The sequence below is a fragment of the Homalodisca vitripennis genome, chromosome 1 (assembly GCF_021130785.1).
Source record: "Homalodisca vitripennis isolate AUS2020 chromosome 1, UT_GWSS_2.1, whole genome shotgun sequence".
Taxonomy (NCBI): domain Eukaryota; kingdom Metazoa; phylum Arthropoda; class Insecta; order Hemiptera; family Cicadellidae; genus Homalodisca; species Homalodisca vitripennis.
The window spans coordinates 189310699-189454877 of record NC_060207.1 but is presented as its reverse complement, the minus strand read 5'-3'; the positions used below and the strand labels follow the sequence as shown (position 1 = coordinate 189454877).

Genomic DNA, 144179 nt, shown 5'->3' with positions numbered 1-144179 from the left:
GGATAAAATCGGAGTAAATTGAAATGTATTTGATAACTAACAAATATCATGATAATTTAATCGCATTTCTAAAAAAACTGATCAAACTAACGTTATGCAAACACTATTTATATTTTCTTAATGATTTGTTTATTTTAATCAAATTCATTTACATTTAAATGGAACTTTTAAACCTATGGCTACCACTATCAATAATAACTAAGCGCATAAATGTAATTAAATGGTTTCTATAAGCATTCTGTTCTTACCAGCGTTGAAGTCTCTAAAACATTGCAGCTTCCATTTCATACATTATGAAATATTGTTTAAATAAAACTGATTCAACATTCATTTGAACGGCTCCTCTGTCAAAATGAAATAAAAACTAAAATAGCATACAATTCTGTATCTAAATCACATAACTAAAACAAACCCACTCAGCTTTAAACTGTATGCTCCTATTCACACGTCCAGACATACAGTTATGATGTCGGAGAACCATGACTCCAATCATCAGACTCTCAACACTTGTTTTCTACTAAACAAGAATTCACATTGCTAGCAGGCTTGTTGACTATAGGAGTTTCCTCGTGTTGTGTCCTTGAACTAAATTTCAAGTGTGAAAAACAAACATGGTGGTCCTGAGAGCAGTATATTTCTCATTAGATTGTAACTGTTGATAAGTTCCCGTAATCCGGCCACTTTGAGGTAGAAATTTCAGGAAGTTTAAAATGAGCTTTCAAGCAGTACTCCGATATTTATTAAGCCTACGTCAAAATACACAGTTGGAAATGTTTACATTTTGCAGCCTACCGGTTTAGTTAATATCGGAATCCCCGTGGATGTAGAAATTATTTACTTATTATTGACCGCTGAGATAAAAATTAGATTCTTATACATTGCTTAGTTTATTAAAGGCTGGCATCTAGTTTAATTTTTCTGTAGTCATAACACCTTAACAAAGTCGTTGAGGTCCTCATAACGTATACAATGTGAATCTCATTCTTGTATATCAACTAGAACTATTCCTTGTAATTGAAACATACATAACTGCAGAAAAATTGTCATGTTCTTCTAAAGTCTGTAGAAGGTCTGTTCTCATTTAAAACATTTGAATTTAAAAAAACTTAACCTAAAGATTTAAAAAGAACATAAAACAAACTGAGGTAAACGTTTTTTATGCAAACAAACGTGTGTAAGATTTTCCTAAAGATAAATTCTAACTAAACGCCAGTTTATGGTTATTTACAAATTGTTTGCAAAAATCTAATCTTACAAAGAAACCACATGTAACTGTATCCTTGAGTTCGACGGTTTATAATAGTGTTGACAATAATTGCAACCCGACTTGTGACGATGGCTTCACTTTCTGGTTTGAATAACCATCTTCAAGAAGGATACCACCAGGCATCTCTGCTAGGGCATCAAGAAATTACAGTTCATGCTTTCTTCCTCCATAAAGTCCCATACAGAATTATTTTCTTAACCCAAGCTTATCCACGTATCCCAAAATCCAGTTATGATTATTGCCCATCTCCTGAAAGTCATCGAAACCCACGCCTTCTCACCGCAAAAACTTCGGAAGTGCAAATAATTGTCATCAGGATATTTATGTTACAGCAATTTATCCCCAGATATCCTTCAGATAACTCTCATTACAAGAGGCCCCAAAAACTACAACTTGCTTACTTTAGGCACCTGAACTTTGATGCTGAGGTAACCTACGACGTTCCAAAAGTCATCTATAGTTCTTTGTTGAGATCTCATTAAAAGTGATGAATAATTCCAAGTGGCAACAGATTGTTTCGAGAAATAGTATCCATCCTCCGATTTTAGGTGGGGGTATGTTTCCTACAACTTTTATATTGTCAAGGATGACTTAAATGTTTACCGCCAATTAATCTGTTTTATTTTGAAACTTACATCTTGGGTTTTGAAATGTAGTGAGGATGATAGATTCAGTTACAAAGGCGTATTTTTTCGGGGTTTGAAAAAATTTAACATTAGCATCAGCCCGAAATCCTAGTTAGAGCGACAAACTTCCGTTTCTTTGGGGTAATTTATGGACAAAGGCATGATTTCCGTCTCTTAATAATACTTTCTACATGATGCTCTTTAGATTCATGGGGTGCTTTAATACGTATGGTGGAATTCAGATATCTCTTTGAAATATATTATTACGTGGAGGAGACGATTGCATTCTGTACCACATCGGCATGACACGGCAGTTTTTAGTTTACTTGTTTTATTTCCCGAGCGTTAGCGAATTCTATCACTCCAGGGACTGGTAAATTGTATTTATGTCTGTCTGATTGCCTATCTGCCTGTCTTTACGCATGATGTCTCTTAAACAAACTGAGCTTTAGACTTGAAACTTTGCATGAAGCTTTATTTCTATACAGGCAATACTGAACTCGATGATGGTGTACACCACTCCATGGGATGTGGCTAAGTCCTAGCAAATATATTCTGCGTTCGTTTTTGTGTTTACGCAACGAGAATATGGCATAATAAAAAAATTTGTAAGCAACGTGAGTACAATCATATTTGAATTTAACGCGTGACAAGTTAAAACAGAGTAAAATAAAATATAATAATAATACTCTTTATTGCATTAACAATAGATACAGTTGCATTGCATGCGTCATAAAATGAAATTTATGTTGAAACTTTAAAATAAACCGATCATAGATTATTAGGCATATTTTTCATAAACACAGTATGTCATAAAGCACACAACATGTCATAAAGATGTCATTCGGTCTTTATTTATCTATATCAGAACCGGGTTATGTGTTAATACTCTTGAATATAATAGAGTATAATGTCCATATTAAATGTTGGTGACAAAAATTCACGCTCTTGTGTTGTAGTATCTTCCCTAGCTTACTGGAACCTTTATTATATTTGAAACACTGCTATGAAACCCGACTTAATAAACAAAGATATACATCTTTGAATTAATGAATGTGGTTTAGAAAATTGTGTTTGTGGTAAGATATCACGAGAATATTTCGTCTGTACATTTTAAATTTTGCATGAAACAACATTTCTACATTTACAAAAATTTATTTTCTGCATGATTTTCTGCCCGTCTCTATTTTCACAGAACTTCTTGATTGTGAAATGAGCATTATACGTAAAATTTGTTCTGCAATGTTAGCGAAGCTTATTACGCGCCACGTGCTGTGCGTACTCGTACTTTATACATATTCTGAATCAACACTTCTATCAAGACAGCTAAAATATCACAATTTTGTAGCACGAAACAAAAGTAAAATGTGTTTAGCGTGACAAAAAGTGTTAAGATAAGACTTCAGCATAACACTATTTAGAATTGTAAGCTTCAAAAGACACAGCGACATTTGATGTTTTGTTAGATGTTATAAACTGTTAATCAATATTTTTTCGTATTTTTGGTTTTAAAACTTTTTGTAAGAATAAGCATTTTATCATGATTTACGTTTTCTTATTGCTTAAACACACCCTATGAATTTGATTGTGTCAAATTAAATTTTTATCAAATGATTTACTAACCGAGAAAAAGATCTCCAGCTCATACTTAAATGCTTGGTTATTCTTAACTACCCAATATACGAGAACTTACCATTTATAAATCTTAAGTTTAAGATTTCCCCGGGTGGCGTGAAGTAAAATACTGAGGACGTCAAAAAAGTAGTCAATTTATTTCGAATTTCCTCCTTGTTTTCTGTGTTCTATTTGTTTTAGTTCAATAATTTTGTAAGATGGGTGACGGGCATTTGGAGCACCGTGTGTATATGTCAATTTTCAAGAAAATCCTAGGATATTGTGTGACAAATGCCATACCGAGGCTAGTGACCGAGGCCGCTGTTGTAGTGAGTGTTTGCTCTTAGTAGTAGCAAAGGTCGAAGACCAGATCAGGATCCAACCTACTGGACAAATAGAGGGAGCCCACTCGATGAGCTGGATATCGCAGAATTATCTTTTCAACAAATAATTAAGTTTGACTAACAACTCACAGCCAAATATCAAGTTAAATGTTTGTTGTAGGATAATAACAAATGGCACATTGAAACTTTAATCATCAATGAACTATTTTACAGATCAAACTTCAAAATGTGTATTGAATATCTTAAAATTGACCTGTCGTGCATTTTAACTCGCTTAAAAGGAATGAAGAGTTCACAATTGTTTACAATAATAATTTTATTTTGTTTCAGAGAAACAAAATAATTTGAATGCGCTGTTTAACATGTACATTTGTTTGATCCAATATGATGCAATTGTTAAAAATAGAATCCCTTTCATCTCCTAATTTAAACATAACTTTAAATTTAGATACAACGTTTCATATCAAATACATGTATTACCTTTTTTTAACCAAGTTCATGCATTACTAATGAAGTATTCTTAGTATGTGTCCCATGTATTTGGTTTTGCAATTCTTTGCCCGCATTGATATAAAAATGACAAAGTAAATCATTACAATAAGTATTTTCATACTTATTCCATTCTTTTATTTTTAGTTATCAATAACTATTTGAGTTGAAGGCGTAAAATTTTGCAGGAATAAACAATGAGATTGAGCATTATTTTGATGTGTATGTTATTGTTTTATATCCAACAGTATCTTTTTTCTTCAGTAACAGTACTTCTCTGTTTTTTCCAAATCATAACATTACTATTAACTCGCAAATAGTTCAGTTAGGTTGTTCACTATGAGATGCAACTCAGAAATATTCATAATTTTTTGAGACAACCATTTATTCAATGTAGTGGCTATAAAATATGCGTATTTTGGGTTCTTAATGATTTACACGAATTCAAGATTAAAGATTCTTTAAAACGCCAAACCCGCGTCCAACAAAACATTTAAACTTTCCTAAAGACAGATAAAGTAGAACAAAAATGTGTACCACAGCGCGAGAAACTAATAGTATACGTAAGTTCAATAGTGGAAGATTGGGATTTGTTTTAATGAGCGCAAGTAAAAAGGTCGGAGATTAGAATACCTATTTAAGAGTATGTATATCAATTATTACTTCCGCAAATGGCATATATTTAATTTACTTTAGATACATAGAAATTACATTAGAAAAATATATAATTTAAGAAACTTTTATGAAATAATATAACAATAGCATAACATAAATTACACAATTCTGAACAATAATACTTACTTTTTGATTATAAACACATGTAATTCCGTTCAGTAATCCTTATATTATGATATCGGTTTTCTGTTAGCTAAATTTTTAGTCAAAACTCCTTAAGATACTGTTCTTGAATAAATAAAACTAAACAAAGCTGTTCAACTTTTCAAAAATAATTCAGACCATTATAAACTTACAATTTATGAACGTCTTAAAATCTGGGCAATATATGAACATTTAAATTAAGTATATGATCTTTTATATTATCTATGTAAAGGGTTACTGAAGGGGACGACATGTTTTATTATGTACGAAAAACTACAGTAAAAATGTAAGTATTAGTTTATTAAATTGTTAATTGTGCAATTTATGTTATACTAATGTCTTAAATTATGTTTATTTCAATAATTGAATTTATTGGTATCACAAATGTATTAAATACATTTTCTTAAGTCATAATTCACGCACATACTACTAAATAATTATTATAATCTTCGTCGGTTAAAAACAGCCAAAAACTCCTCCTATAAACTTAGAATTCCTCGTGCTACGATCAAGCATATTTTTTTATTTATTATGTCTTTAGTTGCCCTTACAGTGCTTTGAAAACTATGAAAAAATAATAAGTAATAGTAACTTTGAATAAATAATCCAACCGAAAACCGACTCCACTATTTTGTGATATATCACTATAACACGGCAACTATACATCACCAGTCTACAAACAGCTCTGTAAAGCCACCACAGATTTTAATTTTAGCGAATGAATATTTTCCATTGGCCCACGAGATCATTAGTTTTCAAATGGAATCCATACCCTTCATCATTTTTCTGTATCTATATACATAAAACTTTACACTTTGTACTATAAAATAAATGTTTAAATTCTGACGTCAGCTGCAACAGATAATTTTTTAATCCATATTTTATCAATTTAATAAGATCCGTTCATTTTATTCCTATAGTATACTATAGTACGATGTGATGTGTTAGAATACTTATTTTTATCCGTAGACTACGTAAGAATCCGAACCAATTCTATTCCAATTCGGCACCAAGTTCCCGCTGTTTGTCATATCTATGCAGTATTTATAATCGCCACCTAAGCCTACGTACCTTCCAGGAATAGTGCTACAGAAATACTATCCAGCTTTCCCCGAGTTAACGAATACCAGTCCCTAGCTTTCACCTTGAACCCCTCCTATTGTACGGTACAGGTAATTACACCTAACGACTACTCACGTCGTGTTACGTCAACGTCATCATATAAGTTCCGGTGTTAAGAGTCATAAACGATATTACAGTTTATAATTTGATACATTTGTGGTAACTCAAAATAACATAAAACATTTGGTGCGCATGTAATTTGTTATAAAGTTTTGGCGCCAAATATGCATTTGTTCTGAACCAATACACATAATTGTGTTAAAAAAACGAAATATGTGCCCCAAATATTGAGACCACTGGTGGTCATCTTGATGTTTCACCACAAGAACAGTAAAAGACTTGGATCACTATGATACAAACTTCTATGGATACACATGAGAGAGAAAGAAGTCATTTTCTTTCTTTTATTTTCTGACCGTTACTGAAGCCTATCACTCGAGTGGCTAAAACATTTCATTTAGATCTGTCTTTCCACATGATATCTCCAAAACTAATTGACCTATAGACTTCAAATTTTGAACCAAGCTCTATTCCTATACAAGCAACATCAAGTTCGATACCGGTGCATGTCACTCTTTGGGACTTTGCTAATCGATTTGCTAATTGTAGATTTACAATTTTGCTAATCGTTAGTGAATATTTTAAGGTATAAATATTATTAAATGTTAATTAAACAAAACTTTCAAATATGGTTAATGTTTTGGACGAGGCCTTTTGAAACCAAAGGTTTTATCATCAGGCGACTTCACAAATGGTTTGTGATACACCGACATTGTAAGGTTTAATGATATGACATTTTCAGTAATTATCAACATTTACGATTAAGTTACTTACACAAAACATAAAATTAAAAGGGCTGTTTACTAGGTTTGTAGGTTGGTACCACTGATATGAATTGAAATGGACAGGGCATGGATCTCATTTATGGTAGTTTGAAAATGTGTATAAACTCACTTGTCTGTCTGTTAATGCAAATATTTTAGTGATTTGAAACTTTGAACTTTGCAAAGAACTAGAATCTTAAAATTTGGAATAACTCCTAACCGGATAATCGAAAACAACATAGCTTAAAAAATAACACTTATATGCGTAGGACAGACGAGTTCCTGCCAACTACAGATAGCCTTTGTGTTGAAATAGTGGAATCAGCTGTTCCAGTCCCACACGTTCTCGCTCCATACTCTTCTGGATTTAATTCAGTACCTGACAAAACTATTAAAATATACCAGCTTATAATCTGAGTCAATCACCTTCCAGTAGTTTTGTACAGCATATATAAATTACATTTTCAAGCTAGATGCTGCAGAATGCAGCAAAATTAGCTTGATTTTATTAAACCTTGATTTCTACAAAGTATTTCATGACAGGCAATTAATCAAGTCCATATATAAATAAACCAATACGACGAAGTATTGAAAGACCCAACAAGATTTAAAGAAGTCTAATTTAACAAAGTAACCTCGCTACATACAGAGGTGTAGCCAGAAAGAAAATCTGGGGAAATCCCCAGCGTGTTTCATGGAAGTTTCTTTATAAACTGGCAAGTAGTTAAAGAACTGATTTTTTGGTAATACATGACGGACGAACAGTACCTTTAAGAGATAGGGAATAAATCTGTCTCCTTTAAAACAATGGATGTTTGTCAATGGATAATGCAGTCTTTAATTAAAGAAAGAAAGAAACTTTATTTCTCATAAATAAAAATTACAGATACGATACGATTTTTATAAAATTGTAACTAATCAAACTAACCAAAAAAAAACATTACATTTACTTACACATAAACAATACATGCATATGCAACTACAACTACGATTACACTATACATCACTATGAGAAATAAAGAGAAAAAACTCCAAGGCAAAGCCTGTTTGGAGTAATAAATATCATAAAATTAACAGAAAACTAGCAGCTTTACAAACAGTACAGTAATATTTTTACATTACAGTAAAACTTATTTATTTTTACTCTGCATCAAGTTCGTGAAAAACACCACTAAATTAATACAAAAATCTTAACTATACATAAAAAAATCAACTAAGCCTAAAAATTAATTATTAATTATTTGCATAGTTTTGCAGACGCAATAGTGTAGGTGTCGAGAGTCAATTCGCACTTTATAAACACGCGACCTGGGGTTTCTCAAATAAATGAAGGATTTTTTGGTGAGAAATAAATCGATTGTCATCTACGCGAGTTTTGGTGGAGGTCGAAATGGAATGGTATCAAAAGGATAAAAATATGAAAATATAATTTTTTTCTAACTTTACACTTTTAAAATCGACCGTTTGACAGATAGAAAATAGTTGTACCACCGTCGGAGAGGTAGATAAAGATACAGAAAGTTGTCACTTTCAGTGTCTGTATACTCGAATGGTTAGCTAACACTTCAACATTCATTTAATTGTGTGACGGTTGGTTTTATTTGTGTTTAGCTAAGAACATATAATTCTAGTAAAAATTTTTTTTTTTATTTAAAATTGGATGCACCTATTCCCATTTGAGCCTTATTCTATGCATCCTCATGAGTCACTCGCCTGTGTGAGGATAGTATCAACAGAATAAGTTGATGAGTCGATACAGTACGAGGTCGATGGTAGTGATCAACAGTGCTACAGTCACAGTCAGGATTTGAACCTGCGCTATCTCTAACTCAGATCCACGCCTCTTAAACCGCTCAGCCATCAGCATTTCACGTTATTATATAGCTTCAATACTCAATATCATAATAATTTAATCATTTTAAAAACTCTCCCATTTCCGACGTCCACCAGAACTAGCGTGGCTTACAAATCGATTTCTATCATTGAACAACTTTTGTGTACGTGTCTACTTGTATAGAGAGGATTTACAGAAAAAGTTACAGTACATTTTTTAGGTTGCCAAATCTAAGGTTTTGCATTTAAACAAATTTATCCTATTAGGCACAACGATGTTTAATTTACTGAGCGTTTAACGAAGTCTCTCCCACAAGTTGATGACGAAATCAGATTTCTGTCTTTGTGTGTTTCTTTATACACGATAACTTCCGTTAACTTAGAGGGTTTAAGTGTAATATGAAACTCCATCTTTATGACCTTTATACAACACCGAATATTGTAAACATCGGTCCATTATGAGTCTCTCTTGGCTAAGATGTTGTACACTGTGCAGGAGCACGACGAAACTTCCCACGCTGATCAGAAATTTGGCTTGCGTTTTACCTACTTTAGGCCATCACCAGTTTAAAATAATGTAAGATATGAATATTTACCTCTTACCTAATATTTTCAAAGTGATATATTACATCTTCACACAAAAAATGTTACAATATGTATACAAAACAAAGTGGTTGTTATTATGATTCAAATTAACTTTAAAAAATGTAATTACGATCATAGAAATACTTTGCACATCATGTGAAGATTGTTTATCTACAAAAACATTCTCCAGAACTCACCTTGCTCCAAACACTTGCCCAAAGCATTTATAGCATACTTTTCATGAAGTGTTTAGTTCATATTTGATTTTTCAGATTGGCAATCGGAGTAATCTTTTTTAAGAGACAGGTTTTGAATCTAACATCCTTTTGTGAGGTGGTGTTTTCATGGACTTTCGATCTGTTGAGCAACCCTGTATTTTTTTCTCATCCTTTTTCATATATATGAACGTATCTCCCTGCTTTCTAAATGTTCTCATCCAAAACATCAGAACATCCTTGTCTCGGGTACAAAACAAGCAACATCAATATATCGATATTTCATCAATATTTTCAGAGTTCCCTACACAAATATCTATAAGCCACTCTGAGGAATGAAATAATTTCTTTCATATGACGCACAAATATTCTGTGAAAATCTGAATTACACGAGCATTTCATAAAATAATTCCATACAGGAATATGTGGGACATTTTTTTCAATAGTAAGCGGTTTTCAAAACTAATTTCCGCGGTATTTTGAAATAACGTTACTAATGGTTACGACTATTGAATTACCACAACTCTTCATGTAACGCCATAACCCATGAAAATCTAAACTTCACGAGCAATTTACAAAATAGTTCCTTACAGGAATATGTGGGACATTTTTTCAATAGTAAGCGGTTTTCAAAACTAATTTTCTGCGGTATTTTTAAAGAACGTCACTAATGGTTACAACCATTGAATACCACAACTCTTCATGTAACGCCATCTAAACTTAACGAGCAATCCACAAAATAGTTCCTTACAGGAATATGTGGGACATTTTCCCAATAGTAACCGGTTTTCAAAACTAATTTCCTGTGGTATTTTGAAATAACGTCACTAATGGTTACGACTATTGAATACCACAACTCTTCATGTAACGCAATAACCCGTGAAAATCTAAACTTCACAAAATAGTTCCTTACAGGAATATGTGGGACATTTTTGCAATAGTAACCGGTTTTCAAAACTAATTTCCTGCGGTATTTTGAAATAACGTCACTAATGGTTACGACTATTGAATACCACAACTCTTCATGTAACGCAATAACCCGTGAAAATCTAAACTTCACAAAATAGTTCCTTACAGGAATATGTGGGACATTTTTTCAATAGTAAGCGCTTTTCAAAACGGATTTTCTGTGGTATTTTTAAAGAACGTCACTAATGGTTACGACCATTGAATACCACAACTCTTCATGTAACGCAATAACCCGTGAAAATCTAAACTTCACAAAATAGTTCCTTACAGGAATATGTGGGACATTTTTGCAATAGTAACCGGTTTTCAAAACTAATTTCCTGCGGTATTTTGAAATAACGTCACTAATGGTTACGACTATTGAATACCACAACTCTTCATGTAACGCAATAACCCGTGAAAATCTAAACTTCACAAAATAGTTCCTTACAGGAATATGTGGGACATTTTTTCAATAGTAAGCGCTTTTCAAAACGAATTTTCTGTGGTATTTTTAAAGAACGTCACTAATGGTTACGACCATTGAATACCACAACTCTTCATGTAACGCCATAACCCGTGAAAATCTAAACTTAACGAGCAATTCGCAAAATAGTTCCTTTACTATAGCTTAGATTCTTACTATCGTACACTGAAAGTGGACAAAAGGATTACAGTTAAAAAGATCAGGAGTGTTGATTCATAGCTATTATGCTTAAACTCTTGATCCTCTGTCTTAATGAGCCCTTTCCGGAAATTCCGTAGATGTTTGGTGTGTATTGTGTTGGTGCAGCAGGTCGTAAAAGTAAAGGAAGTGTACTAAACTAAATGGGTTGCAACAAATACTAATGGGCTCATTTCCTCCCGATATCGTTATAGTTTTTAAATGTCCACCGCTTAAGAAGCGCTTTAGCTTTGTATAACTAATGTGAACTACATCCGTTGATAATGCGACATTTAGCAGAAGCGAGCCGGTCGGCCTCTGCGATCGTTATCGGACCATAGATAACGCTGTAATGGCTGCGATGCGATGTTCCAATTTTTCTCGGAACCCTGATTTACATTTAGGGTTCGAGGACGAAAGTGAGGGTCAGAAGAAGGACATTGTAGCTAAAGTGTCATCGTCCACTTCTTCAGGTCAGTAAACTGGCACTGGAATAATGTACGTTGGCGATCTGCGTTTTAATATTGTATAACTATGAATAAAAATCTGTTTTTATTTCGTCGAAATATTCTATATGGTGAACATACTAAAAGGTTTTATACATCCCAATAAAATGTTCATAATTCAATTTACAACTTCAGATACAAGACAACACTGTAGCCCTATGTGTATTCCCTACAATCGGCTATACAAAAAAATTTGAGTGTTGATCAATTTTGTACAAATTCCTTAAACAGAGCGTTATCAATTTCTCAACACACATCTGTTAAGACATGCTTTCAAAAATTACTCTGAAGTTTGTTTCAATTATCCTTTTTAACTTTTTTAAGGCAGAGGACATGAGTTTAACCACAATAGCTAGGAGTCAATAGTTTTTATCCGTTATCCTTTTGAAGTTTTCAGTGCACGACGAAAGATGCTTCAAAATATTTGAGACCCACCGTTTAAAAACCACATTCTTTGCAATATTTGCTTGTAATGTGTAATATTTTTGCTATAAAAAATTATGAATACCTTATTAAATATATTGTTGTACAAGACACAACCTAGGGCAGTCTTACGAAAGAATAGCATCACAGGAACACTTTTATGTATTTGCCATCGTGCTTATGTCATCTGAAGCTATCTCTAATGGCCTGCATTACAGGCACTGCATTTTTTTATGAATGTATTTCAAAATTGTCATTGTCGTAAAATGGTTGTATGACAGGATATATTTATGTAAAGTTAGAGCTATGCTTACGCGCATTTAAAATTATATTTAGCTTAATTAAACATTTTATAAGAATCTAAAATTAAGCTATTAAAATTGTATTTAATTTTTCAAAAATTTGTTTATTTCAATGCTTAGATGTATGTTTTGTTTTGGGGACCAAAGTCATTTTTAAATAAATAAAACTGTGTCACCAGCAATGTTTCAGGAAACGCATATTTTCCGACGAATACTAAGAAATTATATAATGTCTTATAATACGTCTAGGGTATTCTACGTTAGGGCATAACTTTGCATACTTACTAAATTTAATAACAGTATGTTGACAATTTTAATGAAATTATTAATTTATGATGTGTACGGGAGGTATTGAGAGTCAAGACGTACTTTATTGATTTATGTAACTAATAAATTACAATAAGTAGTCGAATTCATAAAAATCATTGAATAAAACATTTAATGAACCAATCACAACGAGTAGTTGTAGCTTACGGCTGTCTTTCCGACACACTATGAAGGCTCAAATTAAACAATAACAATATAGAGTTTTAGGGAGTAGAAGGACAGGCAGGTAGATGAAAGAGCCCGGTCGATATATCTTACGGCCAGGGTAAAAAAAAATAGTCGCGGGACACATCCAACAGCGAACTGCCCACGATCAAGGAAATAAATATGCAACACAACTAAGTTGTTTTTTTTAGAAATTGCTAAGCTTCTTGGACTCCAGGAGTCAAGTTTGTGACTGGGTCAGACGCTCCATTAAGCAGAATGTGTAATGGAGCTAATCTCAATATTCTCAAGGATCAACTCTTATCTTTAATTTTATCAGCTCTCTTTCCCAGACTCCTCTAGTCATTTAAATTTTGCTTTGCAAACGTGTAAAGTTCAAGGTTCACTACATCAAATCATTTAAAAATTCTGTGATATTAATCCTTTGGTGCAGAGATTGCGCTGCCGTGATAGTGATATATTAATTACTGACTTTGATACAAAGCGATCGTTAATATTATGAACTGTTAGCCGCATCTTCGCACGCAAATTTTCAAAATCGAACACTATAGCCTACTTAGTAAATGCACTTACGGTGTAATATATTGGGGCCGTATGATGTTTCAAATGTGAGAGGTTATGGGATATCGCGATTGGCTCTTACATCAGGGCTTGAAAGTGTATGAGGATTTCTGGTTCAAATGAATTATATTTCCGATGCCATAAGCAAGCATGTATTTTGTTTCTTGTCCCGATGAAGAATATATACACATATACATTAAAATGAGAAGCCTATTTCGATTGTGTCTAATTTTGCTTTAAGAATTTTTCCAGAACCATAGTAGAGTTTGCATAGTTGTCCCAATAAAAAAATGTGTAAACACGTAGGCGGTTATGGTATATTTATGGTGTCAAATTTGAGTTTGCTCTATTGCCCTGATCACAAAAATATATGAAGTATGTCTCGGAAACCTACTTCAGTCAAAAAGCGGCTGCGTCTACTTTTGTACTCGCTTTACCACATTTCCAATACCATATCTGAGATTCTCTTGTTGTCCCAATGAAGAAAATATACATAAATATGTACGACTGAGGAGCTTAGTTCGGTTTTAGCGTGTTTACCTCTGGTTGTTTGAATTCACTTCCGGTCTGATTTATTTAAGGTGCCATAGTTGAAAATGCCTTATTGCTCCGATACAAAAAATATTTAAGTATCTGAAACCTACTTTAATGAAATAGTGCTATTTTTTGCTCTTGTAATCTATTATCGGTCTAAGATATTTCAGGAACTATAGATGAGTTTGTCTTGTTGGCCCGATTAAGAAATTACGTGGTTTTTACGTAGGACTGTGAAGTCTACTACGGTCGAAAAGCTATTTCCGGTATAATGGAAAATTCTTACCAAGTTCATGTATCATTTCAAAATAATAGTATATGATAGGTTTTTGCGTTATAGATGTCTCGAGAAAGAATGGTTCTGAAGCTTGTTAGTGCTCATTCCTTTTTTCCTTGAAGGCGCAGTGTCAAAGAGACCGACCAGTTTTAGGTATTTTATGTGCAAACATCCACAGCTTTGATTATTAAAGTGTTTAATAGTATTTACAATGTATTAGATGCTTGAATTCATCACTGGCGCAACCAGGAGAAAAAGTTAGTAACCTTGTCTTTGCTATCTACTTTACACTACTGATCAAACTGCTTACTTACATTTCCAAAAACTTTAAAGTAAACAAATGTTTACGTTAATCTCTTTGAAGAATTTCAACTAAATTTGTGAACACCAGCTAAGTGTCTGTTAAGTTGTCATTGAGAAATAAAAATATTATCACTATTTTCTAATTTGATTCTGAAGTATTCCAGAAAACTTTTTTATCTTTATCTTCATATAAATCTTCTTCAAACATTTACGAGTATTTCATAAAGATTTAACCAAACTGGCCCAGCTGTTCTCGAGATTAACGCTTAGCAACACACGTAGCGGTTGATTTTTATTCATAAGATCCGGGAGCAAAAAGAGGTTGTGAGAGCCGAGTTTTGCCTAAAATGTCTACAATTAATGAATCAAAGTTACGGCCACTTTGTATAAGTGGGGTGATGGTAAGGTATATCAAAACGAAGGGCAACTGTGTGTAAGATTTTACTTTTAGTGTTTTAAGTTAACAAACAAGTAATTAAATTTTTCCATAGACAATGAAGGAAATCAAACTATTTATCCGAATCTAACAATAAAACCATTGAATTTTTATGAAACTGTATCAAACTATAGATAAAGTTAAAAATCAATGTATTATTATTAAACTGTTGCACTATGGATATCAAAGTACTTGTACATAGCATTTTCGAAACTCCATATTATAACTAAGAATAAAATTATTTGGAATATAAAGTTAAATTTCTTTTTAACATTTAGTTTGAAACAATTCTTAATTAGCAAGGAATTGGCTTTCACCGTCCTCAAATTCCTAAAAATTACATTACTAGCAATATGTCTTATTTGATCCGTATGTATAAATTATTTTAAATTAGATCATCAGTAAGATGAAAATGTATAGATTTTATGTCAAAAAAGTATTTTACATTTTTAATAACAAACATTCACACTACGTTGGGTCGGTAAGGAGCTAACACAGGAGGTGGTCGAAGCTATTATGTAAATGAGGGGACTAATTCCTAGGAAATTCTGCACAGCCATAACAGTTATCTTGTAGTTCTTATAGCAGAACCTCACTCTGGGGTTGTTGTCTGAAACATTGGATAGGCAACTCTTCAAGTCTAAGAAACAAATTAATTTGCCTTTGTGTATTTCCAAACCGTTATAATTTCAAGATCAGTTGTTAAGACGAAGCGTTTGCGGAGGTGCAGGTCCACCACTTGATCGCAAACCAGTTTTTCATCATAACTTACTTGACTTTTTAGACTATTATTTTCTGAAATATATATTCTTCTGTAAATACCTTAATATGGTATAAGTGCTAAATAAGATCTCTTCCGCATCTCCAAAGATTCCTTCGCTTTTAACTATAGGCCCATTATAGATTTCCTTTGATTTCAAGTTGTCATAAATATCATTTTGAACAGCTGGAAGAAACAAGTGCATATTGTTAATATGAAGCACAGATGTGATTGTCCAACAGTTCAAGAGATGAGATGGATAATATAGTATATTAATATTTACATTAATATATTTATATAGTTAAGTAGTAATAACTAACTTATAATATTTACTCTCATTACATTTGATTAAAATTTTCTTTACCTACAGCCTTTATCAACTAAACCATTGTTTTTGCTATACCATGGGCTAGGTGTTTCAGTCCTAATGGTCCAAGAACTGGGAATACATGATTGTATCTTTTAAATACATACGTCTCTTATGTGTGCTTATAAATTGTAACGCAAATAAAATTATGCAAGCATTACAAACTATGGGTATTCAGTGTATTTAAACAACCATTATCTGTAAACACCATTTAAAATATGAAATAAGGTTAGTGTATGCTAGTTATCGAGAAATTCGTAACATTTTTTTCAAACCATTAAGAACAAAACTGATAAGTGTCCATTTCCTTTAATTTTGGTAGCCTGGTATACACAAATTTGTATTATCAATAAGTTGATAGAGTAGCTCATGTCTTACAGCACTACCTTAAATAATATATATATACAGGGTGTCCCATGAAGAAACGGAGAAACTGTCAGGACTTGTTCTTACGGTGAAAATAACGAAAAAAGTTCATATACACATAGGTCCAGAAACGCTTAGTTAGCGAGCTATACAGGGTGAAAGATTTCGCCCAGATTTCAGTGCCACCGTTAAAAAGGAGCCCTATTAAATTATTTTGGGCGTTACCCAGGACGTAAAATTTTATGTATATTATGCAAATTGAACTGAAAAATTGAATAAAATTTGTACCAGACCTCTAGCTGCAGTAATTTTTAAGATATCTGAAGAAATACTCAAAATTCGGTGTCCAAAAACAAGTTTCATTTAGGTTTCAAGTAGATTAACTTTGTTAAATGTGTAACAAACACGTAAAATTCTTTAACAAAACTTGTAAAGAATTAATTTCTTAAGATAATGATGTAAAATAAGCCAATAAAAATTATACGTAAACTTTAAGAAAATAAATTTTTAATTAAATAAATAACGTACGAAGAATAGACAAAATCGGTTACACTTTTTTTTCTTACTGAATGTACATCCTAATATTTGGAGAAAACATGTTAATTATTGAAAATAATTATGTATAGATTTTATTTATAGAAACATTCTTCTATTTTTTCTAATGAACTACATACTAGTAAAAAAACTTTAGTGTCATAAAATCTGAAACTTAACAATAATTGCGAATTAATTTACGTTATTCTACAACTTTTGTGACAAAAATATTATTTTCATAGGTTGGCAGTACTAACAGCTGTTCAACAATCACAATTACGAACTTTTTTTGAATATTTTATATTGAAGTGTCATACAGATAAGTTAAGTGTAAGTATTGATACAGTATAAAAGTTAATATGCCGTTTCAATTTTCTAATGAAGAATATGCCGACATAATGTTCTGTTACGGATATGCTAATGGAAATTCGGAAACTGCTCGACGTGAATATCAGGAAAGATTTCCTGCAAGGCGGATTCCGAATGCGAAAACCTTTTCTTCAGTGTTTCAGTTTTTAAGAACGAATGGATCGTTTCCAACAATTTCGTTTTCGGTTGAACATCATCGCGTTAACGATGAATTTCAACTGATTCAACATATTCATCGTAGCCCGGGTACTAGTACGAGGCGAATTGCGTATCGCACTGGTTTATCGAGAAACAAAGTGTGGCGCATCTTGCGTAAAAGAGACTTCATCCTTTTCACCTGCAAAAGGTACAACATTTGCTGCCGACAGATTACCCTTTACGGTTAAACTTTTCTCATTGGCTTCTAGACAATGCTGATAGGGTGAATTCAATTTTATTTACTGATGAAGCAACTTTCACGAGAAACGGGTCCTTCAATTGTAGAAATATTCATTTATGGAGCGAATAAAATCCACATGGTACCGTAGAAACCTTTTTCCAACACAGATTTCACATTAATGTTTAGTGTGGGGTTTTCAACTAAATCAACTTTAAAAAAATCTTTAGAAATATTGTTTTCTATGACTGTTGAATATAATATACCCAAAAACAGAGTATCGTAGTGTATATTGTTATCAAAAATTTAAATTCTCTTTCCAAGTGAATACTTTGATAATATAAGAATTAAATTTACTAAATTCGTTTCTATATGAAACTTCAGTTTTACGGAATTCAAATGAAATTCAGTATAATAAAACTGAATCAAACTGAAACCAAACATTTTAAGTAATAATTTAATTATCGTTGAATTTATGCACATAACTAAGACATGTAAGAGCCATTAATAAATTACCAGTTATTGAAGACACACACACACACACACACACACACACACACACACACACACACACACACACACACACACACACACACACACACACACACACACAATTCTAAATTCAAAGAAATATTACACAATCTAACTACACAAGGTAAGATCTTTATTTTTGGCTCCTATTCCCGATTTATTAATTGAGATCTCGATCTAGAACTAACGTAGGGATAAGTCTGCAACTCTCTAACAAAGAGATCGTGGGTTCGATTTCCGGACAGGTCAATACAAATTTTCATTTGGAACGTTGTACCTTCAAAACGATTAGTAGGGTTATTTTAAACGCCGCCGATGAAAAAGAACCCCTTTAAAACTATAAAAGAGCCCGAGAAAACAAATCCAGCACACAATTAATTGATTTGAAACAATCTCAATTTTGAGTACTTCCCAACATTTTAAGTTGCTTTTAAAAGATGTCTTTCACTTTTTGAGCAATTTAAACGATAAGATAACATATACTGCAACCAAATCTAACCCAGTTGCCTGCCGAGACTGTAGGATGTCTAAATCAATTGTTGAAGGAACAGGTGGCCAAGAGACATCAGCTCACCGGACACTAGCACCCTTAAATCAATTGTGGCCACAGTAGTGCATCCACACTGAATATATTAGGGTCGTATACAAAAAAGAACCCCTATAAAACCGTGAAACTGTGGGCTTGACTGTCTGTCTATTTAGCTTGGGGGTGGCACAACGCTTTGTTACTATGTTACCCATAGCAAGTTTGCGCTTGCCAATTCAATAATTTCCTTTTAATAAAACCGTGAAACTGTGGGCTTGACTGTCTGTCTATTTAGCTTGGGGGTGGCACAACGCTTTTTTACTATGTTACCCATAGCAAGTTTGCGCTTGCCAATTCAATCATTTCCTTTTAATAAAACCGTGAAACTGTGGGCTTGACTGTCTGTCTATTTAGCTTGGGGGTGTGGCACAACGCTTTGTTACTATGTTACCCATAGCAAGTTTGCGCTTGCCAATTCAATAATTTCCTTTTAATAAAACCGTGAAACTTTGGGCTTGACTGTCTGTCTATTTAGCTTGGGGGTGGCACAACGCTTTGTTACTATGTTACCCATACATAGCAAGTTTGCGCTTGCCAATTCAATAATTTCCTTTTAATAAAACCGTGAAACTGTGGGCTTGACTGTCTGTCTATTTAGCTTGGGGGTGGCACAACGCTTTGTTACTATGTTACCCATACATAGCAAATTTGCGCTTGCCAATTCAATAATTTCCTTTTAATAAAACCGTGGTAATTAATTTACCACACACACACATATATATATATATATATATATATATATATATATATATATATATATATATATATATATATATATCTGCGATTCAATATTTATTGAAATTAAATTAGGCTATTGCCACGTATACAAATTAAATTAATGTAAACAGAAGTCATTTGACAAGTATTTGGTCTTCCGATCATATGTTAGTTTGGTTATTTAAATACATATGTGAAAGAAACGGCAAACAAAAATATTTGAATATTGTAAAAAGCTAGGGCTCTGTATGTAATGGTAGCACATTCACCCGGCAAGTGAGAGATCCGAGTTCGAGTCCCGGCGGAGCAAGTACTTTTGCGATTCAATATTTATATATCCATAATTATTAGGATTAGAGCGTTCAGAAAATGTGTTATTGTACAAAAGAAGTAAACTCCCGTTTTCCCCAAGTACTAATTTTGCACGTATTCTTAATTCCCGGTATAAATAGATTGAAACCACATATATTAATAATCAAAATACTCATAAGTTAGTATCATAAGAATTGTAAGAATAAAAATACTATTAGTCACAACCCTTTAACGTACCTTTCCCGAAGTTAGGAAAAATAACATAAAACTGTCTCACTACATGAAGGGTTGTAATTATTACAAGCAGAATTACAGACACATTGCAGCCCGGTGATAAAAATAAATAATTACTTATGTAAGGCTACATGTAACTAACAAAGACAGCGCGCTCATCTTCTTCATTCATTCTATGAGTTATAGAACTATTGTGGCCTCACCTCACTCAAAATGTATTTTTGGGAAGAATGATAGGATTTTTGATATCGTTATAAGTTGCACAGACAGAACGCTACATTTCGATGTTTGATATCAACCCTCTTCCTCAGGTGTTAAAAGCCCTAATATAACCCTTATAAAACTCCCCAAAAGAGTATTTTTTGGGGGGTAGGGTGGTTTTTGGAAAATTTTCAAATGTAAAGGTATGTTTAGTTATACCTCATTTTAAACGTATTTCTTCACTAATTATTTTGATGCAAAAAGTTTGAACCTATCTTGCCGCTTATGTACAGAGTACACCAGAACGTTAAAAAATCAGGGGTTTGTGGGTAAATTTATTGCAACTACCTGCACAAATGTAGAGAGACGATATTTTTATTCAAAACTAATGATGAAACGGCTTATCGAAAAATATCATTAAATGCCACCCTACCCCAAAATTTACACATTTTAAAAATACATAGAATTTTGAAATACTTAACAGCCCCAATCTAAAAAAATCAAATAGTAACCTAGGTTGTGTTGTAAATAATTAGAAACGTCTTTAAAAAATAAACATTTTCTACATTTAAAGTTTGTCTCTATCTTCCTTCAATTGTTTCAAAACTGTAGTACAAAAATAGATTTTTTTAATAATGTTACTAAGTTAGTTTGTATTAATATCAAAATCCAATGAAATAAAAGGTAAACAAGTTGGACTTTTAAGTTTAATTTGTTTTTAATTAATTTAGTTAAAAACACATCAGGATTTCTATCAGTGTAACATGTTTCAAAAGTAATCTAACCGTGGTGTTCATGTTTTAACAATCCCAAATACACGAGTTGCCTGTGGAAGAACTTTGGAACCAATTCCTTAATCTCTTATCTAATCTCTGTTATTATCGTTTCCCTATTCAGTTGTCCTTGTGACCACGTGGTATGAGGTAGATATTAATTTAAATTTTTTTAAAGTACGTAGTGTAAGTTTTGTTTGTTCTAAAATGCCGTTCTCAAATGAGGAGGCATTCCAGATGCTTATGGTGTTAGGGGAATGTTTCCAATATTACTCAGCTGCCGCTCTTCTTTATGCCCAACGTTACCCAGACCGCGAACATCACTCCAGGAACGTTTTTCAAAGACTTGCTAGTCGAGTTCGTGAAACAGGTCATGTTCAACCTGACCACAACAAAGGAAAGGAACTCGCTAGACCCGTGAGAAGTGATAGGGCACCCGAAGATTTGGCAGCCTTTGAACTGAATCCTCATGATTCTATACGAAGAGTAGCTCTTGATTCTGGTATGAGTCAAAGATATGTTTTAAGAATCGTTCACGATCATAAAATGCACCCATATAGGATGTCATTATATCAAGAACTCCATGGAGATGACTTCCTCATAGAATGAACTTTTGTTTGTGGGCTCGAGAAAAACTACAACAAAATCAAAACTTTCACCGTAACATTCTGTGGTGTGACGAGGCTACGTTTAGGAGTAATGGAGAAGTGAACCGTCATAATATGAGATACTGGGCGTTTGAAAACCCACATTGGATGCGAGAAGTGTATTATCGTATCATATAAATACACATATAATACATATTACACTGGATACGAATAATTTACCTCGTTTGGTTTGGCCGCTATACGTAGTGAACGGGTGGTCTGCCTCACCCTGTATTTAGCATCATTTAGAGAGGCTCTAGCAGATATCCTTCTGTAGCTCATTGGTACCAGATACACCTTTGGAGCTAGAGGATCCGGGTTCGAATCCCAAAGAGGGCAACAAATTTTGTCTTCTCCACTTGGTCTATAATAATGTATAATAATATAATAGACTAAGTATTGTAAAATGTATGTAAAAAATCCAGTGACATTTTTAATATATAATAAAAATTCATATATAATAAAACATATAATTATTAAAAATTGAAGACTTCTTATCTCGTTTTAAAATTTAAAGAAATTACACACAAGAATATAAAAATTCATCCAAATCTGATAATAAAACGTGTTCATACTGAATGTATTGGTTGTGCTTTACTTTGGACTTCGAGAATCCTCGGCTTGGACGGATAATTGGACTCATCGGTCTGAAAACTACTATTTGCGCGTTCAAGCGAACCCTTAAAGGACTGCCAAGTACAGTGACAGGTCCATAAATGTCTTCTATTTTTACAATGTTCCCGTCGTCGCGCCTCACCACGTTCCTGGTAGCCTCCTCGTGACCTCGATCCTCTGCTTTCTCCGGACGGCCCGCCATATCGGCTCCGAGGCACAAAGACCCTCTTCCCCTATCAGTGGTGCGACAGACCGTGTGACATCCCCGTTTCGCGTACAGTTGCCAATTACCCAGGACTGGAGGATTGTTAAATTTTACAACGGAAGAGTGGCCTTGAATACGACAGAACGCTCAGACTGGTTTCCGTGTACACTCGCCTCAATTAGGTTTTCGTAGAAGGACGAAAACCATGTTTCCCTATACAAGAGGAGACGCTGCCTTACCACCCCCGGAATAAGCATTCCCCCTGGGCTCTGACGTTACGCCTGTGAGGGGGGCACTTAATCAGCTCATGGACACGGTTAAGGCACTGAATTAGTACCGCTCAGTTTCAATATACCCTATACATTTAAGACTAATGCATTACTGTTTCAATATAGCAACCAAAAGGTTTGAAATCAATGTTACAAAAGAGAAACGGGTTTCGAATATTGTCCATTGTTATCGTTACAATAATAAAACACTGCGTTTGAAGGATCGGAGTATTATTCTGTAATAGATTTAAACAGAGAAATAATGTTTTGTCCACGTACTACGACCAATGAACTATAATAAAATTCGTTGACTAAGACAAAGAGGCTAACACTTGTATTTCTTTTTCAGTTATTATATCTCCTTCATTTGGATTTTGATTTTAGTTCTTTAACTATGATAAATTTATTGTTTATAGGCGTATTTAAAATATTAATTCTTATCTGTAAATATAGTACAGTAACTAGTACGAGTTGGCACGATAATGCCTAACTGCAATATGTTCAATATCGGAAAGTAAAAAAATGTTTAATTAGGTAGATATGACAGAAATCCTCTGATAACTTGCAAACAACTTTGAAACTGTAAAATTATTTTTATGTTAAAATGAACAGTTAGTATATAGAAACTGGTTTGGACAAGTAAGGTTCAGACTGTAAAGTGTTCTATTGTAAAGTGTAAAATGTAATCAGGACATAATTTGAATAATTTACTGAGTATATTGTAGGGGAATAACATAAATTAATATGCTTGGTTTAAGCATTGTTGCTAGCTGCAAAATGCTGTAACACATGGTTGCATTGATGTAAAAACAATACAACTTAAGTCAATGCAGCTTACTTCACTAAGATAATAAATAATTGATTAGCAAATTTATCTACACAAATAAAAATAAAATGTTGATCTTTTTGTAAGAACGGATGGACCGATGTGGCTATTTTTAATTTAAAATGTCCGTAATAGTCCAAATTACTCTTTTTACGGAGAAAATTTTAAAATATGTGTATATCCCAGAGTTCCAATTAATTATAGGGGAAATTTCAAGCATTTAGGGACAGTGGTGTACTGTTTAGTATTGTATGACTTTTAGTATATATGACACTAATTAGTGTACTATGGATATTATTTAAACATTGCTATTAAGAATAATTTAATGAACAAAATTGTGAATATATGCACGTAAGGTATCCTTAATTGGGGTCCCGGGACATAGTGGCGAGGATTAATAAAAAACAAAGTAAATTAGTCTTATTTTACCAGGCGAAGTTAGGGCTAAGAAGCCCTCTCTAACACTTAACCTGGGGACCAACAACCTGGGGGCTTAAATTAAAAGGTGACTTCCGAAACATCACCAAAGGCTGGGCAGGCGGGCTGCTTGCAAGGACAGGATCGCTCAGCGGTCACCCATCCAAGCAGCAGTCACGCTCGACGTTGCTTGATTCGATTATTTTGCGATAACCGTTGTACCCGCTACACTAATCACGTTGTGGCGAGGATTAATCACAGTATTTAGCTACTGTAATAAAAAAGAGTAATGTAAGTGCCCGACTAGCATCATCCAGCGAACTTTATAAATACAATGTTGGAGAAACAAACAAACGTAGTGAACCCGTGACCATTGAAAATAGAATATAGGGGGTGGTAAATCAGGACACGGACACGGCCACTCCACTGATTTAACACCCCCTTTCGTGACGTCAATTTGACGTCACAAATGGACCTATGTCTAGAGGGTTCTAAATCAGGCGTCCTTTACGAGAAACACCAACACCATAGCATATTTTACTGTCCAGTTCCGAAGAAGTACTTTCAGACTGGTTCCAGATAAATTCAAATACTTTTAAACTCAAGTTTGGTACAGTGCTACAACGGAATAGAGTAAAACGCCGATAAATCTTGTTAAAGTAAATTATAACAAAGTAGACATTTCCAAAGAAATGTTCATAAGTTGTCTAAGACATTGGTAAAGCCCAATCCCTCAAGGGTGCAGTTTTAACAGAGTGGGAAGTATGTTCATTCAATATTTAGACACAATAATCTTTAGTGGTATATTACCCAATTGTTCTTATGCAATTGCTGATCAAACCATTCATAAACCCTAGCGACCTTTATTCGGATATGATATACATTCGACAAACTTAGTGTGGAAATTACACTTGTTCTATTTCAATAAACATTTTTAGATTGCGACCCTTGTATTTGTGCGAAAATGTTGATCTTGGGTAAAACACAATATAGTCGTAAAGTACCATGTTTCAGAAACCACAACTAAATACATTTTATATTGACGCATTCTGCGATATCTTTTCAAATGACCAGCTGGCAGACATGCAAATGTTTCAAGTGAAATAGTTACACCACAACATAGGGTAAAATTTACGTGTTTCAGAAATCTCAACAAGTTATGCTGACATAAGTTTTTAATGTCTTAGACGTTTCAAGGTAGAACCGTAAATTAAGGATTTTAGTGAGCTGAATCAGTACCATAATTATTTCTGATTGATTCTAACCAGTCTCGGATTATTGTATTTAATGAACTATTCCCTGTTTACATAATTTGTAATTTATTTTTCTTGGTTATTTTACTGGTGGAGTATTCAATTTAGTCGTCTAAAATAGTGTTCTTCTATGTTCATTTACTCGTTTCAATTTAGATTCTGCCCTCATATAAAACAAAAGAAACAACATTAAACACACTTTTTAGAAGCCGTGTGTACGCTGTAATGACTATCTAATGACGCTGTATTATATAGTGTTATAAGTATTATAAGTGTTACATCTTGTAACACTTTAATCTAATAAGGATGACAAAGATATACAAATGAATTCAAAACACCACCCATTAAATAATTATCATGACAACTTTGCACGAATTATCTTTCAGGTCTATTATCAATCGCCGATTTGATATTTCCAGGTGACTTTTACATAGAAGTGTACCTTTATTTCGAACGCGCTAGAATAAATATCTGTATCTAATTCCTTCTGACTGTAAGATTATGCCGTTGCATAAATCACTATGCCTTAATCACTACTTACTACTCTCTCTGATCATGTTGACGTCCTCCTTTCATGAACAAAGAGTGTATGCGATATTAAGCCTAAAGAAGAACCCCGCAGCTTTATATCAGTAACAGTTATCAGTTCATTTCAGACTCTCGATCCTAAAATCCATGTACACTGGTATCATAAAGATCCAGCAGAGCAAGTTTTACATATTATGTAAGGCCAATAATGTTTCATCGGTGTAGTCTTAACGTCGTTAGCAAAAATACCGAACTTAAGTGAAAAAATGCTGTAGAAATTACTTTTAACTAATTTCATTGTTTTAACCATAAACGTTGACGCTTCTACTGCCTAACTATGGAATTGGCGGGAAACCAGTTCCGGCGGGATGGATGTGTTCCGCCATTATTGTGTGTGTGGAGGGGAGAGGCCACGTGACTACGCTCTAGTTTGCCAGTTTACAAAACACAATTTCCCTCTATTTTTAGACCTCTACGGCCGAAGTGACTTATAGATCAACGCAAGATTATACTTCATATATTAAAAATAACCGCATCTGTAAAATAAATGACGTAAATCATTGGTTCTTTGTATATTAATAAAACTGTTAAAATACTCGTACTATAAAACTCACGAAGAGGGACATGACAGATACCCTCCTGCGGATCTCTCTGTACACCTTACCCTACAGACAATGCACTGATAACATGCGTGGTTTTAATTACTATTCCACCAAAACATGGATTAAAAATAAATTCCAAAACCAGAATATCAAAGAGAAGGCAGTTTTGTAACTAACCAAAATAGACATTATTGTAACTTTACGAGGAAACTCTGACATATGGCTTGAACAAAACAGCGATATCGATTTGTTGAACCCACTGTGGTTGTACTGAAAGACTATACCTGGAATCCGATACGATCACAGACCATAACAGGAGAGGTTCCAACGATGCTTTGTGAGAGCCTTGGCAGTCAATAAATAGCCTTGTGGAAAATTGAGATTCAATGAAACGCGTTGACTGAAAATGAAATCATAACGTATTATCATAGGCCACATTGCAACTCATTAGAGAGATGACATTATATAAAGTCTTAGCAACTACAATAATCTTGTTTTTTTACAAATTGAATTATCCTTCCGTTTATTATGACACAAAAGATATTGTATAATTAATACTTTATTCTGTTTTACTGCATTTTTATCAACAATAAGTTATAATTTACTCAAAATATGTTTTTTGATGTTCGGTTTTTACATTCTATTTTTAATTTTATATAAACAGTAATATAGACACTCAACAATTTAGTTGATATGATCTACACTCAAACAATAATTAAGAAAACTTCGTAAAACAGCAAACATACCAACCCTACAATGAATTACGGTTAACTAATTGAGAATTTGGTATATCCATATATGAACATATTTCAGTTAGAACTTCATAAAATGTGATAACTGGACATGGTGAGTCAGTTGTAGCCAAAAAACAGTTGAGGTTAGATCCACTCGTTTAGAATAAATAACATAATGCATGGTTTACAATTGAATTGCTTATACAAGTTGCACATAAAAATTTAGAATTTCTTCTCGCATGAACAATATGCCTTTTGTTATCTTTGACCATTACAATTTGTGAGGTTCGAAAATAAAATAAGCAATTGTACTGTCATGATTGTATTCTACTATTTTTTTTAAACCAATTAAAATATTACTCAAAATAAAATAAGTCGATTTACTTTTGGCCTACAATACCGAATAGTTAGTTTCAATAATGGATACATTTTATTTAAAGATGAAATTTATAGAAAGTTTCTTGCAGCACTAAAAAGGCGAATAACGTATACATAAAGTTGATAGACTTTATGCAAAAACGAATGTTTTAAACCCAATGAAAAACAGGACAACTTGTTTAGTGTTAGAAATGTAAAAGCCTTTTTTGTATCTTTTAATCTTTACTTGTACTTTTTGTATCGCAAACTGTACTTCAGTTTTTAAAATATATAAAATGTTGTTAATTATATACAATGCACTTTGACTCTAACATTATAAATAGTTTCATAAGTCCAATTTGTTTTTAAAAAAGCACAACTATCTATGTTTTTGAAGAAACTTTACTTTTATGCGTTTGTTATACAAGATGGTAATAAAGTCCCTCTGTGCTAATGTTTAAGCGCAGATAGAAAATGACACAGCGATAAAAACTATTCTTGGACCGGACGTTGGAACTAAAACTGTTAAAATCGTGTAATTTCAGCTGGTAAAGTGTGCCAATGAAACGCTGTCTGTTGCACGTTAGATAGTATTCAACTGTTATTACAAGGTTTTTAACTTCTCCTTATACATAAGTTTTAAAATCTGTTTTATTCGTCCGCAAGAACGAATAACACTTTTCAGATACAAAGAACTCCATGCAGAAACGAAGGCAGCTAGCAACAATTTCAGGGATCCCTTAAACAGTTGTTTCTGCAGAAGTGTCATTACAGTTTGTGGGAGTTTATTACATAGTAATTACCTAGATAATCAATTATTGCAAAGGGCCACCTAGAAATAAAACCCGGTTTTAGTTACGTTTATAAGATCCATTAGTTGTGTGACTGGATTAATTATTTTGTTCTGGTTATATGAAAACTTGTAACTTAGACATATTGTACTTCTATTTATTGTAACTATAGCAATGTATGTTTCCAATATTTATATTACTTGCAAAATGGTGTATGAATGCAAAATATGTTGTTCTAATAAAGATTTTCTTATTTCTAAATTTTACCCCATCCCCTCCATGAAATATAAGTTGATGGGTTTGGGTTCCCAAACTCAAACCCTGGATACGACTCTGATTATATTGATAATATATACAGTATTATTAATCATACCCTTTAAATTTTTAAATAATGAAAGAGCTCTTTTAACGTGTACAATTTGATAATTAATGAGTATATAGCCAATTGCCCAATCGCTGTTAGTGAGCAATTAATAGATCTTGTAATTTGATGTACACAACATACTAACTTTTTATAAAATCAACTATTTGTAATATTCCTTTACATTAAGACACGAAACAACAGAATGAAATCCGTTAACACTCCGCAACGCTCAAAGGATGTTTCGCGAATTCCAGCTGGACTTATTTAGAAACATGCCCCATTCTTTACATATTGTAATAGTAGACAATGGCAGTGTCCCTTAGACTTGACTTCAGGAAGGTTCTTGGAAGTTGGGCTAAGTAAATGTTGCACACAAAGTGCGAAGTGACAGCCGTAGCTAGCAGTAAATAATTGTCGTCTCGGCCTAGTCCGACTATGACATGTTGACAGTTTTCTCAGAGCGCAGTCACAAGTCAGAGAGAGAGGTTTTAGAGCAGCTGTAAATCGCACGTTTCTACTTTTATTATTAGGGCTGGAAAACATTACAAAGGTGTCAAACGTCAAAATATGTTCTCACCATCTTTGATAACACAGTCGTTACTCAAGTTCTTTGAAAGGTCTTCTTATATCCAGTAAAGTTGGTGTATCTTTTTGAAAAGTTTGGCTGTTAATATCAATACTTTACACATAATTAAAATACTTTTACTCTAGCACATTTTGGTGTCTTCAGGTGGATTTGGAAGAAGGATAATTAAATATTAGGATACTTTCTGAAGACCTAAATAATGAACTGTGATGTTCCGAAATAATTTCCAGTTTTGAGGTGATGAAGAATGGTCACATTACCACGCCTGGTAGATGTTCGGTGTGCAGTTCTCGCTCAGTTAAGACAAAGCAAGCCTGGTGTATCTGGGTAATAGGGTTCTTATTTAATATGGTGAGAATTAAGGCCACAGTTAGCAATAAAAATTATAATTAGTCGTAAAAATTACTAATTTCCTATATTAAACTATATTCTTTATAGGCTAATAAATAGCTAATTTGTCAGACTATTTATTACTCAAAATCCTTTATGATGATCATGGACCTGTCAATACTACATAGAACGTTAAAATTGTTTTACATGCTTCGATGCAGACTATTTCTATTTAATGCCACAACCAACGTTGAAGCAATATTCAAATAAATATCTAACAATATTGTTAACAAACCATATATTAAAACATATGAAAACACGCAATTCACCTATTAATGCGATATTTTCGCAGTAAACCATTCATATTGTTTAATTCTGAGAATTATATATTGATATTAAACAATTACATTTGCTCGAGTCTCTCGCATTTTCTACTAGGAACTATTGGTAGACTGCAATGGTTCCTAGACCTCAATTGTAAACCTCAATGATGATCAATGTAAATGTCCAATTACAAGGAAATCCTGTAATAAAATCCGCTCTGATGCTCAACTACTCAACATTTTAATAATAAACTAGATTATTTGTTCTTTAATTCTTGGAAATGCTATTACAGTGCTTATTATTCTATTGCAGTCAACTCGGCAATTCATTGCGAAACACTAGTTGGGCTTTAATATTTGTGATTAACGGCGATTTGTATTGCGAACTACCAGTTAGCCGCGGCGTTGTACGCAATGTCCTATTGAACTACAAGGATGTCCCGTCGGTATATCTTTTGAAATGGCATGATAAATAATCCTGAGGTAAGTGATGGTCACGGAAGGGCATTCTAATTTCCTAATCCATTTCAGAATGAGTAAAATTTATGTTTAAAGAGCAATATTTGGTGCCCTAAAGTCGGAGAGAAAACAGTTTTTATGGTACAGGTAAGGTAAAACACATAAATGTCTCTAAAACTTATAATAACATTATAATATTTAGTTGCGTAGCTAGAACTATGAAGTAAAAAAGCAAAAACTTTACCTTTTTTGGCCAGAGTCTAAGCCAATACTAATCTTACTAAAAGCAAAACAATTTACTTATTAATATGAACTATGGGAGTAGAAAAAATTGCCCCAGTTGACTAAATGACAGGACTATCGGCTCAGCTCAATCTCGCCTCGGTCACTGGAGTGCAGTGAGTCTCGTTTTGTTATCTTTGATTTTGCCGTTGTATTAGACAGACAGTGTGGACGTTTGAGAGGAAGGTAGGCGAAACGAAATGAAATTTAAAGGAGTATGTGACTTTTGAAGAAGACAGGCTAAAATTAATTTTATAGACATTAAAATATATAAAAACCCAACAGTGTACTTAGAAGTATGTTTTCAATGCTAACATAATAATATTATGTACATAACATTGTGACAGGTTAAGCCTAATAATAACAAATATTATTATAGGCCTACGCCCACAGTACTAAGAGTAAGGTTAGGTTAATTTTTATACGCTGACAACTATTTGGCTAGGTGAGACATTAAATTATGTCTAGCATATAATAGATTAGTACATACATGCTTATTTGTCTGATCTTATCCACTCAGGAGTGTTCGAGATTATTATTTATATCTATGTATGAAAATTGTATACATAAGTTAGTCTGCCTGTTTATGTATGAAAATTGCAAATCTTATAGTTGCAGTATAGTAAGTGATCACAATCAAATCAGGAAATCAAATTATCGATTAGAAATACCTAAAATAGGCCTATCGTATACAAAAACAATTTCTAGTTATTTACAATTATTGCCTTCTATTTTAATGTGTAAATAACAATGTTATTCAAAATATAAAAAAAAAAACATTCTAAAATCAGTTGTATGGTGTTTGGTATTATCTGGAGGCCAATATTTTTGAAAGAATATTTCCTACTGGGAACCTAAAAAAAAACATTATTAGTAAGAACAGACTGATTTTACTTACTGTGAAAAGTACATGTCATTATGACTACTGTATAGGTTCTTGTTTTCTCCATCCCAAAGGGAAGTGATATCGGCGAAAAGGAGGCCACTATGTCCCTATCTACTATCTGTATTAGGCTATATAAGTAGCTAAATACATATGCATATATTATAAATATAAAAAGTTAATGACCGCTCAAGTGATCTGAGCTTGAATTTAGATACTACCTTGATAGATGTTTCTGTTTTTAACTGGAAGTATGAGATGGTACAATGTAATCTGACGTTAGAAAAGATGGACGATCTGGGACATGATCTGAAGTCGGGAAAGTGCTAATGCTAATGCTCCTGGCCATCATTGTGGGCTTCGGTAGGTGCCACTCCACACTTCTGGTGAAAAAGAAAAAAATCACTTAAGATAGTACCCAAATTTAAGCTCAGATTATTTAAGCGCTTTTTATCTTTAACTGTGGTACCACTAGTAATATATTTGTGATAAACTAAACCTACTTATATTGCGTAGTAAATAGGGGCAACGTAGCCTCCTTCTCTCGGAAATCGATTCCTTTTAGATAGTCTTGTGAACATTCAGGCATCGGACATTTTTAGTCCATTAGATCCAATTTGCACTGTGTAAGCACACATTAAGTTTTTGTTTAGTCAATATAGGCATTCTTCCTAATAAATAAATGTATCATCAGCCATGTTAATTTTATTTGGAGGTCAAAATGAAAGGGCATCGAAAAGGTTAAAAATATGAAACTATAATATTGTTTTCAGATTATATTTTTCCTAGCTTGATACAGTTAAATCACAGACAAATAATTAATAGTTATATCATTGTCAGCCAACTAGATCAAGAGGCTGAAAGTAACCACTTCAAGGGCCTTTATATACTTAACTGATACTGATTTAACTGTTATTTATGCGTCTGTCGTTTGTTTTTAAGCATGTAAAACTAAGAAACATTCTGATCTAAAATAATGTTATTTCATATTTCAAATCTTTTTTGATACCCTACTATTTTGACCTGCACCATAACTAATGTGGCTGATAGTCAATTTCTTTCTTAAGCCGCGTTTACACCGGAGTTGGCAACCAATGATTGCAGACTTTTATTGGCAATTTTTAGTCAAACTCCTTAAAACAACTGCAACTCGCATTGCCAACTGTAGTTGCAGACCGATTTTACGAGTTGGCAACCAAAATTTTGTTTTTCGACTGAAGTTGGTAAAGATCAAAGGCGGTTGCCAACCTCGGTCGGCAATACGAGTTGCAGTGCCAAATTGAGCGGCGACTTGAGTCTGCAACTAACCCCGCTACCCCTCCCACCTATCGGCTCCACGCGGTCAATAGGTATTTAACATTTACTCACCTGTATGTTGTCCTTCAGGAAACATATCAAAGCCTCACAAACATCTGGCACAAAGAGAAATATCGCACTTTTTGAAACTTTAAACAAATAACTGATGCTTGTATAAGAGTCGCCAGTTGCCAAAAATCACAAAGTTATAGCTAACTTTCACGCACTAGAATTGCTTTCCTGTAGTTAGTATCCTTTTTGCTAATTATGTGTTCAATACCAACAATTAAACTTTCAAAATTGTTGCTCGACATTCTTAAAATTAAAGTTTTTTATTCTGCCATCGCATCTCAATTCTCCTGTCAAAGGATCTGTATCATCTCTATTTAAGTCATTCAATAGATCGCTGCCACTATACCTTGCTCTTGCCTGCAATGAAGGTCGAACCCAGAATCTTCTCCGTCTTCTCAATTTACCTAGAACAACACACGCTGCCGCAGCAAGTACAACCTCTTCCGCACTCGACATTCTATATACTGTCTAATTTTTTTGTTGCAAGTTGCAGTAAAAATTAAGCAAACTGTGTTCATGGTTGCAGATACAAATTGCAAACTTTCATCGGCAATCGGAGTTGGCAATTTTTGGTTGCCAATTTCTGTGTAAACACGGCTTTAGATGAAATATCTGTATCGATTTCAAGAAAAATCAGGTTTTGTGTTTATACAATTCAAATTGGTTATTGGCTCCTGGATTATAACTTTGTCGTACCAGATGCGTCAACCCAATGTAAAATCTTCACTATAGTAATCACTGATTATCTTAAGTAGAAATTAAACTGTGACCATGAGTAAGTGTTCAGTTGTGTATTAAACCTGATGACTGGTTTGTCACTGAACTGTTCTATTGTGGTGCTTTACTACTTTGTGTTCAACAATTTAAGAGATTTGTTAGTCTGTTTATAATCTTATGTTTTAAATCGTTACAGAGAAAGACGAGTGTAAATATCAGTTCTTGTAACTTAGTGTTCAGTTTTTCTCATATCATTTCTATGGCAGATGTACTAAACCCTGACTGTACTCTTTGAAATTATCCATAATAAACAAATTTGAAGAAAGAGGAAGAATTGCTGTAACAAAAATTTAATTTTTTGCAGGTGAACTGAAATTTACAATGGCTCAGAAAAGATACAAAAAGGACGGCAAAGTTTATGATATTGTTCCTGATGAATCACAATATTTGATAAATCTAACTTTGAAGAGGTTTGTCAATAACCCTGATATAAAAGGTAAAGTTACTTTATTGCACAAATAATGTCGCACTTATGGTATTACATTTTACATTAATTACATTACTTATTTATTATTACATGCCTAGTTCAATGTTTTCTAGCCTTTAGTTTTGGGTGGTGTTCTTTGACTAGATTATTTTAAGATAGCCGATAGGGGAATAACATTTGTGGAGAGTATGTGTGTGTTTTATTTTATATATAAAAACTGTTATTTCCATTTAAAATCTGTGAAATAAATATGGCTCTCCAGATTGAGGCAAACATATCTCAAGAAATTCATGAATTGTGTAAGCAATGTTTCAATATATATATATATATATATATATATATATATATATATATATATATATAGACCAAACAGACCAGAATTTGATGGTAAGTACCCTAAGAACAAATTTTAAAATCTTTATGTAGAATGCAAAATGAAATCCCATTGCAGTCATCTCCATTGGTAGCACAAGGAAAATTTCTATATAACTTCACCCAACATGACCCCCAGAGGCCAAAATCGCCCTGTTCTATAAGTTATGTATCTACGAGGGGGTACCCAAAAGTAACCGGAATTGTATTGCTGGCAGCCGGCAGCGTGTAGTACACATTCGCTAGGCGTGTGTCGCGCAACCCATTGCGAGCTCAGTGACCCCAGTTCCGTTGTCCTAGTGCATTCTGTTCGTTCGTAGTGACTGTTTTCGCTAACCCTGTTTTGTTCTTGTTTCGTTTTTTGTCATGGCAAGTTTAAGTGAACAACGTGCAGCTGTGAAATTTTGTTTTTTACTTGGTAAAAATGCTGCAGAAACTATTTTAATGTTGAATACAGCTTACAAAGATGATGCTATTGGGAAAACTCAGGTCTACGAGTGGTTCGCTCGATTTAAAAATGGCGACATGTCGATTGAAGACAAACCTCGTTCTGGACGTCCATCAACCTCTCGAACGGACGAAAATGTTGAGAAAATTCGTGAACTTGTGCTCACCGACCGTCGACAGACAATTGAGGAACTATCAGAGAGTAGTGGGTTAACTTGGAGCTCGGTTCAGCGAATTTTAACAGGAGATTTAGGACTGAAAAGGGTTGCTGCCAAATTTGTTCCTCGACTTCTGACTGACCATCAAAAGGCACATCGAGTTGAAACTTGCCGCCTTCTGAAAGAACAACTCGAAAATGATCCCGATTTTCTGGAAAAGGTAATTACTGGTGATGAGTCATGGTGCTATGGTTATGACCCAGAAACGAAGCAACAGTCAAGCCAATGGAAGTCGCCATCTTCACCTCGTCCAAAAAAATGTCGGCAAGTGAAATCAAACATCAAAACCATGTTGATTTGCTTTTTTGATGCTAAAGGCATTGTTCATTCTGAGTTTGTTCCTCCAGGTCAGACTGTCAACCAAACATTTTATTTGGAGATTTTAAGAAGATTGCGCAACAGTGTTCGCCAGAAAAGACCCGATTTGTGGCAGACTGGAGACTGGTTCTTCCACCACGACAACGCACCGACACACACAGCCATCTCAGTTAGGCAGTTTTTAGCCAAAAACGGCATGGTTCCGCTGCCCCACGCACCTTACTTGCCTGACCTCGCTCCATGCGACTTTTTTTTATTTCCACACATGAAAAGAGGCTTGAAAGGTCAACGATTTGACAGCGTTGAAGAGGTTAAGAAAAAAACGAAGCTCGAGCTTGCAGCCATTTCTAAAGATGACTACAAAAAATGTTTTGATCAATGGAAATACCGTTGGGACAAGTGTATTAGTTGTAATGGAGATTATTTTGAAGGAGATAAGGTCATATTGTAAAAAATTTGATAATATATAATTTTTATAAAATAATTCCGGTTTTTTTTGGGTACCCCCTCGTATCTTATATAACTCAGCTTGTGGAAATGATAATTTCCCCCAAAAAGCCCAAACTTGGTATAAAATTAGTATTATAAACATTTCGGCTAAGTTCATTGGCCAGCTCAGTACGCAACTCTGTTACAATATATAGCAGTTATTTAAACGTCAAAAATTTCAGAATTTCATTATTTATGTACCTTCAGAAATAATAAAAAGTGTTCTGAAATGTGTATAACATTTTCTAAACATTTAGTAATAAACAATATTTTGTATCTCAAATGGTTTTTGAGATATCAATAGAATGTAAATCCCATAAGATTATTTTTATCACCAAGATCTGATGAATGAAATGCTAAAACAAGAGCAAACTGGTAAAAAAATTGATCCCATACATATCTTGTCCAAATTTATTGGTCAGCTTGTTAAATCATTTCATTGTAATATGGCACACATTTAAACTTTAAAAAATCTAAACTGATACTTAAGGACTGAGTAGAAAAGTTCTGGAATACTAATGGCATTTCCTAACTAATTTTGGGAACGGTTTACAAGATATTGAGCAGATGTAAATCCCATACATTTTACAACTCCTGCACAGTGTTAAAAAAATAATTTTAGAAATTTCAACACCCATTTTTACTCCATTGTTCTTTTTATCCTAAATTAACCGGTTAAATATTCAGTGTTATAATTAGACATATTTTAGCTACTTTATTTCCTACAAAAAGAGTTGATTTAAGCATGCTACACATTTTAATTCCCCTACTTAGTTAAATGTACCTTCACTATGACATATCACTATTTATTGAAACAATAAACCAAAATGTACAATAAGTTTTTAATGCTGCTAATAACAGACCCCAAGGCTTTAGGTAATGAACATAATAGGTACATTAATAAATTAGTTGTGCAAGTTACATTTTTAATTTGAGAAGTTTGTACATTGTTTTAAGAATTTTTGTTGTTTATTTCCTTAGTGCATTATTGTCAAAAATGGAATTCTGTTAAAATATTCAACTATGATATGAAAAGAATTGTAATTTGACAATAAAAATTAAATATATTTTCCTTAATTTTTGTGTTGTTATATGACATTCCACAGTTTTATTATTATTAGTTTTCATTTTGGAATCACTGGAATGGATGTTGGTAAAATTTTAAATGAACCTCATCTCATCTCTTAGCCACATGGGTTTCAAAAATTTAACATTCCAACAACAAAAATCTGCAAAATATCAAAACCATATTCATCAGTCAAAAAAATCTTCCCAAATATTGAGGGGTGAGTTTCTTAACATTGTAAATTGGTGCCTTTGCACCATGAGCAGTCACTGAGAAATGATTTGGAGATTTCAACAATCCAATTATGGACATCACGTTAAAACTCAAAATACTTCAATTGTGAAATCTTATAAATTATTTGTGGTGGAGGTTCATTGCTTAATTTAATCAATCATATCTTTATTTACAAACAGTACACAATATATAGACGAATACTATTGCAAGTTAAATTATTTACAAGCTAACATCACAATAAAATGTATTTAACGCCACTAAGCAATGCATTCTCTGTCAAAGGCTGTCCACAGCTGTCTTCGCCATTAAAAGAACATTAGCTGTCAGCACAGAGGAGGCAGCTTTAACAGCCTACCATGCCCTTTTTGAGAGCCTCATATACTATGGAGTTTCGGTATGGGATGGAACCTCTGCACATAACTTACAACGAGTTCTAATTTTACAGAAGAGAGCCATCCGAACCATAAAAGGAATGAAAATGCAAGATAGTTTTTTTTTTCTCTTAGGACAAGAAGTTATAAATTGCACTTAGTCCTGTAAAGACCGTTGCGCTGCTTCCGGAGTGATAGGATATTCAGGATGGGTAAGGTTAGGGAGTAGGGGCTGCCTTCTATCGAGATCCATGAGGAAGAATTAGGGCACTACATCTCAAAGTCATCCCGGAAGAAGGGAGGCCAGCTGTGAACCAGCCTCCCCAGTCAAAGTAGACAGGGGGTGGCACACCCTTGTTGAGGTTAACAAGAGCCTCTGAGGTAAGGGAACAAACCCCACCAACTCCAACAGCCATCCTCCACAGTAGATTAGACCTATCGAATTGCCCATGAACCCCAGAATCTCAACATTTGCGGTTAGTGGTGTGCCGCTACTGGACATCCATAAGGTTGCCCAGATTGAAGTGGCGCATCGGTTTTTGCTGTGCCCAGTGGTGGGTTCAACTGGTAGCTATAAACCAGCCAGAAGTGATCCCTGCTGGGTGATGCAAGATAGTTGCCGGCCAGTCTTTAAACATCTGAAGTTATTAACCGTTGTAAATATATATATCTTCCAGTCTACAACACTAGCTTGTCTCCTAGGAATAAATAAGCGACATCAGGATGTTCACACACACTGCACCAGACATGGAACTGACTTCAACCTGCCGGCCCATCGCTTGAAGCTCTTTGAATCAAAACCTTCTTACGCAGGTGCAAAATTTTACAATGCCTTACCCGCATCCTTGAAGGTCTTGGAGCTGGAAGTTCTTAGGAAGAAATTAAAATCTTGGCTAGCAGATAGACCCTTCTACAGTGTCAATGAATTTTTAACTTGGAGAGAGTGACCATGGCAATTGGCAAGCAAATGGACTCTTTTCTATAAATAATGTTGCCTACATGATGCCTGTTTCTATCTTGATGATAGCAAATAAAGATTTCTGTATTCATAATTATATCATTAAATTTCATTAACAAGTAAAAGGTTTTTCAGTAGATATGATATATTATACTTAATTCATGAATACGAGAGGTTGGCTGTGGTGTCCCTGTTTATTGTCCTGTTGTTCCCTGTTAAAGAAAATTATGAAGATATGAGGATAAAGTGCTTAGGTACATATGTTAAATATCCAATGCTGTTTGATAAAGAAAATTGTATTGGGCCACTATCTAAAACATGAAGTTTAAAATTTGTAATTTAGTTGTCTCTTTAAAAATTAAAATTCCCATACAAGCCCTTAATTGTTCAAGTAGTAAATTATCATCGAACCAAACATGATTTGGAAATGTTTGTTAAGTACAATGTTTCTCCTTAGTGTGTCTTAACTTTTATTATATGCAAATGTTCAGTTCAGCTCCATTCACCTTCTGCTTAATTTAGCGTCTGAAAACTGGCATTGTCCTGGAAATCACTCTTGGAATCTGGAGCCCACATTTGTCTGAAGGGATCCAGCCAGACCGAAACAGTAGAGTCCCTTAGCAATGGTCTGTGACAGCATCAGATTGCAGACATTACACTAAGCGAATGGAGAAATGGAACTGAACTGAATATTCATTCTGAATCAACCCTTCCCTCCATAGCTAGGCCATTATTATAGATATGTATTTTTGTGTTTGTATAGGAGATAAAAATTTTCACAAAATTTATTTTTGATTTATAAACTTTATTATGTATTTTTGTTGCAGAGTTTGAATATATATCAGCATTTGAGTCCTGCGAACGGGCCTATGTTCATGAGAAAGCTAAGGAACTTGGCTTGAAGTCGAAAAGTCGAGGGTAAGCCTTCTTCAATGTAACCTAGAATAGGATAAAGTTCAATGGTTTAGTCCCAGTTAACTGGATCGTTTGTATCATATTGTATTTTTCTTCAATTCAAAATGAAGATGAATTGTAGTTGCAATTATGCAGCAATACTGTGCAGACCCACTGGCAGAACATTCAAAACACAGTCAGTGGTAGAAGTGTAGATTATTGTGATCACTCAGTTACAAATATGCAACACTGCTGTGCAGTGCTTCTGGAAAAATATTCAGAATCATCTTTGTTAATAATCATCAAGATTACAAATAGTGTCAAAATTTTATTTTATTAGTAGATTCAGGTCAGTCCTCGAAAGTTCCTTGGAGAAATTCTTCAAGAGAGTAAAAGGGTCGATCCTTAAGCCATTCTTTCAGTGCTGCTTTTAGTAGGTTCCCTCTTTTTCATTGACATTTTTTGTGAAGTTTCCTGCCCATGTAGGATGGTTTTGATTCATATAGCTTTTGATGGTGTACTAGAAGGTTATATAATTCACGATTTCTGGTATTATAGTGGTGAATATTTCTGTTTTTTAGCAAATCTTCTCAGCACACATTACATCACAACTTCTAGAATGTATAGAGCAACTATTGTCATAATTGTCAAAGATTTGAAAGCGTCTCTGTGACTTTCCAGGTGATGTAGACCTGCTAGGACTCTGATAGATTTTTTTCCGGATGACCAGGACTCTTTTTAGATTTGTTGCTATTGTACCACTCCATACAGCGAGCGAGGCCATATCTTAGATAGGTTTCAAAAACAAGCAATATGCTAATCTAGCTGTTAGTGTTGCAGAGGGATTTGATTTTTTTTATCAGATACAGGTCAATATTCAGTTTGTTTTATTAAAGGTATCTTTATGTGGTGTCCAAATTATATTATTATCTATAGTCAGGTTCAGGAACTTAACGTGAGGTTCCATTTGTACATCAGGAATGACTTTAACTTCAGATGCTCGTCTTCTAAAAGCTATCTGACAGGGCAGTGACAGTGTACAAGCGAGATGGCTCCACCATAATCCAAGCGGATGCAGTGATCCACACGTAATATTTTAGATGGTTAAGTAGCTGTGAGCAAAGTAGGTTTCCTAAATGGTGTAAGATTGGAATGTTGCAGGAAAGGGCTGAACAGGGCAGTGACAGTGTACAAGCGAGATGGCTCCACCATAATCCAAGCAGATGCAGTGATCCCACTGGTGAGACCATCACGACAAGCTATCCTCACTCTCCTTGCATCACATCCTGTCACCAACAAGGAACGACAGGATTTGCTTCCCATCACTGAAAGAGACAGGTCCTTCCCACCTGAGGCTTCTTGTGAGTTTTCACTTTAAACTAAGTTAGATAAAGTAACGATATGTAAGTGATAGCTTTGGATTTTTTCACACTAATCTAGATTCTGAAAACTATTAAACTATAGTTGTTTTAATGTTAAATTAAGAAAATTTGATTTCAGTTTTCAATAGCAAAATAATCGATTCCCAACAATATTGAAATGTATAGTCTTTGAATTTTGAGTTTAGCTCCAGTTCACCTACCTTTTATTGCAGCACCTGGTATCTGACGCTGTCACAGACTTGACTCCTGGAATCTGGACTCATGTTTGTCTGAAGAAATCCAAAGAAAGTTGACGACACAGAAGCTCAAAACGAAACATTTACATCGTTTTGATGTTTGTAGCGATTGCATAAATGTTTGCTACTAACGTAATATTACACATCGTTATATTATTCCTGTTTATTTTGTTGTCTCCTGTCATAATGTATAAGAAGCATTTCTATGACAACCAGGTTTTGCTCAAGTAGTTATGATGTTTTCTACTAGATGTCAGCACTTTCTTGATTCTCTATCATAGGGGTTTGCACCTTGGTCAGTTAGATGTAGTCACAGAGTGAAGATAGCTACCGCATTTTTTTGTTACATGTCACCCTTCCTGGAGTATTAGATGGTTTTATTTCTAGTGTTTAATTGTACCATGGCAATATATGATGCACAATAATAGATTATTGGCTTCGTTTGAGTGATAATGATAAATTCAGTAAAATAAATAGTTAAGGTACAAAATGAAAACCCTTAAGGGGTTAATGATGGTTTTTGTAGTTTCTAAAATAACATCAGAAGTATTCACATCTTCACAAAATCTAAACTCTGTTAATGTGATTAATTTATTTTAATTAAAAAAATTTACTCAATTTTTTTAAACGCATTTCTCTATTAATTTAGCTACAAAAGTCAAAAAGAGGGATATGGGTCTAAAATTGTCCATGGGTGTTTTTGGTCCATATTTATAGATAGGGGATGATTTTTGAGAGGTGGGCCCAAAATTTGGAAACAATCTTTAATTAATTTAGCCGGTATTCTATCCCAACCAGGAGCAGAACATCCCCTAACACCAAAGCTCTTGCCGAGTAACAGGCTGCACTCAAAGCAGCATCAGTGGCATGGTCGGCATCCTCAATCTCCAAAGGCCCTACTGGGTTAAGGACAACCGCTAGGCCTGATCCCACGGATAATGTTACAGGCATCAGAAATTGTTTTGATGGCAGTAGGACTTACAGACTCTCTGTCCCCATATAACATCCACTGGGAACCAGACCCTCCTCAAGGCCTGCCCTGAGACCTTGTTAACAACATCCCAAAATTTGTTTATTTAATTTTATTTCCAGATTCTTTTAGCTTGTCTTCCAATTCTGAGTGAGATGTGTCATATTTAGTTTTAAGACCATAAATTTAATTCTTCAGTAGACTATTTTCATTTACAAAGAAGCTACCAGCTTCAGCAGAAAGAGTTAAGGATGTTTCTAAATCTTGCTCTTTGTTTGATGGCAGCTCTATAATTTTGTTCTTTTATTTTATAAGACAAATGTGGTTGGTCATGTAACAGAGCTTCTTGTGCTTCAGCCAGAGCATTTTAAAAGGCAGAATTTAATATTTTTTGTTTAGAAGTTTCATGTCAGTAAGTGAGTATTGTACTTTAAATTTTTTATAGCTAGTTTGACTTACGGAACTTATACTTGTTAAACTGGTATGAAATGTTGGTGTTGGTTTTTCATCCCTTATTCATCTATAAACCTCTTTTTCCATTGCATTCACTGTCACTTAGTGTTTCAGGTGGCCATTTTTGTTCTGTTCCAATCAGGAAAGCAAATGAGTATTGTCTTCACAACTTTTTATTGGACGGGGTGACAATACCGTCTTTTATTGGCTTGATTGTTGCTTTGTTTCTGGGCCATAACCGTAGCACCATGACTCATTGCCAGTAATGACCTTCAGTAGGAAATCAGATTTCTAGTTGTTCTTTCAAATCACGACATGTTTCAAATCGACATTCTTTTTGATTATCAGTCAGAACGCGAGGCAACTTGGTAGAGACCCTTCTCATTCCCAAAATCTTCATATACACCCTCTGTTTTCTAAATATAAATCGCAATATGTGTGTTGTGTGTGTTCATACATGCATGTGTAAAATGTAGATCAAGAATAATTAAATATATTCTAAATATATTTATTTACAGATGAGGATATCGTCCAGTTAATAATATTTAGTTTCAAGACTTTCAATTAGAATGATTTTTGCTAGTCTGTGACAGGTAATTAAGTGTCAATAGTGATCTCTTCATAAGCTTAAAGATTATGTGATCAGTCTGATTATTACACTGTCAAATCACCACCAGTTATATGTTCAGTTTAAAACTGTAAGTTCTATGGTTTATTTCAGTGAGAAATATCGACAAAAACCAGTGTTGGCTACAAAATGGTGTACAAATAGTGCCACCAAGTGGAGTTAACAATGAACTGCTGCAGTTTCAGAATACTCTGACCATCTGGCCCACGAACGTCTCAAATCAATACTGGTGATATAATGAATTTCAAACTGTCTATTGTGCTGTTTATTTTAGTGAGAGAGACCAACAAGAACCAGTGTCGGCTACACAATGGTGTACCCATAGTGCCACCAAGTGGAGTCAACAATGAACTGCTACAGTTTTGCAAGACTCTGACCATCTGGCCCACGAACGTCTCAAATCAATACTGGTGATATAATGAATTTCAAACTGTCTATTGTGCTGTTTATTTTAGTGAGAGAGACCAACAAGAACCAGTGTCGGCTACACAATGGTGTACCCATAGTGCCACCAAGTGGAGTCAACAATGAACTGCTACAGTTTCGCAAGACTCTGACCATCTGGCCAATGAAAGACACCATAATCCAGGCCATAAACTCACACTCTGTTGTCATCATCAATGGAGAAACAGGCTGCGGCAAAACCACTCAGGTGTGTAGGCATGTGCTGCCTGGTTTCTCCATACCTTAAACTTTTTTTAAAATTAAAAATTAGGTATTTAGATAGCTTACAATATTTTCTATTAACACATTCACTGCTGACGACGCCTTTAGGCGTCATGCCGGTCTTATGGTGTGTGTGGCTGATGCCTTTTGGCGTCAATAACCGATTATGGCACGCCCTTATTTCCCGCCATATTGTGATGCAGCGTGTCAGTTATTGATTACCAGTGATACTGTAAAATTGCATTTGGAGGTTATATTACATGGTGTTATTGATAGTTTTTATTACATGTTATACATCGTATAAATATGGGTGACAAAAGGAAAAGAGACTTTCGTAATCCTGATAACTGATAAATGTGGTATAAAAGACTGTTATTTGTGAATTTTAATATTGGAAGACATTATACATGTTTGTGTATTTTATTATAATAAACATTTGTACAATATAAAATCGTTATATTATTACCCGTATCAAAATTACATCAAACGCCCATAGGCGTCATCAGCACACACTACAAGAATGTTGTGTTATGTGGTGACGACGCCCATGGGCGTCATTATTATTTTTTATCAATTTTGACTAAAAATTATTATCAATATGCATTTTTAATACTAATAAACAGTTAAAAGTAATAAATTTAAATTTTTTATATATATATATTTTCAGCACACGGTGTAGGTGTAGATGATATGGTCAGCAGTGAATGTGTTAAACTACTTTTTTCTCAATCCTTGATTTAGTCAGGTAAAATTAATTATTCAACTTCTAAAAAGCAACTAATTACTTATGCTTAGATACAATTCACCAGTAACTCGAAAGCAACGGTTTGATAGAAAATCTGAGTCACATATCGCATAGCATTTAATGTCTTCACTATATACAAAGCACATATTCCCTAGAACGTTATCAAGTCTGTTTACTCTGGGTTGCAAACTTTGTTATTCTTAACCCATTGGCATGCTGTTTATTTAATGGGCTTTTAGCACTTAGGAACCCTGTATTTTTTGTAGTGTGGTTGGTTTTACAAACAAATTGCAATAGCTTGTAGTTTTTATGTGAGATAAAGTTATGAAACTTCACCAAATTACTCTTTAAGTAGTTTAATTTAAGTATTTGTGTGTGCACATGTGCATGTGTATGTTTTTTAGAATGAGAACAAGTAAATTGGATTTTAGCTTACATTTCGATCATTAATGAACTTATTCATAACTAACCAAAGCAAAAGCAAAAACTGAACCCACAAAAGGTTGTGTCCCTAAAATTTCCGCACCATTTTTGTAACTAAATATAACTCACTAAATTGCAATGATAATGACAAAAAATACTACAATTTTGTTATTTGGAGTACATTTAGTTTAACACAAATATGAAAAGTCTTAGCTTTAGAATATAAAAATGGCCAAAAATACTAGGGCTGGGAGAATTCAGCTGAGCGGCTCCTGTGTTGAAATCAGAAGGCTGTACAATGGCAGTGCCCAGAAGTGTTAATTATTTCTCAAAAGGAAGGGTTTCCCAGGTGTTCCTCTTAAGCTTATGAATATTTCTACTGGTCCCTACATCTTGGGATGAATATAATAAGACAGGTGCTCTGAGTGTAGAATAGTCCCTCTGTTGAGAAGGTCCAGGCAACTTCCTGAAGAATTTGCAAGGATGTGTGTTTGTTCTTAGCTTCTTCCTGAACAGTCTCTACAGGTTCTTCGTTGTTGTACTTCTCCATGTTTGTCTTCTTTACAATGCTCAGTAGCAACGTCCATGTCGGAAGCAAACCAACATTTTACAACCCGCCCAACTACCCCCACCCTTTCACACCATACATCACCATGTTTACCTCTCATTTTATAAAGAAAAGTTGCTAAATATACCATATAAAGCATATTAGAAGATAAGGGTCATCAGACGGGAAATAAAAAACATTTCTTCTGAACTACTGAAAATGTTAGATTTTATCTTATAGCGTGACCTCTCACTGATTAAATTATCAACACTAAACACAACAAGTTAGAAAATATAAATAAGAAACTGCTGAAATGTGGAATAATTTTAAAATTTATCTTATATTAACACATTAGCCACTCAATATTACTGCATCTAACCTTGTACAAATCCAATTGAATATGCAAAAAATGCAAATGTGTAGTAAAACACACACCAAAATTAAAATTCTATTGTTGTGTGGTTGACAGCTATTGTTATGTAGCTAATGAAACAGGCTATAATAAAAATGTAAAGTATATACATTTTTTTATTTCCAGAATAATATTTTTGTAAATTTTCAAAGCAAGAAATTGTTGTAGTTCAAAATATAGTTATAATTCATGATATTTTTATATAGTAAATGTAACTCTTTATGTGGCTTATAAAAATCCAAGCAAATACACAAAAAGCACAAGAATTTGGTAAAACTCACATAATATTCAATTTTATTGTGATTTGGTCAACTGAGCTACAGTTTTTTAGCTAATGAATCGAGCTAGAATATAGTCTAATTTTTTAGAAAACACGATCATACTCATTAGAAGGCTCTGCCATGTTTGCAGTTTTTTTACTTATTTTTTTTTAAATCAGTGTTATTTCAGGATATTGTGTAAAATGATATTATATATAATTTTAAAGGTACAGTACGTGCTTTTTTAAATTTATACAAACATAAAGTTTGTTTTCAAAATAAAATTATTAAATGAACTTGAATATTATGTAAAAATACATGCAACAAATTGCTACATAGCTTGTTAGTTCAAGGAGTTGACCTTAGTTTGGTAGTTTCTTAAGCACACTGGTATGCAAAATAGCACTGTACATTCTGGACACCACCAATATGTTCCTTCCTTCTAGCTTTGCCAGTTTCTACCTTGACTTTTTCTGAGCATACTTTGCATACTCGTGTAGGTTGGTCCTTTTTCTCTGTAGGTGGTATCTTGTCCAGGAAGTATCTAGCTGTAAACCCTAAAAGTTGTGTAGTAATAGTAATGTATTACAACAGAAATATTTGTTTCATATATATATATATATATATATCCCTTGTTTTTCACCCAGAGCTTTACCAACAGCTTTGATAAAATTATAAAGGAGGCATTTCTCCCTCAGACGTTCTGGTTTCATTTCACAGTAAAGCACAAAAGCTTTGGCAATTGCTGTCATGAACAGGTAGAAGAATAATTGTTTCTACCACTTTTGCTTATCAGATTGTGGTCTACGGGGGCTATTCAGAAAGTAACAGATGTTTTTGAATGGTACGGCAGTGGGCGGGGCTTTAGCCACCATCTTGGTGTCAAAACACTCTGGCGTTCAGTATGCATCAAGCTATAGCCATGTGCGGTCTGTATCTCTTTTACTTTTCTTACTGTGATTAATTAAAATGTGTGCTGCAATTGAAAATCCCACCACTTGTCAATTGCGTACAGTGATAAGGTTGTCGGCAAAAAACCATAAACCAATTGAAATTTATCGTCAACTGTGTGAAGTTTATGGAAATGGAATAATGAGTGAAAGCAGAGTAAGGTAGTGGTGTATTGACTTTAAAAGAGTCCACACCAGTGTTCATGACGAAAGTCGTAGCAGTCGGCCTAGCCTAGTGACTGAATATTTTATGAAGAAAATCAACGACAAAGTCCGTGAAAATCACCATTTCACAATGACTGAACTCCCTGAACAATTCCCACAAATTTCACGACGTTTACTTCATGAATTGTTTAGGAAAGCTTGGATACCACAGAGTTTGTACCAGGTGGGTTCCAAAAATCCTTACGGAAGATCACAAAAAACAAAGACTTGCTACATCGTTAACTTTTCTCAATGAATACGACAAATATGGTAACGAACATCTCGATAGTATCGTTACTGACTATAAAACATGGATGAAGCATGTTAATTGTGAAACAAAAACGCAGTTTACAGGCACACACATTCTCCAAAAAAACCAAGAAAATGTCTCCAAACTATGTCAATGAGAAAGATTATGCAACTGTTTGGGATGCTAAGGGTGTGATTCTGGTTGATTATTTTGAACTAGGATCAACAATCAACACAGAGAGGTACTGTGAAATATTACAGAAGCTACAGCAAGCGATACAAAACAAACATAGGGGAAAATTGAGCTAAAAATGTTGTTTTTCCACAACAATGCACGTCCCCATACAGCCAATCGTACATGACAAGTCTTGGATGATTTTTAAGTGTTTGATCGTCCGCCTTATAGCCCAGATCTGGCACTAAGCATCTACCACCTCTTTCCAGCGATGAAGAGCTGACTCGCAATGCAGCCACTTCGATAGTGACACTGAACTTCACACTGGCGTTAATCAGCGGTTAAGATCTCAGGCGGCAGATTTCTACAAAGCTCGAATCGAAACACTTGTGTCACGTTGTGATAAATGTCTCAATTTTAACAGGAATTACGTTGAAAATAGCCTAACAGTGTAGCTTTTTAATGTATATAATGAAATGTTCCTATTTCAGTTGGTTTTATTTTCTAAACGTCTGTTACTTTCTGGATAGCCCCGTAAAAAGCAACATATATGAACTCAGACAACCAATGAACATATTCTAAATGTTTGAATCTAAAAAAAAGCTGACTGAGTTACACAACAGAATTAAATAACAAGGTCCAAGTTGTACTCTGGCGCCAGTTATTTAGTTATTATACTCTGGCACTGCTGACGCGGCCCGATCTATACTCGGGCTCCGGGTACAGTAATAGTGGATCCATCAGGCTATCTTGATTTTAAGAATCAGTCAAAAATCTTAAAGCTTCTAATTTAGGTGTAGATTCGTCATTTTAAAGTGTTTACATCACACAGTTTTTATTGCAACATTTAAGACAGTAAACAAGGTAGTGGTCACTCAGTATTTAATTCCTTTAGCCCTTTTACCGCCAAGAGCCTATATATAGGCTTTGCCATGAGTAGTGGTAAACCGCCAAGAGCCTATATATCATAGGCTCTCTCCTCTTTCGCTAATTACATAATGATGTTTCCACTGATTTTGATTTAGTTCATTTTAATGTATTCTGGATAATTTGAGCTTCCTTAATAATATTGATATACAATATTGATATAATATAATATATAATGTTGATAATATTGATATAATAATATATCACGTAGGACATTTTACAAAGTGTAAAGACAGTATGTTTTCTTAGGCTGGTATTACTTTTTTAATGTATTCTATAATCATCTATATGTATATTTTATAATTGTAATCTTAGTAAAATTGTCAATAGGTCTTTTTTATGTAAAGACCGTAATATTTTAAACTTTTCTCATTTGTGTAATTTATATTTTTAGTTCTTGTATCTTTTTTACCTTTTTATACAAGTCTTTATTGTATTATTATATACATTTTAATTTTATCCTCAGTATATTTTATTTCAAGGTAATATTTGATTAGGTATATATTATATTATATCATATGATTTATAACTTACAAAACACATTGTAATGAATTTTTCCAAATTTTCGTTTTGTACCTGTACAATAAAGAGGCTAATAAATATTTCAAATGGTCTAATTATTTTTTGAAACTCCCTGAAGTTCTTCTAAGTTAAATGTATAATTGTATTACATAAAGATTTTGTGGTAAAAAGAACAAACTTTGGTACTTATAACACTTCAAAGTTAATATTTTTTGTATTAAAAAAATAAATAAAAATAAAGTTAAAAAATTCAGTATTTAAAAATGTATTACAGCCAACATCTACACATAGAAAGTTAGCGCATTTAAAAATAAAGAAAACAATACCAACAACTATCTATTTTCTATCTTTGTAATTAACAAAAATATAAGTGATAATGTAAACATGCGTAAAACTGATCAAAATGCCGTGGCGGAGTAGCGACGCGCACCCCGGGCAAAGGCCTGGCGGTCAACGCAACTACTCGTACAGATATCGTTGGCGGGCGACGCACCAAGTGTGGCTTGCGGCCTGGCGGTAAAAGGGTTAATCATAATCAGGTGGGTGATGAAGAGTTTCAACCTTATGATGATTACTTCTGTAATATGCAGTTAAACGACAAAGGTTTAAATGACCTTTCTTGTCTTTTATTGGTCTTTATGAAGTGTCATAAATAATAACTTGCTAACATCTATCACACACCATTTTGTATCTGTTAGCAAATCTTGTCAGCCATATGTTTCTTGTTTAAACTTATATGTGCAATCTGTATGACAGGTTCCGCAGTTCATAATGGACCACTCGGAGAAGACTCAGCGAGGCTGCAGGATCATCTGTAGCATGCCACGTCGCATCTCCGCCGTGACTGTGAGTGAGAGAGTGGCAATGGAGCGCGGAGAGCCGCTCGGCAAGACTGTTGGCTACCAGATCCGTCTGGAGAGCAGGTATTTTTTGTGTAGGAAACCATTTTAAAAACTACTATGAGCAGAGTTGAAAAAAAAACTAGAAACTGCACTCTTTAGTTTCTTTTACCAGTTTGTTTTCAATGATGCTATTATACCAAATGACAAATACAGTTATCCTACCTTTTAAATTATTTTTGTAACTTACTTAAGATAAATAAGCTTATTTTGTAAGTATTATAAGTATATGATGATATGATATTTTTCCTTGACCCAAGAAAATGTGAAGGCAAAACAATATATATATGTTGCAAGTGAGAGATCCGGGTTCGAGACCCGGCGGAGCAAGTACTTTTTGCGATTCAATGTTTATTGAAATTAAATTAGGCTAGCCACTTATACAAATTTAATGAATGTAAATAGAAGTCATTTGACAGGTATTTAGTCTTCCGATCATATGTTAGTTTGGTTATTTAAACACATATGTGAAAGAAACGGCCAAATACAAAATAATTGAATCGTAAAAAGTGAGGGCTCTGTGGTGTAATGGTAGCACATTCACCCGGCAAGTGAGAGATCCGGGTTCGAGTCCCGGCGGAGCAAGTACTTTTTGCGATTCAATGTTTATTGAAATTATATATATATGTTTATATATATTCAAAGAAGTGTACAATTGCACAAAGGCTTCTTATAATAAAGACAAAAAGACTTCTTATTCTTTTAATATTTCAATGAATTGTTGTTGTCAAAAATGTATAAAATAAACAAAATGTATATACACAAATAAAGATAGGTAGGCAATATTGTTAATTTACAGAAATGTAAGAAAGAATTAAACTAATTTACAGTCCAGAATCAAAAGTGTTATGAAGGATTAAGTTACAGAAACGCACTTAAATACAAAAACACGTTATATTTTACAAAGTCTATTTCAAAATATATTGAGTTGCTAAGAATAACTATATAAAATTTAACTTAATGCAGTTATTAAGCTCAGTTAATCTACTTAAATGCTAATTTGCTCGCTTTTTTTTGATAAAATTATCAATTATATCCTCTTAAGTTAAGTTTCACTCACTACCTCTTCATTTTCAATCAATAAAATGGCTAAATTTGACAAACATTCCTGTCCCATGGACGATCTTAAATAATTGCTGATAAGCTTTATTTTACTGAAGCTTCGCTCACAAGAGGCCACTGTAACAGGAAGTGTAAAGTAAATTTTTGAAGCCATTGCCATCTCTTTATGAGTTCTCTCAGGATTTGATCACAAACCAAATTTATTTCCCTCCGAAATTCCTGTTTTGAATCGAGATACTCATCATGCATTTGTTTGTTTGAATCTGAAAGACATGTTGAAGATGGAGCTTGTATATATTTTGTGATGTGTCTGACGAAGATAGCCTTGCTATCGAAAGGCCCCACAAAAATAAAAGTTTTAATATTGGTTTATGTGTTTAAATGTAAATAAGTTAATCTGAAAGACATTGGCTTATGATCTCTTGTCTTTTTCCAGCAAAATTATAATCGATACCAATTTCTTGCGCTTTCTTTGTTGCATAGTCGATCGCTGGACCAATTCCTTCATCTCGAATTTCCTGAGTCGTATTTGACAATCCCTTTATCATTTTGTTAACCTTGTCCACTGTAACAGTCTTTTCATCCTTTCCTAAAGATACAAAAGACATATGAATTTGAAGTTGATGTGCTTGATGAGTCCTTCAGCCTTCACTGACGTTTCCAGGTTCCATTTGTATTCGTTAATAATAGCAATTTTCTCCAGATTTGCATACAGTTTGTTCAGTGTTCTTTTTAAAGCAGCAATTGCTCTTCGTATGGTTGACCACCTAGTGTCACAATGACCCTTCAAAGTAATGTCAGAGTTACTTAACACAGCCTGCCACCTTCCTGTAGCATCACTGAAGAACATAAACATTTATTAAACTGTTCCAAAAAAGTATCATTAGAGGCGAAACAGCAGCAGCATGTGATCTGATAAGGTTTAAGCTATGTGCAGCACATGGCACTAACCGAGTACTATCATTTTGTTTGAGGTTTTGAGCTTGCATACTGATATATTTTCCAGCCATATTGCTACCATTATCATAACCCTGACCTCTGCAATTATCAATACTTAGGCCATCTTCTTAAAGTTTTTTAACCCTTCCCGCGCTACAGCAATTTGGGACGCACCATACCCAAACGCTACATATACCTCAAAATCTTTTTTTTTTCATAAAGTCAACGCTAATGTTGTTTTTGAGTTTGTTACCATATAAAAAGACTTTTGTGAACAAAAAAATTACAATGTTTGTAATACTTTTATTTAACTTATAAAAAAATATAAATACACAAAATTCAACGAAATGTTGAACAAAATTTTACTATTGTGTATAATATTATATTATAGTATATTATATATATAGTATGTATATTATAGTTAAAATAAAACATTAATGAATATAAAAAGATCTACAATTAGCCATCACGGTGTTCAAGGTAACGTCAACATGTGGTACGTCTTGAAACACGTATCCGGGTGCAGGTTCGGCCGGGCGGTGCATGTCTCGCACACGTAAATGGACTCCTTGCGTAGACCGTTGCGTGTACACACAACACATCTTCCCGTCCCCTTTTCTCTTCTTGCAACAAAGTGAGATAACGTACGCACAACAGTTCCACTCGCAGTCCGCGAACGAACTAAACCGGCGAGTTAGTTTGTCAGTAGCGCTAGTGTCTGGCAAAACAGGCAGTGGCATGGGTAGTGCGCCACCATTTTGCAGGTTGGAGAACAACCAAGAGGCGGGGACAACTATTACTGTGTTTTTCTATTGAGGAATTTATGCTCCAGCAGCTGCTGCAATCCACTGGTAAAACTGGGAACTACTTACTCCCAATAATACTCCCATGGCACTCAATGTTTAAAAGCGAATATATTAGTCAACAGCATTTTTAGCAAAGTAAAAATTGGTGGTTATATTTGTCAACAGTGTGCGAAGGGTTAGAATGTCCACTGAAATACATTCTCCTGTTTTTCATTAGTGTTGATAAAGTCAATACAACTTTCTTTAACTTGACACTTCCCATCTGACAAGTCAACAAATCTAATAATTTGGCTCATTTGCTCAGTGTGAGTACTGTTTGGTGTGCAGTCAAAGATGATGGAAAAGTATTTTCCATTTTGTATTTCATTCAAGATTTTCTGCCTCACATTACTTCCAGTTTACATTTGAGCTCATTTTGTACTTTAGGTGGAAAGTAACTGAGTGCCATTTTATTTTATTTAACATAAGTCGTATTTTCTGCTAGTTTATGCTGATAGTGACTTATTAGTTCTAATGTGCTAAAAAACTCCACTACTTGACTTACCAATGATTTCTTTCTTTGCTGTTCCTCAAAGTGGTAGATCATTCTTGGCACAAAATATAATTATATATATGACTACTTTCTTTAAAACCACTTGCCATCAAAATGTGTATCTCTATCCAACACGGGAAACTTGAAGGTTGATATGTCAACTATTTGAGGGCCACGTTCAACCAGCAGAATTCAAATACTATCAGTAATCAATGGATAGCTAGACCCTTTTCTGGATAATTAAAAAACTATTTCACTTATTTGTGATGAACAGTATTCTTCTATTGGAGGTAAATCATGACAATCAACTGCTGATCCTTTCTCATCTAAAGAAATGTGTAAAAGATTCGTTCTCTTCATAGTTGCTTTCTGAAACTGGTGGGTCTATATGATGGGAAGTTGATGGTTGTGGTTGGTTTGTCATCATTCTGTATCATTATACAATTTCGGCATTACTCTCATCTTGATCTGTTGCAGTGTTATGTGTGCCCACCTCCTTGTTGGATTTTAGCCAATTTTTCAAGTGTCCTGAAAGGAGAACTGCAGCTCTTTCCTTTTCTTTTCTTAGTTTTTTTAAATGCACTTTTAGATAGTTAGTTAGGTCCCATCTTGTTTGTTGTTTAAAAGGATATTTTTTAACCTAGAATAAAATATAAATGAAATTAAAATGAACCTATGCACATAATAATAACATTAACATATGAATAATTTATAATGGGCCGCACACAAAAGAACCCTCTGGGCTCAAATACCACCGATTGGCTCAAGTACTCACCCCAGGTCAGACCGAATGTAGACGAGATAATCAGACTTGTCATGTTGATTTTTGGAAATGGAAATTTTCCTAGGGAAGCAGCCGTTCAGTTGGCCAGCTAACATGATTTCCGTACTCCGATTCAAGATCATTTTAACGATACGTAAAAGAGGTACATGAGATATCTCTCAAAATAATTTGGCAAGGAATATATTAAATCATTTTTTCAAGAAAAAAAATAACAAATATGTTTCTTCAATAATTACGGTTTTGCTAGGGTGGGCAATGAGTTTTCTAGGTTGGGCACATGCTAATTATTCAGGTGATGTGAACATTTTGTTATTTCTCTGCATACTATGTTAATGCTTACTATGTGTGTATATATATATATATATATATATATATATATATATATATAAAACACTGAATGAATAAAGAGAAAACATTCTTGAAGATTATGAGATGCCCCTAAACGGTTGCTACACTTCGAAGACTAGTGTTTAAATAGTGGAGGTATGTAGTTAGGTATATTTTTAAATACGCATCGATTGACTCTGATTTGCTCTGAATGTAAAATATCAAGGAAAAACCAAAGCAGCAAAACAATGTGCAAGTATAATCTGGATGGTTCATTGTTCCCAGTGTGAATGGACCGGAAACTTTTTTTCATAGCTGATAATACTAGCTTTACGTACAGAAAAAATTGTGAAGGGATCATCAAAGTCTGGAGGGGAAAAAAAGAAAGAAGTATAAGTGATAGAGAAAGAAACATCTTACATATTTTACACGTCAGGCTTTATTTTTGTTTTAAAGAAAGTTATTGTTGTTGTTCTATGTTCTGTATTCCATACAAACGTTTGACTATTTGCATTACAACTGAGGTAGATCTCTCTTTCATATAGTTCATCCTTATAAGATTAAGTTCAGGAGGTTTACAAGAACACATCAAGGAAGTGTTGTCAGCATAAAGTACACACTTGTTGGATAGAAATTTTGGGTGGTCATTAATGAAACCATGAACAAGAAGGGACCCAGGACTGAGCCCTAGTGAATCCCCTTGTCACCCTCATAATATCAGACCTCTGGTCGCTTATTTTGACAAATTGGTACCTATCAGAAAAAATGCTATAATCTTCAAAATATACTATATTAAAGTATGTAATGATGAAAAATCTCTGTACAGAATCTCTCCGAACACAATCCTGACGTACTGCACCAATGGGATTCTGCTGCGTACATTACTCTGTGGTGACTCACTGCTGGCTACTGTGACCCATGTCATCATCGACGAGATTCATGAACGTGACCGACTCAGTGACTTCATGCTGATTGTGCTGCGTGATGCACTCGCCAAGTATCGTGGTCTAAAGCTCGTGCTCATGTCATCCTCTCTGGATACACAGATGTTCTCCAAGTACTTCACTAATTGCCCAGTCATCTCGGGAAACACTTGTCCCATCATCACTGGTATTCTAACATTAGAAAATGCTATTGAATGTAATTTTTCTTTTAAAGTGATGTCGGAAAATTTAAGCAAGTTGGAATGTCTTTTTTTTTGTAAATAACTAAATTATAACATCCAAATTATTGTTGTCATACATCCAACCACCTAGATGTCGTACATAAGGTATATTTGAGTCATGGAATGTTAGCTGGAGCTACATTCATATGTTCACAATATCATAAACTCCATTATGATAAATTACTAGAGCAGTCTGCACCTAAATAGTATGATGACATTTTAGACAGTGTTGCCATATCGCTGCTGACTACCAGCTGTTCCTGCTATTACGTAGTGATGATTACATACTGTCTGCTTGATTTCAATTTTGTCTGCAAAACAGACAAACATTTGTATATTTGTTAATGATAACAACCGGTGATAATCTTTTTTTATTGCAACAGGCGGATTCAGATGAAGTTGAGGGAGGATTCAGATTCATCATTCTTCATCAGACTATTTCGTGCAGGCTGCTCTAATGGGTTGCATGTTTACATCTGTAGTGAATTCCCAGTAGGTTATGATTAGTTCTGGTTCAAAGAAGCATCAACTGTTGAATGGCAACTTATACAATGACATTCTGGAGCTGTCAATAATTGTAATACTTGTCATATTATAATTTTGTCTATTATCCCCATTTTGGAATATTTCTGTTATCAAGATCACCTTGTTGTTTTTAAAGCCTTAATTAATGGATTTATTTTACAAACATATGTTCTCACATTGCTGTTTGTATGGGAATTAAATTGGATCTTATTTATCAAACACCTTAACAACATTGTTTTAAGTAGGCCAATATTTACTGTAAAATTAGAAAAATGTATGAGACTTAAATACAAATATGCCATTAATGAAGTTTGGATTACTTGAACAATTTTAGTTCAAGTTCTGTAACGTTTATTGCAAAACGATTCTACACATATATTCTATCTATTATCATGGAGTGAATTTGTAGAGTTAATACATTCAAAAATGTAAAAGAATTATTTTTAAATGTATATCTTGTTACATAAACTGTTTTTCAAAGTTCTCAGTCTGTAGTCTATAAATCTCTTCCTTTAGTGACAGAAATAATTTTTAAACTTAAAAATGTGTTCAGTAGAACTTTTGAGGTATACTTGCAATTATGTTGTTTATGTTATCAGTATGAAAAATGGTTGAAATAAAGATGTTTAGGCAACTCTTTAGTGAATAAAGAACTCAATTATGTAATTGGAAGAAATGCAAGAAGAAGATGCAAGTTTATACTAAATAGCTTGTATTGCTCCTTATTAATACATTTAATTTGACAGACTAGTGATGATCACTCGTAAGTCTGCAGTGAAGTGTTAAATCAGGCCTTTTTTCTAACAAGGGTAGAAATTGGTTGGCTGCAAAAATTTAAAACTATATGACATACGTTAGGTGAAAAAGTTCTTTACTCTACAAAGAATCTTCATATTTATGATTGATTGTTTATCTCAAATCTGCATTTACATATATTTTTAATACGTACAACATTATTTGCAGTACCAGGAAGATTGTATGAAGTTCAAGAATTCTTCCTGGAGGATATCTTAAAGAAGTAAGTTTGATTTCTTAATCAATACAGCTAGTTAATTCCTATATGATACATAATAAATTATGTAATGTGTAAAATAACACGCCAAGTAGTCTTATTTTCTATTATTGAAGAAACTCATTATGATTATTAGGTCATAAAACGACTTTTAAACATGCCCTCATATCTTTATGTTTCATGATACCTGTATAAAACCACCTCCGGTTAAAAGTTGTAATATATAACGTGTGTGGGTATATACAGTGTATAAAAGTTTAATGTTGACAAGTAATTTTGATTTTCCAGAACCGGATATATGACAAAAGAAATGGTGAAAGTGAAGAAAGACATAGAGCGGGTGAAACAAAACAAGTTGGATCTAAAGAACTGGATATCAGCCCTAAATGTAAACGGGAGCTCCAACCAACAAAGCTTGACCTACACAGCAACGCCCATCCTTGGTCAGCAGTCAGTAGAGGTGAGGTGCTGGAATCTGTCCTATCTCAGGCGTACTTACATATATTACATATTGATAAAGTCATATTGTTAAGTTTATAAACGACTTTACTCACTCCACCTGTGATCTACTCAATCTTTTACACAACCTGTCATGTATACGATAAACAACATTTGAACATTAACTTCTAGAATCCTCCCTAGAATTACAATATTGCCTGGATTGGACTGACAACAAGATGATTTTTAAAAGTTCTGTCGGATCCTTAACCCATTGAGGTAGTAATTATTTAAGCTTCTGCAGGCCTGGTGACAGCAATTTTCCGAAAATGTAACTTTTGTTATATTCGAAACTTTGTACATTTATGGTATAGCAATAAAATTTTAAACTTTGTTTAAAATAGATGTTTCTCTATATTGTTGCATTAAATTTGATTTTTAAAAAATTTTACGTTTATAAAACTCAATAATTACAAACCAATCAAAATCAAAATGAAGACACTTTTTAATCAAACAAATTTTTGTATGTATTTAGTATTTTTATTTTACAATCCATTGTGTGAAATGTAATTAACTACATATTAAAAAATTCTAAATTACAACAAAAAAATGTAAATACTCATTGCAGTGTGTGTGGTTTTTTTCTAATTATTGCAGCAGATGTTGATGTTCTATGGCAAGATTCATAGTTGTTATAGCCTATTTTGCACTTTTCAGTGTTCACCTTATCTATGGTACTCTTCTATGGAGTAACTCTGCTGGAGCAGACCTAATTTGTGAGAGCCTATAGGTTATTATAGTATTAGTGATAAAGATTCCTGTAGACCTTTCTTTATTAACGTAGGTATACAGTGGAACCTCGATAAGTCGGATTAATCGGGACCGCGGCCGATTCGGGTTTTAACGAAAATCCGGGTTAGCAGGATAATTAGGTAAAAATTAATAAAATACGGTATACTTTCAGATAAACTCCATTATAATTGTAAAAAACATCAAACATATGCACATTAAATTATTATTAATCCTTACAGTACATTTATAACTGTTCATTTCCTGGTAAAAAAACTCAGTCAGCTTTGGTTGTGCCAATGTCGTCTGCCGCTTGCGTGCTGTGCGATCCCGCAGTCTCTTCAACATGAGCCGTTATTGTCTGCCCCTAACCACAGAGTAACGTCATTTTCATCGACTTCAGAGCAGCCATCAATATTTTTGGAACATATCCAAAAGTTCTTGGGGCTGGACATCGTCTGGAGAGTCATTTTCCATATTACAGTTCCCCACTGGTTGAATTATATTTTCAGGCAAGTCGCATACACCCCTTCCACAGTTTTTTTTTCCAAGATTTAATTAAGCTGATTCTAGTCACGTGTTCCCAAAATTCTGCAGTTATGTACATTACAGTTTTCACATTAAATGTTTTGAGAATCTCAACTACACCGTGTTCTCCTTCATTGTCAATGATTGTGCTTAGCATCTGTCTTCTGTAAACCTTGATTTTCTCGAGAACCCCCTGGTCCATGGGCTGTAATAGCGCTGTTACATTAGGCCGGCAAAAACTTGACGGTGTTGTCCCCCACTGACCAGCATATCTGCAGACGGATGTAAAGGAGCATTTATCAATTAGTAGGACAGCTATAATTGGCAACCCACAATCTTTTAAATATTTCGTCACCTGGCACAAAACAATAAAAAAAACCAGTTTTTAAAAGTGTTGCTGTCCAACCAACCATGCACTTCTTTGAGACTTGTAGACAACTGGTAGAGAATCCTGATTTACGTTTTTCAGTGCTCAGTGGATTTTTTCGCTTTTCCTATTAAGAGTAGAGGAAATTTATGCTTCCCCGAAGGCATTGCTGCAGGCCATTATTGTCAATAGGTCTTTGCTTTTGTTGTATCCCTTTGCGTCTTTTTCAGTTTTGAGGCCAAAGTTTTGCTCGGGCAACATTCTGTAAAACAGACCTGTCTCATCGGCGTTAGTTATATATTTGATTTGCCGTAAAATTTTCTTCTTTAACAAAATCCAAAAAACTTGTTTTTATAGTCATCAGCAGTTGCTGTTGTCCCCAGATAGATTTTCTCCTGTGATAGATAGTTGGCGAATACCATACCGTTTTTCCACCTATCCAACCATCCTTGACTCGCAGTAAAATTTGGTTCACAATCAGACAACTGTTTGTTCAGCTTGATTGCCTTTTCTTGAATGATAGGCCCAGACACTGGCAAAACCACGTTCCCTTTCCGCACAAAACCAAACATACAAAGAGTCTCGTTTTTAGCTTTCTTAGCTTTGCACCGATTGCCCAAACTGTCTTTTGTTATCATCTTGAAACAAAATTCTTCGATTTTTGTCCTATTTTCTTTCCATCCGATACTGTAGATGTACCGACACCATAAGATGCTGCAATTGTTTTTTAAAGCTTCGCCTTTATCAATCCTACCTAATGCCTCTAGTCTCTTTTCCATTGTCACTAACACATGTTTTACGTTTTGTTGCCATCGCGTAGATAAAAACAAAACGCACAACACAAATGAAGCACACTATCTGAAGCACGATTGGAGAACAGAAGCAAAAACAATACAGTACACTACACACACAACACGGGCACAAGCGAGAGCGGAGCGAAAGTAGGAAAGGTACTGAGGGGCCAGGCGGTAGCGTGGGAGAGGATTTGGGGAAATACGCGTCTGTTATTGTTTCCGAGAATCCGGGACAATGGACCGCCACTCGGCCGCCGTGTGCCATGAGTCACACACTCACTGTCGTACAGTCCCATCAAATACTGATACAACATCGATTTCACGGATACTATACCACTCAAAAATATTACGTTTTTATTATTGAAATGTTTGTCTGATTTTTTATTTTTTTATTGAAAATCGGTCCGGGTTTAGCCGGACTTCCGGGTTAACGGGGGCCCCGACTTATCGGGGTTGTACTGTACTTCTTCTTCAGTGGGGTGGTCTATTGCTATGCACATAAGCCTCAACGGCCTTTTGCAAAGCACACTATGAGACCGACCAGTCTACAGTTTCAGCAGTTCCACAAACCGCCGAAAACAACCAATCAGGTCCTCCTGGGGAAATTCGTCACCCTTATCAAAACTACCAAAGATTGCATACCACTCCCTTGCTATTGCAGGGCAGTCAAAGAGCAGTTCAGCAGTTTCTTCTTGCTCGTCACACATTCTACAGAGCGGATCCTCCCGAAGGATACCAACTCTGTGAAGATGATTCCTCAGTTGACCATGTCCCATAATCAGACCCATAACCTGAGAAGACACCGATCTACTTAGGGAGAGAAGGTTAGATGCCACCCTAGGGGATTGTAGAACTATTCTGCATATTCTCAGACCGTTTTAACCAAAGTTCTAATATTTTCAAAATGGCGGCCATTTAACCCTAGAACACTTATGTATCGTAAAAAATGACGACTCGCCATTTGCAAAAATGCCACACCCCACCATCAGAGTCAAGGTCACGCCCCCCTCTCCACAGTACCTTCCCCACTCCAATAGACTAGCTCAGTCGCGGAGTAGCCGTCCAACAGGTCACTTGCTTCTTTGTTGTTCCGAGTTCGCGTCGTAAATCTGACGATACATAAGTGATGGTGTAACTTTTATCCTTAGTTGATCATAGTTTGTTTTTCATTAGATTTTAGTGCGTGTGTTTAGATTTTAGTTTTTGTGATTTTCTCACAATGGATGAAGACTATGAGCGTATGACTAATCAAATAAGACAATACCTGGAAGAGTCTAGTGACGAGGAAACTCATCGTTCTTCCAATGACAGTGGAAGTGACAATGAGGATCAATGTGAAGTTGATGAAGTAGAGGACACAGATGTGGACGATATAGACGCAGATGAAACCTACTTTCCACCAGAAAAAGGCCTCAGAGTTTTCGAGAGTGAATCAGAGTCAGACAGTGACAATGAGGTAAAACGTAAGAAGAAGAAAAGGCGTAAGTCTAATATTGAGCTTCCATCAACATCTACCGCACAGCAAGTATGTAGGCCTAGATCTAACCTTTCAGCACAGCCCAATGCTGACCTTTTCAACTTATGATGATAGTGCCAACGATTTGACTGAATATAACATCTTGCCTGATGCTGTACCTGAAAATGCGTCAGATCCCGATGCAGATTCCAACCAAACACAATTTACAGTAGATGCAAATATTTTTATTCCTAAAGCTACTATTATTAGAGCTAAGAACAAGCATGTGTGCACACTAAACCGCAGCCTACGAATGCTCGTACTCCAATGAGAAACATTGTGCTCTCGAAACGTGATGTTGTAGGAACCGCCCGTGGATCTGTACTGCCTCTATCAAGTTTTCTTGAAAATATTTGATGAAGCCATGATAAGTAAAGTTCTGCTCCACACAAATGAAGAAATGGATCGACTTAGAACTAATTACAGAAATCAGGCAGTAAATACAATACAACCTATAGGTATGCAAGAGATGAACGCGTTTCTTGGTATTTTGGTGAACTCTGCATGGTCTCATGATAATCATTTAGCTGCCAGAGAAATGTTTGACAGTGTATGGAGTGGTTCCCGGTACAAATGTACCATGACCTGTGATCGTTTTGAATTTATTGTGCTGTCACTCCGTTTTGACAAATAGAGCCACACGTGAGGAACGCAAAATGACGGATCCTTTCGCTCTAATTAGAGAGCTATGGGAAGCATTTGTCCGGGAAACTGCAGAACAAAATTACAAACCTGGTAGTTACGTAACAGTGGACGAGCAGCTCTTAGCCTTCAGAGGAAAAATGCCCATTTAGGATGTATATTCCTAATAAACCGGCTAAATATGGGATCAAAATTGTTCTATGTTGTGACACCACCACCTATTATGTGGTCGATGGAACACCCTACTTAGGAAAAAAAACTCCAACACAAGGGCAAGTCTGCAGTTGATTATTTCGTGAAAACTGTGACTAGAAGCATTCATGGATCTAATAGAAGTGTTGTTACCACCGACAACTGGTTCACAAATGTACCACTTGCTGAGGAACTCCTGCAACAGCCTTACAATATAACCACAATAGGGACAATCCGTATAAAAAGAAAAGGTGTTCCAAAGGAACTTGCCAACAGAAAAGAACGGCCAGTTGGTTCTTCCATGTTTCTTTTTGACAAGGAGAAAACTTTGGTTTCCTACAAACCAAAAACCAATAAGGTCGTTGATTTGCTATCTACTATGCACTCTGGCATGAATCTGAATCAGGAAACCAAAAAAACCTGAAAATCATTCATGAAAAGGAGCAGTGGACACGCTTGACAAGATGTGCGGGGACATGTCCTGCAGCAGAAAAACACGTCGTTGGCACTCTGCGTGTTTTACGGAAATGTTGAACATTGCTTTTGTGAACTCTACGTCATTTATTGCATGAACAACATACGTTTGGGTCACAAACCAATGAAAAGAAAGCTCTTCATGAAGGAATTGTGCAAGCAATTGACAGAACCACATATGAGAACCCGACTTCAAACGCCCAATCTGAGGAAGGAAACAAAAATCCAAATGTGTGAAATTCTTGGAATACCGAACACCCCCGAAATTCCGAGAGGACCAGGACCACGGAAAACATGCTTTTACTGCCCAGCAGCACTAAGACGCATGACGACAACTTACTGCGGGTCATTGCAATCACCCAATATGTGCTCAACACCGAGCAACCTGCTGCGTGGAGTGTGACACATAACTTTTCAATGATGCACCTAACAGAGACAACAAGCTAAAAAACAGTACAACATTTAAAAAATCTTATTTCATTCCTTTTTTACTTTGTATTCTGCTGCTTATTATTCAATAAAAAAATTTTTTTACATGACTTTTTTGCCTCACTTTATAAACATGTTTTCCCATTTTTTTATATAAAAACATAGTATCTTTTAATGTTTTTTCCTCTTTTAATGTTTTGTATCTTGTAATGAGTTTTTTATGTTCTTAAAAATATTTCTCAAAACGCCAGAGAGTTGGTTAACAAGATTTAAATATTATAAATACAGAAAAGTTAACTATTAGGAAGATTAAAACAAAATGCTTCCAAGTCGTAAAATTTACTACACATAAGTGATCGTGTGACAAAAAAACCACATAAGTAATCTAGGGTTAATTTTGTTTGATGAAATATCTAATAAACCACTGTTTTTATTAAAATTTTATAAGACACAAAAAAGTTTTTAAATATTTTTTTGTTTCCAAAGATACCTTATGTATAAAAATCAGTTAAGAAATAACCATTGTATGGAAGGATTCGTATTACATATGCAAACTAAATGGCCCATAATTTGGCAGTATTCAGTGAACAGCTGTTAAATCAACTGTTACTGTTATTGAAATGCAGCAATGGAACTGACTACTGAACTTTTAACATCTAATAAATGTAAACATAACCAAATTAACATGTTTATAAGATCAGTTTGCAATTAGTAGTGTTATGTATTCTTTTGAAGACATGACGGACATGCACCTGATGTATGGACTTGCAAACTACAACTGTGCTGATGCTCGTTGTTTGTATGAATAAAGGTTTCCAAATATAAATTTACCAAATGAGAAAACATTTGTAAGACTTCATGATCGTCTTAGGAAGACTGGATCATTTGCACCCTTGATGCATGACTGCGGTAGGCCCCAAAACCACTAGAACATTGGAAGCAGAAGAGCGAGTGTTGGAAGCAGTTGAGCAAGTCCCTAGTGTGAGCACCAGAGGAATCGCATCAATAGTAGGAGGCGTCGGTGAAAACTCTGTAAGAAATTTTTGTCCGCACACGGCCAATTGTATACAAGAGCTCTTGAATGGTTTTGGGTGGGAAGTTTCAGTTTCCTCTTATACAGCCTGGATTTGTTCCAGCGATGAGGATGTGGCTTGTTACATAACAATTTGACACTGATGCTGAACTGCATGTCGGTGTAATCCAGTGGTTTAACTCGCAGGATTTCACAGAGAGGTTATATAAATTAAGAAGATTTTGCATTCCAAAATAGTTTTTCTGATCAGCCATTCATGAATTAAATGATCATTTCAAAACATTTATGAATACCATTTGAGGAAAATTTCCTAATTCACTCCCTGTTTAAATAAAACCATTATGCAATTGCTTGAATCGTATTAATTTTTTATAAAATATTCAAATAAAAAATAATTTTGATTTTTGTGTAATTAGTTTGATTGAGTCAAAATTAGGTAATTGTATGACTCTATTGGCAATGAGAAATGATGCAATTAGCAACAGATGTTTCATGGATGTTATACAAGGATGATTATTATATTTGTTTTGTGTAAAATCAAGTATTGTCTTATTATGGTTCAAGGTGAGCCAAGAAATAGTGGAGTTGGAGGGGTATTTGAAACAAGATATGGACAGATGCTTGGCCCAAGCTTGGGCTTCAGGCACAGAACAGGCTTTCACACAACTGTTGCAGTTGATTCTTTCTGAGAACATTTCTGTGGACTATCAGGTACGAGGATTTGATAAACTACTTTTGCAAGTCATGTTTTATTAGAAATAATAGTTATATGAGTGTTTTTATTTAACAGTTTCTCAGATTTACCATACAAATGTGTAACATCTGATATTGGAAAGAACCTTAGTATATTTAATACTTTAGACATTTTCAGTAAGAAAACTACTAATGCCTATATAGAGAGTTGTGCATAAGCCTCAGTATTTAAACTTTAATCGTTCAACTTGTACATGTACAGTATACTGATAAACCATATGGTTGTCTCCACAACACATATATACAGGGTGAATATAAAGTCAGGACCCCCCCCCCTCTACTTTTTTCTATAGGTAATATAAGGAGATATCCTTTGGGTAGTGGTGCAATATGGAAAGGAAGTTTCATTTTATGATTTTGAAATTTTTTTTGTCCCCCAAAAATGCGAAATTTTGGGGGCAACCCAAAAATTTCAAATGTAATACCCCAATCAAGTGACCCCTCATTTTAAAAGAGCATGAAAAAACTTAAATAGTGGTGAAAACCAGAGATCGCTATCTCTTTCCAACAACATAGCCAATAAAAAATTGTAATTAAATATTTACACCTAAATTTATTTTGTTTGGGTACAGTTTTCCGTCTGCATGGAAACAGGTTTAATTGGTTGTTTGTGTTCTCAATGAGTGAGGCATGGAATGGACGAAGAATCCAATATTAGAAAGTAACCTGATAAGAAGTTTATTTGTCCAATGAGTGACTGGGCTTTCCCAGTTCGAAGTACAGTTAGTACAAACTAGTCCATTTCCTTGTTTCAATTTTGTGAGAACAGGTCATACTTTGACAGTATTTATTATCTTAGTAGATCATTATTATCCAGTGGTATTGTGTGTTTACTGTTCCGTGAAGTATTTTGAGAAGTTTTTATGTGTTTTAGTGTTATTACAATAATTTATTTATATGCACTTTCGCATTGTAAGTTTTAAATAATACTATCTAATTAATACTGATTACGAGTAAAAATGGCACGTAGTCACGAAGATAAAGTAGAAATGATATTTACTTTCGGGGCTTCGAATGAAAATTATCATGAGGCAGAAAGGTGGTTTTTAATTTGGCACATCCTGATAGACCTGTGACAAGGAAATACTTAAGAACTTTGGTAAATAAGTTCTGAGAATTTGGTTCCATCAAAGATGCCCCACGCTCAGGTCGGCCCTCCTTTAGGCGGTGACAAACAGTTTGAAATTGTTGCACAATTTGTTGAAGATCCGCAGCAGTCCACCAGATTAGTAGCAAATCTTTGTGATGTTTCCCAAATGTCCTGTAGTAAAGTTACTGAAAAAAATAAATATCACGCTTATATAAAATTAAGCTTATCCATGAGTGAAAACGAAGACGATCCAGACCGTCGTCTACAATTTTTGTGAAGAAAATGGAAGCACTAATTTCTGCTCATCCATTGTTTGTTTCGAAACGCTGTGTTTAGTGATGAATGCAGTTTTTTCGTCAATGGAGATGTGAACAAACACAACTGCAGGGTACTGGGACACAGAAAAATCCCCATGTTTTCCGTGAATCTCGCACCCAGTACCCAGAAAAAGTTGATGTTTTGGGCCGGGATTTTTGGGGAATCACATTATAGGACCATTTTTTATTAATGGGAATCTCAATGGTCAACTGTATTTGGAAATGTTACAAGAATAAATTTTTCCTGCAATAAATACTGTTATTAAGGAGAATCAACATGAATTTGAAGAAGAAATCGTTCATTTCCAGCAAGATGGTGCCCCACCACATTATCATCGTGCTGTACGACATTTCCTGGGAACTCAGCTACGTGGTCAGTGGTAGGCGTGGTGTAATAGAATGGCTTGCACGGTCTCCGGACCTTACACCCATAGACTTTTTTCTGTGGGGTCACATAAAATCCATAATTTACAAAACACCAGTAGCAAACCTCGAAGATTTAGGAAACAGGATTATTGATTCTTGCAACCAAATACCACCTCAGACTTTCCAAAACGTCAGAGAGAGGCGTTCACTTTACGCTTTGTCCTCACTGCCAAATAGTATGAGGCCTTCAGTTTGAACATTTGATTTGACTTCGTGACGTGGTGAGTTATTAAAAATTGTTCTGGGTAATAATGGCTATTATTTCGGATTAGGAAAGAGATAGCAATCTCTGGTTTTCACCACTATTTCAGTATTTTTCATGCTCTTTTATAATGAGGGGTCACTTGATAGGGGTTTACATTTGAAATTTTTGGGTTGCCCCCAAAATTTTGTATTTTTGGGGGACAAAAAAATTTTCTAAATCATAAAATGAAACTTCATTTCCATATTGCACCACCACTACCCAAAGGATATCTCCTTATATTACCTATGGAAAAAAGTAGAGGGGGGGGGTCCTGACTTTATATTCACCCTGTATATATATATATATATATATATATATATATATATATATATATATATATACATTTCAAAATAATTCATATAATAATTTATATTAAGTCTTGTAATAATATTGATTAAGTCAACCTGTAATATTTTATTATGGTTATTTTTGTTATTTTTTTATGTTAGAATAGACCTACAATGATTTATATGTTTTATCTATGACTTTGTCAATCACACATTGGCTGTTCAAAACAATCAAACTTTTGACTTCTGAAAAAACCTTTACATTTTCAGAAGAAGTCAGAAGTCAGAAATCCTTTATTCAGAAATATACAATATCATGACATGCAAAAATAACCCAGACACCAAAAATGGTGTGTGTGGGCATTATAGCTACTTAGTAATTAAACTATTTTTCATTTTATGTGTGCCTACTTCCATATTAGTATTCCATATAGTATCCCTAATACTACAACCAATACATACCAATTTATACATTCTCAGTATTCTACATTACATCTATCACTTATAAATATATAGAGAAATAGTTTATAAATAAACACTTCATAAACAGCAATAACAATAAATAGAATATTATATCTAAATAACAATAAATAGAATCTTATATCTAAATAACAATAACAATAAACAAAACAGAAAAGTAACAAAACCTAATGAACTTATCATGCAAAAAAAATGTTATAATTGACAAATAAAAAGAAAACAAGAATATTACCACTAGAGCACACAACAGCTCTCATGCTTATCACACAGTCAAGACCATGTACCAATTTTCCCCAGCGTACCTTACTTTTTACCCCCCCCCCTTTTTAGCGTGCCTTACATTTTATGTCCTGTATATTGATTTGTTGCAATTCATATTTGTTAATTTAATAATGAAACATTTCTACAATATACCCTTAGTCTGATGTTGACAAGTCTAATATAAGCTCATTATGTTAGTTTACAAATCATCACTGATCTGTAACTTGGTGACTGGACGTTGATCAACTCTCACTGTTGATAGCACTCGGACACAGGGCTGACAGCGTTGATGGCTGCAGCAGCCAGAGGTAGTGTAGACATGGCCGAGCACTTGCTGTCTCTGGGAGCCAAAGTCAACATCAAGGCCGGCTCTGACGAGAGGACTGCTCTCGACTGGGCGACAGAGAATGGTCACCAGGACGTGGTGGAGTTGCTGCAAGTTTACATGTCGGTACTATATCATTCTACAGTCACAAGTTAATCTATGAATGACCATTGTTGTAATCAAGCACTCTCACTTGTGTTTATATTTGTATTCTTTTGTGTTCAGGATATATTATGAGTACGAGCCATGCAAACCTGATGTAGAAGTCGAATTATCAGAAGAGTCTAAATTGTTGATTGATGTGTACGAGCGATGTTTCGACGAGGAGCAAGTTGATGTGGACCTCATAATTCACATTTTGAGTACCATCCATGAGAGCGGAAAGAAAGGTATGTTAGTAGTATCCATCTTTTATACACCAGTAATAAGGTTCTTCTGCTTATGTTTTCACATAGATACGATAGTTTGAAAACATCTTATTAGTATTAAAAGGGGAGGTGTCAGTATATAATAGTTTCAAATTATTTTCAAGACTGATAATTTGTGTTAAATTAATTAATAAATAAAAAGATAAACAAGGAGGAAAATTGAATAACAATGAAGATGAATCACCGAAAATTATCAGTTCTAAAATGTATGGTTGACTATTTGAACAAAAATAACCTATTAGTAATTTTAAAATAATTTAAAGCTCTGGATGACCAAAAGCAGCTCCACACAATGCCAATAATTTACCAGTAAATAGTCAGTTGATGCAGTATAACAAGAAATGTATTAATCATCCATTTTTGAAATCGCTGAGTTTGAAAGTGTTGTTAAACAAGTAGTACACATATGACATATTAAGAATAATATATAAAAGTCTATAACTTAACAAAAACACTAGTTATAGAGTCAAAATGAGAACAATTAGTCAGACACCTGGTCTGTGTGGTAAGGATTACAAGATTCATGAAGTTTCACCCTTGACTCTATAGAGTTGATGTTAAACACTTTTTTACCACTCTCTCCTTAATCCAGTTCAGTAAGTAGTATAAGGGCGGTTAAAATGATAATTAATGAGTTGGGAGTTCTAAGAATTTACTCTTAAGCCTCAGGGGACCGAAAAGAAAGCTCAGTTAGTTTGCTGACAAATTATCATAATTGGCTGAGCATTAGTGAAGCCTGTCCCTCGATGGGCTGGAAATTTTAAGTCCTGTTTGTTCGCTCAATATCTTGAAAATAAACTGACCTATAAGCTTGGAATGAAGCTTTTTTCGTACATAGGCAACACTGAGTTTGGATGGTGCATATCACTCCATGGGATTTGGCTGAGTGTTAGGAAATATTTTTACATTGGTCTTATGGTTAACCATGATGGTAACGAGACGACTGCAGAATAAATAAAATTGTAAACAAACTGAGTCCAATCCTGTAAACAGGTAACATTTTTATTTATTTACTAATAAAGGAAAAATAATAGAGTGGAAAGTCAGTGATTAAAGTCTGTGACAAGATTTGATATCAGCACACTCTTGTGTTGTAATACCCTCACTGGAACTTTTATTATTATAATACTGCTATTAAACCTGACTAAATTAACAAAAATGTGAATTTATCACGTTGCAAGATATCAAGACAGATTTAATCTGAAGACTTTGGCATGAAATTCATTTCTTTACTGGTACAGTAATATATGTGCCGCATCCAACACTTTTTTGCCAGATATTATTTTTACCTTACTGGCAAAAAATAATTGCATGTTTAAAAGTGCTCTTAATGGAGGGAAATTTTGATTGATACGCGAACCTACTTGTTTCTTAAATCTATGGCCAAACTCACGTTGATATATGAAATACATGCATTTATATGCCTTGATTAGTTTAAAATAAGATTAGAATATTACTTTATTTTGAATAATATATTAGTAATATTAAAATGTAATTGATTTTTTTGCGTTACATAAACAAATTATTTGGGTTTAATTTGTCATAGTTGTTTAATTTTTGTAGGTGCAGTTTTGATCTTTCTACCTGGATATGATCACATAGTCAGCGTCAAGGACAGGATTTTGGCCAATGAAAAAAAGTTTAATGAGTATGGAAAACTTGCTATGTTTATTTTACACTCAAAAATGCAGGTTTGTATATAGGAGTACAGTTTTTCGAGATGTTGTTTTTATGTGAATCTGTAACTTAACATTTCTGAGTTTTAAAACTACACTTTTGTTAGCTTTTGCTGCTTTGATCTAGATTTGCTAACTCAACAATCTCAATCATTTAGTTTGAAATCTATAGTAGGTCTGGTTGAAAACAACCTGAACACTGAACAGTGTCCAAACCTAATCACATCATCCAAGTATCCAACATTTCAAGCACCAGCTAGAGGTTTCAAATATTGAAAATTTAAGAAGAGTATGAGTTAGTTTAGTACAAGTTGTGTTAAAAAATTTTTTAATCTTTGCAAAAATATCTTATTGTCCATTGTAAAACATTCTAATAACTGCCTCATTCAAAGTAGTCCCTGGTATCAGCAATACAAATTCTCAACTTTTCTTCGATTTTTGAAAAGCCTCCTGAAATGCATCTTTCTGATATGTTTCACAGGTCTATTTTCGCACTGCCCTAAATTTTCTCAGAGGTTTAAAAACAAATGTCCTTCCAAATGCCCTTAAAAATTTGAGAGAGAGAAAAAGTACTGGGACTAGATTTGGAGAATCAGTGGATGGGGCACAATAAATGTATGTTTTCTGAATATTTGCACACAATGTAGCAATACGTAAGGCAGTCCAATATCGTTACAAACATTCAATTCTGGTTTTCCCACAATGCAGTCCTCTTTCTTACACAGAAGGCATTAAACATTCTACAAATCCTTCATAAACTCCCTGCTTCATTTATCATCTGACCCTGTGGTACAATTTTTCTAATGAATAATCCCAAATCAACATTACCTTAATTCCTAGGCTTATGCAGCCGGTGTGATGAATATCATCTAGGTTTTTCATTCACACTGGGTTTTTTCACACCTTTCTGCTTTTACTCCCTCTCCCTTTTTGTGGTTACCCTACAGTATGGCATCTTCTTCAGATTTGTCAACTCTGGCTGAGTTGGGGTTTCTGGACTTCTGCTTGGAAGTCCGCCTGTCTTCTTTGGTTGTTCAGGACAGCTAGGATCAGCACCCATTTCCAGTCCCTCTAGTTTTGTGGATTTTCATCTACTTTTTGAGTGCTGCTAGAGCTCTCTGGTTTGGTTTAGTTTATTTTGTTTCCATTTGTACTCATTGTGTTCCCACGAGTAGCTGAGTATTGTCCCGCTCTACTTGCGGAAGGCTACGTTTAAACTGGAGGTCGCCAGGTATCCAGAGTTTGCATATTAACGATCAAGCACTCCCTTGACCACGCAGCCCTTGGCATATGCTGTTCCACCTTGGCTTGGAAGATAGAGAAATTAGGTTTAGTTATAGAGAGGTATAGTAGAAGTTAGATTTTCAGGAAGTTTTCAGAAGTTAATAATGCTTCTCTGTAATTCTTTGAACACAGCCTGTCAAATCAAATGAAATAAAAAACACTTTATTCAGAAAGCACAAAAGTAGTACATATGAATGGTGTCAGGAATACTTAAAACCATATTAGTAATGAAAAAACTCTGTATTAGCCACTGATGACTAACTCCTCTAATATTCTATAATGAAGAGTTTCATCAAATGAGTACAGTGCCTTTTCAGTCAGGATATTTTTCACTTCAATTTTAAACTTTTTTATGCCATTATATTTTTATAACTGTGATGGTAAATGATTAAAAAATTTAATTCTAGCATAATATGTAGTTTTCTTTGTTCAAGTGGTTACCAAAGGCAAGAGCATTTTGGTTTTTGATGTTGTATTGATGGTTACTTCCTAACTTTGGTAAAGTATGTAAATTAACTTAAAGTTAATTACCAGTGTACTATTAACTGGTATACACATAAGCTTTAAACAGTCGTAATACCCAATGATTAAAACAATTTTTTTTACAGAATCATGATTTGTAACATTACTTGTATGGCCCTTTTTTGCAATATTAAAATGTTATTTAAATTAACAGCTAATGTACACCCGTATGTTTGTGGCCAAAAACAACATGGGACTCAATAAATGCAGGATGTATCATTTTTTATGTTTCAATATTGCAAAGTTTGTCCATCTTCTTTCAAGCATAAATCAAATCAAATCAAAAATATCTTTATTACGTTATCGTCAAGATAAGTATAGTGTCATACAATATTACTGAGGAGCAAGTGTGAAGAGTGAAGAAGAAATTGTATTACAGACAGCTTGGGCATTACTATCCCAGCTTAAATTTTTATCAATCATGAGTCCTAAGAATGATGTGTTCCGTTGCTCTTGTAGTGTGTGCTTATCTATAAAGTGATTGATGAGTTCTGTATTTAGTTTTTTTTAGAATAAAAATGTATATAATTTGTTTTTACATGTTAGGAAATAGATTATATCTGTGGAAATACTGTCCTAGATTATTAACAGTAATATTAGATGAAATTTCTTTTAGTTAAATTATCAGTGAACTTCAGATTAATGTCATCAGTATCTATACACATTGTATTCGGCTTTTCAATAATTGATGGTTAGCCTGTAAAGTAAACCTAGAATAAAAGAGGGCCCAAAATAGACACCATATTTTATACAAGATGTTGTTGAGTTGACAGGTTATCAATAATTGATTAACATTTTTTACATGACTGATTTCAACATATTGTTTCTTGTTCTGAAGATAGGAATGGAACCAGTCAAAAGATGGCCCTTAATTCCAATGTTTTAACTTCTTTAACAAGAGCTCATGTAATATACTGTTAAATGCCCTCGTCATGTCCATAGAGACTCCAACGACCTTCTCTCCTTTCTCAATCGATTCTATAATAAACTCTATAAAATCTACACCCGTACTTACATTAGTTTTTTTTTTTACTTGCATATTGCTCAGATTTAAATATTTAATTTTAACTTCAGTCATCTTGTGTTCACTAAGCACTAATATATCTGGACTTATATAATTTAAAACTACAGTTAACATGTCCAATCTGGATGGTAAATGCTGGATGTGAACTAAAAGAAAACACTTCTGATGATGAGAGATCTGGCAAAAATAAGATTTTCTCTCTGCGCTGATAGTCATGGTCGAAATTTAGCTGGCATCTGAACAACATACACTCCCTAACTGAATATGAAGCGGTGGGTTTTATAAATCCCGGGGGAAGATCAAAGCAAATTTTGAAGAAAAAGAATATTGAAGGGGAAAAATTTAAACAAAAAAAGACATTTTTGGTACTCATGTGTGGGTCAAATGACATTGCTGGAAATGAGGCTGAAGAGGCTCTGTCAAACATATCTGACACATTGGACAACACAAAAAACACCAATGTCGTTCTGGTTGATCTGCCGACGCGATACGACTTGGTAAACTGGTCTTGTGTGAATCGAGCTGTATCAAGGACTAATCTGCGCTTGAAGGAGTTAGGCCAGAAATACTCACACGCTACAGTGGTTGATGTGAGTAAAGCAGAGAGACACTTCCATACTCGTCACGGCCAACATCTCAACACCCCGAGGGAAACAGTGGTTAGCAAAGCTGATAGCTGAAAAAAATTCAACAAATCACAACAAGTGAGGCAGAGACAGTTCCAGCAACTCAGCAGTCAAGACAACAAGTAGAAGAAGATCTTTCCTCTTCAAGAAGTACTGCGTCGGAAAACTGCCAACCCTTGCAGCTGGGCAAGCATCCAGGTCGGACTACAGCGACAATAAATCCTTAAATATTTTTCATTTAAACATTCGATCCATTAGAAATAAGTTAGATTTGTTGGATTTATTTTTAAGTAGTTTGAATTGTCATATTGTAACACTAAGTGAGCACTGGCTTTATAATGAGGAAGCCTCCATGTATGTTCCATATGGTTTTAAGATAGAAAATATTAGTTGTAGAAAATGTCACTAGGAGGAGGAAGTGTTATATATTTGTCAAGCAGGATGTTGATTTCAAGACTATTGATGTGGATAGTTTTTTGTATCAAAAGAACCTTTGAAGCGACAGCAGTGATTCTGTCTAGGGAAAAACCTTGCCATAGTTACAGCTTACAGACACCAGATTCTAATATAGACATTTTTCTTAATTCTTTGGACACACTTTTAACTTTTCTGTACAAAAAATATAAAAATTCAAAAATTGTTTTAACAGCAGATTTTAACATAAATATTGTAAAGGAATCATATGACACAAATTCATTTTTAAATGTTTTAAGATCTCATAACCTGTACTGTCTGAATCAAGAAGCAACTAGAGGTAAAGCATTGTATAGACAATATTGCCACAAATGTATCTAGAGAACATGTTGACTGTATAGTTGTAGAACCTCACTTATCGGATCATGCAGGGATTTTGGCAAAGTTTTGGTTGTTTTAACCCAAAATTTAAATGGTAATAAGGAAGTAAAATATGTTAGAAACCTTTCATATAATGCCACTTTAAATCTTAGGGAAAATTTAAAAGCTGTAGACTGGTCACATATTGGCGATTTTTCAGAGGTTGATCAAGCCTGTGATTACTTTATTACTAATGTGACAAACTGTCTCAATGAGTTTTGTAAAGTGAAGCAGATTAAAACTAACGCTTTGAAAATCTCACACCATAAATGGTTTACATCAGAGTTAAGAAAATTTAGAGAGTTTGTGGTTGGCCTTTATGATAGGTTCAAAAGTAGCAAGGGTACACTTAATGAAAATTACCATAAGAAGGAATATTTAGGAGCTTTAAAAGAGTACAGGTCCAAAATTAAGCAAGAAAAAATAAAGTCAAATGAAAACTATATACAAAATGCCACAAATAAATGTAAAGCAGCCTGGGAATGTAATAAAAGCAGAAACTAACTCTGGCAATAACAAATAAGTATGATCAGGCAGCAGGGCATTCAATGTGATACATTTAATGACTATTTTGTTAATTTAGTAAGTAATCTAGACATAGGTAGTGGTTTAAACACTGGTGTATTGGAAAACAATGCAATAGAACTTACAAATAATTACGTCTTGAATTCTAATAGGGCAATAGAGATCTTTAGTTGGAAAAAAAATTGTAGATAGTGACATTTTAAAATTGGTATCAAACTTGAGCTCATCAAGGAGTGAGGATTATTACGGGATATCTAACAAAGTGGTAAAGGACATCATAGACATAATTAAAGACCTCTCACCTTTATTTTTAATATGATTCTGGAACAAGGTAAATATCCAAAAAGCTTTTAAGATAAGTAAAGTTACACCCATTTATAAAAAAGGAGATAAACTTAATCCATCAAGTTATCGCCCAATTTCCTTGATACCAATATTTAGTAAAATTTTAGAAGGGTGTATAAAAATGCAACTAAATCTTTTCTTTGAAATGTACAAAATAATTTGTTCTGCGATCAACAATTTGGATTCATCTCTGGACGTAGTACTGTAAAAGCTGTAGAAAGAGTAGTGGAAAAAATTCTTTTAAATTTTGAAAGTAAGTTCCTGACGTCTGCAACACTGATAGATTTATCAAAGGCCTTTGACTGTGTTTCTCATGAATTAATAGTGAAAAAATTGTTTTGTTATGGTATTAAGAATAATGAACTAAATCTTTTCAAATCATTCCTCAGTTATAGAGAGCAGATGGTTGTACAAGGGCAAGACAAATCTAATTTTAGAGAAATAAAAGTGGATGTCCCGCAAGGTTCAGTGTTAGGACCTTTACTCTTCATTATTGCCATCAATGACTTAGCTTTTAATACAACACCGTGTTACAACAATATTGTACGCTGACAATACCACTCTCTCAAAATTTTGATCAAAGTCTTGATGAACTTGTTAAGTTAGAAAACCAGGCAGTTAAAAGGGCATTAGATTGGTTTGAGGCTAATAAACTTATGGTAAACAACAGCAAAACTGAAAAAATCATTTATCTCATTAAAGAGGTATCTAGATATTAGGTTAAGCTGGGATTATCACATTAAAGAACTGTGTAAAAAACTGGCAAGGGTAACCTATCTTTTGAGAAGGTTAAAAAACTGTATCAAGAAATATGCTAATTATGGCCTACTATGCATTTTTTCAATCTCATTTGCGTTATGGCATAACCCTATGGCATAACTCTTGTAATTCAGAAAAAGTTTTTGTATGGCAAAAAAAAAAGCCCTTAGGATAATAAAAAATTTTGAACCTAGGGCGTCGTGTGTAGAAATTTTTAAAGAACTAGAAGTAATGACCCTTTATAATATATTATATATTGCTGTTTAATTAGTGTTACAGAGAGTCTTGAGTTGTTTAAAGTACGGCAGGAAGTACATAGATATCCAACTAGATCAAATTATTTTTTTTAGAATTGCCTCAAATAAAATTAGAGAAAACCAATAGAAGTCACATTAAAATGAAACTTAAATTTTTTAACAAATTACCTGAAAAGGCATGGACTGTACCCCTGCAAAGTTTTAAAAAAATAACAGAAAGGTGGTTTAAACAAAATGTTTTTTATTCAGCAAGTGATTTTTTGAACTGTGATATTAGTAGCCTAAGATTTTAAATTGTTTATTCATTTATTTATGATATTTTTAACTGTGTGTAGATTCAACTTTTAAACCTTACATTAACTTTAGTAAATAATTTATGTACATAGTTTAGTTTATTTATTGACTGTCATATTTATTCAATTGACTTACATGAAAAATATGTGCCTAATATGTATTTTTTAAGGTTTATGATGATCATTGTAAATAAATTAGCTATGACTTTGTCAATTGCATTTCTATGGATTGCCTAACGACAATAAAAACCTTGAATCTTGAATCTTGATATTTTGATGTAACACACTTACTATACAAGAATATGTTTGAACATTGTTTTTGACCTTGTTAAGTTATCACCAGTTGGGATAATCAATTATAGTTTAAAGGCTCAGAGTGTGAATTACTGTTCCATTTACTGTAATAATCAGGTTTAACCTAATGGATTTATTGCAGCTCTTTTCATAGTACAGTATAATAATTTTTATTTTCTAGCATAATCTTTGAATAGTATGAAATGTTTCTATTTTATCAAAGTAAAAGATGCTATCAAGTATTATAGCATCAAAATGGTGAGCATAATACAAGCCATGGTCAAGACTTCCCACTACCTCCTAACAAAATAGCTATATTTGAGGAAAAAACCGAGGTGGATTACTGTATTTTTACTGTATTTGCTTTCCAGGTTGTAGACCAAAAGAGGATTTTCCAGCCGGTGCACACAGGCCAGCGCAAAGTGATCCTGTCCACAAACATAGCAGAGACTAGCATCACCATAGACGATGTCATGTATGTCATTGATTCAGGAAAAGTTAGAGAGGTAACTAAACTACTGTAGAGTGATTTTTTGGGCTATTTCAACTGGGTATTTTCAGGTTCTTTTATTTAATTACTATTCTTAGCCAGGCACCTGTGTTGGTCGTGGCCCAACATCTTTAAGAAGCAAATAGAATTGACTTGTGCCAATATTGTGTTGACAATGACTAATGTGAACTTTAATATTTTTGGATATTTAACACATTGAGCGTGGATCTCGTAATTTTTATGGGATTAAAATTTTCAACTGATTATATTGTGTAATCTGTATTTTCTACAGGTTCTGCTTACTCTGTTACATATATCGGGATGTAAGTTAAACAATTCACTACTAGAATGTGCGTGATGTATTGAATCAGCTTTTTGCCAAAGCAGAAACTATTGACTTGTTTTGAAAAATCCTACACATTTTAAAGTGTATTGTACTAAAAACTACCATACAAAGTGTACCAAATTCACTGCAAATAATCATCAGTGGAAAGATGCAAAAGAAACATTGTAAAATTAATGTAAATATTTATTGTTTGGATTGTAATAAAACATGAGTAAAACTACCTTTTTCTTGCAAACATGTGCTAAACATTTTTGTAATAATTTGATTTTCACCAGAAGACAATTATTGTAAATCAAAATGAAAAAAGGAAATAGGGTGTATGTTATCATTTATTAAATAGTTTTTAACTTATGTTTTTTTTTAATCACCAAAAACACCTAGCATTTTATAATGAGAGAATTAATAAAAGCTACATTAAAAAATTAGTACAAGTTTACTAAAAAGAAATACTCTACAAGAAAGAAAAGCACTTCTTCGCAATAATCTCAGTCAACCAAATAGAGCTCGTACCGTCATCAAATCTTCACCTTAGAAACAGTGACCTCGTCAATGTACATATTGTTAAGTTGGTTGTCGAGGGAGGTATGTATTAGTTTGGATCATTATCAGGATTTTTACAGCCAGATATTAGACATAGGCCATCAATGTCTAATAAACATATTTTTCAATTTTTTGCTGTTCCTTTTTCCACTTTCATGACACATTTTCATTGAAAGCAGAAACTAAAAATACTTCCTTGACTGTTGCAGAAGAGCTACAATGCAGTAACCAATGTCTACACACAAAAGTGTGAATGGATCTCACAAGCCTGTGCGCGACAGAGGAGGGGTCGTGCCGGTCGGTCTCAGCCCGGCGTATGTTACCACTTGTTCTCTAGCCGGCGTTACCGGGCTATGCCGCCAAGCCAGACACCTGAGATACTACGTGAACCACTACAGGTCAGTTGTTCTTCAGAAAGGATCGGTTTGTATGAATTTTGTTCAAAGACAGTGGTTTGTGTATATTCACAAAAACCTTTATAGGAACTTATAAAGGCTAATAAAAACTATGTGTCCAAAATCCCTGATATTCAAGAAGCCGAAGACATGAATTATGTAGGAATAGCACTACACAATATATTGACATGGACAAATCACATTGACAACTTATGCTTAAAGCCAAATTCATCACTTTATGCTTTGCGAAGGACCCATGCAACAAGCACTCTTTAATATACTAAATTACCGTACTATGCACTATTTGAAAATCATCTCAGATATGGGATAGCAGCATGGGGGAGACACAACTCAATGTAACCTATTGAAAGTTCCCAAAATGCAGAAGAAAACGACATGATTATTGGGCATGCTAGGACCTATAGAAAGTTGCAGAGCTACTTTTAAAGCATTGAAATGCTTCTCTTTATATTCTGGAAACAATATTGTTCTGCTTATTAAGAGATCTTCCTTGAGATATTGAGCATAATACAAAATATGGTCAAGACTTCCCACTACCTCCTCAAAAAACAGCTATATTTGAGAAAAACCCAAGAATCAACCTATGCCAAGAAGAAACGCTTTAACGCTAGAAGAAATAAAAAACAAATCAAGCAACACAAAAATGAAGACAGCAATAAAGAAATGGCTCCTGCAAAGAACCATCTATACAGTGGAAGGATTTAACTTCTGGAGACAGACAACTTAACCAAGAGAAACATGAACCTTTACAATTTATAACTGTGTGAATTTTTATTAATACATTGACTGTGGTGGATATTCACTACTATTCCCGCTGTCTTAAAGTCAGTACATGACCGGTGTCACAGTGAAGGTGTTAATTGACGCTACTTGTAATCTTAAACATTATTAGAATAAAGAATTTCTGATTTTTTATAAACATATAGGATTATTTAAAATACTTAATCAAGTATTTATTAAAACTCAGGTTAATTTATTTGCAGATAAAGAGTCGCAAAATCTGAAACCTACATAAAACAGTTGTTTATATCAATAAGTTTTAATGTACATTACAAAAATTTTAATATGCACTACCAATACTCGATATGAGCGCCATTAGAAACTCTGCATATTCCCAGGCAATAATACGAGGGCTGTTTTTTAAGTAAGGGCCGTTTTTTTTTTTTTAAATAAACAACAATTATTTTTTTCAAAATACATTTATTTTCAGAATCTACATACTTTTTTTATTTCTCTACATAGTTGCCTTGTTTGTTAAGGCACTTATCATATCTTAAAACTAAGTTTTGAAATCCCTCTTCAAAGAAATTTGTCGCCTGCTCTGACAACCAGGAGTTCACAGCCGTCTTGACTTCTTCGTCGTCATTGTAGCGCTTCCCGCCAAGATGATTTTTCAAGTACCGAAAAAGGTGGAAATTGCTCGGAGCAAGGTTGGGGCTGTACGGCGGATGATTCAAAACTTCCCAGCGAAAAGAGTCGATCATTTCCTGTGTCCGAGCAGCAGTGTGAGGCCTTGCATTGTCGTGGAGGAGCAGAATTCCCTTTGTCAGCATGCCGCGTCTTTTGTTCTGAATGGCGCGTCGGAGACTGGCCAGGGTTGCGCAGTAGGCTTCTGAGTTAATCGTCATTACTCGCAGCATAAAGTCCACTAGCAAAACACCGCGCCTGTCCCAGACCACAGTTGCCATAACCTTGTGCCGCGACAGCGTTTGCTTGGCTTTGACTTTGACTGGAGATGTTGTGTGCCGCCATTCCATGGACTGTTGCTTTGATTCAGGAGTGATATGGGATACCCATGTTTCATCTCCTGTGACAATTCGACTCAACATGTCGTCTCCTTCCTCGTCGTAGCGGGTCAAGAAAGTCAAAGAACTGCTTAATCTCTTTTTTTTGTGATCCTCAGTGAGGAGTTTGGGTACCCATCTTGAGCACAATTTTTTAAAGTTTAGGTTTTCTGACACAATTTTGTACAGTACTGACCTGGACACTTGAGGAAATTCCATAGAGAGAGTGGTTATTGTGAACCATCGGTACTCATGAATTTTTGCGTCAACTGCAGTAACCAAATCTCCCGTGATCAGAGATGACCGGCCTGAGCGATCTTCATCGTGGACATTTTCGCGGCCATCTTTAAATTCTCTGACCCATTTCCGCACTTTACCTTCACTCATTGCCTTGGCACCATACACCTCACAAAGCTGACGGTGAATGTCAGCAGCCGACATGTTTCTTGTAGTCAAAAATCGTATCACTGACCGAATCTCACACGCGGCGGGTGATTCGATAATCTTAAACATTTTAAAGATCCACAGTAATGCATACAGGTTAGCTACAGAGCTGCAACTGACATGAAGTTGTTCGCTAGGAATGCCGGGAGGCGGGGCACACGCTCGTTACAGCAAGAACGTGAACTACTACCGTGTACGGGAGAACGGCCCTTACTTAAAAAGCAGCCCTCGTATAACTCACAATGCAACAATTCCTGTGTTATATACTGCTCTGCTTTTGTTACATGCTGTTGTAAGCCTTGCAGGTTTTGTGGCATAGGAAGTCTTTAAATATTTTATATGCTTTGTGGTAACATTTCGCTGGATTTTTTGTTTCATAAATTCGTAGTTTTGCTTTTAAATCAAATAAACATTAGATTTTTGAAACAATATTTGTAATCACAGTAAACTAAAGAGTTGTATTTTGATTTGAACTGTTCGTTTGGCAGTCACACACTCAGCTTTCTTCCTGTTTACTGCAGGCCCATGTACATTTTTGTTGTTGTTACATGTTTTGTTTATAATGCCATTTTTATTTACTTTCATAGTTTACAAGAAATTAGCTGGCAATTAATTATGTTATACACTATATATTAACCCTCAAATCTCTTTTTGCAATTATGAAAACAAGATTTTTCAAGTATATCAAATGTATTCCTTTGAATATAAAGTATTATATAATATATGGTACTTCATATATTAGTGTCTACTTTCTGGAAATGATGTCAGAAGACCAAGGAAACAAGCAAGCAGCGGTGCTATAGATAGTAATAGAAACAGAACTTACTTTGTGGACATACCTCTTATTTAAATGGATAAATCATTAAATATACTACCCTTTAAAAATATTTTTTATTCATTCACATGTGTTTTAGCAGTTATGCCATGATCAAGGTAGTTAACCTCAAGTAATTGTAAACAAATAAATAATAATTAATTAAAAGCATTTGAATACATATGTTAATTTTTTTAATGAAATAAAGTATCAGTCCCTCGTGGCTTATCCTCTGGTCATGGTTTGTTTATTTTAATCTAGATTATAGTTATGTGTTAGGTTAGTTATCCACATGAGGAAGAGATCAGATTGCAGATCTCGAAACATAATGTCACTTATTACTGAACAATGGCAAATGTCCGGAAAAGTCATGTTTCCATCGTTAAAAACAACAAACTTTAATCATAAATGCTATCATAACTATTCACAGCTTACTATAACATATGTTATTTTGTTTATGTAAATTCAAAATTCAGAAAGAAATATTTTATAATAAGCAGTATTGTGGCATAAAAATATCCCTATTTATTATTCTGATATCCAAGCAATATCCATACCAAATTTCGTTTGTATCTGTCCACTAGATTTTGTGAGATTGAGTAACAAAAATTCAAACACCCAAACATAGAAATATCCAAACATAATTTCTTCACACACTGTTGCATTTATGATGTTAATAGGATATATGATATATGTCTCACAATAAAACCTATTAATATATATTTCTTACAGGAACTTTGTTTACACACTAAGCTGCTGGCTCCCCCCAACAGTCCAATAGCTGACTTTCTGGCACGTGCCATAGAGCCTCCTTCTCCTCTAGTGACAAGAAACGCTGTTCAGCTGCTTAAGGTATTAGATAGAAAATATTATCTGTTTTAACAACATGAAGATGTTCAGTGATATCAGTATAAAGTATTTTGCCCTTTAAACAGTCTTTTTTCTTATATTACAGACAATGGATGCATTGGATGCCTGGGAAGACTTGACAGATCTCGGACGCCACCTGTTAGAGATCTCTATTGAACCCAAATTTGGCAAAATGCTGCTGTATGCCATTATACTGAAGTGTTTGGACCCTATTCTAACTATTGTCTGTTGTCTGTCACATGGGTAAGTACCTCAGTTATTGTTGCCTTATAAGATACTGGTACGTCATATAATTAAAAACACTCACTAATTTTCACTAAATAAAGTAAACGTATTTAACCCCTGAAGTGGCATGTGCTGCATTTGGAGTGCGAAAGACTACCATGTAAGTAGGAACACTGCATATATGACGCAAACATGGCTGTTGGCTCTATTAACCATATTGTAAATACACAGGGTGGTTTTATAAATTTATTTACTATCGGTAATTATTATTATAGTAAACTAAGTTGCGTTAAAATTTAATTAGGTTCTTTAATTATTTTTATATATTGAAATTAACATTCTACTGTGCTAATCAGTCACAAAAAATGTAATTAACAGTTATTTTTATACTAACCTTGTCAGATATTTTCTATTTTATTCACTAAAGTTGTCAGGTTTACCAACCATCCGAATAGTAGAATGAAAATTTCCTTCGAACAACCATACAAACATTTGGTTTTTATGAATTATTTGACGAAACCCATGAGGGAATTATAACTAAGATACATGGTAAACATAATGACGCAACCAGCAATTAACTTAGCCACAAAGATTTATTGGTCTTTTTTTTCGCACAACATTGTCTATCTAATCTTTTCTGTATCTCTTATAGTTTCCAAGTGTGTATAAAATTTAGAACACCCAGCATATATTGTTTTATGGTCTTACTTATTGGTATGTCTAGTTGTTTATTGTTTGTTCCCTAAAAAGGAAAATAAGTAGACTTTTTTACATAAACATTAAACATATTCTTTATTCCACTTAATGTGTACAAACTGTATATTTCTGTAACTAGCATAATATTTTAAATAAAATTTAAATGTAGAATTTATTAGGATACACAGTTAAAATTATACAATTAAATTTAGACATATATTTTCTAATTTATAAAGTTTATTAAAAAATGTGTAAATAAAATTTGGAAACCTTTTTGGAACACTTTTTTTTCTAAACTCATTCTAAAAGAAATTAAAAATATCATGTTACATTTATCGTTTAATGTACAGATTTTAAAAATACTGCTGGTGAAACTACAATACTATGCCACTACCGGAACTTAGAGAAGCCCTTTCTAGAGTTAAAACTCGTTCATGTTTTATAATGATTTTGTGAACTAGTGGTTCAAACTCATAAGATTAGAAATGTGGTTATATCTTGCAATCTTAAAACAGTTAAGAAACAACACAATTTGTTAGTTTTTTCATATTGTTTTTTTATCAACAACAATGGATTTAAAATAATAATGTTGGAAACTTGGTTGACTTTGTTAAAAGTATTTAGTAAAAAACCTGGAATGTATGTATTAAGTGTATAATGAGATGCAGTGGCCACTATATTTTTGTGATTCTAAAACACTTTGAATTAGATTTACAACGTAAATAAATAGAAAAAACTAGTAATAGGTTAATTTTAATAATTAGTAATAATGTTTAAATTTCTAAATAAAATATTATATTTGAACTCTTCACACTTAGTCAGCTATTTTTGCTATCCAACATTGTATTAATAAAAACAGTTGAAATATTACTACTTTCATGTTTTAGTGACTTGTTTAAAATGCCAACCAAGCCAGTTTTGAAGAGAAATGCACTAAACGAGCGCAAGAAGCTTGCTAACAACTCATTTAGTGACCACATGGTGTATCTTCGGGTATTTCAGGTATACCATCTGATATTCTTTACTTGTTGTAATAAATTATGGCTTTGCAAATAGTTTTAAATCTGGGATTTGACTCAATGTTTTTTCTATTTAACTCAGACTTAAATAAGTATAAAAATTTATCAATTTAAGCTTACAACTTTCATGTCAAAAAAGAGTGAGAGGTTCATGTTTCTTCTCTACATATTATTTAGGATTCTACATCTTAGTATAGTCATTCATAACATTTTTATTTAATGTTTTCAATTTCAAGTATGTCTGTGCTACAGGGATGGCAACACGCACGGTACAGCAATAGTGAGCGATACTTCTGTGAGCGTCACGCAGTGAGTGGAGCCAGTCTAGAACTGATAACAAGCCAGCGTGCGCAGGTGCTGGGGCAACTGCGTGCATGTGGGCTGGTCAAGACACGTGGTGCGGGCGACATACGTGACGTCAATACCAACTCAGACAACTGGGCTGTGGTGAAGGCAGCTCTGACTGGAGGACTATATCCCAACCTCGCCAGAGTGGACAGAGAGTTCAACGTTCTCCGCACTCAGTGAGTTTGCCACCTTTCCTTGCTGCCTTATGTGGTAATGTCAATCATTTAACCCTTTTAACCCTGCCAAAAGTTTTTGGGCATACTGAAAAATACTAGACATATATTGTAAGGGACTGCGAAAAATACTGGGCCAAAATTCGTGTTTTTGTAGATATGTTTTTCAAAAATCATAACATCTTTATTGTATGACATAGGATCATAATTCTTTTTTTATTTTCTTACAAAATAAAAGTATTTTACATAAAAAATACTTAAACGCAAAATTAAAAGTAATAAAAATTTACAAAAAAATAAATAAGTAATGTAAAAAATATTTTGTAAATTTTTTTAATTTTGAAGCATAAAAACTAGTTTTCATGAACACATTTCATTAATCAAAATTATATTCATAATCATCACAATGTATTTCTAAGTCCACATACAAAAATTCAGACACCTACCTTCAAAAACTTGGAAGAACGATGAATTTTTTCCAAATTGTGGTAAAATCAACAATTTTTCCATTTTACAAGTCAATAGTGGTTTCTGTGTCTTTGATGCACTTTTATAGTAAATAACACAGATTGACTATTGCAATAAAAAATGTATGTTTATAAATCATAAAATAACTAGAAAAATTAGAGTTCATATCTATTTACATAATTTACGGTAAATATGTTGGGAATCTGTAGTAGACCAGTACATCTTTATTATGGGTTTAGGATTGAGTCCCATGTTCAAGAGAGCAGCAATAAACGCTTTCATTTCCGGCAAAGTGACGTTTTTTTCCACATTCTTGCACTTGAATTTGGAGCTAATGTGTCATGTTTACTAATGTACTCCCTAGCATATCGGTTTGTTTCATTTACAAATGTGGTAAGAACATTTACTGTAAAAAATTATGAGAAATAATCAATGGGTTTTGAATTATGAGGAGGGCAATGCTTTGGCCCGGGTGTCTCAAAGAATTGAATATTATTATGGTCGTAGCCTGGGTCATTTGTTTCATCACAAACAGTCCAATCATCATTGTCATCATTATTTACAGGGTGTACTAAATTATCATCATTTACATTTTCTTGAATAGCAGGTAGGTCTAGGTTGTCTGAATTAGCGATTACATGTTCAATTATATCACTAACATTGTCATGAGTCGTATTTACTGGTATGTTTACAGTTTACATAACCAACTCACATCATAAACAAAACTTAACTGCAATCTAGTTTGTTCACCAGCTGGACAGTCAGATGAGTCATGTAGCCAGCTGACAGATGACAAAGCAACTTTCAAAGCAGTCTGCTACCAAGAAAAGTCTTCAAAGACTTACAAATTATATATTTCCTTGTTTATAATTTCATTACCTAACAGCTGATATAAAATTGGTTAGACCTAGGCAAAATTAAAATACCAATAAATAAAAAAAAGTGAAGGTCCTATATAAAGGACGTCGGTATTTTTAGCAGTGATGAAGGACGTCCTACATATAGGACCTCAGTATTTTTGGCAATAACTCAACGGTCCTATATATAGGACGTCAGGGTTAAAAGGGTTAAATGTGTGTTATTTTCTACCAGTAACGTAAAAATTTACTGTGATGTGCCAGTAAACATGTAGGTCTGGTCTAAGTCACTTGCCATGGGACGTACAAGAGCAATACAGAAAAGTCAAGTAACTTATAATTCAGATAATTTAAGTAATCTTGAAAATGTACATAATAATGTTAAGCCGTTAGTTTTAGATTTTGTTTTTATATTCAAGGAGGCTATTGCTAAATCAGAACCCTCAACTGTAGCTGATTGATGAAAATCTAACACACAACCAGACTGTGGTAGAAGAGCTGGGGTTTACAACAAATATTATATTCTAAGTAATCAATCTGAACTGGGAATTTTATAGCATGATGTTTCCAATAATTCACACAACACTAAACCAATAATTCATAAACCCAAAATAGCACTAAGTAAGAAAAGATTTCCTCAACGATAAATAGTACATTACTAACAGCTCAAAACAAAATAGATACAATTGTGACTCAAGAGTACTAACTGTTAGAAAGAAAAAGATTTTATTTATGTCTGATAGTCATGGGAAGTTAATGAGTAACACACTTTCTGAGAGTGTTGATGTGGAGTATAGCGTCTCGTCTGTGGTCCCTGGAGCTCCAGTCAACCACGTGATTCATGATCTGGGCAGTCTCACTGCGGACATGTCTGAAGGTGATATCGTGGTGATCATTGGGGTCACAAATGATGTGGACACACAGAATGAAAATAATTTTACCCGAACACTAGAGTTTGAACTTACACAAATAAATGAGCCTAATGTGATTGTCCCTATCGTTTTGACAAACAGGTTAAATTGAAATGTTTCTTTAATTAACGAAACCTGGGTAAAAAGGTTTGAACAAAACTATGTTGTTTCTAATATCAACAAGACCTTAAACAGAAATCATACATTCAGCATAGGCTTCATAACAATAAATTTGATAAAATAAAAACATGTTCAGCTCTTGCTTAGTGTATACACCAATGTAGCGTTAAGGTTGGGATGAGTCCAGCTTTCAACCTAGGGGTGACTGCATCTGATTTTACATCATACAATAATTCATTAATTAGTGAAAATGAGTATTCACAAGGATATCTTACATTTTAGAGTTTTCTCTCTTTTTGGGCAGCTTGTCTGAGACACCAGAAGTTAACAAGGAGGTGCCCCAGGGATCAATATTTGGCCCCATGGTATTCCTGATATACGTAAATGACCTTCCACGGGCCTTCAAGGGCTCATCGTAGGTCCTCATTGCCAATGACACTGACTATTTCAATTTTTTTTAACCGGTCTAGCTCAGAACAGAGAAAAAAGCCAACTCATAAACTTTTGTATGAAAACAAACCAAATTTATGCTCCTGAAAATTTCTTGTTCCTGTGGTGTCATCGGCGAGGTACTTGGGAATTGTGTTGGACAGTACCTTACAGTGGAAGGGTCATGTAGTACTAGTGGCTTCAAAATTAAGCTCTGCTTACTTTGCAATTAGGATTATTTCTCAAGTCCTCAACCCTGAGACTTATGGACTGTCTACTACGCCTATGTCTACTCACACGTGATATATGGAATAGTGTTCTGGCAAAACTCAATAGACTGTAATAAGATTTTCATAATTCAAAAAAGAATTATTTGGGCAATGTTTCAGCTGAAATACAGGCAGTTCTGCACATGCTTTTTTTATTCAATGTAGAGTTATAACCTTGGCTTCCCTATTTATTTATGAAATTCTCTGCATGTACATAAAATATCCAACAAAATTCAATTAACACCAGTATGAACATAAATATCAGATGAGACACAAAGACCTTCAGAAACCAGTCTACCAATTATCCTTATATGAAGATGGAATTTAATACTCAGCTCTGAAATTGTATAACAAGCTTACTCCACATCAAAATTCAAAATTCCCATGACAAATTCAAAGCTTTTCTAGAACACCATCTCCTTGATCTACTACACGGTTAAGGAATTCTTAAACGAATAAAAAGAATGTAATTTAAAGGTTTTTTTTCATGCACAGTCACAAATATTTTAAGTTAGTGTAGCTTTTAGAATTTCAAATGACTTGTTACAATTGATGTAATGTTGCATTAACTTATTTGAAGTTTTGTATGTTTTCTAGAGCACAACGTATGTCTTGAATTTTGTAGACAACAAATTAATAAACCTTTTTGAATCTGAAATAAATACTGTCATTATCCTGTTGTACCAAAATTTTGATCTAAACTCCTTTGAACAATGTTAATTTAATGTAGTTCTTGAATAAGTCTAATTAATTTTCACTTTTCCACATTACCATCCTTGTAAGATGTAAATATACTAAAGCAAAGTTCAACACAGTTTACAAATAAGTGTTAGTCATGTCTTGTACTAAACAGTATAAAAAAATTAATTGTACTCTTTCAAAACTGTCCCATTTAACCCTTTGAGTGCCGCAACACTGTTAAATTAGACTCAAAAAGTGCATGAAGCGCCTGTGTCGCCAATTTTAAAATTTATATTTAGATCATTTTTTACATATTACAATGTTATTTGGGGCATCTAACCAAATAGTGGTATTTGATTGGTTCCAAACAATCGATAAGTACGAGTTACATCATTCTTTTCTTTCTCCTTGATCTGTAAACAGTTTTATAACTCTGTCAGCTGGTTGAGCCAGTCATTGAATGTTTAAGTAAAATATAGCACCAACAATAGTTTATTCTTATTAGTTGCGTTACAATACTATAACTGAGTTTTACGAAGACAAAATAGTGTTGATAATTAGTTTGACTGTTTCCCAGTAACCGAACGTGAAAAAGTTTGTTAGTACAGTCAGTATCTACAATATTTTTAGTAATGTGCCTCCCATCATAGTGAACTGTTTCTTTGAAATAGTTGAAATTAAAACAATGAATATGAAAATAAATAAACAAGCACTTGGAATTTCAAGAAAAAATTTACTTTAACTTACACATCATCATGTTTATCTGGTACAATTGTAAAATAAATTTAAGTTTAGTTCAATTACTGATTTTTGTTAAAGGAAAGAACACAAGGTGATGTTCCACCCATGGTCAGTTCTGCGTGAGGTGAGCAAGAGTGCACGAGTGAGTGTAGCGGCCACCCACACGTCTACAGTACGTGGCCTGCCGACTGACTGGGTGGTATACGAAGAACTACATCGTGTGGGCAGACTCGGGCATGTCCGGACCTGTACTGTTGTGTCACCCCTCACTGTCGGCATCTTCGCAGGTCCCACCCGTCTGCCCCTCGATGCAATGGAGGACTCCGACCGTGAGTACTCTTGTATAAAACTTCGTTGAAGCTTGAAATGTAGAGGTTAGATATCTGATCTAACCTACAAAACATACAACATTTCTGGTTATCAATAATCTCTTAACACATTCAAGCCAGTCCTATTTCGGGGTATAGTACCCAAACTCCTAAACTTAGTTTTTTTTTAGCGCATTGTATTCATGTAAGTATTATAATTATGGAATATAATCATTTTTTTAAATCCCTTTTTTTATAAATATATGTGTTGAAACTGTTGATATAATACATACAGGCGTTTGTAGTAATAACATTGTTAAATAAAATCATTTTTGTAGATGAAATGTTACTTTTTCACAACAAGTACTATGACATCACTGTTGCGTCATCGGTACTAATGGTGTTAATATGCAACACACTTACCAAGTATTTATACTAAATAACAATAGTGGAACATGGGAGAAAATAGCGGAAATTTGAATCAGCTATAGAAACATGTGGGAGACTGGTGGGAATCGAGTCAACTAATCAGAACAGCTGACTACAAATCAGCTATTAAAAAATAATTGGTCATTTGGTGTTATCCGGAAGCCACTATTTTGGAAGAGTTTTCTTTCTTTTGTTTCCCGAGGGAAAGAGACAGTTGTCTCCGCACTTAGTCGTAAAAGGACCTTTGTGCCTCCCGTACTTAGGTTTGATGTCTCCTGTTCTCTGATATCCTTGGAGCTGAGGAGATATACTCCTGATGTGGCAGGACAACTTAGCCATATGTGTTCCGCTGATTCTTCTGCTTCGCCACAGAGCCTGCATTCATCAGTCTTGACTAAGATCCATCTTCATAAGGTGTTTTCTAAGGGGACCATGTTCTGTCAGCATCCCTACTATCATTCTTATATCCTCCTTACTTTGATGTAGGAGAGATGCCCACCCTTTAGCTTAAGGAGAGATAAATATTTTTGATTGTATTAATCTTGAGGCCCTACTCCAGTTAAAGGATCTAATCCTCTTTTTTCCCAATCTTTTACAAGAGCTTTGCCGTAGGAGAATGCTACTCCACAGCCTAGCTCAGGCCCTACCATACGGATCTCTGTTCCTATTTTGGCAAGGATATCTGCTTTTTCATTACCATGAATGCTCTCATGGCCTGATACCAAACCAAGTGTAACTCTATTCTTCTTTGCTAGTTCTACCAGAACATCCTTGCATTCAAATTGGTTTTTGAGTCAAACGAAGGGGCGTCAGCCTGGCTGTCAGAGAGTACTAAGTATTCTACTCCTTTTGGACTCATTTGTATGAGTCTTCTGGTGCATGATTCTATTACCATAACTTACGCTTGGAAGACTGTGGCGTGTTTTCCCAGGGGCACAGCTAAGTTAACCCTTGCTTGTATATACCAAATTCTGCCCTAGAGTCAATGCGTTATCAATCTGTGTAAAACTCTTAGGACTCCTTTAGTAGGGTAGGGCTCCTTTTTACTCCATTTTCCATATCTTCAATAGAGACTAGATATGGTTTTTCAAAGGAGTATTTTTAATCATACTTTTTGATTAACCATTTAAGCCTCAGGAAATTCCTGAGTTATTTTCTTTTATTCTTCTGAGGAGGTAGACTTGATCACCTTTGTATCCAGAAGCTTCATTGCACTTAATGCAGCTGTTTTCATCACCTCCTGCCCAAGAGGAGTATATCCTAGAAGTGCCAGAGTTGGACAAGAGCGCATTACCCCTGTGATGCTTACGCAAGTTAACCTTTGAAGACTCTGTACCCTCTTGGCAGCTGTTTTTTGTTCTGCTTTCGGCCACCACACTAGAGTAGCATATGTGACCATTGGTTTCATTATGACTTTGTAGATCCAAATAATCATTTTGGATTTCAGTCCCAATTTCAGTCCAAAGATTCTTTTACAAGCTCCGAGGGCCTTTTTTGCTTTGAATAATATGTTCTCAATAAGTGGGTTCCATCTTAGTCTTTTTTCCTGGACTACGCCTAGATATTTGACTGCATCAGAGTGTTTATCCTGATACCTTCCAGAACAGGTTAAACAAGCTGAAAGTTTCTTTTCTTGGTAAAGGTTATCATACTTGTTTTTGATGAGTTAATCCGTAGACCTTCCCCATGACACCAGTTGCTTATAAAATTTAGGGCTTCTTGAGTGATTTGTTTATTTATTTTTCCACTTGACCATTAGCACCAGGTCATTGTAGACTTATTCCCTCTTTTCTGCTTTTGTTAATAGATTATCAACCACCATTGCCAGACAAAACTCCTCCCTGGGATCATTCTTACCGGGCCGTGATTGTGGCAAATTCATCCCCAAACTTTGCTGTTACTCGTCTACTCTTTAGGAGGGCCTAAAAAGCCCTTTATTAGTGTTTCTAGATGCTCAGTTTTATATTTAAACTGTCCTTAAAAATATAATTTTGTGAAGGGATAAAAGTAAGTAATTATGTAACATTTAAGCTTTTTTGCAACATAATATAAATGTAGCTCATGTCCTGCACAATCTTGAGTCCTTTCTGGCAGTTTTTTCTAAAGTTTCTGAAAAGGTTGTGTACATTCAACTTATGAACTACTTAGAAATCAATAACTTATTGGATAAGCAACAACATGGTTTTAGGAAGGGGAAATCAACGATTACTGCAGGCATTGAATTTATTCGATCAATAATTGATACTATTGACGAAGGTGAAAAGGTAGTTGGAATTTTCTTAGATCTCTCTCTCGAGCTTTTAAAAGCGTGTATCACCCAGAATTAATATTGTCTCTTAATAATTATTTAGGAATCCAAAATAAAGACTGTCATGGTTCAGATCATATTTAACAGAGCGAAAGCAATGTACTGAAGTAGAGCATACATCTCCACAATTATAAAACATACAATTATAAAACAGTTGGGATGATAGGCCATGATAGGACGTAATTTTTAAGATATCCAGAGACCAAGCGTCCCACATGTGAGCCAGACATCCCCATAGACCAATAAAAAAGTATCAAGCCTCTAAAATAGACCAGTGATTTTTCATGGCAATAATAGTGGCATGCAAACAGCGGCGCAAATATGGGACGTCAAGTCTATTTGAGGTGCCCCGAGCGGCGCATATTTGGGACGCCGGTGCACGGGAAGAAACCGTGCGGCTCATATTTGAGCCGTCTGGTCTGTGGGTATACGACTTTTCTTAACATGGTGGTAGCGAACGTGTTAATGGTATTTCAACACAACAAATTTGTGTTTTTATTCAACAGTATTCTTATTATGTTTTACATTCTTGTACATGATGTGCATTTCATGAATAAAGACTTTTTGAATCTTGAATATAGTGAAGTTCAAACAAAGATGTGTGGTCGTGTTGCAGATCCATCACTAGAGAGCACGGTATTTGACTCAGACAGTGAGAACGAGAGTGACACAGTGCCTGAGGGCCACAATGCCATCGTGAAGCTGGACGACTGGCTTGTGTTTCGATTGGACAATGAGGCTGCTTCGCTCGTTCATCAGCTGAGGCTCAAGTGGCACACTCTGTTGTTCAAACGTCTTAAGAACTCGAGCAAACCTTGGACACCAGTTAGTTTTCTCAACTAATTTATTCATTAATTCTTACATAAAAATCATTGATAGAGAGTAAATTGAAGTGTGAATGAAGCCACATATTAATCACTATGCCGTGATATTAGAAAACAGATTGTGCGAAAATGTAGTGCTAACTTCCTCCCCTTATGTTATGGTAGTATTGAGTTTTCGGTCACGATGAGAGAAAGTGGTAATTATTTAGCAGCCTTCATGGAACATCACGCACGATTGTGTTTTATGTTTTGTGCAAGTGATATTTATTTATTTGTGTGTTGTGTCGTATAATTATAATTTTATGACAAAGTCATCCACCATCACGGCTGCTAAGCTCCGACGAACCTTCAAAACATGTCACAATGAGACCACATGCTGACCAGATGGATTGACCTAATCCAATGATACCTATTATTTTAGTTATTTATTTTTATCACATCACAATTAGAAATTATAAAGGAATAAGATTTTCTTCTGCTTTTCAAATTCCTTAAAACTCTCTTAATAAAATTGGTGGAACAAATTGTATGCATATACAAAACTTTAACTTTTTTATTGAAACATCATTTTAGTGTTACTATAATATGGTTAATAATATCGAAGTAGAAGTGGTGTAGTTTTAATTTGTTTATAATTAAATAAATCCCTAGCATTAAAAATTATACTTTTCATCATAAACTATGTTGCTAGAGTCCTATTTTTTTAAGTCGGCTGGTTTCTTTTTATAATTATCTAAATTAATTGGCTTACTTGTGTAACATTTAGTAAATTTGACTGGCTATATGAATATTGTAAAGTGGAAGTAAATTCAAAGATTCGTAAAATTATGAATATCATTAATTCTGTTGACAATTTTAAGTTTTCGATCGAAACTGTAATTCTATGTTTTTCTAATATTATTTAAAGTCTGTAAAGGAATAATTATGAACAGTCTTAGAAATAAAAGTAACATAAATATTCCTGCCCATTCTAATATTTTCTGATTTTTTTAAGATATTGTTTTATATTGGCATAAATTTTTTAGTAGTCTGAGGTATCCTTAAGTACAAATAACATCACATCAAATTTATTACTTTTTTAAATTTAAAAACAATTTATTATGTATACAACAGCAGCATTACTTTCTTATTGGTGATTGTAGACACTGCAAATTATATTATATTGTGCAATAAAAGACCTATTTATTTATTCATAGGGTCTTACAATGTTTTATTAATTTCATTGACTTATTTTAGTAAATATTATTATGGATTTATTTAACTCTTTCAGGGCCAGTACCAAATATGAGATGTTGCAAAATTTTTTCACATATCATATCCGCTTGTAACTAGTCAAAAGTGCCAGGCTAAAATTGGCGATTTTGCAGTCTCTTAGATTAAAATTTATAACTTTTCATAAAAATTAGAGAATGACCCAAAAGTTGCACCAAATTACTCGTATAGATATATACAGTACTATCAACAAAAAATATATAGATGTAATTTTAAGTAATTTAAAATTTTAAAAAAGTAATGTTTTAATAGATTACATTAAAAAAAATTATTTTTTTTATTTTTTTGTAAATAACTAAAAAAGGAAAAATAATTTTACTGTGGGAAGCTATTTTATTATATTGTACATTTAGAAAGGAACAACCATACAAAATTTTGTGTTATTTCTCTCATAAATAAATTTTTTATGACACATTTTGTATAAATACGCATAATTGTACTTCGCAACAAGTGATAAAGAAGCTGACTCTTACACTGCAAGAAACTTAAAATAAATATTCACATTATGGATGTACCGGTAAACAGATGATTGTAGGATCCATAAACAGTTTCAGTACAGTTAAAAACACTATTTACCAAGACATATTTACCCAATTTTATTTGAAATTTATTTACACTTTTTCTATTTACAAAATATGCTACTTACAATTTCACTCCCGTGAAATCGCAAATTGTCAGTCATTGTAACTACTACACACAATAGCTAAGCACGTACCTACTAACACTACTAATATTTATAACCACAAAATAAAATAATGAAGAAGAATCCAGCATACAATAGTACGATTACACTAAAGCATAAAGAATTAACAACAATAGATCGAGTCAGCTGATAATGTCACGTGACAATTACGAAATAAAAATGCATAGACCTCCATAATAAAAATGATATTCATATTAATTATCTACAAATATACCAGGAAATAAAGAAACATAAAACTTTAATCATTTGACGTCGTATTTATTTTAAAAAACGACGAATATTAAGGCGACTATATACTGCCGCCTGGCACTTTTCGCGTATGTCACCGACAGCAATATATTGCTGCCTGGCACTTTTCAGACGCGATCTATGGCGGCAATATATTGCCGCCTGGCCCGGAAAGGGTTAATTGTACTTAATGATCCCTACCTCCGATACTTAAGAAAATATAAATATCTCCCAATATAATGTAAGATACATAACATCGCTTCACTATCTGCCCAGGCATAATGTATGCCTTTACATATTAGTCATCCAAATATTGTAAAATATTTTTTATATGATTTTATTAATCAAGTCTATGATTCTGTTACCAAAAACAACAGACTAAGGAGAAATTATTGATAGTTTAGTATGCGAAAAATTCAAGCCACTGATACAATATACACTCATACATTTGTGCAAATGTCTTTTAAATGATGCGCTGGACACTATATGTTACTGCTAATAGAGCAGATTCATGTTTCACATAATCCAGAGAGTAACCTTTAACCAGTGATGATGTATCATCTGCAAAGAGGACAGACTCATGGCGGAGGTTGGATGGAAGATCATTAATCATAATGGCAAATAGGAGTGGCCCCAAAACAGACCCTTAGGGAACTCCTCTAACCACTTCCTGCATACCAGACACCTGATCCCCCATTACAACCACCTGTTTTCTGTTCACAAGGTATGAACGTATAAGGTTTAATTCTTTGCCCATTACACCATACTTAGAGAGCTTTTTAAGCAGTATTTTATGCGATATAATATCAAAAGCTTTTCTTAAATCTAACAAAGTCAATGCCAAGAAAGAATTTTTTCAAATGCCTTAAGAACTTCAGTAACAACCTTTTCAGCTGCATCAATGGTAGACTTGCCAGCTAAAAAACCAAATTGTGCATTCGTAAAGTAATTATTTTTTACAATAAAAGAATATAGTCGTCTTTTGATAGAGTGCTCAATAATTTTAGAAAAAATTTGTACCAGAGCAATTGGTCTAAAATTAGCAACATTTTTCTTCTTTTGAACTGGGATAACTTTAGTAACTTTTAAACTTTTAGGAAATATTCCTTGATCTAAAATTGTATTTATTAGATACGTAACAGTACATACAATTGCTGACATTATACACTTTATCATCTTGTTTGAGAGACCATAGTAGTCCTGTCTAGTAGAACCTTTCAAGTTAGAAGTTATATGTAACATCTCTGCCTCTGACACTGGATCCCAAGGCCTGTCTAACATATGGGTTAGATTTTATTTCGTTGATATTATTCATATAGTCAATATGACTATGCTTTTGTACTCTATGCAAATCTTACCAGATAAAAAATACCCTTAATCTCATAAAAATGTTTTGTGTTCTGTCACATTCAGTCCCATTTGACAAATTGCTTTGTTATTCTTTTTCTTGTGTAATCTACGAAGGTAGTGGACTAATGGACAAGTTTACATCACTATCTGGGGAAAATACAGTGTGTTCGATTGCATATCTTAGGTAACTGTCAATCCCACTAATATTGTCAAATACCATTTGATTTATTCTTATTTTTGAGAGCAAGTATTATCCACTACCGGCTTGCTAGACCTGACGTAGCTTCACCAGAGCCCCGTTAGCCGTCTCTTTGAGCCGTTGCCCGTCCCTCACGACGAGGACGAGGGGTTGGACTTTGAGGGACAGGGAAAGGAAATAACAAAGACGTGTTAGTTGAAGGAAAAAGACTTGAAAAGGTGAAGAATTTCTGTTATTTAGGAAGTATCATAACAGATAGGGGCACAATAAGAGAAGAGATAGGAAACAGAATAGGGAAGAGTGGAAAGTTTTTCAATATGGTGAAGAAGATTGTGTGGAGTTGGAACATTGGGAAAGAATCAAAAGTATTGATGTATAAATCTTATTTCCAACCAATTTTATTATATAGAGCAGAGACGTGGACGTTGACTAAAAATGATTTAAGCAGATTGCAAGCTGCAGAAATGAGATTTTTAAGAGGGATAGAGAAGACTACAAGAAGAGATAGAATAAGGAACGAAATAACCAGAGAGAGATTGAAGGTAGTTTCACTGCAAGAGACAATGGAAAGAAGAAGAATACAGTGGATGGGGCATGTGAAGAGGATGGGAGATAATAGAATGCCTAGAATAGCACTGGAGAAGGAGGAAAGAGGAAGAAGACCAAGAGGAAGACCGAGAGGAAGATGGGAGGACCAAGTGTGGAAAGACATAGAGAGAAGGGGACTACAGAAAGTGCAGGTGGAGGAAGAGGAGACCTGGAATGACAGACAAAAGTGGAGGAGGCTGTGTACGACGACCCGTGATAACGGAAACGTCAGATGATGATGACCATTTGATTTGAATTAAAAGAAAAGAATAATGACAAAATTATTTCTTTCTCAATTTATATGAAATATGTTCTTGTAACTAAGTGATAAGCAAGTTTGAAATAAATATATTTTAAAATCAAAACTGTAATTATTTTACGTAATTAAATGCACAAAAATTTAAAAGTTTATTTTTTTATGGTAATGATAGTAATTTTATTTTTAATCTTAAAAAATTAAGTGATTTTGAAGATTTTAGAATAAAAATTAGATTTCTTCTAGAATTTTGGATAATTTTTATAAAACTTTGAAAAGTATCTTCTTACTATAGAGGTTTTGAACAATGTTGTGTGAATAATAAACTTATTTCCAATATAAGTATTTTCTACAAAGCATCTAGAAAATACTAAATTAAATAAATATAATATATTTATATTGTAAAATAAATATTATTAAATATTATTTGTTGTGGTTAATTAAATTAATATTGTAAATTTTTAACTTAATCCACTTGTGCCAACTTCGTACTTAGTGATGTGCTTTAAATTGTACTGACTAGCAAGTGCCTACATCCACATTTGAATACATTGGTTAGATAAATTTTGAATTTCTTATTCTCCTACACTCAAAACACACATGTAAATCTCATCATAGCAATTTTTTTATTTGCTGATAAATCTTACTTCTTGTTACCTCCATCTTGGAAATTTAGGACTTATCCAACAAGGACGATTTAAAATGCTAACAGACTTACTTAATAAAATGTTAACAGACCTAATTGGAATTTTTACTAAATTGTTTTACTTTTATTGATTACAACGAGAACTAAACGATGTTCTTTGCAGCTCAATCAACACTGGATGAAACCTGTAACTATTCTCAACATTCATATTAGTACGTTGATATATAAATATTTGTTACAAACATTTATCAAAACTAGGATGTTGAATGTGTGACGCTCTGTTATAGGGTGATGAAGCTATTGTCAACACGCTAGTCAGTGTGCTCAGTGCAGAGGAGCAGGCTCTAGGGTTGGAGCAGCCCCAAGGAGTGGGTCAGAGGCCACGCCCTCTCAACATTGACTGCTACCCTCAAGGTATGTTAGTTTTGGTCATTGTGAGAAATATTTGAGTTACTTGTTATTTTAAAAGATTGTCTTCATACCTTTCAAGAAACAATTTTAGCATGGTTTCCAGCAGGGTGTACCCACTGCTTTAGCTCTGTAAGCCTCTAAGTTTACCCAGCAGGGATCACTTCTGGCTGGTTTATACCTTCCAGTTGAACCCACCACTGGGCACAACAAAAACCGATGTGTCACTTAAATCTGGGCAACCTTATAGATGTCCAGGAGCGGCACATCACTAACCGCAAATGTCGAGATTCTGGAGTTCATGGGCAATTCGATAGGTCTAGTCTACTTTGAGAGATGACTGTTGGAGTTGGTGGGGTTTGTTCCCTAATCTCAGAGGTTCTTGCTAGCCTCAACAAGGGTGTGTCACCCCCTGCCTACTTTGACTGGAGAGGCTGGTTCATATCTGGCCTCCCCTTCTTCCAGGGAGATAAAAAGGTCTAATATCAGACCTTTCCTTTTATGTGTCTAATCCAACAAGTTTTACTACATCCACCAGGAAACTTTTTGACAAGTCTTTATCATAATTCTTTCAGAGGTGTTAACTTGTTCTGTACACTCAACAAACTACAAACAGCTCTGCTGCAAAACTGCTGCTCTGATCTGACTGCAGACAATGTTTTCATAAACAATTCAAAATGACAGTATTTTTCGTCCGGGGATGTGGTGCACTTGGGTGTGTCACCCAAGGATGAATTTTGTTCTCCATTGCTCTTTTTACTTTATATCAATGATCTGAAGTGTAAATTAAAAAATCCACAAATTAATATGTTTGCTGAGATATCTGTTCTAATCACAAGTAAAAAAATTTAAACTCTGAGGAGCTCCAGTAATTTAGTACAGACTTAATTGCAGAGCTTTTCAGAGAAAATAGGATTTTGATAAATATAAGTAAGACTAGAACAGTTCATTTCAACAAAAACTCCTACAATATGGAAAGATCAAATATTAAAAAAATACATCAGCACCCATTCTTAGTATTAATGTTTGACAGTAATAATTGTAATAGTAAAATAGATGACATGCAAACAAATTAAATTATTAAGGGTTTTATTGCTTATCATGAGTGCTTCAATGATAAGATTAGAGCACTACAGTTATCATATTTTGTAATGGATTTGTGACTATCAAACCCTCTATTAGTTAACTTATAAATGCAGTGTCTTTCTTAAGTTATCAGCAGACAGGGATATCTTATTAGGTTTTGAATGTTGTTAATCATACAAAAAGTTAAGGCCTTACATGAGAAAAAAATACTAATGAACCATCATCACTTTAAAAAACAGAGCAAGTAAGACTGTGACCCACTAAAAGAAGCACTGCCTAGGTATAGACACCTTTCGTTTGTTTTCCAACATTGGAAAACAAGAATACAACAACAGCAATACTTCTGGACTTAAGCAAACCGTTTGTCTATTCGGATCATGAACTGCATTTCAATAACTGATTAATTTAGGTATACTCAATACAGCAGCTGATTGGGAGGAGAGCCATTTAACCAATAGGTAACAGATTGAACACATACTGATGTGGAAGTTGAAAGCATTCAAAACAATAACATTTCTCATAATATGAGAGAAATGTTATAAGATCTAATCCCCAGTCTGTTTTAACCTTACACAAGCAGTGAAGGAAGACTCAGTTTGTGTACTTTATTCTCAGTTGGGGTAAAAATGTTTGTTTTTAAGTTTTCTTTTTTTTACTTAAATATTCTAAATAAAGTTAATTATTACTACTTACAACAAGTAAAAGAATTTTCAAAAGTTTCATGCCATTAAATAATTGTGGATGTATTCATCAAACACTCACTATGTAAACAATGTATCATTTTGACCGAAAAATAGTCTTGTGTATTTATTTATTTATTTCCTTCCAACGGTCAAAAACCAATTTACATTTATTAACTTATAATAGATGATTAAATCATACTTAAACAAAAGGGCCAAACCAAACATGCAACTGGACTCTAAATCAGATCTAGGCATAATTAACGTATAAATAATGTAATAAGAAAGTATAAATTATATTAAAAATTAGTGAAAGTATATAATAAATTAGTGATAATATTAACTTAATACACTACTGTAAGGTGTGATACCATATGGAGAAACAAACAGACAAACAATAACAGTGCAAATAAACTATACAATTATCAACAACAATGAAAGATAAACTTTAAATGAATAACAAGAGTAAAAAAATATTAACATTAATGACTGATAGTGGTAAATAAAAAACTGAAAAAATAAAAAATATTTAACTTCAAAGCATATTTAACTTAAATGCATGCACATTACTGTCTAAGACGTGACATATGAATAAATAAAGAGATAAATAATAACAGTGCAAATAAACTATATAAAGTAAACAACAATGGGGAAAATACTGTAAATAAATAACAAGAGTAAAATATATATAGGTACCAACAGAGAAAAAAAAAACTAGAAAAACAACAAATGCAAGCAATAAAATGTAAATATATAACCAAGAGGCACAGTCGTAATTATAAATGTGTAACAAAAAACAAGCAGAAACAATAACAGAGCAACACAACAAGAATAATGGGGGAAAAGTTATCAGACGATATGTAAGTCATGACAGGCTAGTCTCAACTCTCTCCTGAAGGCATCACAGCTCATATTAAAGAGGTCCAGATGTCTGGGGAGATTGTTTGCCAGGCGTTGAAGACGTGGAAAAGCACTGTGGAACATGTACTGTGTGGTGTAGTGCCGCCTTGCAAACAGCTGGGGGTGTATTGTGTTGTCTGTCAGTTATGATGGTAGTACGATACACATAAAGATGCACAAAAGAAATTCCACAGAATTGAAGTCGATCACCAGATAAACAACTTTGCCCCCTACAGATCTGTTCAGGACTTAACATTCTCTGACCAACAAATCTTAGTTCTACTGGCTAAGCGCAAGCCGTGACATCCTAAGCACAAGTGATATCCCTCTCCTCTATAGCTTTAAGTTCGGTCCCCTCCAATAGCTTGAGGCTTGATCCCACAGGCTGTAGCTTCATCAGTCCAGCATAGGATGACAAATCCATGTTTAAAGATGTAGGAGATATAAATGGACTTGGAGCCTTCTCATTCTGGCAGCTCAAGGATATTTTGATGAGCATTCTCATCTGATCATCAGTCAATAATGGCTGGAAAATTAGAGGACAGCAGTCCAATCCTGATACCAGATGCTACTTTCTTTTAGCTAGAAAAAAATGTGGTACTTTAGTCTTAGCTCACTTGGATGACAACTGCAAAGGAGCAGAATCCTCCAAGCACTGCCTTTTGTAGAATTGGATGGTCCTGGGGACCCCCCCCCCCCCCAAAAAAAAATGAAAAATGATAAGTATTACATGATAGGAAAGAAGCCAGTCAGTTCAGCTCAGCCTGATAGGATGTGATAAAAACACAAGAATTAGATGAGACAATCTCCAGGTGCGCCCAAACTAAAAAACAGTTTGTAAAAGAAGAGAATTGGCTGTGATAGTGCTTTGAGAACGAAATGACTTGGCACATGTGTAGGAGTATGGAGGCTCTGACACTTTGCAGCTCTAAAATTACTTACTTTTGAATGTAGTTTCAACCTCCGATCCTGTGAGACAGCCAGTCGAATGGTATGGTGTAACAATGTACACTAGCCAATTGCACATCTCTTCCACTAAAACCTCATGCATTGCTGAGAATCCAAACCTCACTTGTTGATCTAACAACAAGTAAACATGGTTACTACAATTAAATCTCCCGTGAAGTGAAAAAGTGTTATTTGATTTTTGCAATCTGAAGGACTAAACAAAGCAGAAATTCATAGAAGAATGTCACAAGTATATGGTAAAAACTTAATGAGTGTGTATAATGTGTAAATGTGTACGAAATTTAAAGATGGATGAGTTGGTGTTCATGATAGAGACCAAGGATGCAAATCTGTCACAAAAGAAGACCTTGATAACAAAATGATGAAACCGTTAAAAGCAATCGGAGATTTACGAATTCAGTGAAAATTCTCTACATGTGAGAAAACTACAGTGCTCCACCATGCTTAGAGATCATGTCAGAAACATTGTAATGCACTCAGTTGACTGCCAATGAAACTGCCACTTCATCTGTTTATAGGTGTCAAAACGATGTAAAGCTTCGTTTTGAGCTTCTTCATCGCTGACTTTCTTTGGGTCTCTTCAGACGAACATGACCTCAGAGTCAAGTCTGAGACAGCATGAGATAACCAGACGCTGCAATAAAAGGAAGGAGAACTGGAGCTAAATTCAACATTCAAATTAAAACAACACTTCCTACCATAGCTACGTTATGTGTTGGTTGATTAGTCCATCCAATAAGAGATAAAGGGAATATACTTAATATCCTGTTAATATACTTGTCTCAGGCTAATAAATTATTGAACTCAATGTGTAATTATTACACATTGAGTTACAATTATTGTATAAGACATTCAGTATTTTGTAATTAATGTCATTGTTCCATAGCAAACTTTCTTAGCTTTATCATGATTAATAAATTGTTGAATGTTCTTGTGTTCAGTAAGAAGACCATGGGAAGAATTTGATGGCAACCAAATGGCTGAAGATGGGAATGCCTTTCTATCTACTATTGAAAACTCTGGTTCTCGCTTCATGAACCACCACAGATATCCAGATTCCTCACCAACTAAAACTAATCAAGACCAAGGTAAAAAGTCATGTTTCACTCTAATCACACATAGTATACATACGAGGTGGTATCAGAAAGTTCTCTGACAGTACTCACCTTTTTTATTGACGTGCCTGTACAAGTCTGCATGCCAGTGGCCTCTGCCATGAATTTTATTTTGTATTCTTCCTACAATGTATTCTTGGATTGAATTAAATGTGAACATCTAAAACTGCAACCAGAATTTTGAATCATACAATTCTATTGTTAAAATATCTAATGTCATTTTTGTGAAATCATCTTACTTCAATTCCTTTAGTTAGACTGATATAACTCAGAGCAGTTACTTTCCCTGTGCATAGTATCTAATTTTATGTGTACAGTATAAAGTTTCAAAGAAACTCTTTTAAGTACCAAACAAGTCCCGGCCAATGGTGATGGTTCAGAATTCATTTATAATCCGTTGGTTCCTAGGTTGTGTCTAAGAGGACTTCTTCTTAGACCTAACTTCAGCTGCTTAAATGAGACATCTGACATACATTTCAGAGTTAAAAGTATGGATACAATCTGTTTAGTTTTTTATGGATAAAGATGGAGGGATGGAACTTGGGACACATTTCTAGGAAATAGAAGTGAACTTTTTAGTCACTGTTACAACTTTGCCCATTTCTCCAAAATGGGATTTTGGGGGGGGCTCAAAGTTTTTAAACGTAAAGACCCATTAAGTGACTTCTCACTTGAAAGGTCTTGATAATTGAAGAATAGTGGAAATTAGAGCTTTATATATCTCATTGAAATTAATTAAGTTAAAAGCATGGATGGATCCTTCAATGGACAAAGATAGAAAAATGAAACTCAGGACACCCCTCTAGGAAACAAAAGCTAACCATTTCCCCAAAATGGGCTTTTTGGGAGGCAGTTTAAAATTTTTATATGTAAGTTACAGTAGCACTAGTAATTACAATCATGTTAAGCAATAAAACGGCTAAAACTTAGTAATGTGTGTTTTTTATATCAAGTGTTCAAACTGCCATCCTAGGACAGTTTGACAATGTACAAGCCTGTTGTAGAAACTTGAAATGGCACACTATATGGATTCACACAGGATTGTTTGAATTTCCACTACTGTTCTGTCCCTAAGGTCATAAATGCACTGGGGTTTCCATTTTATAGACGTTGTTTGTAATGTGACTTCACATAAAGTAGTCAAGTGAAGATAGATCTGGCAATCTTGGTGGCCACTCGATACTTCTTCTGCATATCCAGCGAATTGGAAAAAAATGGTTTAAATACTCACGGACATGCAGGTCATAGTGTAGAGGTGCTCCATCCTGCTGGAATCAAACTTCATTAGAGTTGTTGGTTGCTACTTGGATAAATCTGATTTTTTTTACATTTCCTGGTATACCTCGACATTAACATTTCCATCAATAAAAAAGGGTCCAACAAACTGATCCCTCACAATGCCAAGACAAACATTTTTCAGGGTGCTGGGTATATTACTCTCTTACCCAATTTACCCAAATGAGGGTTAACATCAGCCCAATAACGAGCATTGTGTCTATTAACGTTACAGTTTAACATGAAAGTTGCTTCATCTGAGAAAGCAATGTTGTTTAATCTAATTGTATTATTATAAATGTTTTACATTATTAGTTCACAAAATTCTACTCGACGATCAAAATCGTCCTTACTTAGCTCATGAACTAAAAGAATTTTGTATGCTTTATAACAACTATCATGTAAAACTTTACAAACTGATTGATATACACCTAATATTTGAGAAACATCTCTTGTTGAGGCATGATACAGGTTTTTGATTGGGATAATTACCAATAAATAAATTCCGTACTTCATTGTAAGATCTCACCCAGTCTCCATAGCCTTGCATCATCAGGATCATAATACACTCTTGTTCACTTAAGCACTCCATTTCAACTTAAAGTATCATAAAACAGTCTTAACTTTTTTAGTACCAACCAGAAACTGAACATATACTGGACTTCATCAAAACTGATAAGATAAGGAAGGCCTGCCCTAAAGCAGGTAATAACTGTAAAACAGGTTTGAGGTTGTAAGAAATTTGGTTGTTTATTGAAGTTATTTACCTTCTGAATGTGGATGTTCATGTTTTGCCTCAATTAATTTCAATAGGCTGCCATTTTGTACTGGGCTGAGATAAAAAGCTCTAGTTTCCACTGTTTATCTTCTATTATCAAAACTTTTCAAATGAGAAGTCACTTAATGGGTCTTTACATTTAAAAATTTTGAGCTGCCCCAAAATCCCATTTTGGGGAAATGTACAAAGTTGTTGTACATTTGTTGCTATAGTAAATATTATTATTTATTTATATTAGCTTGTAATCAAATTGAAGAGTGACGTTAATGATTTTGACTTAGTCTATTTTATTTATATTTTTATACCAATTGAAGTTTGATAAAAAAACACAATTATACACAAAGAATCTCAACCGTGAGAACTTCGATGCTCTCTCAAAGTAAGATTGATTCATATGTTGTGCTGTGCACTATGACAGCCACACCAAGTGTATATTTGGCCAGTAACAGGCAACTGGGTGTAGTAGTACAGCAACTTACAGGTATAAAGTAGATCTACACTTTGCCATAGATACCACCACCATACAGAGCTAGGTTTCTTCAGAAGTACTATCAGGATAACTGAAAAAGTTCATAGAACTCTGCTAGATGTCACAATATGTCAAAAAGCCTAAGCTCTCAGTGGTAGCTGAGCCTTGCTCTCTCCTATGGGACCAAACAGCAAACTCAGCACACACTTGTATAGCAATCTTTTGGCACACTTTTCAACAGTGAATCTTAAGAACGGTTGAGATTGACTCAGTTTAGGGTTGAAAATTATTAAAAAGTAATTAAATTTGAGTAAATGCGTCAGTAAATAAAGTGAGTTTTGCTAGTATCATGTGGTTCTGGATCCCACTGGACCAGAAGAAATTCCATTACTATGACAAAAATAATAACTCGCCAAAATATTGGGAGTCTTAAAATTTGTCTGGAAATATTATAATATTTTTAACACAACACAAAGTTAATCATTTTAAAAATCATAGTTCAAAATATTTTACTTCTGTGTTTTAAGACAATCTGATCAGAAGGTAATGGGATATATGAGAAATCTTATAGAATTTAAGTTCAAATGCATTTTCAGAACCGATAACTGTAAAAGTTTTGATCAAAATAATTGAATACATGTTTGTTGTATCAGTGTGTTGTGGTGTACAAATAGATCAACACATGTACAGTGCCTTTGGCTTAAATAAATAAAATTGTATAATAACTTACTCAGTGCTAAATATGAAAAGTTTTCAAATATAAACTTATATTCTTAAAATAGATTATTACTGTGGACAGGCCTAAAACAATCTAGAAAGTTCATGAAGGTTCAATCATTTCATATCATTATGGAATTATTTCGTATAATTTATTACAACAAAGGTTAAAATGAATTTTGTGATTGAAACTGATAAAAAGTTATGTAAATATGAAGAATGTATTTTATTCATTGGTATAATTATCCACTGTGTATTAAAAAATAATTTTAAAATGAAACAATGAATATTTATTTGTATTTGGTGAATAATAAGAGGTCCTGAGCACTCTAGAGATAAAGTTGATAACTATTTTGTTGCTAATAGATAATCATGGAAAACCATAAAGTTTAAAATATATCTGTACTCATGTCAAGAGATGAGTATGTGCTGTCCTCCCCAAACCCTTCACTGTTTGAAAGCAATAGACACATTCTTGACAGCATCTGATCAGATGAGGGACATGTACCATCATCAAACTCAATATTGCCTATGTTGATATTGAGCTTCATGCAAAATTTCAAGTCTATACCTAAATTAGTTTTTCAGATATTTTGTGATCAAACAAACAGACAAGTGAAACTTTTTCAGCTCCCCGAGTAATATGCTTCGCTAACGTTCAGGCATGGCTTTTTGTATTAAGTATTAGACATTGGATATAAAAAATAATTTAATGGTAGTTTAATCTTCAATATTAAGTTTTTTACATTTTTTGTCACTGTGGCCTATTTATTTTAGAACACTCATCAGATTGAGATCTTAGTCATTAGGCAACAATGGTGCAATAGACATGGTCTCTAACTTTTACAATTATGGTCAATTATTACATCTTAAAAACTATTAATACTCATACATCTAACAGTATGGATTCAACAAAAACCGTCAACAACCAAGTACAGTACGTCATAACAAGATTAAAACAACAAAAAGTAATAAATTCACACAAATAACAAAATAATAAATATGTAATACTAATTAAAATCTTTAGCCACTAATATCACAGACCAGGTGATGTCAATGTTGTAAAAACTCTTCTCTTAGCCATTTGCTTAGAATAATTATAAACCTATTAATAGTAACTTCCCATGTATATTCACGTAACTTATTAAATAATGTAATTTTCATGTAAATACAGCTCATTTTTGTTTTCTGTAATCTTATTAAAAATTGGTCAAGTATACATCTCTTATACTATTTACTTGGTATATTACACTAAACCTATGTACATCTTGATGGTTTTGATAATGACCTATTTTTTTTCTAACATTCAGTACATAGTTATAAATATACATACAAGGTCTTTAAAAAATGGTAAGCACTAATTCATATACTAGTAACTATTAATATTTGTAGAAATCTTATAATGAAGTACTCAAAAATGTATCAAAATTAACGTATATGTATGTTGTGCAACAATTTGGGATGCAAGTATTTCAAGCCCCTTTTAAATAAACCCATGATCAACAAAAGTGTCTCCATTACTCAATACATTATTGTGTTATCAATGACTAATAACTGTTCCTATCAGTGACTCATGTCTTTCCTCTTGAGTCAGCTCAGATATCAGTTCATAATTCTCACATCAGTGAAGTAGAATGTAAACCTGTTTCAGTACTTATTGTATGGTTTTAGTTATTTCTTAACTATATTGTCTTAAATACCAAAAATAATGTAAATGTTATTTTTTTAATGAACTTTCATATATTTTTTTAACTCGGAGGGAACATTAACAAACCTTAGTAATGGAAGTTGATGCAGATTTACCATACCATGTCAAATATTTTTTAACAACCACATCTAAAAATGACTGTTTCTTTGTTTTGGAGTCAGAATCCGGACAGACTCAAAGAATCGGAGCAAAGAAAATCTTTTTATGTGCACACAGTGAGCCTCTACGACACATGCTGGAAGACAGTGAGTTGGCCGAACAGAATGATGTCAGGGTTGTGGATATTGAGCCTGTAACTTTCTGGACTTTTTTAAAATGTGTTTATGGAGGGAGTGATACTGTGATACCAAAGCTTTCTTTTGATGATAGTGTCAACCTATTATATGTACTGGAGAAATATCTAGTTAACGAGATAAAACCAAAAGTTGTGTCACACACATTACAGTTGCTACCATTGGAGTTTGACAATATATTTTGTGCAGTGTCAAATCCAGTTTGTTTTACAGATATCGAATTAGAGAAAGCTATTATAAACATTATTAAATGCAATGTGAATGAAATTTTATCTTCAGAAAAGATCCTGCAAATTAATTCTGAGGGTTTGTTACAAATTGTGAAAATGAAAAGTTTGAATATTAGTGAGACGGATGTCTGGGATGCCTTGGTGAAGTGGGCAAAACACATTACCAAGTCCACTGACGGAGAGGTGTTGAGAATGCAAATACTATCACATCTTAAGTTTATTCGTGTATGTACTTTCACTTATGAAGAATTTTGTGAAAAGGTCATCTCAACCGGCATATTGACATACCTAGAAGTTGTTGAGATCTGCAAATATTTCAGTTCAGGTGTTGCACCACAGTTAAAGTACATTTGTAACTCTACATTTTCTAGATCTGAGAGTGACATCTTACAAAAATCATATTGTTATATTATAGATAACTTTGAACCTGTAGGTACTTACAGAACTTTTCAAAAGTTCACATGGAACGGTTTTTCTTGGAAATGTCGTGTTGGGAAGCATGAAAATTACTTATCGGCACATCTGTGTTGTGAAGGAAACTCTGAAAACACGTCTTGGGAGATTCCTGTCACTGTTGAAATGATGTTCATCAACCAAGAAGACCAATCAAGTAGGTGTTATAGACATTCAGTAACATTTTGCAAGGATAAGATGAGTTCGGGACATGACCAAATTTGTAATTTGTCTGACCTCACAATTAAGGGACCTTTAAAAAACAATACTATTACTTTTATGGTGCATTTAAAGAAATATTAAGAAGAGAACATTGAAGTATTTGCTTAGTAACACTGATAAACAAAGTTAGGCATTTATGTGAATCACAATAAGATATATTAAACCATAATATAACATAGCAAACAAATCAATTCATGTTGATTATAATTAATATCTTGTAAGTAGATAGATAGATCAATAAATAAATTATCATTTATTCTTTTTGAAAGTGTTGTTTGTATAGAAACTTTCTGTGAGTAATGTATTATTCATCCCTCAATATTTTAAACAATGACGAGAATCCTGTTTAGTTCTTTGAATTTGTTATCCTGAACACAAAAACATTGTTTATTTATTATCATAATATTATGGATTACTAAGAATCTCTTGGGTTAAAGGTGTGTATATTGCATAAATAAACATAAGCTATAGGCCTAAGTGTAACGTATTTTCTTTACAATCCACATTTTTTAATTGTATGTAACAATAAAAATAAAATTCTCACTTTTATATATTATTTTATGGGTAATCATGACAGCAATAAGAAAAAGAAAGAAAATTAAGTAATTAACAAACTAATTGTACTGTGAAAGTTGATCATATGACGTTTTTCATAAAACTTGCTGAAGATTTTTTTTAAGGCAATAAACTTGAATTGATGAGTTGCTGCGGCAGTACTATGTAAATATTTGCAGCTTTCATGTGCGTCCTCCCATCCCGCCAAGTTTCCCACCCATTCCAACAATCATCCAACTCAGTAAACTTGTATTGATGACAACTCAAAGGTAACAGGTAAGGGTTGCTGAAATACTAGGTAAATATTTGCAGCTTTCATGTGCATTCTTCCATCCCGCTAAGAGTCCAACCCATTCCAAGAATCATCCAATGCAGTAAACTTGAATTAAAGAGTTGCTACTGAAATAGTAGGTAAATATTTGCAGCTTTCACATGCATTCCCTCATTCCGCAGAGTCTCCTTTCATGCTGTTTACTGTGTACTGTAAATACATTTTCACTATGTTAAGTAGCAGGCTCTTTTTTTAGCTTTATACATCATAGATTTTTAACCCTTTCGTGACCAGATATATTTTATGCTATAGTGTAGTGATGTTTAAGAATGTTGTATGTTTTATATTTCTATAAACAAGACCTTTTTTCTTTGTAGTTTAATTTAAATATGATTGTTTTGTAAGAATATCACTTAAGGAAATATAGCTGTACGTTTGCAGATTCAGAATAAATTGAGAGTACAACAAAATGTGGAATTTTCATCTAGAGTTTTTGCTCTGTAGAAGAAAGTAGCAGCCAGTTCCTAACCTATAACGTCTGTGCACAGTTTCTCTTTGTATAAACTGTCAACTGATTATAACTTTCAATGACAGAGTAGTTTATTTTCCACATAAAAGAATTATTGTTAATAGAAACTGGTGTGAAATAATTTTCACATGTAGAAGTCGAATCCATCTACTATTGTTGTCACTGTGTTGGTTCCCATATTCAAAATAGTTATTTTTATGAATGTAGTTTTCAAATAGTCAGGCTAGCACTGATCTTATGAACTAAAATGTGATGAGGTGGAAAATCAGTAAAAGCTGGTATTTATTAATAGTTGGAAATTTTTCACTTTCATATTCAGAAGTCAATATAGATATTATCATGTTACAGTTTCTTTCTCTTTATAGTTAACCCGGTAATAATGTTGTGACAACATAATATTTTATGTTCATGTTATACATACTTTCATAATAAGATTCACTAAAATTGTAATAAAAATATATTTTCAAAATCCATTTTCTAACACAAATATGAAATTATAAATTATCGCAGTAAACTGAGTTAACCAAACTTGTAAAACGTTCACCAATATATAGGAAAATCAGATCCATTGGCATAATGCACCATAGTGTTGAATGTGTAATACATGCCAGCAGAAACGTGAAGAACGGATTGCAAATTCAATGGTGCTCATTGCATTGGTTAATCCCGAAAACCCACCTTCAGAATTAGTGAAGAGACTACTCATTTGCATGTTTGTTCTAAGAGCAGAATGGGTGTGTGACAGCTCACTCCTCTTTTTTAAGATCAGTCTGCTAACCGATTGTTGCCATATGAGCGAATGAATATTAAAAACAGGATTGTTTCTGAGCTCGGGAACTACTACTTCTTGCAGCAACTATAACTTTGAGTTAACTTTTTCTTGAAGAAAATAAGGACCAATCAATGCACTAATCGAAATACCTCCCCATATCATAACACCAGGCACGTTGAGTTCTGCTTGGATTACTTTATGAGGATTTACATCCGACCAGTATACACAGTTATGCCGATTAACACGTCCATTTAGTTTTAAACATGCCTCATCACACCACAAAATTGATTGCAAGAAACTTGGATCAGCCTCTGAGCGGATAATTCATTATTGTCTTACAGAATTCCAATCACCTATCAGAATCATCCTTGTGAAGTGCTTGGAGTAAAGATGGACGGTATGGCTTACATTTTAATAGCTTTAACATTCTTTGCACGCTTCTTCTTGATATTTCTAGTTCAGCAGATATCCTACGAGACGATTTACCAGGACTGGCTACAAAAACCTTGAGCAACTGTCTGCAGGTTTTCTTTGTTGCAAATTGATCGTGGATGACCTCACTTCTGGGCATTTAAACCGCTTCCTGTGTTTTCTAATTTCTTATTTAACTCCCAAATATACCGTTGAGTATGTATATATTTACCACGAAATTCTTCAATTATTATAGCAGTATTTTTATTATGCTTCCACTACAGCTGAAGGATGTATACTCGTTGTTTGTTTGCACAAATTTTAAAAACACACATAAACAAATAACAGACACAAAGACTGTCACTTTACACTAACCACTGGAACAGAGAATAACGAACTTACTCAGTGTTGCTGCCAACTTAACATTGTTACCAACCTATTGAAACAAAATACCCTACTTTATAGGGAAACTGACATATGCGCCACCACTGTACTGATGAAAACTGTTGGATTAGGCAAGGTGAAGGTTAAAAGATTATCTCTAGGGTCATTCCATTTCTAATCAATCTATAAAAATTAATTTTGGACCTTGACCTCTTAGATATTTGTATTTGTTTGTATGAAAGTTGTACCTACTAAAACTAGTTAAAATGTTACATTTTACATTTTTCTGCTGTCGGGTTTTTGAGACAGACTTAAAAACCCACAAAAAGACAGTTTATGGTCATGTCTCAGTATTTTCTAAACACTGGAATTAAAAAACTAATAAAGCTAAAAAGCTCAAATTTGTTGCATTCTTTTCCATTTGAAATGCTCTTTAATTCGATATACCACATGACATGGTTTTTTAATATTTAGAATTTTGTTGGATTCTCCCAAAAATATGTTCTCTTCAATTTGGTCACTTGAGTACACACCGGGTTGGTGTAAGCAACCATTGCTTTATATTAAGTAAGGTATTGTGTTCTGCAATAAGTTAGTTAGGTGTGAAATTATCTCCCTTTCCTAGTCAATGATTCTATCCATTTAGTTAATGTTTCTAAATTATGTAGGAAAACTTTTTTATGTATCTTAATAATAAGTGTTTAAATAAAGTGCTAATATACCTTGAATCTTTTAAAGTTTTTATTGCAATGCACTTTTTCTGTTATGGCAAAAATAAAGTTACATTTTTGAACACTTAAAATTAGCTACAAGAGTGTTTCCTGGCACCTCATATACATGTTTTTTTTCTCAATAGACTATATTCCAGCTTCTAAGAATTTTAATTTGCTACTGTTACAAAACCAGAAGTGATATATTCCGAACCAGTTGGTGTTACTTGGTAAACTGACATTAATTTATTATTAAGAATATTTATCCAAACTGAAATGAGATGTTGCAAATAACTGCCACTCGACTTCAATCCCAAAAATGTCTTTATGCAAACATAATTATAACATTTTTTTTAATCCTTGTACTGAGTGGTGTTGCCATCAGAGAAGGAAGTGATATTTTAACAGGAAAAGGCACAATCTACTTCAAGATTTGCAAAAGCTTTTATTCTAGAAAGCATAAGGCCCCGGGCACGATACGAGCGACGAGCGTCGAGCGGCACTCGAGCGTCACCAGAGCGGCGAGGGTGGTCACGATACAAGCGGCGCAAGTGTGTTGCAATATGCCTTCGAGTGAGGACCTAGTACATCTTCTGTTGTTATCGGAAAATTCAATATTGAAAAGGCGTGTAGTTCGGGGTTGCAAGCGTGGGATAAAACGATGGGGAGTTCATCCAATTAACAGGCGAAGAAGGGTTTATGGAGAGTACCACCATCTCATCAAACAGTTGAAAGAAGATCCAGAACGTTGTTGTCTTTATCATTCCACAATGATGAACGACACGGAACTTCACATACCAAACTTTCAATTTGAGTATCACTAAGCTTCTTCAAAGCAACAATGTCCTTTTTCTTAAGTTTAGCCGGAGGCTCACGTGGTTTTTGCCCTTCTGCCATCTTGAACTAGACTGAAAACCGTGGAAAGAAGCATGACTCATCTGAGCGTCGAGCGTCGTACAAAAAGTAATCGGGCAGGGTTTGGCGGTGCCTTTGACGCTAAGCGGCGCCGCTCACTGTCGCTCACCGCTCAAGTCTATCGTGACACCCCTCTTCACATTTGCACGACAACATATGGGGCCCGATTGCAAAGCGTTGGCAGAGCGGTGCCGCTCTGACGCTCGGCGCTCGACGCTCACCGCTCGTATCGTGCCCGGGGCCTAAAGGCAACTGTGTTGTGTTCCAGATAGTCTTATATGAAACATATTGAAAATATTTCAATTTTCCCTTCAATTTGTAATAAGTAACGAAGGGGTGTAGGGCAACTTGGCTGGTTGTTCAGAGAAAGGATTGTATTTCACCTTGTATGATGAAGGAATAATTTTTCACCAAAACACAATTAATTACATGGCCTTCTGTTAATTTTTTGTTTATTTCATTGTAGTGTCCCTGTTGCTGATTAATTATAAATGTATGTATTTAAAGCCTTAAATATGTTTCTAAAAATCACAATAAAATCTCTGATGTTTTTACTACTGTTTTCATCTACAATTGCCCACTTTTTGTAAGTATATTCATCTATTATTTCATTATAAAATTTGTTATACATTGTCTTTTAATTCACTACCACTTGGGTATTCTTTACACACGTTGGTGTAACAGTGATGAGAAGGTGCATTGTACATTATCTTGACCAGACACAAGGAGTGATCGGATTTCAAAGATATTCATCATCCAGGACAAAATTTTGCATTTTTGAATCATCATTAATTTTATGTTCTGGTGAATTGTAACAGCAACACACAATTTTGTGTGTTACTTTATCCAAGAAGAATGTAGTCCTTGATACTTGTATTCTTCGTCAATGGACGGATTTCCCGTATAGACTGCGTCAAAAGTAAATGTTCATGTCAAATAGTTAAAAAATTTACAATATTTACATATTTACATTTGTGGCGGTGGGTCACCCAAACAGTGGCTTTTCTTCCAGCTCCTTTAAGGAATAAAGCGGCCTCCTTATGAGCTCTTCATGCAAGGCTGACTTGAACTTGGCATGCTCAAGATGTCTCACACTTATCGGTAGCAAGTTAAACAGCTTTTGACCATACCTAGGGAAACTCCTTAATGTGCCGGAGAGTCGGCATCGTGCGATGTTTAAGTCCCGGGCTCTGCGAGTGTCATAGCCGTGGATGTCGCTTCTGGAGGGAATACTGAAAGACTGCTCCCGTACCTGCAAGATGGAGTTGTAGACGTACTGGCTGTAGACTGTAAGGATATTCAGGCGGATGAAAATTGGCCGGCAGTGCTCCAAGTATCCTGAAGAGGTTATAATTCTTACAGCTTTCTTTTGCAGCTTCAGCACGTCTTCACAGGCTCCAGAATGACCCCATAGTATCAGTCCATAGATAATGTGGCTTTGGAAGAGTGCATGATATGCTGTTTGTAAATAGGGTTCTGTTACCTGGTTCCTTAATTTCCTGAGGAGGCAGAGCACTCTGGAGAGTTTGACACAGACCTGAGAAACATGTGCCGTCCACGTCATTCTTCGGTCCAGATAAAAACCGAGCAATTTTACGTTATCATTGGTTTGGGAGCCTATGTCTCTCTTGAGTGTGCATATCAGGTGCTGGGTTTTGTCTGGGTTTAACTGCAAATGGTTGACTTCAAACCATTGTTTTGCCCTGTCCAGTAACATTATTGCATCCTGCCTCACTCTGTTTAAATCTTTCCCTCTTGTTGTTAAGGTTGAGTCATCTGCGAATAGGAGAGAGCGACCCTCGAGTTCTAGGTCATTGACCAGTATGAGGAAGAGTAAGGGCCCCAGAACAGAACCCTGAGGCACTCCGTGCTTGACCAGCAAGATCCCCGACTGCGCACCCTCCAGAAAGACGGCCTGTTTCCTGTTTAGCAGATACGATGCTAATGTCTTGTGGACCGTAGAACCTATTCCATAGTGAGACAACTTCTGGAGCAGTAGTTGGTGTGATACGCAGTCGAACGCCCTGCTGAGATCGCAGAGTGTAAGCGCCATTGATTCACCCTCCTCAAATGCCTTGGTTATTTGTTCAACTAGTGATAATATTGCCGTAGTAGTAGAGTGGCATCTCCTAAAACCATGCTGCCCCGCCATGAACAGGTTGTTTTCTTCGAAGTATTTCACTAGCTGAATTTTCATGACACTTTCCATGACTTTGGCCAATACCGGGATTATCGATATCGGACGGTAATTTGCCAGTTCTTGATGGTCGCCCTTCTTGTAGATGGGGATCGTTCTAGATATTTTCATGTAGTCAGGAAAAACACCAAATCTTAGGCAGCAATTTATGGCTTTGCATAGAGGGTCAGCTATAGCGTCGATGACGGACTTCAAGACTTCACCCGACATGCCGTAAACATCCTGACTTTTGGAGGACCTAAAGTTCTTCACTAAAGCGGTAATTAATTTGGGGCTTACCTCTTCCCATTCCATAAGTGTGCAGTTGGGTGTTGGTAAAAAACCCAGGTCCAGGCTCACATCCGCAGCCTGCGGAAACTTAGATACAATATCTTCGACTGATTTGATGAAAAAGGTGTTAAAATCGTCAGGGCTACCTGGATATGAAAATTGTTGAGATTTTACCTTGTTTTGGTTGATAACTTGCCAAGCCGCCTTGCATCTATTTGGCGCAGAATCGATGTAGGAGACGTTTTGGGCTATTTTGGCCGCCTTCAATTTACCTCTGTAAATTTTAAAATACTTACGGTACTGGGTGTCAAGAATGGTTTTTACGCTTGCTAGAGTTACTTTCTTAGAAAGGTCATGCAGCATTAACACATGCAATTTAAGGTGTTTCAACTCATCAGTGAACCATTTCTTGCCAGAACTCCTCGCAGCAGGCCTCAGAGTTACTTTAGGTTTAGGATCACCAGTAGGAATAAGAGGAAAAAATTCATTGAACTTATGACAAAAACATGTGAAAAGGGAGTCAAAAACTTCCGGTCCGTTTTTTACCAGTTCACTGTTCCAGTCAATTTGGTACAGAGCCCTAAGCAAGAGTTGAACCTTGTCATCTGAAATGTGCCTTTTATAAAATTTGTAATTTTTGTGCCATGAAATTGGAGGTACAACCTTACTCACCATAGCGGATCTTGCCTTAAGTTTGAAGACGACTGCGCAGTGGTCCGCAATGAGAGGATTTTCCACACTGACATCGAAGTCCCACTGGTCGAGGTTTGTGGCAAAGGTGTCCAAACAGACACTTCCTCTTGTTGGTTTACGGTTTGCTATGAAGATATTATGACACCGCAGTAGGTTAGTGAAGGCCGCCTCTTCCTTGGAAGTTGTTTCCAGGTGTATATTAAAATCACCACACAGGATAATAGCTTTATTTTTCAGTGATAGGCTTTCCAGACAATTGTCCAGTAGCTGAAGGAATTGCTCCAAGTCACCATCCGGGGATCGGTAAACCGAAATTATAACAATAGGCCTATGCAGACCTACAAAATTTAGTTCAGTAGCAGCGAGTTCAATGGTTTTTTCCAAACAAAAATGTTCCAGATCTACAACACGAGTAGTTAGTCCTTCATTTGCATAGATTGCTGAACCACCATTTTTGTAATTTTTTCTGCAATATAAACTAGAGAGGGTAAGTGTGTCTATTTTTGAGAAATATTGGTATTGTTCAGACCTTAACCAATGCTCAGTTAAACACAGTATGCTAGGCCTAGCTTCTTCCATATAATGTGTAAGAGCATTTAGTTTAGTACTCAAACACTGTACATTTAAACAAACACAAACAAAACTGTCTTTATTGTTCCAGGAGTCATGTAAATTGCTTAACCTAGTTGATCCTGTTTGGCTCTCCGGAATAAAAAACGCTTAATAGTAATGTTTTTAGGCCATAGCGAGGATTGGGCTATTTGGTCTTTATGGATGTACTCAACACCTAGCCTAAAACTGTTATTTAGTCCTTTTGTATCCAACTTTTCTATTTCAAAATCAATGTTTGGAAAGGTCCTGGTAACGAAACTTTCTACGTCTTTCACTTCCGTATTTTTTGATACTTTACCTATGTGAAACCACGCTTTTTTGGCCCCTGTTAATCCGCAGTCTGTTTTTGCTTCAGCAGTACCTATTAAGACTTGTGGTTTCCGCGGTTTAGCACTTTTCACTGCACTAATTATACTTTTAGTGTCACAGTTTTTAACGTTAGGAGAAGTAGGCCCATATCCATCACTTTGAGGTTAATCAGCTGGTCCTTTTCCAGTGTTTCTCTTATTCTTCTTCTTCTTCCCTTCCACCTCCTTCCAGCCATTTTGATCGGTTAGTAGATCTTCACCAGTCAGATTAACTACGTCACATGCAGACGACAAAGCCTGATCGGTGTCTGGAATGGTGATCGACATGTCCGCAGATCGTCCGACACTAATTGTAGTTGGTTGATCGAATATGACTAAGCTTACTATCCTTTGAAAATTAATTTAACTTGTTAGGAATTTTTCTTTAAATTGGTGTTGTTTCTTTAAAAATTAGCTACTCTCTTTTGTACCTGTACCTTTCGATCTTTATTTCCATTGGTGACATGATCTGTTTTACCAGGCATCACTCTACTAACGTCATTAGAATTGTAAATATCTTAAACCAATTCAGCAACATTCTTATTCAAAATTCTTAAAGAACAGACTGTTACTTTCTACTTTTCAGAATCCAGCCTATCTGTATAATTGAATACACTCTTTTCATGAATTATAAAAGGTAATACTGAAAAGATGTAGTCTAGCAATGCTAAATTCATACATAAACTACTTGTATTGTCAAAATAAAAACTATTAATAATAAAACACACCTAACTGATTGCAGAACACAGTCCATTACTTAATGTAAAGCAATGGCTGCTCACATCAAACCGGTGAGTATTCCGTTAAGAAAATATTTTTTTTTAATATGAACCTGTTTACATTCCGTTCTGAAATTTGGAGTATAGTCAGTTATAATGTTAATAGTATTTTTTTTTTTAATGGGACGTATTTTTGGTTTTACAAAAACCTTTTTTTGGGAGAATTAAAAAAATCTAAACATAAAGAAACATAGTTATGTGATATATCAAATTAAAGAGCATTTCAATGGGAACAAATTTCCACAAATTTGTGCTTTATCTTTAATAATCTTTTAGCTTTGGTGATAAGAAAATACTGAGACATGACTAAAAACTGCCTTTTTGTGGGTTTTTAAAAGCCTGTGTAACTCAAAAATACGAAGACAGAAAAATGTAAAATTTTGAATTTTAACTAGTCTTTGTAGGTACAACTTCCATACTAAAAGTCATCAAAATCTGGAGGTCAAGGTCCAGCCAGACCATTGGTTGATTTGACATGGAATGACCCTCTATGGATATTGAGAGATTTTTATTAAAGTATGATTAATTAGTTTTGCTTGTAAAAAACAGTTCGGAGAAAAGCTCAGAAAATCTATTGAGTGGTAAAATTATTGGGAGAGAATGTTTAAAACAATTCTTAATTTATTTAGAATAAAGCATAAGTATTACAAATTTTTTAAATCTAAATACACTATTTCAAATTGCATCAGAAATAGAAATGGTGACAAGCAAATAATGGTTTCCAGGAGTCACTGTTGATCTCGAAACAACACATGGAGGATATATTACCAGGCAGATCGGCATGATCAGGCCACAGAGAGTGAATAGTTCTTTGCTGCAGAAGTCTTTTATATACCTCGGACCCAAGTTTTACAATAGTTTACCTGTTTACATTAAAAATTCACCCACAATGAAAACCTTAAAAATCTGTGTCAAGGATTGGCTCTTGAATCATGATACTAATGAATTGGAACAAGTGTTTGCTGTATTAAACTAGTTACTAACTACATTTTTCTTAAACAATAATAATAATAACCAAACAAGTAAGATAATATGTTCCTCTAAAGAAAAACTTAACCCTTCCCACGCGACAAACGGATATATCCGTTATGCCTTATTTTGACTTAAATGCGGTAAACGGATATTTCCTTCAAAGTCTATTTTGTGTTATTTAATACATTGTAGTTGCCGTGGAATCCGCTAGAGTTCAAGGGAGTGTTGAATACTTGTTCCGAAAAGCAGATGTTCCAGTTTGAACCTCATTGTCGCGTCGCAGTGGTGGGAGGACGTGGCTTTGTCCCTCGTGGCGTGATTTAGCCTCAGTCTGCGGCGAACCATTACGCGGTAAACGGATATATCCCGGCACGGCATATTTTAGTGTTTAACGCTGTTTTGCCATATTTCCTTATTTACCGTTCGTGTTCCTGTTGTATTTAGCATTAGTTTTTTGTAAAATATATTAATTTTACCTTATTGAAAATATTTTTAGAAATTGAAGTAAAGAGATTGTTTTTTTTAATTTTTTGTAAAATTTGTTAAAAAATATAGGGGTCTGATTATTTTGTGATACTGTATTATTTTTTTATTCCTAATAGCCACCACTAACTAAAAAAAATTTGAGTTGGTAAAATGTAAAAAAAAAATTAAGTTAATTACGCGTTATGAATCAAAATTGAAAGATAAGTTCCGCGTGGGAAGGGTTAAAAAATCTACAAAAAAAAATTATGGTTGCCTGTAAAGTCGGTTTTACGGGCGAAGATTTTACGTGACAACGTCTTTTTCTCGGTAGAATATTTATTGATATGAATATTATTAAATTGCACAATAGGAACAAGGAATTGAATGAAAATAAGAATTGCACAAATTTTAACTATAGAAATATATTTTGTTTACTAAAACATTGTACATAATTTGAAATTAATTAAAATTTGTTATTGTAAATGGTAAAGTTGAATAAAACATTTACTAAAATTGGAATTTGAAATTCTTGCTAAACACAGTTAAATTCTAACTCCGCGCGTGGTGATTGGTCGGTTTAGTTCGTTTGTTTGGTCGCACTGTTATGACAGGTTAGAGGTTATAATTTGTTATTTTAAATGTTTGACTAGCAATACGCGCTGTTTCTTCTCAATCGACTGAATTACGATTGATTGCAGAGTGATTTAAACTAATAATTTACTTAACACTATCAACATTATTTTGTCAATAGTATGACATAACCTATAAACTCAGTTTCTCAACTTTTGTGTCAATCTAACAATTAATCAATCAATCATAGTTTACGATAATGAAATATCAGTGTACAATTATTTACCTTTATTGTTGTAGTTGTAAATGACGAATCTAAGCACTCCACATTTTCACGAATAAACATAGTTATCTGCTTTATCCCGTGCGGCGGACCCACAGTTATCTGCTTTATCCCGTGCGGCGGACCCACTGGACGGGCATCGTAACGTTACCGGGCGTTACACTTTTTCATGAGTGACTCCGAGCCGCAACCTAATTTAAGACGTTGTCACGTCAAAATTAAGTTATAAACAAAATTATTTTTGCCTCAAAAGTAGTTTCCTCAAGAGAGACATGATCAAATAGTTACGGCAATGATATTATATGTGATAGCATATGTTTTCATATTGGATGTATAGGTATGTGTGTGTGTGTACGTGTTTGTCTAGGTTAACAGGAAACAACAGTAAAATTTGAAATTTGAAATATAAAATATTGGTGACTCCCATGCAAAAACAGAAGAATTTATCTTTTCTTGCGTGTGTATTTATTCTCTCAGCAGTTCTGCAACAGCTTATATTTCTGTTTTGTTTAATAATTCCTATTATAATATTTGTTTTCAAGAATAGAAAAATACATCCTAATTATTTAACACTTTATTTGATCAAAAACTAGGTATAGAAATATAATATTATTGTTGTTTTATTACAATTAATTGATTGTGAAGAGAGAATAAACATTTCATTTCATTTTAAAGTAGGGGAGGTAAATAAAAGTAAAGTAAAGATGTCTTATTTTACCAGGCGAAATTAGGGCTAAGACACCCGCTGTAACACTTAACCTGGGAACAAAAATGGCTTAAAGGTGTCTTCTGAACCACCACCAATGGTCGGACAGGCGGGCTGATTGCAAGGACAGAATTGTTCAGCGGTCACCTATCTAAGCAGCAGCCACACTCGACGTTACCTGATCGTCAGATCCGGTTATCTTACGATCAAGCAAGAGGTGGAGGTAGAGGTCACCAGAATTTCTTGCACAGGTCCAAGGCTAACTGAGTAGGAGGTGTTTTATTCGAAACATAACAACAGCAGGAAAAATTTGTTGGTCCAAATTTTTCAGTATTGATTAATATTTGTTATATATTTCAGAAATCAAAATGTCTACAGGAGGACCCTCATCACCAATGGCTCAAAATACTTCTGGAATACGTGCAAATGGTATAATATTTTCAATATTTTGATTTAACTTTAAAAATGGTGGTTTTATACTTCTACATTGGCACAGCTATTTTTGCCACTTTGTTGATTATTTTTTCAAAAGTCTTAAAGTTTTTACTTACCTCATGTTGTAAACTGAACTTTCATTTGCCAGAAAGTTTTGGAGATAGAAGAACAAAAAATAGACTTGATAACTGAACTAACACTTCAAGATTAACTCTTCCTATACCACTGTAAACATTTTTTTAACACATCATCACCAAAGGTTATAGCAGTAATATTCCGTAATGTTTCCTATATTGAATACTGGCCCAGAATATGTATCCAAGGAGAGAATTGAAATATATCAGGTATTTAATTAGTTATTCATTTGTTACGAGTTATCATTCTACAAGAATCACAAATAACAGTATTGTAGATATGTAAAAAGTAAAATTTTAAAATATTGAAATTTTATTTAAAATTTTTTTTTGTACAGTACATTACACATTATTACCATCTATATATTTTACTTAAAAGAGAATGTTTAGTATTACAGAACAAAATATTTTATATAATGCTTTGCTATTGTACGCTTATTTTATTTTCTTATGTATTTTTATGAGAAAAATTAAACAAACAAAATTTCTAAAATGAATGATAATTTTACCAGAGCTCTTTATAAGCAACATAAGAAGAAACAAAAATAATTTGTGTATACTTAGCAAATTCTTAAACTTCACATAACATAGTCCTATGGTGGGAAGAGATGATTCAATACGAGTGTTTAGCTCAGCTACATTTCACACTATCTCAGTGCAGCATCTGAAATCTGTCACTGTCATAGTCTTGACTCCTGGAATCTGAAGTCCTCAGCCAACTGAAGAGATCCAAGAAAAGTCGGTGAAGAAGGAGCTCAAAACAAATAATTTGCATTGTTTCAACATCAGAGACACAGACACTACAAAATCAAATGTAATCCATTGTAGAGTTCGTTTTGAGCTTTTTCATTACCATCAACTTTTGTTGGATCTCTTTAGACAGATGAGGACTCCAGATCCCAGGAGTCAAGTCTGTGACAGCACCAGATTTCAAACGCTGCACTAAGCAGTGAAATGGAGCTGTCCTTACATTTGTTAAAAAGAGAAATTTGAAGGTCCCAAAAATAGGTCTGACTACTGAAAATAGGTCCCAAAAATCTTTTTAGTCATCCAAACAAAAAGATTGTTAGACTTGCAAAACATTAAGGAAATGTATAAAATTACACCTGTACAAATGTGAAAAGTTCAGGAACTGTACCCACTAGACTCAAACGATTAGTTTACTGTTCTTGGATTTGGCAGCTTACACACAATGATCTCCAGGACAAATTGGTGATAAAATTTTCTAGTGATGAACCTTAGTTCACTTGAAACGAATTATCAGTTGAAATGTTTGAATTTGGTCTGCAGAACATTATTGTTACCATCCACAAGAAGGAGATACATCATGAGCCATATCTAGGTAAATTATTATAAGTTGAATCGTTCTGAAAGGATTATGGATGTCGATTTTTATCCAGAAATAATCTATAAGTTTGTTTCTATGCTTGAGGACGGCTGGAAGGTTCTTCTGGGTACAAGATGGCACCTTTGTTTAACACCAGATGAAAATTGTTAAGATTGCTTTGCCTCGATGTGTGCATAGTTATAGTTTTTAATTATCAGTAGTGAACATTTTTAAAAACCTCAATTTTTATGAACATTGGTCCTCATCCTATCAGTTTATAAGGTGAAGAAAAATAAGATTTACTGTTGATCATATTAGTGATTGGTACAACCGACTACCATCAAGCAGATAATACTCATATTGTTGGTAAATTACATAATTTATCTTTTTTTATGTATACACTTTCAGATAATAACATACATAAGAAAATTCCCACTATCAACTTGAAATTTTGCCAATTTTGCACATTGTATTGAGAAGTTGCTTGTAATTCAGCTGTGATATTACTACGTTTTCCTCTTAGCAAGTCTTTACTATTTCCTAATTTTGTTTATTTTTATTTTTATGAATGTATACTGTTGTAAACAATTATGTAACAAATACATCTCAATATAAAATAATGCTTATTTTAAAATTTAACTTTTTGTATTTTTCAAGATTGTTATGAATTGATTTTACAATAAACCTTTATTTCAGTTTTATATTACCAAGATTGATTTTTATCATGTAAATATCTCCAGACTTCCATTATTTTCAAGAATACTGGAAATTATTTAGTTAATGTTATTTGAGAACTACTACATTTGTAAAGATTTAGCTTAGGTCCAATTAATAAAACATTTGCTTAGATTGAAAGTATAAGTGTTTTAAATAAAATTTGTTCATGTTTATTTCAATTAATGTATAGCCAAAATATAAAGTTCTTTTCTTTGTCTCATAGAAAGCAACACCAGATATTTTGTCATCAAAGCTGGACACCTGAAGACTGTTGACGCTTCAGTCAATCGAGGAGTTTGGGCATTTACTCACAACACGGAGAAGAAATTAGTGGAAGCATTTAAGGTACTGTGAATAGTACTGTTTTATCTCTATATTTTTTAACATGAATTAACATAATTCATATTGTCTTCTCCAAATTTTTCTTTTACTTATTGTGTTGGGATAGGCTGGCAAGACGGTGATACTGGTGTTCTCCCTGCAAAGTTCGGGTCACTTTCAAGGGTATGCACGATTGCGAGGGGATAAGTGTGAGAGTGGGGAACCACTACCTGAGCAGGGCGGGAATCTCAACTGTGTGTTGCCTGTAGAATGGATCAAGCGCGGAAACATCTCGTTTAACGCTACCCGTCATCTGGTGAACCCCTACAACGAGAACAATAAAGTTCAGACTAGCAGAGATGGCCAGGTATAATATGGCTTAGATTTTAATGCTTTTAATTTGATATATTTAAGGGTAATAAAACATTGTCTATTAATGAACATATTAAATACTTTGGGAACAGATATAAAAATAATTTAATGAGAAATTAAATAATTTAAAGAACAAATTTTGCGAACCCATTTGTCCTTTTTTTGGATTACAACAAAACAAAAATTATTTTAATTAATATTTTTAATATTGGAACTTAACTTGCTTCAAAATGAAATAATGTAAACCAGTTTTCTAATAAAATTTAGTCAAAAACTTGTTTTTAAATCTTTAAAATTAAAATTAGAAAAATATGTTTTTAACCCTTTGGGTACCAATCATAAATCATAGGTACATGCAAGACATGTCAGAATTTTTGGCATAAAGTACACTTTTACTTAAAACACTATAACTCTTTTATTTTTCAAAATATCAAGTTAATTTTGCTTGTATTTTTACTTGAGATTAACTATCCATTTAAGTGCAAAGTCAAAACTATATTTGATTTACAAAAACAAATAATTATTAAATAAAATTTTAAACCCATTATTAACAATTTTTTTGAATTTGCATCATCTAAAATCATCAATAAAAAAATCTAGTGCCTAAGTTCAGATTAGGATAATATTCTACATCTATTTATGAGTCTATACAAACAAATTGGTAATTCTATCTTTCCTAGAAGTGAAGGTACAATTTTAGTTTTATATATTTTCTCTCAAAAAATAATTTAAATAATCACTCTTAGCATTAAGTAAAACATTCAGTTTACATATTTACTTCAAAACAAACTATATGTACACTATTTACAAAGCAAAGCAAGTTGGGTAGACTCCCTTCTAACATGTCTCCCAAATGTACCTTTCCCCCCAATTTTTATACACTACTTGAATATAATAAAACGTAATAACAAAGAAATAATCATCATTTTCCAAGTTTATTTGAAGAACTTCTGTTGATTTTATTCATTATTTTCTAATAAAATACTTAGATAACTTGGTATTGGAATCAGGTTAAAAGAGCCGTGGTAACAAGTATTGGAATAAACCCATTTCTAATTATAAGTCCTCATTGTAAAAAATTATCATCTTCAAAAAACACCAACTTGGAATTGTGTTATAACACATAAGGTACTATTCGCATCTTTATTAGCACTATTATCTATTAACTTTTGCAAATTATTAACGAAACATCTCTATGGCCCTTTCTTAAAAGTTTCTCTTTTACTTGTTTTCACAGTTAAGTTGTTCAAACGAAGTTTCTTTACAAATTGGTTGAATCACTGGTTTATTTATGTACAGGAAATAGAACCCAGTGTAGGGGATGCTCTCTGCAAGATGTGGGATAGTCCCGGAACCTTGTGGACCAACAAGACCCCCCTCCACCAGAACCACCAGAGTGGGTTTCCTGGCCGACCTATCAGAGGCCGTCCACACTATAACTCGCACTACTACCGCAAGTGAACATCCCATATCATTTTACATATGATCTTCTGTAACCCTTTCTTAGGGGTATTGCTTTCTTCAGTGGGAGTTTGCTTTTTTTATCTTATGAAGATTAATATTCCTAAGCTAGCTATTCAGTGTTCCAGTACACAATGCCAGTGTGATCAGTTTTAGTTTTTTTTTTCTAGTAAAGTTCCTATAATTTTCTAAATTAAGAAAGGTTTTATTATAAATCATTCTATTACATTTATTTTACACTTTATGAATTTTAAATTATATAAAGTATTTAACATTTATTTCATCAGGCGTATTCCAAAGTAAACAGTATTTAAAAAAAAAAAAAAAAACTAGTTAACCAATTTTGTCCAACCTATGTTATTTTTATATGAAAGAACATACATTAAATTATTATTACATAGTTTCCACCAATGTTTAAACACATGTAATAGTGACTGACCAGCTTTTCTACCTCTTCTTCGTATAATAGAAACTTCCTGCCAATAAGGATAATCACCACTCTACAGCATTGGACCTCATTGAAGAATCCAAAGCGCTTGCTATCTAGATTGTGCTTCATGTGGTAGTTGGACGGTGCCATTTGTTTTGAATTGCACACTCACTTAAAGTTTAGATTACTTAAAGTCTCACAGCATCCTGCCGTATTTATGTTTCCATCCCTGGAAGAAATACATCATTGATCAGTTCATTACTAATCAATATCGTCATTGACAACAGAAGGCCAATCACTCTGAGCCTCATTGTGGACATTAGTTTAACACCCTAACCCACTTTCTCACCATTTTATGCTTCACAGTTCTTCACCATAAACATCTTGTCGTTAAATTTCAGTCCGTTTCACATCCTTGCTTTAAAAAATCAAAGCAACACAAAGGCCCTTTTAGGACTAAGTGCAATGAGTGGTTTCCTTATCTTTTCGTCCTAAGTGAACAATAAAAATGATGACATTTGAGATCCATTGAGAACAAGAAAGATTAGCTTTCATATACGGAATACCGACTGCAGCACCGTGGTGGTTATATCATGAAATGGTACTTACTTTGTGAATACGCCTCATTGTAAGCGGAAGTATTATACGCTACCAACAAGTTTTTTGTTTGTCTAAAGTTAGACATCTGTTGTAGGTTATACAAATTCTTATTCATGAGAATTATGTTTTTGTTCAATCTTTTATTTCTCTGTTACTTGTTTTGTTTCTATGTTGTTATTGTAATATTAATAATATACAGTATTTTATTTTTAAGATCAATCTTAGCGATTGACCTCTTCAATAATTTATTCATTGTTACAGTACCACGAATAAATGGTATTGTTTGTATGGTTAAAATTTTACATGATCAGCTGCTATATTAGTACGTCCTTAAATAAATATTTTCATTTAATGTGATTCTAATTATAAGTAAATATTTGTAAATTTTAAACAAATATTGTATAATGTATTACATTTGGGTACTCTTAGTACTGATGGGATTTTGTTATAACAGATAAATAAAATTATACAGGGTAATAAGTCTTTGAAATAAAGTAGATTTTTCAATATAAATATTAATATGCTAATTAATTATTTTTTAACTCTTTTAGTGCCGGATCATATTAAAAAAGTGTCCAAAAAATTATGGAGATATTTTTCAAAGTACTGCTGAAAAATGCCAAGCATCTTTCAACAATTTTGTAACATTTAACTGAAACATCCATAAAAACAAGACTATTTTAGATGGGCTCTTTATTTATTTTGTATTTTCTTCACAGATAAATTATTTAATTAAAAACATGTAAAACTTGCCTATACTGCTAATTTATTATATAATAAAAAAAAACAAATGGTACTTACCAAAACATTTTTGAACACTACCAGTTTTTGTATGCTTAAAAAAATATTTCAACAACTAAAATTGTACACATACACCAGATATTACTTTATTATCCACAAAACTATAAGATAACACTACTTTTTGTGTAAACCTATGTTTTCACTTTTTCTCTTAGGCCTAATCTAAACCTTAAAGATTCCTGAACACTTTTTATATAATACAGAGGCTATCACTGAATGCTGAATAAGTGAACAACACTTGAATTGAAAAGCATGCGATTTGAAATAAAACGGTTAAGTACAATGGAAAATAATTAACAAATCTTATATTGAAATTTAATTTAATTGTAAAAGTAAAAAAAAATATTATCTTACAGTATATACACTGTAACACGTGTCTTTCAGTTTCACGTGAAAAATAGCACTTTGAAAAAATTATTCCTCTATAAAACATCTATATACCAACATAAAAAGGTATGATAACTGTAAAAGTTATGTTGTTTTTTAGAAAGCTACATTTTCACTATTTTTGTTTTGTTTTATATTAAATTTTAATTTAATCGTCTAATTAATCTTACGGAATTGCTATAAATATTATGTCTTATAATTTGGTTCATTCTGATTGTGCAAATACCAACAAATTTATAATATGTGAAAAATATGATCACAGAAGAATTTTTACCGCGAATATCTGTGTACACGGACATTGGTATTTCTCTGTAGTTTTTCAAAAGTCCATATATACCATTGGCACTAAAAGGGTTAATATGAGCTGTTTGTAAACTATGTGTCTCACATTTTTATTACTGAATGTATTGATTTCTATTTAAGTAATTCATAGAAATGTGAACATATTTGTAAATTAATTGTGACATTGTTCTGAGTGTATTCCAAACCTAACCTTTTCATCTCCAATTTATTTGAAATAATAAATGTTCAGCATCCTGGATTATATATATTTTTTATTGTCATTTCTGTGCTTGTTCAAACAATTAAAATATTTTAAAAACTCATATGGTTCTAAAATATAATGGGATGTATACAATTAGTTGACCAAGACATTGATATCCCATATATTGTCCCATATATTGGATCTTACCTCAAGCTCATTGTGTAATTTTAACACAATCAACCATGTTATGTTTTCTTAAATAATCTAAATATTTTCATGCTAGATTTGTATGGTATGTTAGAGGTCTGGTATGGCATAAAGAATATATCAATAATTCAAAGGATATATTTGCTACTAAAACCAAATAATTGCAACTCAAGCAATTACCAATGTATCTGAAATTCAATTATAATTTTGCGTAGGAAATTACAGGTGTAATTTTGGGTAAATTGTCAAAACAATATAATTTATCCAAATTCCCTGTTGATACATGCATCTAGAGTTATTCATCCATCATAAAATCCCTTCCAAAGATTATCCTTATATGTCTAAAAAGTGGAATGAACCAAAAATGCATATATTGTCTTCTTTTAAGATATTGTAAAAAGAACCTCAGCAGTTGTATACTTATAAAGAAGGATAAAAAGTGTATCAATGTCACTGATGTTTTGAAAGCCTTATCAATTTTATTTGGTGTAACAAACAAAGAAGTAAAAAAAAATGGTAGCAAACTGATTTAAAACTAATTTTTAAAGAATTTTGCTCAATGTATTTTTAATGTTGTAATATTTTTTTAATTTTAAAATGTGTTTTCTGATAACTAGGTGCTTAAAGACTGTTAACTTTATTCTTGTGTTAATGAGAGTAGTAAGATCATAATTTATATATGTTATACTGTGTCAGTGGCACCCTCCAAAGGTTATGTAGATAGCCAATTTTGTAGACTCTTTGTATTCTTTATCTGTGATGATTAAGCTTTATTATCTCTCAATAAAAGGTGATTGCACTACACATTTCAATTCTTTAAGGTGACGTACTCAATGTATGGTTGTGTTAAATAGTTGTTTTTTCAGACCCCTTTAAGATACCTTTTAAAGTAGTATTTGGGGTATCTTGTAATCAAGATAGGAGATTAGGATATGGCATATTCTTTTCATTCAAAGATATTAAAGATGACTGAAGGGATTGCTATGATTCTTATATATAAAAAAATCATTTCTTAAATTAAATGTAATTTTTAAATGTCATTTCCTTGAGTGATACATCATCTACAGTAAAAAAGTCGTATTCTTATCTTCAGCCTTATTTTTTTAGACTTTATTACAAACTACCCAAAGTTCCTATTTTAAAATCTTATTTATAAATTTCACTTTAAGATTAAAAACAATTTTGATATATTTTGTTTTCAGTAAAGTTATTTTAAAGAAAATTACTTTGAAAAAAAAAACAGCTACCAAAATCTAACTGCACCACCTTAATTCAATATTCAATCTGCATTTTGGGGTAATCTGATTTTTCTTTCCTTCAGTATATCACAGTGTTTAATCATAATAATTTTTAGACAGCTATGAATAGAGGATGTGTTTTTTTGAGTCTCAGGATATTATTCTTTATGTTTGCAAAGTTTAGTTAAAATGTGATTATGCTTATTATATTTATTACTTGATGGATTTTTTTTACTAAACTGTTGATGTTTATTGAGAGCAAGTTGTTTTATTTATTCCCTTCACCTATGTATATAGTGTAGTATATAATGATTTATCAACGTACTTGTATATTTTTGTTAGGTTTAATCACTTCTTTTTTACCCAAAACATTGATATTAAGTTAGTTAAAGACTGATTATGGGAAAAAGTGCTATAAATAAACGCAACACAAGCTCTGTACAAAAAAGTTATAACTGTTTTATTTTTAACATACAGTAATTCTGTTTAATATTGGAACTCGATTTGCATTACAAACATGTAAACATACAAATTTTAAAAAACTATGATAATTTTATAAATAAAAACATGACGGTCAACTCCTTTGCCTGCATACAATGTCTGTCCTGTAAGTATCCAATATTCCGACAAGTACTCCTTATCTATGGTAGCTACTGTTATCAGATTCAACATGCACTATCTTTGTTACCTCCGGATTGTACAGAGAATAGCTCACACCTATGCATTAAATTCAATATCAGTTAGTGTGTCTGTTCAATGCAGAGCGCCTCTGCCAGCCAAGTCGAGCACGTGAATCAAGCTTTGTTGGGCATCGACTGAAGCGAGCCAAGCCATGCCTTGCAACTGATGTAAACAAACAACATGTGGGTTTTGTGGGCGGAAGCCAAGGATGGGCCAAGTGGAATCTAGTTCCACAATAAATACAGAAATATATTGTGACACACATGCACTGCATAAACTAGGTGGCAATAAAAAAACCAATCGTCTGAGATAAATGAGCTCAAAACTTGTTTCTTTATGACAACGCATGTCTATATACATATATACAGCAAATGGTACCTGACAGCTGTTGGATGGTTTTAGATGGGAGATTACAGCCCATATCTAGTGTCACTTTACTACCATCCAGCAATGAACACCCGCCTTGCAGCGCTTCAATTGTAATTATGAACTTCACGCTGGTGTTAACCAATGGGGTTTTATCTCAAAATGTCTTGTACTTTCTGGGCAGCTCTTGTTTATACCAACAACCATTTGGTTTTCTTCAGTTTTATTTCTGATTACCCAAAAACATATGTGTAAGAGGTTTGTTTAATCAACGTGCGAAAGCCAATTCATTAAGTGATTTTTCACCCAACACACAGCGGCCTCTTGGGTTGTGACCAATTGGGGAGAGAAACCCAGGAAAATCGTGTGGACCATGCGAGTTTGTAGAATATCAGTGCACAAGCAGTGATGTGCGCCTTGCTGTATGTTCTTTAGCACTCCATCGAGTCAGTGATGCTGTTGACTGCATGTGATCCTCACTGTCACAATCTGATCTCTTACTCAGGTGAAGGAATACCTGACCTAACACACAACTAAAATTTTTGTTAAACTAAACAAATCATACCAGAGCTTAAGTACCAGACATGCATAAGTCAGGAATTACAATTATCATATTATTGTTGTCTACTTGACTAACTCTAAAACATGCACTTAATAAAAGCAAAACACAACACTAATTATTAAAACTAAACTACAAAATACAGGACACAATAGATCTGCACTCGCCAACCATATCCTAAAAATTTAACCCTGTTTCCTTTCTTGCTGCCGCCTTGTTTGTGCCCTAATGATTGCCTCTAGCCAGTTCTCTGTAGTTGGTCTGTCAGTACAGACCTATCGTAACCTGTATTCTTTAGTTCAGTTTTTAATAATTATTGTTTGACACACAATATGGTTATTGTGATTCCTAACTCAAGCATATCACAACGCTCTGGTATTATTTGTTTATTTTAATCTAGATTGTATTTATGTGTTAGGTTAGTTATTCACCTGAGTAAGAGATCGGATTTCAGGTTTTGAAACGTAGTGTTAATGAGTTTCTGTATCACTAAACGATGGCAAATGTCCGGAAAAACCATGTTTCCTTCATAATCTTTCCATAGTCAAAAACAAACTTCAAACTAAGAATAAAAATGACTTTTTATAGCTAGGCAAAATAGCAAACAAACAAAAATTTCAAAGCAATACAATTTTTTTATCTGCTACAGAGAACCTCTAGATCGTGCCACAAGTTTGACATAGTGAGCTGGATAAACAGGGAGATGAAAGAGTTGTAGATATTGAGCTTGTATCTGAACACAACTACTGACCTAACACAGAGCGGCCTCTTGGGTTGTGACCAATTGGAGAGAGAAACCCAGGAAAATCGTGTGGACCATGCGAGTTTGTAGAATATCAGGGCACAAGCAGTGATGTGCGCCTTGCTGTATGTTCGTAGTAAAACTAAACTACAAAATAGTTTAGTTCTTTTATACACAAGTATTTGTGTATAAAAGAATTGGGAACATTAAGGGACAACAACTGAACTAACAACTAAATTATTAGCATTTCCCTAAATGCATTGTGTGATTTTGGATTATTCGTTCTTCAGCTTAATTGTCACTATCCCATTAATGGGTGCCACCACAAAGGGGAGTTGTTGCCTCCCCCCCCCCTTGAAGAAGAGGGTAATTTTAAAAATGTTTGAGGGACAAAACTGTATTAATAAAATTTATATTAACACAGCAATTTGGTTATTTTACATACAAGACAATGTAATTAAATATTGTGTTGTACACGAAAGAAGTTTAAGGTAACCCTTTGAGTTACCCCACTTCCCATTATTAGTTCTTGATCCCCCTCCCCCACAAAAATGTTTGTTGGTGCCCATGACCCCAGTAAGTGTAATATCTAAATAAGGACAAATTACCTAGTATATTTCTTCTGGCCTACTTCTCTTTTTGTAGTCCACTAACATGGATGATACTAATCATCTCAAACAATTGCAATGAAAAACGTAATTTTGACAGATGAAGATATTATTCTGGTTTTAATAAACCGTAATCGTGAAAAAAACAATATTTGTTCATTAGAAAGAAGATGAAGAAATAATGAAGTACGTGGATGGCGTGTAAGGCCTACATCAAGTAGAATTTCGACTGTTATCAATATTATATTTATTGTAAGTAGCATAACTAAATGTTCAAGAACTAATAGATATAAATTATGGTATAGACTATATATATATATATATATATATATATATATATATATATATATATATATATATATATATATATATATATATATATATAGTTGTAGTATTGTGCATCATCACAGGCCGCACCGCTGCTCGTCTGCTGCTTGTGTTAAACAAACTATTCTTATGATAACTCTGTAATGGCGGCACTCTTGATTGTAATCCCAAAAGAACCATTTTTGAAAACAGTTTGTTTATCATATTAATTATAACAGTGAAGAGAAAAAACTGAATAATTATCATAGATTAATAAAAGCATACAATATACACTTTAATAAAAAACATTAAAACGTGACCAATAAATCAGTAGTTATTATCATGCGAATGAATGATTTTATGTATATTATTTAAAACATCAAATAAACTATTATAAAATAACATTAAATTAAACTAAAAGTACAATATAATTAAAACAACTATACAAAGCACCATCTGATTCGGCTTCCCACGGTGTGATCATATGATCAGACACATACATTTCTAGCACTACGGGTGGCTCCGTTGTAGCTTGTTTCGGCAACTGAATCGCGTCAAACTTCGCCTCTTCCTCATTCATCACGTCCCCATTTTCGATTAATTTTACTAACAGTTTCCGTTCTCGCCTTGCAGTGAGAGGGGCCTAACCTTAATTGGAATTTGGTTGTCAGCCGCGGATTTCTGAGACTTCACCTTTTTGCCGATTTTATTGTGTAATTTGCTTAGTGTTGAAGTAATTTTAACTAAGTTAACTATCACAATTAATTAACGAAAGTTATGATTGCAATAAAATAAATTATTTTATAAATACGATGAATTGAACAATTTTACACTGAAAATAAAGAAAACAAACTGTACATAATGTTAAATATATTGTAGATTAATACAATATTGCATTAGTATTCATTTTTAGTAATCAAAACTGATTTAGCTTGTAATAATTAAGTGGTAAAAGCCGTATCTCTTGCAAGTCCTCTTTTCCTATCGATTTTGTACGCCTGAACAGTACAAACCATACGGGATTTTCTAATAGGATGGCTTAACGATTCATAGATATGTTGAAAACATCAGACGAGAAAGAGTACGCCTTGTGCTCTGGGTCTGCTATAGCAAAGTCTGGGCAAGAGAGGCCGTTGATTTTTGGTATAAGAGATAGACATGGCGGTAGAAATCTTTATAGTACCGTTTTTAAGTAGTTACTTAGTGCAACAGTTGCCATCCAAATAGAGCGTTATTAATTGTTTAAAGTAATGGCTTTCCCTTACACGCTTGGATCTCCAAGCTACGTCTCTTCGATTGAGGCTAATTCCAGTCATTTCGGATTGTTCAGGTGAAACATATTTGGCGCACACTGGATATTTTTCTATAGTTAAACCATTCCAAATTTCAGCTAAACTTTCCCCTGTAATTTGAACATTTTTACAAATTCTTCGTTAATTGTTTTCCCTGGCTATCTAATACAATCCACAACTGTAGTGAGGAATAATAATTTCTGTCAGTCCTCTGCTTAATTGAGCTATTCACCTCTCCACTCTATCGTTGGCGATAAACAATGCATCTAATTTTTATTTAATAGAGTGATGAATTGCAATACATATTACTTTTTCATATCTAGGATGTTTATCTGGTCCACCTCAACAGAAAACACAAAAACAGGTTTTGCTTGACCACTTGAACTCACTTTACAGTACTGACCAAATTCAGATAGCGACAATAATTTGCTATCATCATTTGTATAAAATAAGGCCCTTGCTAGAAGATCAATGTTTGCCAGATCGAATAACAATACAAATTAGACCAGAATAAGTTACAACAATTTTGCTATCAATACAGTTCTCTTCAATAACAATTGTGAACAAATTCAAGCAATTATTTTTTAGGTTCTATAGTTACGTAACGCTGCGTCGACCTCCCACCATTCACTATAACTGTACGTAACGCTGGTGAAAACCCCTCTCCTCCCTCCCTGTCATTACATAATTCAGGGACGGCCCCTAAGGGAATTTAAACATAAATTTAATTAATGATTGGGTATTTTTGTTATTATCAGAGTTTATCCGACATAGCATGTTTATTATACTTTCTTGTTATAAATTTGTAACTTACTGATTTTTTTTCGTTTGCTGCTAGAAAAAGTACGCGATCAGAGCGTTTGAAGAACCAACAGATTTTATCACTGGATGACGTATCTTCTCATGAACTATGACCAAAGAAAGGTTTTGGTCGGGTTAGGTAATCGTCTAAAAGTAAAGTAAATATGTCTTATTATACCAGGCGAAGTTAGGGCTAGGAAGCCCTCTCTAACACTTAACCTGGGGATCAACGGCTTAAAGGTGACGATGGCTAGGTAGTCTACCATATTTTGCAGTGCATTTTTAGTTATTTTTAAAAGTTTACGAGTAATATAACTTTCTTTTAGTGCCAACCCTGCTTGGATTTTGATTTGGATTTATGACTGTAGTCGGCGTCACGAGCTCCTCGTGGGCCATCTGGATGGGGTGATCATACACCTCGGAGAGAAAGAGTGGGGACGGAGGGTCTTCTCCTGCCAGCTACAGATAGCCCGTGTATTGGAATAGTGGAATGAGAAGTCCCGCGCGCTCTTGCTCCATATTCCTCTGGATTTAATTTAGTTCAGTACCTGGCAAACCTATTAAAATGCATCACTGTATTTTCAGCTTATACTCTGAGTTAAACACCGTTCAGTAGTTTGGTATAGTATACATATATTTAAATTACATTTCAAAGCTGGATGTTGCAGGATGCAGCACAATTAAATTGATTTAATTAAACCTTAATTTTACAACGTAGTTAATGACAATTAATCTTGTCTACATACTATAAACCAACACAACGGAGTATTGAAAGACCCAACAAGATGTAAGGAAGTCTAATGTAACAAAATAACCTCGTTACACAGAGTGGCGTAGTTAGAAAAAAAGTGAGGATGGATTAAACATCCGGGAGTTAAAATGATTCCTACTTGTAAAATTTAGAAATTTGTTTGTTTACAAGTGAATTCTCAAGCTAATTGTACTTTTTAAAATTTGCTTATTCACTCATATTTGATTGTAATCATTCATGCATCCAAACATTTAAACTTTTCAAAATATTCCAGACTTGTATTCTTAGTATAGTAGTTAAATAATGATCTTTAGGGGCTCCAAAATACAAAATCAACGATCAATTTGAGTTTTTTTAGTTAAATCTTTTGTATTTTAAAATGTAAACCAATAATATTGTTTAAACATTATATTTGGTTCATTGCATTTTCCAACTGCCTCAATAAAATATGTATAGTTTGTAGGTTACATTACTATAAGGTAGCAATTATTCGATAATTAATTGCCTTGTACTATTTAGATCAGGTCAGCATTATAATAATTGCGTACGACAGACGACACATAACACATACTGTATCAGGCTTGGTTGAAGTTGCATGCGCAATTTGAAGTGTATAGCTTATTTTCATTTTTGATATATTCAACAAACAGACAGAGAAATCTATTGCTATAAGTTAAAACTTGGTCGTAATAATTTGAGGTTATTAAAATATTAATACTTAACAAAGTGTTTCAAATACTAAAGTTCTCAAAAGAAAATACGATAAGATATCAATATGATGAAATTATGACACTGTATTCGTTGTGCACCATTTCACATTTTGTCAAGTGTCTTTGGAGTTATAAAGAAATTTCAATATTAATATAATTAATTCGATAAACATTAATGCTAATTCGTAATACATAATAAAAACCAGAATCTTTCCTAACTGAGGTCGCTATCAGCCGTATGTTCGGAATTTGTCGGTACTGCTCGGCTCTGATCCCACTCTTTCTCTCAGAGGTTTATGATCACCCCATCAAGGTGGACGAGCTCTTCATGCAGCGGGAAAATGGGGTGATCGCGACCGGCGGAGAGGAAGAGTGGGGATGGAGGGGCCTCTACTGCCAACTACAGATAGTCCGTGTATTGGAATAGTGGAATGAGCAATCCGTGCGTTCTCGCTCCGTACTCCCCTGAATTTAATTTAGTTCAGTACCTGGCAAACCTATTAAAATGTATCACTGTATTTTCAAACCCCTTTCCGTAGTTTAGTACAGCATACATATATTTAAATTACATTTTCAAAGCTGGATGTTGCAGGATGCAGCACAATTAAATTGCAGGCAATTAATCTGACAAACCTCTTAAATGTACCACTGTGTTTTTAGCTTCTACTCTGAGCCCTACTCGCAAAATTTAGAAATTTGTTTGTTTACAAGTGAATTCTCAATTTAATTGTACTTTTTTTAATTTTCTTAGTTACTCAAATGTGATTGTAAGCATTCATGCTTGCAAACATTTAAACTTTTCATAAGATTCGAGACTTGTGTTCTTAGCATAGTAGTTAAATAATGATCTTTAGGGTCTCCAAAATACAAAATCAACAATTAAGTTGAGTTTTTTAACTGCATATTTTATTTTAAAATGTAAAGGAATAAAATGGTTTTGTAACATTATTTTTGGTTCATTGCATTTTCCAACTGCTTTAATCAAATAAATATAATTTGTAGGTTACATTACTATTAGTTAGAAATTATTCGATAATTGCCATGTACTATAGATCAGGTCAGCATTATAATTGCGTACGCCAGACGACACATGACACATATCAGGCTTGGTCGAAGTTGCATGTACAATTTCAAGTCTATAGCTTATTTTTCATTCTCGATATATCCAACAAACAGACAGAGAGCTATTGCTATAAGTTAAAACTTGATCGTAATAATTCGAGGTTATTAAAATATTTGATTTAGTAATGATGTCACGTGCTATGTTAAGGCCGGTATCGACAGTGCGAGGCTGCTCGCTGCGAATGCCTCGTGCCATCTGCCTCAGGGTGAGCTCTTCAGCTAGCAGCTAGTTTGTAACAACGAATGCTCACTGCGAGCACGCGAACCACCCGCATTCGTAGTGCAGACAGTCGGGACAATATGTTTTTTTTTTACAAATGCGCAAGTTGCTGCCGCTGATTTTATTGTGATGGCGACGATTATCAGGAAAAAAACAACAGAAAAAGCGATGTAAACCCCATTGGTGGGTCAAAAAAATTTATCGAAATCGGTTCGAATATGGGAACAGACTCCTAGAAGACGTGAGGTTCGAAGAAGACGTGTCAAATTTCTTGCGAATGTCCAAGCAAGATTTTGAACATTTAATTACATTGATAGAGCCTAATTGTCTGATCATTTCATGATTATCCATGTTGACAGTTTCGTTGTGGAGGTTTGTTGGTTTGCAGTGCAGAATTGTGTCTTGTACGGTGCGAGGCAGACAGCGCAGGTATCTACTTGACGCACAGCTCGGAGCGAGGCACCTTTGAGCACTGCTCTAAAACCGACAAGCACACGGCTCACCTCACATTGTGCGACGCGATCGCCTCATAGCGAGCAACCCCGGTATCCACAGTCCGAGGCAAAGCCGAGCATTCGCCAAGAGGCATTTGCAGCGAGCAGCCTCTCACTGTCGATACCGGCCTTTAGGTATTTAAGTCAGGTAGTTGTCATTGATTGTGTCATATTTCTATAATTATGTTTTTGGTTGAATATTTACTCGCAATGTTTACTTCAATAAATTATATAAATAGTGTAATTGTAATTGTATCATAAATCTGTATATTCGTAGCATTAGAGATCAGTAGGACTAAATTATTTTCATAATCTGTATTACATAAATATTTCTGCAATATAAGTGTAATATTTCTTACATAAATAAAAGTGTTTAAAATTGTAAACCAAACATATACTCATATATGATCTTAAATTGAATTTGTCAGTTACAGTAATATAATATAATTAATTAGGAAAATTTTGTATTTATTAATGATGTCACGTGCTATGTTAGGTAGTTGTCATTGATTTTGTCATATTTCTATAATTATATTTTTGGTTGAATATTTACTTCCAAGTTTCTTTTTTAATCCCCTTAGTTTATTACAGCTATTACATAACTCTTATTACAGATTTTGTAGCGTAATTATTAATTTATTTACTACCAATTAAGGACTCCACATTATAATATGTTGCTTTTGCCCTATTAATTTGAATATATTCCAATAGGACAAAAAAATATATTTACCGTCGTTTTAAGCCTATATGCAAAATATGATGAAATTATGACATTTATTCATTGTGCACCATCTCACATTTTGTAAAGTGTCTTTGGAGTTATAAAGAAAGTTCAATATTAATATAATTAATTCAATATAATTTCTATGTTTTTCAGATATGTTCGGATATAAAACGACTCATTAATTAGTAAGATAATAGAAATCAGAACCGTTCCGAACTGAGTTCGCTATCAGCCGCATGTTCAGGGTTTGTCGGCACTGCTTGGGCGCTTGGCTCTGACCAGTCGACGAATTTTCGGGATTTATCGGTACTGCTCGGCTCTGCCCCCACTCTTTCTCTCCGCCGGTCGCGATCACATTTTTCCGCTGCATGAGGAACTCGTTCAAGGTACGAGCTCCTCACGTGTGAGATTTAATGGGGTGATCAACCGAGGCGGAGAGAAAGAGTGGGGACAGAGCCGAGCAGTACCGATAAATCCCGAAGATTCCTGACAAACTCTGTACATGCGGTTAATAGCGACCTCAGTTCGGAACGGTTCTGATTTCTATTATATTACGAATTAATGAGTCGTTTTATATCCGAATTAATGAGTCTTCAATAAATTTGTGTAATTGTAATTGTATCATAAATCTTTATATTCGTAGCATTAGAGATCAGTAGGACTAAATTATTTTCATCATCCGTATTACATAAAATTTCTGTAATATAAGTGTAATATTTCTTACATAAATATAAATGTTTAAAATTGTAAACCAAAAATATACTCATATATGATCTTAAACTGAATTTGTCAGTTACAGTAATATAATATAATTAGCAAAATTTTGTATTTATTAATGATGTCACGTGCTATGTTAGGTATTTAAGTCAGGTAGTTGTCATTGGTTTTGTCATATTTCTATTATTATGTTTTTGGTTGAATATTTACTCGCAAGTTTCTTTTTTAATCTTTTTTAATACCCTTAGTTTATTACAGCTATTACATAACTCTTATTACAGATTTTGTAGTGTAATTATTAATTTATTTACTACCAATTAAGGACTCCACATTATAATATGTTGCTTTTGCCCTATTAATTTGAATATATTCCAATAGCACAAACAGATTATGACATTTTATTCGTTGTGCACCATCTCACATTTTGTAAAGTGTCTTTGGAGTTATAAAGAAAGTTCAATATTAATATAATTAATTCGATATAATTTCTATGTTTTGCAGATATGTTCGTGTAAAGTGTCTTTGGAGTTATAAAGAAAGTTCTATATTAATATAATTAATTCCAATTTAGAAGTAAGTAAAAAGAATACGAGTAAAGAAACTCTAAAACAATTGTGGTTAGAAAAAATGTCACTATCACATTTAGGTTATGTTTATGTTTATACTGATGGATCCAAAACTGACACGAGCTCCTCACACGGGCTATCTGTAGTTGGCAGGAGGGGCCCCTCCATCCCCACTCTTTCTCTCCGCCTCGGTTGATCACCCCATTAAATCTCACACGTGAGGAGCTCGTGTTCAACGTGGCCCACGACCACACGAGCTCCTCCCGTTTGTTTTCAATGGGGTGATCGTGACAGGCGGAGAGAGAAAGAGTGGGGGCAGAGCCGAGCAGTACCGATAAATCCCGAACATTCCTGACAAACCCTGTACATGCGGCTGATAGCGACCTCAGTTCGGAACGGTTCTGATTTCTATTATCTTACGAATTTAATGAGTCGTTTTATATCCGAATTAATGAGTCGTTTTATATCCGAAACATATCTGAAAAAAACATAGAAATTATATCGAATTAATTATATTAATATTGAACTTTCTTTATAACTCCAAAGATACTTTACAAAATGTGAGATGGTGCACAACGAAATAAAATGTCATAATCTAGAATAGAATAGAAAAATTATTTATTTTCTTGAAAATATGTACAATAGTAAAATTATATAAACATCATTTATACCTTAAGCACAAACACAAACATTGCTCCTTAGTTGTAGACACAATTGACATGAGAATAAAAATAAAACAATGTTACTTTTTATTAAAGAAATATGAACATGTCTTTTTTTATTTTAATACAGCTAGGGTACATCAATAAACAAAATTCAAGGAAAACAAAATAGGACCTCAAAAGGCAAGGAACTGCCTGTGTAGAGGCTCCAACTTTCTTAGAAAAACAAAAGAAAACAACACTCAAGCAAATGAAATTAACAAATAAATTCAAATACGATAAATCTACCCATTTAAACTAAGCTTTATAAAACAAATTTGAATAAAAAACACATTATATAATTTTCAAAGTCTAAAGCTAATTCAGTATACATAAAATGCCATAAATATAAATTATAACCATATCCAGTTATCTTTTTGTGATATTGGAATATATTCAAATTAATAGGACAAAAGCAACATATTATAATGTGGAGTCCTTAATTTGTAGTAAATAAATTAATAATTACTTAACCAAAAACATAATTATAGAAATATGACAAAATCAATGACAACTACCTGACTTAAATACCTAACATAGCACGTGACATAATTAATAAATACAAAATTATCCTAATTATATTATATTACTGTACAGATTTATGATACAATTATACAAATTTATACAATTTATTGAA

At 33.9% G+C, this 144179-nt stretch overlaps 1 protein-coding gene across 1 annotated transcript; it reads left to right on the top strand.

Moving 5' to 3' along the window:
- The first annotated feature begins 31032 nt into the window (after positions 1-31032).
- LOC124354333 (3'-5' RNA helicase YTHDC2-like) lies at positions 31033-128311 on the top strand. Its single transcript, XM_046804704.1, has 30 exons — positions 31033-31343; positions 34231-34362; positions 39654-39744; positions 40882-41081; positions 43664-43795; positions 43845-44041; positions 50226-50392; positions 55645-55928; positions 57472-57526; positions 57809-57980; positions 65287-65433; positions 68843-69027; positions 69131-69294; positions 70897-71024; positions 78144-78278; positions 79358-79546; positions 83339-83458; positions 83562-83719; positions 85285-85399; positions 85669-85940; positions 90492-90742; positions 94075-94283; positions 99812-99938; positions 104509-104655; positions 109791-109921; positions 110492-110762; positions 123629-123697; positions 126105-126226; positions 126330-126569; positions 127874-128311. Exons 2-30 carry the CDS (start codon positions 34248-34250, stop codon positions 128033-128035), a joined length of 4755 nt encoding a protein of 1584 aa, XP_046660660.1. The 5' UTR covers positions 31033-31343; positions 34231-34247; the 3' UTR covers positions 128036-128311.
- Positions 128312-144179: the final 15868 nt, after the last annotated feature.

Coding starts and splice junctions, on each gene's coding strand:
- LOC124354333 (XM_046804704.1), top strand. CDS start 34,248: ATGGCTCAGAAAAGATACAAAAAGGACGGCAAAGTTTATGATATTGTT. Junction 39,745..40,881: donor TTGAAGTCGAAAAGTCGAGG/GTAAGCCTTCTT, acceptor GGAATGTTGCAG/GAAAGGGCTGAACAGGGCAG. Junction 44,042..50,225: donor GCTGCGGCAAAACCACTCAG/GTGTGTAGGCAT, acceptor TCTGTATGACAG/GTTCCGCAGTTCATAATGGA.